This window comes from Arvicola amphibius, chromosome 3, assembly GCF_903992535.2.
Source record: "Arvicola amphibius chromosome 3, mArvAmp1.2, whole genome shotgun sequence".
NCBI lineage: Eukaryota > Metazoa > Chordata > Mammalia > Rodentia > Cricetidae > Arvicola > Arvicola amphibius.
The window spans coordinates 130,438,726-130,582,904 of record NC_052049.1 but is presented as its reverse complement, the minus strand read 5'-3'; the positions used below and the strand labels follow the sequence as shown (position 1 = coordinate 130,582,904).

General features: G+C 43.2%; 1 protein-coding gene across 1 annotated transcript; it reads left to right on the top strand.

Annotated features, from left to right (window-relative positions):
- Positions 1-56,882: 56,882 nt before the first annotated feature.
- On the top strand, positions 56,883-121,127 carry Glce (glucuronic acid epimerase). Its single transcript, XM_038323556.1, has 5 exons — positions 56,883-57,066; positions 87,081-87,171; positions 108,873-109,471; positions 110,211-110,456; positions 117,264-121,127. Exons 3-5 carry the CDS (start codon positions 108,886-108,888, stop codon positions 118,286-118,288), a joined length of 1,857 nt encoding a protein of 618 aa, XP_038179484.1. The 5' UTR covers positions 56,883-57,066; positions 87,081-87,171; positions 108,873-108,885; the 3' UTR covers positions 118,289-121,127.
- Positions 121,128-144,179: the final 23,052 nt, after the last annotated feature.

The window sequence follows — 144,179 nt, the reverse complement described above, 5'->3', positions numbered from 1 at the left end:
TTGGAGCCTGTCCTGGAACTAGCTCTTGTAGACCAGGCTGGTCTCGAACTCACAGAGATCCGCCTGCCTCTGCCTCCCGAGTGCTGGGATTAAAGGCGTGCGCCACCACCGCCCGGCTTGTTTGGGTTTCTGTCCCGCCCGATACCCAACAACTGTTTAGCCCCAAAGAAAATCACACATAGGTCTCTAAAGTTATAAAGCTGATTGGCCCATTAGCTCTAGCCTCTCACTGGCTGACTCTCACATCTTGATTAACCCATTTTTCTGATCTATGTTAGCCATGTGGCGCAGTACCTTTTATCAGTGGGGCAGATCCCATCCTGCAGGAGTGGGAGGAATCAACTTCCTCCTTCCCAGAATTCTCCTGTTCTCATTACATCATCGCTACTTCCTGTCTGGTTTTCCCACCTATACTTTCTGCCTGGTCAATCAGTGTTTTATTTAAAACATGATTGACCGATTACGGACAATTCTCTGGCACCACATCCCAATCTGCGGGAAAGCGCCTTAAGCTCAGGAAGTAAGCAACTCAAAAGATTCAGGAAGTCCCTGAAACTGACCCAATATGCCAGCCCCCCCACTCCCTTGAGCAGATATAAACTCTAAGGTCCTGCTAAAGGACACTCTCACACTAGCTGAGCTGCCTGGAAGAGGCTTGGATCGTCTGAGCTGCTGGAGAGAGACACTCTGCAACCTGTTGAGCTGCCAGCATGCTGTGCAGTATGCTCCAGGTTTCCAGCTTTTCTTGGCTATCACTCATGCTGAGATGGGTTTGTGTGTGTGTGTGTGTGTGTGTGTGTGTGTGTTACCATTGTCTTATTAGAGTTGTTTCTAGTCCTGTAAGTAAACCCTCGCCCATATTCCTATAAATATGGATGAAACTTGGTGGTTAACCAAGTTGGGCTTTGGTGGTATCTGTACTTTGGTCTGTTGTTGGTTCCTATTTAGGGTGAATAGGTGCTTACTCTTGTCTCCCTAAGAAGAATGTCACACAGCAGGGTACACACCATGCCAGAACTGGTAAGATAAATAAACGAATTTATATTGTGGCTGGAGAGTTTAGAGTGAATAGAGCTCCTGTTGAGTTTACTTCCTAGTACCTGTATCAGGTGGCTTGCAGCCAGTAGTTCCAACTCCATGGGCTCTGATTTTTCTGTCTGAGGGAACCAGCGCTCATGTACACATTCATACTTCCCCCTCACACACACACATAATTAATTTTTTAACATTTATTTATTATGGGAATCATGCAGTGGCATAAATGTGGTGGTCAGAGGACACCTGACAAGTGTTGTTTTCTCCTTCCACTATGTGGTTTCAACTCAGGTAGTCAGGCTTGGTGGGGAAATCCCTCACCTACTGAGCCATCTTGCTACCCCCCCCCCCCCCCCATATGTGTAACCTAAACCTCAGACCAGGACCCTAAACGTGGATTTGGAGGGCCGTGGGGGAGTGTCACTGGATCTCCTTATTTATTCCTCTTCCTGATGTAGCCATATGGAATAAAGATCCTTTATATGCATTTCACCATTACCTGTCTCCTTTATTGGCCTATTTAAGACTGGAGGCTGTGTCTAGTTTATGGGACTGCCAGGGTCCCATGCTCTGACCCTGACAACTCCAATAACAATGCTGTTCTAAATGCTTTTCCAAATTTGGACCAGATGTATCCCTTTGAAAAGGACTCTATTGTGTGTAATCTTCACATGACAGAGTGTTGCTTTTCCCAAAGACTCAGTGCTTGTGTCTTGGGCAGCTTCTAGCAATCCCATCCCAGAGGTATTCGTAACAGAGCTTTGGCCTGCAACAGTCTGAAGGACTGGAGTCTAGATCCACGCAATGAAGTGCAGAAGAACCCGCCCTCACATGCCATTGTCAGGTCAAGCAGGGATTTTTTTTTTTTTTTTTTTTTTTTTTAAGGAAATAGGATTTAGACTCTGGGTAAACAAGGCATTGTTGGATGAGTTGGCTTCAAGCCAACAAAGGCTTTAGCTAAGCTGTGGTGACTGAAGGGTGGGGCGTGGATGAAAACACAGTAAAGTGTGTTTTATGGAGAGGAGGAAAACAGTGAATGGGGGAGCAGGGAGAAACTTTGGGGGATATTTAAAGTGGGAGCTGGAACTCAGAAGCTCCAGGAGGCGGGGAAAGGTGCTCAGTTGGTGGAGTGCTTGCCTAGAAAGGTAGTTTGAATAAGAAATGCTCACACACACACACACACACACACACACACACACACACACACACCGCTGCCCCGTGCATGTATTCCAAACACCTGTCCGCAGTTGGTGGCCTTGTCTGGGAGGTTATAGAACTTTTAGGACATGAAGCCTGGCTGGAGGAAGTCTGCCACTGGCTTCACTGAGGACGGGCTTCAAGAGTTTATAGTCTCACACTCGGTCCCAGTTAGTTCTCTCTGTTTTTCTTGTGTGGTTGAAAATGCGACCTCTCAGCTTCCTGCTTTGGCTACCTACTGCCGTGCCTCCCCTGTGGCTCTTCTCCAGCACAGTAGCCCAATAAATTATTTCCTCTATAAGTTGTTTTTGCCCACAGTGTTTTGTCACATGCGTGAAGCTTTGGGCTCCGTCTCTCTGATCTCCTAAGTGACCAGGGTCCACACAGGCCACACCAAGACCAAGTTCTCAGCAAAGGGCAGAGAGGAAGAGATAAAGACAGAGACAGAGGATGAGGAAGAAGGGAAAAGGGACAAGGGAGAGAGGAAGGGATATTTGCCCCAGACTAATGTCTGTCTCTGGAAAGTGGAGAGAGCGGTGGTCCATGGGCAAATGGCAGTTTATAAAGGGAAAGGGGAAACCCTCTGTTAGAATAAGGTGTTTAATTTTAATTTAGCATCTTAATTAGGATAATAAAAGGGGGCTTTTGATTGCTAGACTTCAATATTTTGATAGCTGGCCTTGGTGGTCAGCCCCTGGAGGAAGAAGTGGTCAAATAAGAGACTAGACCTCGGTGGCCAGCTTTAGGGATGTAATCTAAGGATTTTTAGCAAGGGGGAGAGGGAAAGGTGAAGGACAAAACCTGTCAGAGCCATGTTTGCCAAGCTTGGGCTTATTAGAGCCCTTCAGCAAGTGCTATATAAATTGGGCATAGTGGTACACACCTGTAATCCTAGCCCTTGGCAGGTAGAGGTAAGAGGATCAGAAGTTGAAATAATCTGAGCCAGCCTGGAAACAGTGCGTACCTATCTGCTGTGGGATAACCCTCTGTATGCTATGAATATATGTTGCTATCATTGGTTGATAATAAAAGCTGTTTTGGCCTATAGCAAAGCAGAATATAGCTAGGCTGGAAAGCCAGACTGAATACAGGGAAAAAGAAGGGCAAAGTCGAGACAAATGTGAGCCAGCCACCAAGAAACAAGATGCCAGCAGACCCATAATGGCAATACATCAATTAATAGAAATGGGTTGATTTAAATGTAAGAGCTAGTTAGTAATAAGTCTAAGCTATTTGGCCAAGCATTTTGTAATTAATGTTAAACGCCTGAGTGATTATTTAAAAGTGGCTGTGTGTCGGGGCAGGGCAGAAAAACCTCCACTTACACCTGTCTAAAACGCAAAACAAACAGCTTCAGAGGCCAGGCAGCTAACAGAAGGCAGAGAGACTCTCAACTCAGACATCTATTGGAACCTGTGTTTCCAGACAACCTGTAACAGAGTGGTGGGGACTGTGGTGACCTCAACAGCTGAACCCTCTTAAAGGGCAAGGAGAAGTATCCTCCTCGTTTTAGCCACGGAAAAATGTGGGCCTAGGGTTGCCCGCCCTTTAAACTTTCAAAAGTTTAGAATGTGAATTTTAAGATGGAATTTCCCTATTTGAAAACAAACAAAACAAAACAGCTTCAATCAAAACAAATATGCCCTGCAGACCATGAGTTTACAACTTTCTTGTTGAAAGGTTTGGAAAGATTCCTAAATCTTAATTATGGAGCTGCTTTTACCGGAGCTGATTATGGCGTAGTGTATTTTTCTGTTTCTGTTTGTTTGTTGTCTTTTAGGGGAGTTTGGTAGTTATACAGAGAAGGAAAATAAGACAGATGAAGATGAGATCATGGAAAAGCATGAGAAAGACTTAGAAGGGACTTGGGAACAGATACAGTCCTGTCCTCTGTATAAATGATATGTTACTACAGCATGCATCACTCTGCAATTTAGTGGCTCTGTGGCATCCCCTCTCAACAGTGACTGGCCTGGCCAGGGGTCAAGGTCATTAGCAGGCACAGTGTAAAAGGCTGGAGAAGCGTTTGCCTGCTGGAATGTGCTCTGGTGGAAATCTGATTGTTGAGATCCAGTCACCAGGTAGCAAGGAAGCCATGAAAGAAAGGAAGGGGGCTGAAGACATGAGGCCCTGAGGTCCTCAGTCGGAAGAGTGCTTGCCTGGCATGCCGGAAGCCCTGGGTCCCATCCCAGCATCCTATAAACTGGGTGTGATATATAATTACACTGTAAGATTATAATAATATAATGTCACTGGGGAGATGCAGGCAAAAGGACCAGAAGTCCAAGGTCTCTTCGCATGGACAAAGTTTGAGGCTAGTCTGGGGGTTGGGGAGAGGAGAGGGGTCTAACCTTCTGTTGCCCCTGTCAAAGTGCCAGGTGCATGACTGGTGTGGCCATCTTGGACTTTTAAAACAGGAGACCAGAAGAATAACCAAGATGAGCCTCTGTCAATCCAGAGTCTCATGAGAATAAGAAAAGTGTTTACAATCACTATGTTTTGGAGCAATTCCTTAGGCAACAACAATGGAAGCAGTGAGTAGCCTCCCCCAAATCCTGCTGGTTGGATGTAGCAGGCTATCTGATAACCATTGGCTTTTGTTTTGCTGGCCAGAAGCAGCTGTACCGATAGGGAGTGGGGGCCCTGACACCTGAGAAAATGTCATTAGCTGGGTGTGCTGATATGTTGAGCAAAAGAAAGGACTTTTTTTCTTAAGATTTATTTTTGTTTTTAATTATTCGTATGCCCATAGAGGCCAGAAGAGGATGTCAGATCCCTTGGAGCTAGTGTTAAAGAGGTTGTCATCCATCTGACATGAATGCTGGGAACCAAACTCGGGACCTCTACAAGATCAAACACTTAACAGCTGGGCCATCTCCCCAGTCCCCAGAGTTTTGACCGGTGAAGAAGAATATACCTAACTGTTTCGCAATGCCTGTCAAGACCAGTTCCTACCAGGAAAAAGACTAATGTGATTGTCTAGTGAATTTTGCCTTCTGCATCAAATTTAGCCCTAAAACCACAAGCCGGGCAGCCCACATAGCACCCACGCATCCTGCATTTGAAAGAAGAGGTCTCATCTCCAAGGCTCAAGAGTTCATTTTTTACAGCTTCCTCCAGGTTCATTTCATAAGCAGCTGATTGAGCTTGAGCTTGATTCAGTCCATTGATGCCATCACCGCTGATCAAAGGTCCCTGGGCAATCAGCTGTAAGTCTGAAGCAATGGAGGCAAGCAGACAGCTCCAAGTGAGCAGATCTGCCAGCCAGCCTTAGCAGACTTGTAGGATGTCTGGTACGAGAGGCCATAGAATTATCTAAAAATAAAGTCTGAGGTGGGGGGTGTGGGGTATGAGGCAAGGCGAGGGGGGGGAGGGGAGAAGGTGACGGCGGCATCACGCTGTTTCATGAATTACAAAGCCTTGCTGGGGGTGGGGGGGGGGATGAGATAGAAGCAATAAAAGAAAACGAGGTTGAATTTCACTCCTTTCTCTCTCTTTTCAGTAACTTCTGGGAAGGAAGAACTGGGGATAAATGAGGCATAAAAATCACAGAACATAGACGTAGCAGGGCTTTTAGAGATAGCTGAGCACCCTTCCCCACTTGTAAGTCGCGGTGGCTAACATTTGTTGAGTGTTTACCAAGAGCCAAACATTATGCAAACCACGCCTGAATTCTTTCTTTAATCTTCTCGTCAGCACGTTCCTTCAAGGCACCGTGATTTTAATGCCCACTTTATGACAATCTAGGTAAGTAAGTTGCACAAGGCCATGCTGGATAAGTAGAGGTGTGACTGTCCTGGCAGGAATGAAGATGTTCTAAAGACGCACCTGCGTTCTGGCCTTTGGCTAGCAGAGCATTGAAACAAAGGAACTGGCATTTCCCTAGGATTCTCATACTTGGAGAGGGCAAGGGCTGAAGTCTGGTACTAATCAGCAGAGGAACGTGTCTCCCAGGGAGTCCTTTCCCATTTCTGACCTCTGCAGAGGAGGGTGTCCTGAGATGATGATGATGATGATGATGATGATGATGATGATGGGTAGGACCACACCCTGATGGGAATTGCTTAGTTATACATCCGTCTCATCTTCAGCTTAAACTTAGCTTTTATTGCAGGACCCTGAAGATGGACTGTGGGGGGGTCCCCAGACCTTTTTGTTCTTCTTCCCAATGTGGTCACACTGACTAAATCTCATTTTCCACTATTGTTTGTTTAATTGGCCTATTGAAGAGGGGTGGAGCTCGTTAATGGGAGCCCCAGAATCCCTGGCTAAGTGTACCCCTCTCCCTCAGTTCTTCTCACTCCTTCCCCTAGCAGCCTCTACTCCTCTATCCTGGATGCTCATTTCCATTTGGGAAACTAGATCGCTCAACAGCTTATCTATATTTTACGATGAGATCTGTTTTCCTAGAACTCTTGACCTCTGGGCTGCCCACTGAAGTACTATTGGCCAATTCTGCTTTAGTATGGGCCCTTCACCCTGAGCCTTTACGGCTTCAAACTGAACCTCGACAAACGTCCTAGGCCCCTCCTCATCAGGTATTTGTTGTTGTATGTATGTGTCTGTCTATGTTCATGTGCTTGGTGTAGGTACATGTACTGTTTGTGCACATAAGCATGAAAGTCAGAGGTCAGAGTTTGGTGTCTTCTTCAAGTTTTTCTCTACCTTGTTTTTTTTGTTTTTTTTTTTTTTTTGACAAGTCTCTCATTTAACCTGGCGCTCACTGATCCAGTTTAAAGTACTGTCAAGTCCTAAGGATCAGCCTGTCTTGGCCTCCCCAGAGCTGGGATTACACTCGCTGTCATGACATGGATGCTGGCCAATCCAACAAAGGTCCTTATGCTTGTATGGCAAGCGCTTTACCTGCTGAGCTATCTCTCCCAGTCTTCACCACACATGTTTGTATAGACTTTGCTGCTCCTCTGTGTGAACTCCCAAACTCAAACCCCTGGCTGGTCAAGCAAATCAAAAACAGGCCTGCAGCAGTGAGAACAGGTGGGCTTCTCAAGCCTTTATCTTTCCACTTCCATAGCGACATAGACAGGCAGGGTTTCTTTCTCTCTCTCTCTTTCTCTCTGCAAAGTCAATGATAAAAGACGGCTAGCAATCAGCCCTGCCACGGCGACAGCAAGGAATGGTGGGCACTGAGGCAAATTGGCAATGAAATGTTTGATCTGTGTGAAGCAGACAGTCCTCAGATCCCTCCAGGTGTTGCTACAAAAGGACCGTGCTGAATCGTCTGAACTTTCTGAAATCTGCTGGAATTTGGGGTTTTATTTGAAAACTTTTGATTTTTATCAGAATTTTTTCTTTTCTGTTTTTTTTTTTTCCCCTACCAACTTCTAGACTTTAAGAGCAGTTAAAATGGATTCTCTGAGCCACACAGAGTGGGTCTGCAGGCACCTTTGGGTCTCACTGTTCTTTTTCACCAGGTGGACCTGACATCCCGACAAAGTCCAAGGGTGGGGAAACCTCACCTCACTTGACCTGCACATCCCACTGCTAGGAATGCAGACTTATTTGCCAGAAACTTCTCCAGCAGCTGCATCATATTATATTTGAAGTTGGCATGATGCTGGTGGCCCAGTGACAAACTGCAAGTCTTCACGTGTGGACTAGCCTGACCTCTCAAGTCATTTTGTTAATGGTATAACAGCCTAATTCTGCATTCATTCATGTCAGCCCTATGCTTCTGTGTGCAGCATGGAGCAGCACCTTTTCTGTGAAATCAACAGCTGGATTCAAAACCCCAGAGAAGTCTGACAGCCCCACCAGCATTCATAGAAACATGGGTTCATGGGCTCGGGGTATAGCCTAGTAGGGAAGTGATTGCCTAGCGTGAGCGAGGCCCTGGGTTTGATCCTCAGCACCACATAAACTGGATGTGGAGGCACAGGCCTGTAATCTTGGCACTTGGAGGGTGGAGGCATAAGTTCAAGGACAACCTTGTTACTTGCAGAGTTCAAGGCCAGCCTGGGCTTCATGTGTCTTTGTTCTAAAGAGCCATAGAGGTGGCTCGGTGGATAAAAGCACTTGCCATGGAAGCCTAATAACCAAGTTCAACTCCAGAAACCATAAACGAGCTGGATGTATTGGCAAATAGCTGTAATGCCAGGCTTTTTACAGTGAGACGAGAGGTGGAATCATAAAAATCACCCAGAAAATTACAAACCAGCCAGTCAAGAGCGTTCAGCACAGCAGAAACATGAGGTTTCAACTTGGTAGGCAGGAGATGAAAACCAACTCCCCAAAGTTGTTTTCTGACCTTCACATTCATGCCAGACATGTTCCCAGGCATGTACACACACACACACCCCACCACCACCATCACCACCATCACCACCACCACCACCACCACCACCACCAATAGTGAATACTCACAGATCTTGCACATCAGAGGACCAGCCTATGCTCAGCACCTGTCTGGCTTCTCATTCTCTCTTCCTGCCATCTGTAGGAACCCATCTCGCAGCTCTGCTCTGATGGCTGCCACTAAACCTTCAGGCTTCATGCCAGTGATGTCTGAACCCTCAGCTCTGGTCTGGAATTCCTACCTCACTGCCTGGTGGAACTATTATTCTGCATCTCAGTTTCTCTCTGAATGTAGATACAAGTGCCACACCCGTAGGGTCAGCCCGGCCTTGACTTGTAGCCTACAGACTGTGGACACATACAGTGCTGGGCACCATTTCCTGTGCTGCCCCTTCTGTGATCTCAGTTCACAGTCTGCTTCCTCTGTCGCCCAGCCCACACTTTTAAACTGGGCCTTCTGGATGACTAAAATATTTGTATTGTTTTTGTTCTTCCTACCTCTCCACTATTATAACCAAGAGCAAGGGACCTAGCTGTTGGGCACCTTGCATAACTTGCCATGATAATCTTATGATGCAATGTCCCCTTACTCAAAGAAGACTTTAAGTGGTGGGAAGTGGAGGGTAAGGAAGAGTTCCTAATTGTGGCCCCTGAACGGTGTGAGAGTGGAAGAACTGAGCTGAGCACAAGCAAGTGAGTAAGCATGCATTCGTTTCTCCCCTCTGCTCACTGTGGACATGATGTGACCAGCTCCTGTCACTGGAATTTTCTGAAGGGATGCACTGTGACCTGTTGCGGGATATTTGTATACTGTGTGAGGAAGTGATGCTGGGATTGGTTTAGTAAAAAGCTGAACGGCCAATAGCTAGGCAGGAGAGGTTAGGCGGGATTTCAGGTCAGAGAGACCTTGGGATGAATCTAGGCACTCAGATTTTACCAAGACATGGTGCAAATTGGATGTACAGAATGGAGGAGAAGTAAAGAGTCATGTGGCAGAACACAGATGAATAGAAACGGGTTAATTTAAGCTGTAAGAGTTAATCGGGAACAAGCCTGAGCTAAGAGCAAGTTTTCATAATTAATAATAAATGTCCATGTCACTATTTGGGAGCTGGTGATCTAAGAAAGTCCGACAATAAAGTTCATTTACAGTGACCTGGAATTGCGAGCTAGCACAAATTCTTTCTCTCCTAAATTGCTTTTTGGGTGTTTTCACAGCACGAAATATGAAACCAGGACACTCACCAAAATACTAAACCACTCCAAATGAGTCTCCATCCCAAGCTCCATCCAGATTCATGGGAAGGAGAGAGAAGTGTTGGATTTGTATTTTATTTGTGCTTGAGAGAATATATAGTGGCGATGACCCACAAATGGATTTGTGGCCTGGTGTTTTAAAAGTACAAGGACACATCCAACCCCTATAGTGAAGGACCCCACTGGTCATGGGCCCCCACAGCCATGCTCATCATTCTGCATGTGAGAGCTAGCTCTGTTGACCCAACGCTTCCTAAAAAGTAGTAGTTAGTGAAATTACAAGCACATGGCACTGGCTAATGTTATGGCCAAGCCTGACATTTTCTGTCACCAATTGATCCTGGTACACAGATATTATTCACTTAAATAATCAGTCGCTGTCAACAAATTCCAGGATACTCAATGAAATTATCAAGACAAACTATGGGTATAAAATTCATCCAGAGTTCAATTTAGTGACAGCATTTGCTTTCATTTAGTTTGCCCAACTCTTTGAACATCGTCCCTCTTTACTGAGTTTTTTTTTAACAAACAAGTGTGATTAACCTTTTTGTTCAATCGCCCTTGTGTTCCATCATATCATTATGACACACTGCTCTTGTCTGGGAGTGGCATAATTAAATGGTAAGGCAGTAGGGTGGCTGTGTAGCTTGTCTGGGGTCCCCGCCCCTGGGCTGTGTATGAAGGGGGAACAATAGAGGTCTATAAGATAAGGTTGAGCGATATTTGAGATGAGGGTTCTCATTGTCTCCATTCTTGGGGAAGTCGTATGACCCCCATGTTCTGGGCTCCATTCTCCCTGTTCTACATACCTGGGTTTGCATCCTCAGACCCTGAACTCGGCCTTTTTCCCTAGGTCCTAATGCACAGTCATGGTTCTCTGACACCTTTAATTCAGTGGCCTTAACTGAAGGGCTGAGTCCCCTCAGACTTTGCCCTTCGCCTCTGTTCCTTGGGCCTGGTCACCCTTCAAATCTTCCAGACAAACAGTATAATTCTCTCCTGCCTATTCTAGAGGCCACACAGGGGTGGGTCTGTAGGTCCTCATTCTTCTCTTTATCATTTGCTACAGGTTTCTCCCTGTAATTCACCATAGACACTTCTGCCAACCTTCAACTAGCCATTCCACATTCAAGATCCCGCCTTAGCTCCTCATTGCCTGGGCAGTCCAACCCAAAGCCTCACACCAAGGTTGGCCATTACCAGCAACCCCCGCCTGCTGGACATAGCCTCCCCCGACTACCCCACTTTGATCACTGCCCATTTCGAACTGCCAGTCCCTTCTCTGCCTCCCAACATGCCCTGTGCTCTCCTGCCCTCACGCTTTTGCTCACAGCGGCCTCGTGCTGGGAAAGCAAGCCTTTTCCATTTCTTTCTCTTCAGAAAATCGTGCTTTCCCAAGCCTGCTTGGTGCTCACATCTGCCACAGAGCTTCCTTGCCTCACCGCAGGCTCCAGAGATCTGTCAACTTCAATGGGCTCAAGAGCTTATTGTCTGGAACATTCTTTTTGATCCTTAACAAGAAGCTTTGTGATTTTTCTCCCCTCCATTCACTCAGCTGACTAGCACAATTTTTGAAAATGGTACCATTTTTTGGACCCTGTGGATGGTCTTGCTTAATGAGTGAGGCTATTTCGAAGCCTTCTTCAAGAAGAGGTTGTGCTGGCTAGTCTTGTCAACTTGATACACAAACTCAAGTTATCTGAATGGACAGAACCTTAGTTGAGAAAATGCCTCCATAAGATTTGACTGTAAGGCATTTTCCTAGTCAGTAATGGATGGGGAAGGGCCCAGCTCATGGTGGATGGTGCCATCCCTCATCTGGTGATCCTGGGTTCTGTAAGAAAGCAGACTGAGAAAGCCAGTAAGCAGCACCTCTCTATGACCTCTGCATCAGATCCTGCCTCCAGGTTCCTGTCCTGTTTGAGTTCTTGTCCTGACTTCTTTCAGTGATGAACAGTGATATGGGCATGTAAGTCAAATAAATGCTTCCCTCCCCAACTTGCTTTTCAGTTACAGTGTTTTTGAAGCAGCAATAGAAACCCTAAGACAAAGGTGATATCATTTCTCTCATCTCCTGTTTTCAGGGAGGACTCGAGCTAGGTTACGTGACTCAGATAGGTCAGCCAGGAGGCTATGCCTCGGAGTGGCTATTGCAGGCACCTGCTTGGATTTCTTCCAGGCAGGCAGCTTGGAAGAGCCCCCAGCACTTGTGGCTATAATATTTGCACTGTAGCAGTCTCTTTTTGGCTGTGGTCATGACCCATACCCCCCACTAGCTCTCATCACCCATTTACCTCCCCAGAGACTCAGGGAGTGGGCATAACAACGAAGGACTAAAATGCATGTGCTTTCGCCTCCTTTCTCTGTGCAGAGCTGCAGAGAAGTCAGTCGCGTGGCAACACTAGGAAGCCAGGTTCTTCCAGCAGCCAGCAGCAGAATTCTCCATGCATGGCAGAGAATCTCTGTGGAGTCTCAAGATTCTCCTCTTAAAAATTCCAGGATATGGTCCAGGTAGGGAGGCCTCTCATTTCTCAGGACCAAGACGGGAAAGAAGTAGCCGTCAGTATCTCCCATCTATGGTTCCTCTCCCCAGCTCTCCAAAGCCAGCATGTGTCTTCTGTGCACTAGCAAGCTAGTGTTTATTTTATTTTTGTGTGTTTGTGATATGTGTGTGTGAATATGTGTGCATGCACACTCATGAAGTATGTATGTGTGTGTGTGTGTGTGCCCATGTAGGTCAGAGGTCAGCACAGAATGTCTTCCTCAGTTGCTCTCACTTTATTCTTCATCTTTATTTGGGTATGATTGTGGGCACATATGTGCCTCGGCTTGGGTGGGAAGGTCAGAAGACAACTTGGGGTGTTGGTTGTCACCTTCTGCCTTGTTTAAGACAGGGCCCCTTGCTGCCTAGTATTGTGTACATGAGGCCGGCTGACTTGTGAGCTTCCAAGATTCTTCTGTCTTTGCCCCCCCCCCATAAGAGTCCAGGGCTTATGGACATGTGTCAACACACCCTCTTTTTATTTTTAACTTGAGTGCTGGGATCTCAACTCTGTTCTTCATGTTTGCATGGCAGACACTTTACCAAATGAGCTACCATCTTGGCTCCTTATTAATTATTTTATTACTACTACTATTACTGGTGCACCACTGAGGTATAGTTTCACTCTACCACCTCCTGCCTCTGCCTATTGAGAGTTGGGTTGCAGGTTAGTTCAAGAATACCCGTCACTGGCTGGGCGGTGGTGGCGCACGCCTTTAATCCCAGCACTCAGGAGGCAGAGGCAGGCGGATCTCTGAGTTCGAGGCCAGCCTGGTCTACAAGAGCTAGCTCCAGGACAGGCTCTAGAAACTACAGGGAAACCCTGTCTCAAAAAACAAAACAAAAACAAAAACAAAAAAAAACCAAAAAAAAAAGAATACCCGTCACTAGCTGATCATGGTCACACATGCCTTCAATCAGAGCACTCGGGAGGCAGAGGCAGGCAGATCTCTGAGAGTTAGAGGCCAGCATGAGCTACGAACTGAGTTCTAGGACAGCCACGGCTGTTACACAGTGAAACCCCATCCCGAAAGACAGACAGACAGAATACCCATCACAAAATAACATGTAAGAAAGGCCACCTCAGGTGTGCCAGGCGATATGCCAAGGGCTTCACACATATTATCTCTTTCCACTCTGCAGAACTCTGCTAGAAAAAGTTAGAGCTAAGAAGACCCAGGCTGGAGGACTTTCTGGGTCCAGCTGGGAGACAGAACCAGGCTAGAAGCCCAGCTGAGTCCAGACCCCCTCTTTCAGCAGCCACACTGGCCCTAACACTAGTCTTGTAGCTCGAAAGGCCCCTGTCTGGGAAGCCCTGGGCCCAGCCGCCTGGATCATGGCTCACTCCAGCTGTCCTCTTCCTCTCCACCATAATATGACCTGGTGGTCAGGCTGGTGGTCAGGCACTCTCAGCACTGGTGAAGCTGAGGTGTGAGGATTTGGGGATCACTATCCCACAGTCCCCACCAGCTGACCCAGCAAGTGGTCCACAGCCAAACTGTCCATCTGTAAGGCTGGCTGGTCAATGTGTCTTTGGGACATCAAGGCACAAAAAATGCGTGTCTACATGGGTTCTAGATCACTTTATCCCTTTGGATGCCCCCTCTGGTGCTTTTTAGGAAACTCTGGGCTAAGCCAACAAGGCAAGTCCCCTGCCCCAGTCTCCTTTTCTTGGATTTAAATTCTGGGTGACTTGGTGAAGAATTTTACCTCTCTGCCTCAGTTTCTTTCAGTGTAAAGTGAAGACCTCATTCATCACTCCTTGGAATGTTACTCAAAGACTGACTGAGATACAGAATAAGACCCAGCACAATGTCTACAGATTGTGTTTTCCATAAAACGTCAGGGTTTGATTTCTCACATCCCAAAGCCTTACCCAGAGCATAACTGCTGGGGCGACAGGAGGCTGAGCAATGGCACCCTGGACAGTACCACATGGCCAGGCCCCTGCCTGGGCTCCTTTCCCTAGTGCCCCTCTCTTTCCTGGCCATCCTCAGACCCTCCTCTGTTCAGTATAAACTGAGCTCTTGTAAGGGAGGCCAAGGAAGAACAGAGAAGCGAGCAAGAGTCCCCAACCCTTTCTCCTGGAGACCCTACAGAGTCCTGACCTAGGGAATCCCCCACCTCTCTGTCCCAGGGTGAGATATGAGCTCACCTTGTTTATGTCTGATTGAACTCACATAGCTGGGTGAAAATTCTAGTTCTGCTCATTATTGGCAAGGTAACCCCTCCCTGTCATTTATTTCCTTCTCTTGAAAATGGAAGTATAATAATATCTGTTGAATTCATGTGAGGACCAAAGGAATGTGATTTGGCCTAGCATGGCACTTAGTAAAGGCTCCAAATTAACATTGTTTCCAGAAAGGTTGGTTCTTTGAGTCTGAGGGCTGAGTCCTTGCTTAGGCTCCAACTGCAGGCACAGCTGAGAACACTAATAGACATGAGCTCTTATGAGCATGGCAGGGCTGGTACCTTGGTCCTTCTGGTCTTTTGGATGCCACCTCTGTTACCTAACTCCTTTCTCACCAGCCTTTGGGCCTGGGTTTCCCACTGTCTTTGTGGGTGTATTGCTGAGGTTGCCTGGGTATGCCCCCTGCACCCCAGTGCCCTCAAATAAGTAGCTGCTCTGCCTTTTACCCCCTGACAGTTGTGTGTTAATTAGTGGGCAGGTGGAGGCAGCTGCCATGGTTGGGCCCTATGGCCTGTCAGCCCCCATGTCAGATGCAACCCCAGGGCAAAGAGTAGTCCAGCTAATGAAAAGCTCGGCCTTGGCCCCGGAGCTGTGCAGCTGCTGGCTTTGTGTTTCTCTGCTGTTTGCTTGGTGATCTGGCCCTCGGCACCCAGGACCGGAGCCAGAGCCTTGGCACCGCACTTCTCTTCTCCAGTGATCTGGTTACAGAACGCATTCTCTGGCTCATCTCAAAGAAGCCGCTTTTCGTTATAACTTTGGGAACTCTAAGGGGGAAAATAAATCTCCAAGCCTCAAATATTTCCCTGCTACAAACCTGAAGTTCTACCAGAGGGCCAGTGATTCAGAGCAGCAGCTCTCGGAGACCAGGTGCATCTCCTGTGTGCTGTATTCTGGCTTGCTAGAAACCCAGTGACACTATTTGTAGAGCGCTTGCTTAGCATGCAGGAAGCCCTGCGTGGGGAGATCCCTCCCCAGCAGCATAAACCAGGTGTGGTGGTGCATGCCTGCAATCCCAGCACTCAGAAGGCGGAGGGGGATGGGAGGATTTAAAATTCTAGGTCATCCTCAAATTGTGAGCCCAGATGAATCTCTCTTTAGGTTGTTTCTCGGGTGTTTTGTCACGGCGGTGAGAAAAATAACTCACACAGAAGAGGTCTGGGTTGACTGCATGGAAGGATGGTGCCGGTGATGGGGATTTGAGAATCCCAGACAGATAGACCAGCAGAGAAAGACAGGAGGCAATAAAGGGACAGCAGAAGCATGAGACGCTCCCCTTGACGTCTTCCCACCTCACTCGTTGTTTTGCAGGAACTGGTCCTCGCACAGTCTCTCCACCATCCTTCCCAAAATGGGGAACGGGTCTGAAGCCTTGCTCACTTCTGATGCTGCTTTCCAGTCCCTGGTCTCCTGTCCAATCTCCTACGCGTTTTGCAAATTGTAAGGCTTCTTTAGAGAGGTGACTGGTGGAACCATGGGAAGGGTGAACTGTCTTGTCCTTTGGGATCCTTGGGGTTAAGGAAAGAGCTTTTGCAATTCATGCTGGAGTCAACGTGGAGACTGCCTTTTGCCCTGATACCTGGAAGGTCCTCCTGGTTAATCCCCAGGCAGACAGCAGAGAGAATCCTCAGAGAGGAAGTCAAGACCCTGGAGAAACAGATGTGTGCAGTCCACAGTGGTACATTCAGTGGTAGTTTGAATGAGAATACCCCCCCGACACACACACACACTAGGGCTTAGATGTTTGAATACTTGGTCTCCAGTGGGTGGTACTGTTTGGGTAGGCCTTATAGAAGGAAGTGTGTCTCTGGGAACAAACTTTGAGGTTCAGAAAAACAAAACAAAAAAACCTCCCACCATTTCCCCAATGCTTTTTCTGCTTTGTGTTGAGGTTCACAATGTGAGCTCTCAGCATCCAGTTCCGTATGCCATGCCTGCTGTTTACTGCCATGCCCCCACCTGTCATGATGTACTCTTATCCCTTTGGAACTGAAAATCAAATAAACCTTTCCTTCTCTAAATTTCTGTGGTCCTGATGTTTTATCACAGCAATAGAAAGACAACTCATATACTCCCCTTACTCGTCAAGCCTTTATGTAGTGTCTTGTACCTTTGATGGAAAAGAATAAGATCCCAGTCTCTCTAGGCAGGCTCACAGGCAGGAATTTCTCCACTCCCTATGGCCAGCAATCTCAGAGTCAATGTTTTATCATTAATTTAAGGGTGTAAGCCCTACTAGAATTTCACGAGCTTCGTTCTGGGCTTGGGTCACTTGGGGTTCAAATTTTAGTTCTATTACTTGTTAGTCATTATGTTCCTGGTTAAATATTTACGCTCCTCCAGCATTGACGTTTGCCATTATAAAATGGAATCCGTGCTTTGTGCCTCCAGACACCTGTCTATAGATACTCATTACTATTTCAAGGGTTAAAAGTATGCACTGCTCGCTGGATTTCTCGCAAGCACATTTCTTTAAAGTGACATAAGAGAAGAGTGACTAGGTAAAGAAGTGAGTGGTTGAGGATTCTGACATCAGCTTGGATTGTTGGTGTTTCTACAAATGCAATCACAAATGTGAACTATAATATGGACTGGGCAGAGTGGCACATGCCTTTAATGCCAGTGCTCAGAAGGCAGAGGCAGGCAGATCTCTGTGAGTTCAAAGATAGCCCGGACCACATAGCAAGTTTCAGGCTAGCCAGGGCTGCATATTAACCCAATTCCCCCATACGCATATAGTTTTAAGTTTGAGTTGTGCCAGACAGTCAGGACCTATGAAGGCAAAGGATTCCTCGGATGACAGAGTGTGACAGTATGGAAATATCTCGTGTGTGTGTGTGTGTGTGTGTGTGTGTGTGTGTGTGTGTGTGTCAGGGTGGGGGCTGGTATCATTTGCAGCCCACATTCCCTTCCCTGCTCCGCTTGCCCCTCCCTCCCTGAAGGCAGGCAGAAAGGCAGACTGGGACCTGCAATTACTTGCAGTAGAACAGAAGGAGCCATTACCTGGGCTCTTCAAAGGCGAGCACAGAAAGAGCTACTTAGCCTCTTAATTGAATGCAGCCTCCCAGCATCATCTAACCCTTGGAGCTGTCCCCAGTGCGCAGCGCCTGTCCTCTTGATCTTCATGAGAAAACTCTTTTATGTGTTCTCATGAGGAAAGAGAGGAGCGCTTCTCTGCAGCAGCATCAGACACACGTGCGTGAGCCTGAAAGATCATGCTGCCTGTTTCATCAGGGCTGAATGAGAGCTGGGGACTGAGGAAGGAGAGAGGCTTGGAGGAATCAGGCTCTCGTGGGAACCTGAATTCTAACTTCCTGGCTGTTTGGAGATCAATGGTAGCCTTTGTATGTATTTCCCAGCTGGAGAGGCCCGGGGCTGGCAGGTGTTTTACATTATTAATAGTGAAATCCTTTCCTTCCTAATAATCTAGGCTCCTTCCACATGTGTGGAGCTACTTGGAAAACCAGCCGTGTCTGTGTGAGTGTTAAATAGGTAGCAAAGCAGCGGTCTCTTCTCATCAAGCATAGCTAGCCTTATGCCTGTGGCCCTCTGGACTTTGAAGGGCCAGGAAGATGCTTTAATTTAGGTTTCTCTTAAAATGAGAATGAAAAGGAAGAATAATAATGAAAGAAACAACAATGAATATAGACTAACAAATTGATTACTTGACTCTACCAGTGCAGTTATAAAACATTATATTTGACTGAGCAATAGTGGTGCCTGTCTTTAATCCCAGCACTCAGAAGCAGAAGGGAAAGGTAGGCAGATTTCTGTGACTGGCCTACAGAGTGAATTCTAGGACTGCCAGGGCTACATGGAGAAACTCTGTCTCAAAACACCAACATTATGTGTGTGTGTGTGTGTGTGTGTGTGTGTGTGTATTTACATGTATATATGTATGTAATTTCCATTTTCTTTTTCTGGAAGGGCCCACAGAGGCAAACATGTATAGGGCCCAGGGAAATTTTATTGGTCCTAGACATGGGGTTGGAAGACATTTGAATGGGGGTCTGAAGACAAAAATAATCCATTCTTGGGCCCTGGTAACCACATGACCTTAGGTAAATCATTCACCCAGGTTGCAGTTTTCTCTACGTTCCAGGGTTCTCTGCAAGCACAGAGGAGAACTCACTGCCCACCCCCTTCTCTCTTCCTCTCTGTCCAGGATCCAAGGACACCATCATTACAAACTGGAAACGCACAAGCATTCGGAAGGTGGGGACAATGGGACCCGTGTTCCAAGAGCAGTGTTCCAGAGGAGCACTGAAGAATCCCACCAGGCAGCCATTGCCTATCCAGTTCCTAGGAAAAGTCAGTGAACAAGCTGGGCTATTGGTGGTTTGTGGGATTCTAGGTAACGGATTCAGAGAACCAAATGACCCTACCAGAAGCCATCAACCTGGGGCAGTCTGACTGAGGCACAGCAGCTGGAAGGGAGAGGAGGCTCCAGATGTAGGAGGTGTGGCCCACCTGCAGACCAGGTGGTTGTCCTGCTCTGTGGACCCTCAGCTGATATGAAGAATTAAAGAGATCTGGAAACTGAAAGGTCTTTTCACAAATATATTATTGAGAGCCAGCAAGATGGCTAAGTAGGTAAAGGTGCCAATACTCCAAGACCCATCCCAGGACCTGCATAAAGGTAGAAGGTGAGAACTGAATCCACAAAGTTGTTCTTTGTCCACACACGTGTTACCAAACACATGCTTCCTGCACACAGTTAAAACAAACAGAAAAAAAGGAAGAAATGAGGGATGGAAGGTGGTTGGGAAGGAGGAACAGAGGAGAGATACATTGAGAAAGAGAGGAGAGAGAGAGAGAGAGGAGAGAGAGAGAGAAAGAGAGAGAGAGAGAGAGAGAGAGAGAGAGAGAGGAAAAGGAAAAGGAAAGAAGGAATGAAGGTGAAGGTGGGAGTTTAAAGTCATCTTCAGCTACATAATGAATTTGGAGTCAGCCTGGGTTGCATGACACCCTGTCCAATGGGGAGGGGAGAGAAAGGAAGGAAGAACAAGACAGTGGGAAGAGGAAGCATGGTAACATTTTGATAAGGATCTGCTGTTCTTGGTGGAACCCAGCCTCCTCCTTCTTCCCCGAGGGCTCCTGGGAAACAAGGGAGCACTAGAACTGGGCGGTGTGTTCAGAGCTGCTGCTCACTGGCAAACATGTCTAGTATGTGTGCCAACTTGCCTCGTTGCTCTTCCTCTTTCTCCTCTTCCCCCTTTCCCATTTCCAACCTCCCTCCTTTCACCCATTCTCCATCTGCCTCTTACCCTCCTTCTTTCTAGAAAGTTCTTCCTCCTCACCAAAGTGCAGAGAACATGTCTACCTGAGGCCTCCCAGCTGTGAGGACCCCAGGTTGGCATGCCAGGAAGGCTCCTGAGAGCAGCTGCTTAATCTTCTGGTCACATGATGAAGAACAGGCTTGGAAGCCTTGTTCTGACTCTGAAGTTCATCCAAATCTCAACATTGTTTGTCATTTACATGTTTCCACACCCCTTCCTTTCGTTTCTTCTGTGCCTTGGTCAGAAACAGAGGTGATCCTTTTCCATTGCTCTTGAGAACAGGGTCCAGGTGCCCAGGCCCAGCCAGCTGTGGAGTGATTAGACAGCTGGACCTCACTCTGCTAGCTTGGAGGCTGGCAGGTTTGGAGCCTAGGGATAAAAGCATCTTCATCTGCGGTAGGGACAGGAAAAGCAGGGGTCTGCTATAAGGTACAGGTGGCTCCATAACTGGGGTGGGATGCGGAAATGACAGAATGGCAGACAGCTCTCTCTACCTCTGTGGGACGCTGCCCACCGGGGCTCCAAGCTACTGTCATTAACAATCAACGAAATGTGCATTACAACAATCAAAAACCATCTGAAAACGTATCTGATGGGCAGGTGATAAATGTTTTTGAAATTCCCCTTCTAAGCAGGTGCTCTCATGGCCAACAGGGAAAAGTCCTACAAGCTTTCTGAAGACACGGGTTGGAAACAATGTGAGCCCAAATCTATTTCTTTCTTTTTATTATTATTATTGTTAAAAATTTCCACTTCCTCCTCACCTCCCATTTCCCCACACCCCACTCCCCTCCCCCTCCCTCCAAATCTATTTCTTGACCCAGCAATTCATTTCTCAGAATGTATCCTGAGAAAACCATGCCACACAAGGATGAGGACCTGAGTTCGAATCCCCAGCAATTGCATAAAGCTGGACAGCATGGGAGCAAACGCGTGCCTGTAATCCCAGTGGGCTCGTGGTGACATGGGAGGTGAAGACACGTGACTCCTTGGAAGATGGCGGGCCAGAGATTGGTTCTCTCCAGGTTCTAGAAGCCCGAAGTGTGCTATTACAGTGTTATCAGAGTGGCATGCCCTCAGCGAGCTCTAGGGTGGCATCTTTCCTGGCTGCTGGCATTCTGTGGGGCTGCTTCACTCTAGGTTTTGCCACCATTGTCACATGTCCTCTCCTCTGTGTGTCTCTTCTACCGACACCAAGTCCTGGACTTATCTGAAAAATCTAGAATGGCCTTGTCTTGAGACCCTAAACTTAATCACATCCACAAAATCCTTATGTTAGTCAGATTCCCATTGCTGTGTCCAAATGTCTGACAGGAACAACTAAAGGAGGAAGGTTCCATTCCGGCTCAGGGCATCAAAGGGCTCCGTCTATGGTAGCTCCGTTAGAATATCATAGTGGCAGGGGCTTGCAGCCAAAGAATCTTGTGGTAGATAGGAAAAATAATCTGGTTGCAGTGGCTTGGATGATGGTACGCCAATCTCTCTCTCTCTCTCTCTCTCTCTCTCGTGTGTGTGTGTGTGTGTGTGTGTGTGTGTCCAGTGTTTTTATTTTTTTTCTCATGACCCTCAGCCTAGCAGAGTACTGGAAACTTGGTACATGATAAGGAGATGGGAGGGCCTAAGTGTGTTGGGCTGACTATGAAGAAGCCTCACCCATTAAGTGACATCTAGTTATCGCTATTCTGTGCCTCAGTTTCTTCTCTTGTATATATGAAGTCAGTGGTTTGCTCAACTGTTTTTTCTTATCAATGGAACCTCCCCTGGCCCAGTTACTACTAGGACAGTAGGAGCTGGAGAGATGACTCCCTTAGCAAAGTGCTTGCAGTGCCAGTGTCAAGACCTGAGCTCAACTTCCAGAACCTACATCATGAACCCAGGCATGGTGGCAAAGAGTGGGAGACTCCCTGGGGCTTTCTGGCCAGCAGTGGGGCCAAATCAGTGAGCTCCAGGTTCAGTGAGAGACCCTGCCTCAAAAAATATAGTGGAGTGCATGTGAGAAAGACATTCTCTGCACACGCATTTGTGTATTGTATGGACATGTACACATGCACACAAAAGTTAAAATTAAATGTGTGTGTGTGAGGAGAGAGAGACCCAAACCCTGCACAGCAGTGAGGCTGGTAACAGCACAGTGACAGCCCAGGATGCAGATTGTGAGGGAGTCTCCCCATTTGACCTCAGCTGCCCTGCATACACACTAACTTGTCACATGCCAAGTGTTCCATAAATACCCACCAGTAGCTAACTGGTCTGATTCCTTTCAGGCCTTTTCTGCCGCCACGTTGAAATGTTCTACTCCGAGTCCCTCCAGTTGGCAGAATCTGGGCATTCCATCCTCTCTCTCTGTTGGGCAAGGATGCCCTGCTTCAAATGCTACCCTGTATGTGCTGCGGAGGAGGCCTCAGATCTGGGCACTGCTGATGAAACTCCACTGGTATTTTGAGTCAGACCCAGGGCTCCCTGGGGAGGAGGAAGCTGCTCAGAGATTCCCTGCTAAATTAGCTGGAGAGTTGCTGCTTTGCTCTAAGCTTCTGGATAAAATCCACCCAGAGGTTTTCTTGGCTGAAATAAAATCTGCAATCCCAGCATCCTTTGCTTCCTAAGTAGATGCCCCCACTGCCTAGCCACAGGTTTCAGAGAGCTGTCTTCAACCCTTTGACCCTTGCACCTCATCTCTAAGATGGCGCCATCAATACCTACTGTTCAGCCCATGTGCATCAGAGCAGGTACCCTGGTGTCAGTCTGTCTCCATCATAAAGTCAATGGCCTGGAGCTCCGTCACACCCCAGCAATCCAGCCACCCCTTCTGGAGATCCAGATTCCCCAGAGTCACCAGCCCATGTCTAGACCTACAAGGGTCAACTCTGACAGCTGGTGTCCAGGCCCTGCTGGTCATTAATATTATAGTTTTACCCTTGGCTACCTGGATGCAGTGCTATGTGCACTAGTTCTCCGGGAGCCAGGGAAACAACAGTGTTTACAACAGCCATGCTTCTCTGAGCAGGATTTCCTGAGGGTTTCCCTCTGTCGGTGTCCAGATAACAAGTCTTCTTTCTGCTCTTGTGCACAGCGCTGGATTCCTCTCTCCCGGGCTGAGGTGTACAGGTTGCTGTTTGGTTTCATGTGATGTTCCTTAAATGCTCTTAGGTGGCTCTACTGGCTTTCTGCTTGTTTCCTTTGTGGGTTGGCTCCAGCGAGGAGATGAAAAGAGATGAAGCTATTTAGTTGTGGTACAGAGAAGTCATTCTGTATTTAGCAGTCAACACTGCTGGCCACACCATAAAGACCTACCCCCAACTCTGGGGTGGAAGACCCTGTTAGAACATAAACATTCTAATTCGTTTCCCCCACATCCCCCAAACCAAGCCACACCCCCTGCAGTAATCCTTCTCTGGGTCAGAGAATTGATAATTAGTACTGTGGACTTGAAGCTCCTGCATGTCCCCGTACAGCTTTGGGATAAGTTTATGGTCTAGCCTAGTGCCTGCCTCTGTGACTGCTTGGCACATAGACTAGGCCAGGCTAGGTCATATGGTTCAAAACTTACCCTACCCCAATTCCACCCCCTGAAAAGCTATGAGACAGCACTCCCTTTGTTCCAGAGCATCTGAGAGAACTGAGGGCCCAGAGGCTCCCATGTCTCCCCTTTGAGGCCCTTCCCAGCTGCCTATGGCCGTGATGCTGTTTCTCCTCTTCTCTTGTAGTCTGAGACTAGAGAGGAAGGCTCTTTCTCCCTTCAAGGTCTCATTATGGTTGCTTAGGGCCACCATCCTTTCTATTTCAGTTGCTTTCCCACCTCAGGACCCCATGATATACAGCTGTGCTCAGGAACCTAAAACTCCCATTTCTCTGAAGGGTAGTTTCGTGTCAGCGGCTCCCTCTGAGCCTGCTTTCTTTCTTCATACCCAGCATTCTCCAGCAGACTCGCTGAGCATGGTAGCCAAACACATACTTTGAAACAGTCTACTTTAGGCTACTTTGACTCACCCCTCCCAGAGGATATGCCCACATCCTGACCCTCAAAGCCTATGAATATGAATTGATTTTTAATAAAGGTTGTTATGGTTTGAGCATAAAATGCCCCTCCATATGCTCATGTACCACAAGAGAAAATTAATTTACCTACAAAGAGGGAGACGTCTCTATTCTCTTTTTCTATAGATAAAACAAAACCAGAAATTAGAGGTTAGGATGGCAAGCAGACTTGCACTTTGGGGGCCCTTGGAGACTCTGATCTTGGGGTGTTCTGTACCTCCCTGCCCCCCCCAGCTAAAGACAACTCCCGGGACACTCTAGCCCAAATAACGCTTCCCTGAACCCAGTTAAACCTGTGCCCTTTGCTCCCCTTCACCTGACTCTTTACTAATCCATTCTGTCACTTGGGCCAGTTGATCAGTCCTACAGAACCCCAGTTCCCCCAAGTGTTAAAGGAGGGCATAGTAGAGCAAAGGGAAAGGGTCTCAGCACTGACTATGGAAACCTCAAATACAGCAGCTCACAGAGGACACCCCAATCTGCTACCCCTGTGACAGTGTTGTTAAACTACAGGGATGTTCAATAGGCAGGACACAAGAGCCTGATACCCCAACCCATGGACAGAGAGGGGGAAACCGGAATTGAAAGAATATGGCATTATTAGGAATGTTTGGTTGGCATTTCATTTGCCCCATTCTAATGGCTTTAGGAAAACCAGATGAAGAAAAGGGTCCCTTACAGGAACAGGCAGTCGGGCTCAAGGAGCATATACTTAGTTCTTGCTATGTACCCACCCACATCCATTCCCCGTTGCCACCCTATCTTCTTCCCAAAAGTATTTATAGCAGGTATAACTATTGTTTTGGCAATAAAAAAATAAGTTAAAAATATGCAATATCTTTTAGCATGTTGAGGGGGGAAGGAAGGAGGGTGGATAGAGAGGAGGAGAGAATAGCTAGAAAAGAGAAAAAGAGAGATAGTGAGAGAGGAAGGGAGAGAGAGAAAACGAGAGCAGCGAGCGAGCACCAAGAGTGAGAGGGAGGGAGGAAAAGAAAGGACAGACCCTCTGCAGCAAACGTCCATTTATTAAGCAAACGACCTTTCTCTTTTTCTCTGCTATGCTCTCCAAAGACCTCTGCTAAGCAGTATCGATTGGAGAGCTGGCCACAGTCCCTGCCTGGCAGAATCCATCAAGGCAATACCTGCTTTCACAGGAGATGACTTTCCGGCGCTGATGGATCAGGATCTATCTGGTTCCTTCCAATGCACAGTTTGGATCCAAATTTGCCCCCAAGGAAAAGGGCTGCTGTTACTTTAATCCTATTCAGGAGGCTGGGTCTACAAGATGGTGAGCTCAAGGTCGTCTGAACTACATAGTAACTTTCAGGCTAGCCTGGTCTACAAAGCAAGACCCCCCCTTCCATCTCAAAACACAAAACAAAAAGATAAAAAAAATAATAGGAGAGATGGGGAGATGGTTCAGTGGGGAAACCATTTGCTATGCAAGCAGGAGGGCTAGAGTCTGAATTCCCAGAACCCACACAAAGCTGAGCCTGCTAGCCTGCATCTGTAGTCCCAGAGCTTCTATGGCGAGAAGGGAAGCCAAGTCAGGAAGCCAAGTTCGGGTGTTTCCCAGAAACTCTCAGCAGGCTAGCCTCATGTGCTGAGTACTCATTTACAGATACAGAAGGGGCTCAGTCTCAAACAAGGTAGGAGGCTCCTCACGTGTGGCTTGGTGTCAGTCGGCTTCTTCCACAGGATCGTTGGCCACTGGTCCATGAGTTGGAGGGAGCAGGAGCGGAGAACAGGGTTTGGACAGCTGTGGATAGCTCTCCAGGAGATGACTTCAGTGAGACAGTTCAGAGTATATGGAATGTATGTTTGGGGACATAGCTGGGGAATCAATAGTTTGCATTGAACAGCAAACTCCTATCATAAAGCTGGGTACTTAATTACCATCAGGGAAAGAGTGTTTGCAGGGAACTATGTCGAGGGTCAGCCTTGAGATAAGTCAGGCATTGGGACCTAGAGACATCCTCCAAATAACAGCAAGTAGAGAGCAGGAAACCTTGCTGGGCAAGGAGTCCATGTTGCTGAGCTTGGAGAAAGCTGCCAGGCCACCGTATACCGCAACCTCTGACCAACAGGGCCTCCCAATGACTTGGTACATGTTTGCCCCCCGACTCCCACACGAAAATAAAAAGTAACTGGGATGAGAGCTTTGGAATTTAGGATTCTCTTCCCCTTAGATGCTACAACTTTAGGACCAGTTCCACTGTACTGGGAACTACCCTGGAGTGCTATACTGAGCTCATGGGGTGGACTTTTGATCACCTAGCCAGTCCGTCAATTGACTAACAGGTCTGTGTTGAGTACTTCAGGTGAACTGAGGAAGTACTTGAACATTGCCCTCGAGGTTGTTTCGAGGGAGAAAATGTCATTGTGCAATTTAAAAAGAGCTACTCTTGACAGCCGATCAGTGGCTTTAAACAGGAAAGGAAACTGGAACCAAGTGCTGGTGTTCCTAGTGACTACCTTATTAGGAAGGAGATGGCTGGGCGAGAGGACTCTAGATTCAATTCAGCCAGAGCAAGGGCACCAAGCAGGAAAGTGGTAGAACTGGCCTGTGAAGGCAGCAGCCTGGTCCCAGGGCCCTGAGCCCAGAGCTGCATCTGCCACTAGGACAGGCAGCCAGGATACAAAGAAGACATTTGGAGCCGTGACTTGTTGCTTTTGGTTAGAAGCATCCACCGTGGATTGACATTGTTCCAGTGCGCTTGGGAGATTGGTATGTTTGCGAGGCCTTCCCGGCTGTCTGCCTACGCCACCCCTATGGGGAAGACAGGACATAGGAGATGGGTTGTTTTGTTTCTGAGCTGGTTATATAGCTAGCCACATGATAAAAATTATTGTCAGGCAGTGGTGGTGCATGCCTTTAATCCGAGTACTCGGGAAGCAGAGGTGGGTGGATCTCTGTGAGTTCAAGGCCAGCCTGGTCTACAGAGGAGTTCCAGGACAGCCAGGACTACAAAGAGAAACCCTGTCTCAAAAAACCGATACACACACACACTCTCTCTCTCTCTCTCACACACACACAGAGTTATGTTAGCCACATGGTATCTATTCTCTCTTGGCTAATACAAAGGCAGACGTTTTTATGGTGAGCTGTTCAATGACCAGTCTGAGCCTGCTTTCCATCCACATGCAAGAAACTGTACCAAAAAAGAGGAGCAGCAGGCAAGTTGGAGTGATGGATCCCATTTCTGGGGAAGAAAGGCTTATGTAGGGTAGATATTCACTGAACCTGCAAAACAACCCTTGTGCCAGGTACTGTTATAATTACTACCTTCTGCATTATGGTACATTCCCTGCACCTTTTAGGGAAGGTAGGTATTTTCTGGGGCTGGGGAGGTGGCACAATTGGTAAAGTGTTTGTTATGTAAGCGTGAGGACCTGATTTTGATTCCCAGAACCTATGTAAAAAGCCAGGCATGGCTGCATATACTTGCAAACCCAGTGTTGGGGAGGCAGAGATAGGAGGACCCTTGGGCTTCCTGGCCAGCTTGTCTAGCTGTAATAGAAAGTTCCAGAGTCACTGAGAGATCTTGTCTTAAAATATAAGACCAAAAGTGATTGAAGGAGACTCCTGACCTTGACCTCTGACCCCCACATGCATATATATATAATATATATACATATATTATATATATATATACATACATACTTGTGAACCACACCCCACATACATGAAAGTATTTGATGGTAGTAAGGGGCCTGGACTGAAAAGCAGGACACACAATTGTAGCTTCTGTTTTGCCACTACAGGGCACTGGATGAGGCTCAGATTTTTCATCTGTAAATTGGGAGCTGGGATTGAGGAACGAACAAGGCTCTTCTCTCTCTGCTCAACCTCATGGATTTGCTGGTTGCTGCCAGGGCCTTGTCCTTGGCTTCTAGGGCCCAAGCCGGCTTCTCAGATCTGCTCCCCAGCTGTCTCCATTCTAGCAGACACCAGATCGAAACTGAGCTGTGCCCTCTCACCCTGCCCAGGGCCATCTTGAGCATCTGCCATCACTTCCTGCTTCTTGGCATGGACTAGGCACAAGGGTGGCAACCCCGTGGTGCCTGAGCAAAAGGCCAGAGCATGGCAGATGGCAAACAGAGCTGCCTCTGCCCTGAGCCCTGGGTGGCTGTCACCTGCCACCCTTATGTTGGCTGAAGTCTTGCTCAGCTGGCATCAACCCCTGCCACTCAGTCAGTTCTGCCAAATGGCCTTTGCAGACAACCCTGACAAAAGAATACACTTTCTGTGTCTTGTGACTTTGATCTTCCAGCTGAATAAGGATGCTCGGCTCCTTTTCTGCTTCTAATGTTCTCGGTCACTGCATCAGACACAAGAGAGACTTCTTGCTCTTCCACCCTGCTCCCACTGGTCAGACAGGCGGGCAGCCATGGTTGAGTCCAAGTCCAGGGCCAGGAGAGACTTAGCTTGTGACAGGTATTGAGGCAGCTGCAGGCTAGACTCTAGGCCTCTATCTTTTCCTGCTTATCCATCCCAGAGTTCATTTTGCAATAGAGGTGGGAATAAATGACCTCTGGAGGCCATCCCACAGATGCCTCCTTTTATAAATCTCTCTCTCTCTCTCTCTCTCTCTCTCTCTCTCTCTCTCTCTCTCTCTCTCTCTGTGTGTGTGTGTGTGTGTGTGTGTGTGTGTGTGTGTGTGTGTAGGTCAGAAGCCAACCTCAGGTGTCATTCCTCAGGTGCCATCCACCTTGTCTTTTGAGTCAGGGTCTCTTATTGGCCCAGTGCTTGCTGCTTGGTTTAGGCTGGTTGGCTACCAAGCCCCAGGGAGCCACCTTTCTCCACTGCCTTGGCACTGGGTTCACAAGCACACACCACTATGCCTGATTTTTTTTTAATACGTGACTTCTGGGGATTGAACTCAAGTCCTCCTGCTTATGTGGCAAGCCCTTGACAAATTAAGTTATCTCCCCAGACTTAGATAAAACTTTATCAGTACTCAGCCACTTTTGAAGACCACAAAGACTTTAGACTAGAAGGTCATATGGGTTGGTTGTGTGTGGTAGGTGAGGAAGCAGAAACTGGGAAGGTTCAAGCTGATGTTCTCTAGATAGGAAAGAATGGGCCTAGACCTGGTTAAAGCCTGATTTGTCTTTGAATTCATTTTCCAGCCCCCTAGAAGGCCCAAGTTTCATCCCATTGGCCCCCATGTCACCTTGCACAAAGCTTTCCTGAGAAGGGAAGTCTATATTTACCTCTAACATTCCCAGCCTCAAAATCCAACACTTAATTACCTGCTACCTGATAGCATCATACCACAGTGGTCTCTAGTAGAGGGTGGAGTCAGGATGCTCGTCTTCTCTGGCCTTCCCCTGAGCAGAGTGTTCAGTCTGTGCTGATGATTTATTACTAACTACAGAAAGCACATAGCTAAGGACTTGGGAGGTGGCTCGGTCTGTGAGTGCAGGCAGGAGAACCTGAGCATCATCCCGCACCTGTGGAGAAGAGCAGCTGCAGCAGTGTGATCCTGTGATTCCTGTCCTCAGAAGACAGGAGGATTTCCCCAGCTTGCTGGATAGGCAATCTCGTGGAATTGATGAGTTCTAGGTTGAGTGAGAGGCTCTGTCTCAAAAAAATAAGGTGGAGGACACTTGATGTTAACGTGTGTGTGTGTGTGTGTGTGTGTGTGTGTGTGTGTAACACACACAGAGACAGACAGGCACACAGAGATAAACACAGACAAGCAGACACAGACAGACAGACAGACAGACAGACACACCAGAAACACACACTCATACACAGACATACACAGAAAGATACAGACACACACAAGTGCACAATCTGGGCAGTAGGTCTATGTTTTCTGCCTGGCATGGGGTAGAATACGGGGGTTGCAGGTATGTGCTCATAGAATAGGAAAGATGTAGGACACACCCCATTTGCCTCAACTATAAACCTCAACACTCCCTACCTAACCTGAAAGGCTGGATTTGGTAATACATTCCTGTGAAACTGAGCCATGTACATACCATACTTTGTTGAACTGGAAAATAGACCCCTAGGAAATCAGTAGATCTGCAAACAGGTATCTCAATCATCAAGGGCAACAAACAGTCAAAGGCAGCCTTCCCTCTGTGGTTGATGTCAGCAGGAAAGCCAAAGACAGAGTCTGCATTTAGGAAAAGCATTTAGGAGAATCTTGTGGCTGAGGGCTCTCGTGGGGCTTGGGTAATACTGATGAATATGTGCGTTTTGAAATGGTCAGGAGTCCTCTAATAATCCATCACATATAAAGATGCCTTGGGGAGCCACTAACCCTTTCTCTGCTGCTGTGAAGTCGAACCCTTACAGTGATGGGCGCCTGGGCAACACCACCACAGATTCATCATCATCAGCTCTCATCATTACCAGCCATGGGGAGAAGCTGAAAAGACCGCTTGTGTGTGGTGCTCGGGCAAAGCTATGTCTGGGGTAGGTCTCATCTCTGCCCTCAATGAGCTTCTGGCCCAACCTTTTTATGAAAGCACACTAAGGGACTATGTGGGGCAGTGGAGGAAGGGCGGCAGCTGGACTGGTAATCTAGGGTAAGAGCCTAACTCTGCAAGTTTCTCTCTCCTCTCCCTCCTACCCCCGTGTGTGTGTGTGTGTGTGTGTGTGTGTGTGTGTGTGTGTGTGTGTATGTGTGCAGGTGTGCATGTATGTACACAAGGGCACGCACCCATACAACTGCACAGAGGCTGGAGGTTTAGCCTGGGATGTCTTCCTCAATCACTTCTGTGTTGTTGGGTTTTTTTTTTTTTTTTTTTTTTTTTTTTTTTTTGGTTTTTGGTTGGTTGTTTTTGTTTTTATTAGAAAAGATTTCTCCCTGAATCCGGAGCTTGTGGTTTTCAGCTAGACTGCCTAGCCCATGGTGTTCACCTGTCTCCACCCCCCACTTCTAGGATTATATGGGCAAGTGCTCCCATACCATATTTTAACATGGGTGCTGAAGGTTCAAAATCAAGGCCTCATGCTTATCTAGCAATCATTTTACCCACTGAGCCACCTCCTCAACACTGTAAGTAAATCTTAAATCTCTTCCTTTCCTGCCCTCTTGCTAGTCTCAAAAGGCTATAACCTAGATGGTGCAGCAATTGATTATTGATGCCTGCCACATGACCTGGAAGGGAGAGATAGTATGCTTGCCATATGCAACACATACAGCAGGCATCAAATTGATCATTGTATCACACTCTATCTTCCTCGGCTTAAACTAAGCTCCAGTACCTTCAACAAAGTGTTCCAGACTCCAACCAACTATGACTTAGATCAGTATTCACACAATTCAACTCACTTATCCTTAGATAGTGTAGGAGGTTTGCTTTGAGTCTAAGTTCCGATCATAGGTAGGTCAAAAATGGTTAATGAACTATCAGGACAGGCCCAGCAGCAATTTTTTCACAGGAAGAACCCAGGAGTCTCCTGGAAAAAAATTTACCCTAAAGGAAGGGAAAGTGTGCCATATGCATTAAACTAAGCGTCAAAGGCTCACCGTGGGAAGGAATACAGGAGATTCTACCATCAGAATGACCTCTGCCTAGCCCACTCACTGGGCCAGTACCTGAGCCCTTCTGGTGGTAAAGGCTATGAAAAAATTCATAAAAGAGCAGTTTCCCAATGGTGGTCAGAGATAATGAGATTTAAGAAAGCTGCTGCTTTAGGGAACAGAAGCTGCTGGTGGGGAGGCGCATGGGCAGGGAGGGCATGGGTGGGGCTGGGCATGGGTTGCTTTTGTGCAAGCACCAGGGAGCAGCTGCACCTGCTGAAAGGCTTTTGGCAGCAGCCTCCATGGGCCTGGCTTTGGTTACTCTGTGGTGGCTGCTGTACCGTGTGTAAAGACCGAGGACCAGCATAGTGAACAGAGCAGGTGATCAAGCTAGTGCCCTCAGATCCCCACTAACAGTGAGACACTCACCCGGCACCCCCAGACAAGAGAATGTTTCTGATACCACTCCAAGCTCTCCTACAATCCAGGTCCAGTAGCCTCAGAAAGTACAGTTGTGAGCTGCTGTGTCGGTGCTGGATATAAAACCCAGGTCCTCTGGAAAGAACAGCCAGTACTCTTAACTGCTAAGCCAGCTCTCCAGCCCCTTATACTGCTATTTCTTTTGAGAAGTGTTCTTTTTATCAGCTGTCTTTGGAATTATAATATTATAAACTATATATTTGGTCTGTCTTCCCACGTCCTGACATAGTACTTCTAAGGCCTTGGAAAGAAGCATATTCTGGTATGCTAATGAGATGACTGGAACCAATAGTCTCTAGGAATTCACAGTGAACCCTGATGGATCGACCCTTGATCAGAACCTCAGGCCACAAACACTGTGCTTACAACTCATTCAAAGTAGGGGGTGCCTCCAGGACTGGGCTCTAAACCTGTGGGACCTGATGCTCTCAGGTAGTGACAGAATTGACTTATCTTAGAAGATACCCAGCTGCTGTGTGCAAAATTGATGGCTTGGTGAGAGGGGAACTCTCTCTCTCTCTCTCAATGCTTGGAGCCACAGAAGTATTCTCTTTAGTGTATCCTCTGTAATTAAAAAATGTAGATCCTAGATTTTGTAGTTGGGGTTCACGTCTTGTATGTTCCTCATACTTTCCAGCACAAGTTGATACAGTGGTAAAGTCTCAAAACAAAACAAAGGTAATAAAGGAATGAACTAAGGGTACAATGGTTGGACAGTTAGATGTGTGAGTGTTTATGTACATATGTATATATAGTTGGCTAAATGAATGGACGGATGGATGGGTGGATGGATGGGTGGATTGGTGGTTGGATGGATAGATAAATGGATGGGTGGGTGGGTGGGTGGGTAGATGCATGCATGGATGAATAATGGATGGGTGCACGGGTGGATGGATAGATTGGTGGATGGTTGGGTGAATTGATGGACGGGCAGGTAGAAGGACGATTGGTTGGGATGGGTGAATAAGGCCCTATTCCTAGAGGACAGTCTTGATGGTCTGTCTTCCTGATCAGCAGTACATTTTGTTTTTCTCCTATCCCTTTCCAACTATTTTCCTCTTTGATACAGTTCTTGCAGCCTTTGTCCACATTACCTCCATCTTTTCTCCATTGCAAGTTTCCTTTCTCATAATTCTAACTGTGTGGAATCAGAATGAAAGGCTAAGTCAATTTCCCATTAATTAATTGAGTCAATCACTGTTTATTGAGCTCCAGCTGTTCCTTGCTCATTCACATAGTCTCTTGACATGACGTTTATTGAGCACTGGTGGTGAGTCTTATGTGGTGCTGGAGCTGACTGATGGGGGAAGAAGAAATATCTCAGCAATATTTCTGTTCTTTGGGGCCCAGTGATCTAACACACAGAGTGGACAGACAGCACCGAAGCTGTCAACTCTGGGTTCTGCTGTCCTGTGGCTCCCACCCTGATCAGTTGCCCCATTCTCAGATTGCCAAGGCCTCAGCCTTGCCACAAGGCCTCAGACTGTCACCCCCTGCCTCAGTGTTGTTTTGTTGCTTGTCCTTTAATAACTGGTCAAGCATGCTGCAGCAGTGGCCACACAATTAATGTGACATTACCAGAGGCAACCAGTCTACCCTACCCTACTGCCTCTCTTCACCCTAATCCTCTGATCTGTTCAATGGCTTCTGTTCCTCACAGCCTTAGTTCTCTGAATTGGAAGAAATATCAGTGTGCTCTGGAACCCCAGCACCCTACACAAAACCTCCATCTACATCTTAGGCTGATCTCCTGGCTATGGTCAGCACCTCCAGCTACAGTCGTTTCCTCTGCTCAAGACCCTCCTATTCTGGTTCCACTGAGGCAGAGCCACATGTCAAACTCACATTGACCCAGTTTGTCCAGATGCAGAGATCAAAGCTCAAGATCATCCTAATCTAGTTTCCTAGCTGTTATTTTCTGGGTATTAGAACCACTGCTATTAGTTTCCTTTCCTGGATTTTTTTTCTTTATGGTAAATAGTTCCAAGTCTGGGCTGGGGAGATAGCTCAGTTGGTAAATGCTTGCTTGCAAGCATGAGGGCCTGGGTTCAGTTCCCCAGTATTTACATTTAAAAAAAGGATGATGAGGAGGAGATGAAAAGGAGGAGGAAGAAGAAAAGGAGAAACCAGAAATAACATCCCCAGTATTCATGCAGAAGAAGGAGGAGGAAGAGGAAGAGGAAGAGGAGGACAGAGGGAGGAGGGAAGAGGAGGAGGAGGAGATTTTCGCTTGGTCCGTTTCCTTTCTTTTTTCTTTTCTTCTCGTTCTTCTTCTTCTTCTTCTTCTTCTTCTCTCTCTTCCTCCTCCTCCTCTCCTCCCTCTCCCCTCCTCCTCTCCGACAATAAGAAGAGAAGAAGAACCTCCCCGTTTTTTCCAAACACAGGGGGCTAATGATAGCCAAGGTTTGTCCTCTGGCCTCCACAATCACATGAACACATCCATATGAGCATGTGTGTAACACACTTTCCAAGTTCAAACATGAACTGTTCTGAAAAGCTCCCTCTTTCACACAGGGATCTTCTGGCCTCCACAAGCACATGAACACATCCATGGGAGCATGTGTAACACACACGCAGACTTCTAAGTTCTTAACTTTTCCAAATTCAAACATGAACTGTTCTGAAAAGCTCCCTCTTTTCTCCCTGCCTCTTTCTGAACATACCTTCTTTTTCCTACAGAGACCTCAGAATGTGTGCCATCCCATAATGAACCACCACAAAGAAAGCTTCCCAGGAACCGAGGCTACCCGGGAACTGAGGCTAGCCAGGCGGTTGTCTGATTTAAAGTGACCATTACATTTCTACTTGTGCACATGTGGTCCACATTAAGTACTTCTGACGCACTCCTGGATCTCATTAACTGATCCTAAAGCTACAGAGCCCAGCTTGGAGTTTAGCTCACTGCCTGGTATATGCAAGTTTGGATCCTGTCCCCCAGCACAGCAAACCTCAGACAAAGGAGCAAACAGAACATAGCACCTATTTTACAATTTGAGAATCTATTAATATTTTTAATTTACATTCTTGAAATTATTAGCAGTTTAATTGCTCAATGTTCTGCATTTTTCTTATATTCAGATACTTGACTCAATTCCATTTTTTCTTTTGGTTTTTCAAGACAGGGTTTCTCTGTATATATATATATATATATATATATATATATATATATATATATATATATATATATTAGTTCTAAGAATTTATTGTTCACTTAGGATTCTTAAAGTATTTGTATTACATTCAATGAGTGAATATTTGAATTTCCATTTAGAATATTTTCACTGTCCATTATTTTCTTAGTTTAATTTACCTTTTTAAAAAATTATACAGAGTTTCTCTGTAGCTTTGGAGCCTGTCCTGGAACTCGCTCCACAGACCATGCTGGGCTCGAACTCACAGAGATCCACCTGTCTCTGCCCCGTGAGTGCTGGGATTAAAGGCATGCACCACCACCGCCTAGCTAATTTTCCTTTCTATGACTCAATAAAATTTTCAAATTGAAAAAAAAGCCAAATCTTTATTACACGGATAAAATGTGAACATGTACACTGAGGTTGAGATAAGCCGTGAAGATTGTCTCATAGTCCAGTCTACTACATGCATTCATTCATTCATTTTTGTATGTTTGTATGTATGATTGTTTTTCTCACATGTGTGTCTGTGCATGCCTGGTACCCAAGGAGGACAGGAGAGGGCTCTGGACCTCCTAGGCTGGAGTTACAGGAGTTACAGACAGTTGTGAACTGCCATGTGGGTACTGGGAATTGAACCCAGGTCCTTTGGAAGAGTAGGCAGTGTTCTTAAGCCCTGAGCCACATCTCCAGACCAGATGGTCCATTCATTTTACAGGAGAGGAAGCTGAGGTCCAGAGAGTACAAGAGAGCTCACATGGACAGCTTGTGTGGAGAGAGGATGGACTGGGGCTCCTGATCGTGATCAGCTGTCCTTTCTGCTCTACCAGGCAGCCTCCTGATTGGCAGCCACCTCTGAGAAAGCAGACGGGTCTTTTCAAGTTTCTCTCTAGTTCAGTGTTCTGTACTGCTCCATGCTTTGGCTTTTGAAACTCAATGCATCTACTGGCTACTTTCCTCCTTGCTGTGACAAAACACCCAACAAAAGCAACTGGAGGAAGGAAAGATTTATTCCGGCTTACAGTTCAAGGGTACAGTGCATCACGGCAAGGGAGACAAGGTGGCAGGAGCCCAGGCAGTGGGTCATGTGGCATCTACACTTAAGAAGCAGACAGGGATGAATGTGGTGCTCAACTTACTGTCTCCTTTTTCTTTAGTCCATGACTACATCCCATGAGATGGCGCCATGCACAGTTAGGGCAGGTCTTTCCAGCTCTGTCAACCCAAGCTAAAAACATCCTTACAGACATGCCCAGAGTTTTGTCTCCTAGGTGGTTCTAGACCCTGTCCAATTGAAGAAAACCAGTATTAACCATCACAATGCACAGCTCTGAGTTTAGCGCCTTGGCATTTTCCCTAACTCCATCAGTCCGAGGAGACCATGTCCGGCCTTGATTTTGCAAGCATTACTATGGCAGATACTGCTTGCCCATACATATCAGGCTCACACATGACCCTTTCTCATCCCAAAGGCTCTGTGACTTGTGCTTGTCCATCCCACTGCAAGTCTGGCAAGCTACAGTCAGGCCTGAAGCCAGACTGACCTTGGCCTCCTCCCCTCTCTAGCTCCTCCCCTCTCTAGCTCCTCCTGCTGCCTTTCCCACTAGCTCTCTCTTCCAGCCTGTCCCTTCTACGTATTAGAAGCCACAGAGACTCTATCACCAGAATGGAATGTAGTGAAAAATAGCACAAATAAGACTTTCTTCTGCACAACAGCTTTTTTTTTTTTTTGGAAGAATCTCTATGTTGTAGCGAGAAAACTCTGACCCAGGTGTGTCTAGGCACTGGGTCCTCTCACTGTTTGGATTTGCAGAATTTCTCTGTCCTCATCTATATATTTTTAGGAAATGGAAACCCACAGCATGGTATATGGTCCATGCTAGCAGCCATCCTCTGGGCCTCCTTTACAGTCTTTCATTTAATTATCGCCACAAGCCCATAGAACAGACAGCATTACTATTCAAAAGAAGGGAAAACTGATGGTGGCAAAGTTAATTTGCCAAGGATTATCCAGCTGGCGGGTGACAGCGTCTTTACCTCCCGCCCTTCCTTGTTGAGTTATCACAAAAATCAAATAATTTAGTAATGAGAATGAGGCTGCTTTAATGGAAACAAGCACTCTGTAAATATAGGGGAGAGTTATTAAAAGACCCAGGCTCCTCGTTCACTCCCTTTCTTTCTCTTTTTCTGTCACCTCCCTAACGTATAAGCAACTGCTTTTGGTCCAGGCCTATCAAAGGAATGTCATAAAACCATTTTTCAAAATGTCAAATGCCTGTGTACTCTCCCCCCCAAAGTAATTAAGCCCTTTTATTTTCTCCAAGTCATGATGCAGAACCCTGGGAACTTCCAGAACATGCCCTTTCTCCGCCATCCTGAACTAATGGGAATCAAGGCTGAAGGGTGAGCTTGCCTGGGACTCCACAAGATCCCATCAGTGCCACAAAGGCCTGGCCTGGCTTTGGCAGGCCTCCAGTGTTGACCAGAGAGCACTAAAGAATAACAGGGGTCAATTATTTATCTAGGGGCCACAGACTCACAGTGTCATGGGCCAGTTCCAGCAGATGCCACGGTCCCTTCACCCAAGGAGAGTGGGTGCCTGAGGGTGGATTACAGTCCTGTCAGCCAGCCTGCTCATTCTGTCATCCCCTCTGATGTCATCCCAGCCTTTGTACACAACACCACCACAAGAACACCATGCCCGGAGGGCAACTGACATTTCCGTGGCATTATTGGGTGTTGACACTGAGCTAGATATCTGTACATACATTTTCCTATTTCGTCTCCATGGCAACCTTTGCTTTCCCTATTGTCCCTGACTAAAGAACTGAGGCTTACGCTCTGTAATAGAGTTGGCAAAGGGCAGGGCTGGAACGATAGCCCAAGCATCTCTTTAAAATTATTTTGACATTTATTTATTTATGTATTATTTATTTATTTATTTACAGGGTTGCATGCAAGGACATGTGCCATGTCCTTGACTATTTGAGGGTCAGAGGACAACATATGGAAGTCAGTTCTTCCACTATGTAAATTCATTTAAGAGATCAAACTCAGGTTGTTGGGCTTAGAAGCCCCGCCCCCACAAGCCCAGGTATTTCTAGGACACTATGTTTGAATGAAATGTCCTGCCAGTCTTGGGCATCTGAACACTTGGACCCCAGCTGGTAGTGCTGTCTGGGGAGGCCTTAGGAGATGTGAGCTTGTTGGAGGAAGTATGTCTTGGGGAACTTAAGACCTCACCCCACTCCCAGTTCCCTCTTTCTGCTTAATGCTTGCAATCCACGATCTGAGCCTTCAGCTTCTTCTCCAGCTGTTCCGTCTGCTGCTTGCTGCCGTGCTTCCCTGCCCTGACGGACTCTCCCCCCTCTGGGGCTATAAGCCAGATAAACCCTTCCTTTTATAAATTGCCTTGGTCGTGATGTTTTATCACAGCAACAGAAAGGTGACTAAGACACCGTGTGAGCCTTCTTTCATAGCTTCTCCTTTGATTATTTCTTAAGATTTATTTATTTAGTATGTATACAGTGTTCTGCCTGCATGTGTACCTACAGGTCAGAAGAGGGCACCAGATCTCATTACAGATGGTTGTGAGCCACCATGTGGTTGCTGGGAATTGAACTCAGGACCTCAGGAAAAGCAGCCAGTGCTCTTAACCACTGAGCCATCTCTCCAACCTCCTGATTTATTTTTTGAGAACACTATCTAGAACGCTTAGATGATGTCAAACACAATCTTAGAAGGAATGGATTCTGTTTACGGGCTTCCTGGTTTCATTCCTAGCTTATTATCAGATATGATACAACCCTTCGTTAGAATCATCTAGAAACAGGTTTCTTGGAATTCATCCTTTATGCTTGGCCATAACCCTAACCTTGGTACTGGAATATAGAATTTGGTGTTTTTCAGTCTCCTCAGTGATTTTAATAATCTCTCGGGCCAAAAGCCATCATCTTAAGCAAGCTTTTCTTCTTTTCAAATTGTCTCTTTCCAAATTGATATCTATATTCTGGATTTACTGAGGTTGCTCAAGCCCATAGAATTCAGTTAGATTGGGTGGGCTTTTCTTTTCTTCTACCCTTCAGTGTTTGTTGTTGTTTTCAAAACATTCTTATTATGTAACCCAGGCTGACCCAAACCTCCAAAGTGTTGGGATTACTTACAGGTATGTACTGCCAAGTTCATCTTACTCATTGGTTTTATTTTTATTTTTATTTATGGAGACAAGGTCTTACTGTGTAGTCTTCAACAGCCCTAGAACTTGTTATATAAACGAGGCTGGCCTTGAACTCTCATAGAACCTCCTTATTCTGCCTCCTGAGTGCTGAGATTAAAGGCATGTACCACTACGCCTAGCTTTAATGGTCTATTTTAAATTATATGTATTTCTCTGTATGTCTGTGCATATAAATGTAGTTGTCTGGAAAAGCCAGAAAAGGGGCTCAGATCCCTTGGAGCTGGAATTACAGGCTACTGTGAACTGGGTATCAGTGCTGGGAACTGGAGCTGGGTCCTCTGCAAGAGCAGTATGTGCTCTTAACTGCTGGACCATCTTTCCAGCCTCTTGTTAGTCTTTTTTTTTTTTCTTTTTTCTTTTTTTGGTTTTTCGAGACAGGGTTTCTCTGCAGCTTTTTTAGAGCCTGTCCTGGAACTAGCTCTTGTAGACCAGGCTGGCCTCGAACTCACAGAGATCCGCCTGCCTCTGCCTCCCGAGTGCTGGGATTAAAGGCGTGCACCACCGCCGCCCGGCTCTCTTGTTAGTCTTTAACCAAGCTCATATTCTGTCATCTCTGCGGGGATACTGACTACCACCGCTTGCAGGATTGCCCTGGCATTTGTATTCTGTTGGCACTGTTGCTTTTCATCTGGCTTCTCTGTTAGTTAGAACGTGAACTTAGAAGGTACAAGAAAGATCCAGAAGAGAATGGTGCCTCATTTAGCACCTGGAAACTTATTTCTGTCTCTGAGAGAAGAATGGGTCCAGCAGTATTTCCAGGCAGCAGAGACCCAGGTTCCACTATCCTGTTGCACAGTGCCTTTGTTCCTGCGACCCAAGCCAACAAGTTCCCATTTAAATATTTGAGTCGGTGAGGAAAGGAGGATGAGGAGGAATTGCACCACAGGATTATGAGAGCATCCCACTGTCTGGAACTTGATTGTGTGGCCACACTTAGCTGCACACAAGCTCAGAAGATTGGGTTTTGTCTCGCCCAGATTCAGTCAGCTGATTGTGCTAGCAGAAGAGGAGGAAGGATAATGGATAATAGCCTAGCAGCTTCAGCTTCTTTGACTTGCGTTTATAGTTTTCCATTCACGTCTGTGTTCCAAGCCTCACTGTGGAAGCTCTGTGAGAGCCGGACCCTGAACACCTCTTTGTGATCCACCTAATGTGGAAAGCGTGAGATGAGAACCACTGGTTGGCATGGGACCAGAGTGACAGGCAAGGTGTTGGAATGTTAGGCAGGATTTTATTTTAGATTGTGTAGACCACAATTGAGGGAATGTTTCTTAACCTCTCTGAGCTTCGGCTTCACTGACCCATACGTTTAACTAAAGGATGCTTCAGGTATCTACTCCAACCCTCTGGTTTGGTAGAGAAGGAAGCTGAAAATGAGAAAGGGTAGTGACTTGTCTAGGATAAAAGCTTTGTAAATATGGGCTAGTGAGATAGCTCAGTGGGCAAAGAGGTACTTGCTGCTGAGGCTGACGCCCCGAGTTTGATCCCTGGGACCCATATGGTGGAAGGAGAAAAAAACTTCTACAAATTGTCCTCTGATCTCCATATGCTGGCACGCACATGCTCGCGCGCACACACACACACACAATTAATTAATTCATTAAAAATGTAAAGTCTCTATATAGGAGAGCCAGAGGTCAGGCCCCCCAGGAACCAATTCAGGCATAGTACAAGGCATTCTGCTACATCTGCAGAATAGGCTTCCAGAAATGGTGTGATCTTCAAGCTTTCTCCTGACTCAGGAACCCTGGTGGCCATACTCACCGTTCCTACCTCTCAGTTAAACGAAACACACAATTGGGATAATTTCCAAAAATGGGACTGACGCACCTTCTGGATCTTACACATCCTTAGCAGCTTTGAATGGTGAGCCAGAGGTAGGAAAGGCGAGAGCTTGGGTTCTAGAATCAGCTAAGAAGCAAAGCCAGGCAGAGAAGCAGAGGAGAGAGACTCAAGAGATCCCAGTCCTTGACCAAAGGCAGCCATGTTCTGAGAGCCTCTCTAGGACATTGGTTTAGGTGTCACAGAGCCCCTGCCCCTGGGGACTTAGAACCCAGGCCACGCACAGATAAATGGCAGCAGAGGAGGGTGCCTGTAACATTAAATAAAGGAAATGTCACAAGGCAAACTGGCTATCTTAATAATAACAGCTTCTGCTTATTGCTCAACTGTGATGTGTCCCCCCGCACTGTGAGAGGTATTTATTTTATAGGCTTGATCTCATTAAATTCTCACGACAAGCTTCTGGGATTACTGAAGGTCATACGGCTGGTAAGTGGTGATTAATTGCCGTAGGAGTGGTGTGAAGAACATAAATTATGGAGCAGTTCAGGAGGAGAGGAGAGTGGGATGGTCTGGGGAAGGCTCTGTAATAGGGGAGGAGAAGGCTGGATTTCTGAGAGCAGGTGAGATTGCTGGGATCAGGGAGGAAGTTCAGAGGGCAAAGTCGGCCCAGATTTAGGGGTTCTGGGTGAATGTGTTCCTAGATAAGATAGAGGAGTAGCTTAAAGCCGAGCACAAATGTCCCAGTTTGAGGATGGTTTGGCTAGGGAGCCGTGAAAGAATGAGACACACCCAATAACTATTCTCGCAGGAAGGTTTACAAGTCAATAGATTGTCCCTGCTCCACCACGGCCTGCTGCCAAAGGAAAGTGCAAAGAAAGCTCCTAGAGAACTCAGAAAGCAATCTGTGTCAAGTGCCCTCCATCTAGCAGCTCACTTCTAGGTCAGAAACGGGGTGAAAATGGAAACAAATGAAACATCTAAAAGTAGGAAAGTGGTGTGTGCACCATACCTGCCCCTTAGCACATATCTGCCACTGAATGTCACCTAACTTGTACAGAACATACTGCTGGGGACCGTGTAACCAGAGTGCATGGAGCAAAGCACGAAGTTCTTATCTTAAAATTGTACAGACTTCGTAAAGTCACATGTGAGCCTGCATATGTACACACGTACAGAAAATAAGACAGAAAGGGAAGATATTGTATCATAATACACTTTTTTTTAAAAAGATGGAGTCTCACGTAGCCCAGGCTGAGCTTGAACTCTGTATATGGCTGAGGATGCCCAGGAACTTCAGACCTCCTCCTGGCACCTCCCAGATGTTGGGATCACAGATGTGCTCCACTGTGCCCAGCTTATTCAGCACTGAGGCCCGAACCCAGCACTTCACGCATGCTAGACAAGCACCCTGCCAACTGAGCTGCATTCCCAGCACCCCTCCCTTGCTTTGTCTTTAAAGACAGTTTAGTAGTTGCTGCTGCCATAGGGTTTGGGGGAGTTCATTTAAACCTGATTTTCTGGGTTCTTACTTAAAGCTCCTAGACGAATACCCCCCACTCCCACCCCCACCACACTGAATGGGAAGCTCTAAAGTCTCCCATTAATGGTCTCTGTAGCCATTTAGATAAATTGTCTTCTACAGAAGCATAAATCCTAAGTGAACGACACTCTTATTCCAGGGGACAGGCACCAAAGCCTCTTTCAAACTCAGTGATGTATAGATCTGTAGCTTTCAGAATGTCAGGGGTCCTTCATCAATATCCACAGGACTTTCCCAGGTACTGGAGCATGCATACCACAGTTAGTGAGAGACATGACCGTATTAGGGTCAGTAGTTTTCGCCCTTATCCTTCGGCTGTGTTTGTTGGGGAGGGGGTATGTTTTTCTGCCTTCCACTGAGATGGCTGGGATATTAGCAGAAGGACAGTGTTTCAAGTGTAACTTGCGGCTCTCCGTCTGCATCTTCACAGTTAGAGGGGCAACATAAAGGTTAACACCTGAGAGAGCCCCTCCTCTCTTAACCCCAGGGCAGCACCCCATCACTAGGTGACAATTAGGAGCCCTCCCGTGAATACCAATGACCAGTGATCAGACAGATCTTTGCCTTAGCCTCTGCTGAGCTCCAATCTCCATTCATCACCCAGCTGACAGAGCCCAGAGCCAGAGGATGAGCACCAGGCTCAGTCTTTCTGTTTCACCCGGGAAAATGATCGATGCTGCTAGGACTGAGTGGGAGAGAAGCAGGGGAGGGAAGCAGGGAAATGAAATGGGCTTGTCTCCGCTGAGCTTGGGCAACAGCTCAAAGTGTCTGTCTGAGACTCCCAGAGAAATATTGCACAATGATTTTGCTTGTTCCTGCTCGCAGCCTCCTGGCTCTCGGACAAGCAAGGCTCTACCTTCAACGGTTCTCTTTGTGGAGGTGAGGCAGCCTGACAGATTGAAACAAGCGCATAGCTGTAAGATTTTTGCACAAGTTACTATGGATCGTGGCTTTCCATCCATAGAATGGCCCAGCTTAGAAAGGATTGCTTTTTTAAATCAGAAGTTGTATTTCAGTTTATAAAACAAATGCCCATCTCTGTCTTTTTAAAAATATTTATTTTACTTTTTCAAATTTATGTGTATGCGTGTGTATCTCTTTGTGTATGTGCACATGCACACAGGTGCCGAAGGACTCCAGAAGAGAGTCAGATCCTATGGAGCTGGAGTCATAGGCAGATAGTTGTGAGAGGCCTGACATGGGTGCTGGAAACCAAACTGGTCCTCTGCAGGAAAAGTAAACACCCTTAACTGCTGAGCCATCTCTCCATTCTGCTGTGTCTCCGGTAGTCTAAATTTTGGAATAAAGCTATTTGTGCAGACTCCCCACAGCTGTTGAAACCCTCCCTGTGTGGAAACATCTTCTACTCGGCACAGGAGACAGAGCATTAGCCATTTTAACTTGCCATTTGCACAACTCCATATGCTTCCGCCATCCCTGGTCACTTCAGGTCCTTCTGGTCTCTGAATGAGAGAGTTTAATTATCCCCAGAGATGCTACCTACTTTTCCTAGTAAAACATGGTGCATCCCATAATGATCAGTCCACAGAACTCTTATCCACAGCGTGCAGGAAGCCGAACTCCTAGGCATAGAGCAGAATGTAAATGTTAACAACCTTGTAGCTCATTGCTGTAAAAACTCCTTTATGAGTACCTAAATAACCAGTGATCTCTCAGAGACCATAGCCCGAGCAGCATCCCAGCTCCCACTCTCTGGGAATGTGAGAACATACAAGGCCTACTGATGCTCAGGGAGAGCCGGAGAACCTTCTGACACGTACCCACTGTGGGTCACAAGGCTACACGGAAGGGAGGAGGCCCTTTCCTCCAGGTACTGACAACCTTTCCTCGTTGGTTGGTGCCAGCTACCGCTGGATGTCCAAACTCTTCAGTGCTGGTTCTTGTCTCCCCCTCACCATCCTTGAAGTCTTATGACCTGGCACTAAGTGGCAGCTAATTGGTCTTTCAATTTAGTGACTCTTCTCAACTCTTCCTGCAGCTTCTCCCTACCCATCTTGTCCAAGGCCTCTTGATTCCTGTCTCATATTTTGAGTCTGGCTTTCTGGACTCTACTGTGCTGCTTGGATTAGCTCCACGCCTCACTCTCCCCTGCCTGTGCGCACCAAATCCTTTTCCATGTGCGTAGCTATCCAGCCCTTACTCGAGTATGACTGAGTCACAGGACTGACATATTCTGTGACTTTCATTTTCTGTTCCCTGACATTAGCCCCTAGGCAGGAAAGGTTCTTGTCTCATTTCCCTGCCACCAAGTCTGGACTGTGGTCAAGTCACCACGTACATTATGTTCTGTCCTTAGGTTTGAACCTCTGTCTTACCAGATTCCTTTCTAAGTGTTCTGGTTGTACCCTTTTGGGGGAGGGGGGAGAGGCTCTGCTTGCCTCACTGTGCAAACTGAGTTCCCAGGGGCTGGAGTCCAGTGGGAGTTCTAGTCCCTGACCCCCAAGACTTGTGGTCATGCTTGGCCAAGGTCAGACTATGGCTGCCAATACCACCTTCATAGCCTTAACTTCTAATCTGGCCTTCAACCTCTTGACTTGTCTGTCTCTGGTCACAGTATTTTGTTTTCTGCATGGACTTTCTGCTGCCATTTGTTTCTGGGTTTGCCAAGCAGCCAGGACATTCTTATAAGCTTAGAAGCTTAACATAATGTCAAGTTTCTTTATCATTTACATTATCTCAACAGTCTACTGCACAGTGAAGAAGGACTCACTCCTCTAGCTAGCGACCCCCTCATCTTCTAGCACCTTGAAATCCTCAACAGTTTCTTTACAATGGCCAGTAGAGCAGGGAGGCAATGACGGCTGAGATAGCAGAGGATACCTCAGGAGATCTTAGGGGTTGGCCAAGAAGTAGCATTGATAGCCTCTATTCTCATTACTGACTTGAACTAGTACCAAGCCCCCTGCACCGCTTGCCCCCCAGACGATGCAACCTTCTGAATTCCACAGGGAATAAAATGATCAGAGGAACACACAGCTTTGCCTCTGACCCATAGAGAAGGCACCTGTTGTCTAAGGGACCTCTCCTCACAGGCCAGCATACCTCCCATCCCAGTTTTAATCTGTCTAGGCCAGAAAGGCCCAGACACCTGCAAAGACACCTTAGAACAGTGGTTCTCAACCTGTGGGTCACATCCTCCTTGGGGGTCAAATAACCCTTTCACAGAGGTCAAATATCAGGTATCTTGCATATCAGATATTTTCACTACAATTAATAACAATAGCAGAGTTACAATTATGAAGTAGCATGAAATAATTATGTGGTTGGGGTCATCATAGCAGGGAGAACTGTATTAAAGGGTCGCAACATTAGTAAGGTTGAGAATCACTGCCTTAGATGATGTGACAAGGGATACGGACCTGGGCTTATGGGTCCTGTAAAGAAGCTCCCTAGGGAGCCCCTCAAGTCCTATATAATTTTACAAATCTGGCTCTTTCTGACAAGTGACAGCCTTTCATGTCTTCCAAGAAATACACCTTTTTCTCTCTCCTGGGACTTGTTCATAGAGGAGATACCCAAATGATAGATGCTCTGAAAATAGCTAGATGCAAGAGAAAATCATGGTATGAAGAAAAATTGAGACCAAACAATGTAGATCGCCATGGAAACAATCTTTAGAACACACTAGAGGGAAGGAATCATTGCTAACATGGCTCTTACTTTTGCAGATATCCAATCACCAAATTCAATTCCAGACCCTTCAGCCATGCAACCTTCAAAACGCTGGGCTTGTTCTGAACACATAATCCATGCTGACTCTCAGGAAGGTTTCCTTGTGCCATCGGTGCTCACTATCGAGGATAACGCTGTCATTAAGAGGCGTACTGCCTTCCCCCATTGGTTAATTTGAAATCAGTGAAAGGTCAGGTTAACATTAACATGTTAACACCACAACTTTACTTAATTATTCCTCAAGTGCTTTTCATTTTGACAGAGTTGGAAGAACACAGAGGAGGGATATTTTAGCCAAAATGTAACCCGAGAAAAGAAGAGGTCTGTATTTCATACAGTGCAGAAAGAAAAGAAGAAGCTGGTCTTTATTACGCAAAAGCAGTCTTTCTTTCTTTTTTGTCCTAATACAAGTGAAAAAATTCTCCAGGTGTGGACACACTCCGCCAATGGCAGTGATTCACGGTGGCTGTTTAAACCAAATCTCTGGGGGGCGCTGTATTTGTCACTTTTCTGTGGCTGGAATAAAGCACCATGACCAAAAGCAACTTAAGGAAGGGTTTGTTTTAGCTTATGGTTCCAGAGGGATAAATTCCATCGTGTTAAGGAGGACATGGCCGAGTGGCAGGAGAAGGAAGCTGGCTGATCACATTTTCTTTCCTTACACACAGGAAGGCGAGAGAGGAGCAGGCAAGGCTAAAGCCATTTCCAGTGGCATACTTCCCTTTAGCAAAGATTCACCTCCTAAAGGTTATATAGCCTCCCTAAATACCACCAGAATTGGGGAAAGAGTTCACATACATAAACCTATGGGGGGTATTACCTGTTCAAACCACCACAGTTGCTAATGAACAGTTTGTCTCAAAGGCTTCTAAATGTATGTCAGAAAAAGCGCAATGGCTATTTCAAGTGAGTTTTCAGTGAAAGAGGGTCACCACAGTCTGAATGCTGGACTCAAACCTTGTAGTGTCTGCCTACCCATAGTTCCCTGCTTACTAGCCTTCCGAGATTCTCACAACACTTGTCTATTCTCAGGTTCCTGCCTTCTTGGAAAAGCTGTGTACCTTTCTCATTAGAAGGCAAAGCCATTCTGTCTTGTAGTTGGGGAATCAGGAGCTATGAGCTATGTGCCTTTGAAGATTTCCAGAAAGTGTCTGTGCTCCTTTCTCTGCATTCCTTGGTCCAACTCTTACAACCAGGGTCCCTCATGTCCTTGAAGGATTGCTTCCAGGATACCAAAGCTACAGGTGCTCAAGTTCTTCATATAAAATTGAATTGTACAGACAAGTGTGAGCATCCTCCTGAGCACTTCATGCCTAGATGCCATGTAATGGGAAACAGTACATCCATCCATGTGAGTGGGTGCCGTACAGGGAGTGAGGGCAAGAGGAAAGAGTCTATTCACGTTCAGTATGGAACCAGATTTCTTCCATATGTTTTTGATCCAAGAATGTTTTTGTCCATGAATGTAGAATCAGGATACAGAGGGCCGAGTATACATGATGACGTATATGGAGAAGAAAGACAATTTTTTAAAAATCTGAAACACAAGCCAAACCGTCTGCCTTCCTTCCTTCCTTCCTTCCTTCCTCTCCTTCCTCCCTCCCTCCCTCCCTCCCTCCTTCCTCCCGCCCGCCTTCCTTCCTTCCTTCCTTCCTTCCTTCCTTTCTTTCATTCTTTTTTTCTTTCATTTCTTTCTGCAAATCCTGCCAAGCATGTGGTAGGCACTAAGCATTCTCTCTGGTGCCAGGAATGTTTCCACTGTATGCCTCCTACCCATCTCTAGGACTTGTCCTGCTTCCGACATTCAGCACCAGATCCTCGCTATCCATTGCTCTCTGATCTGCACACCCGGGTTAGATGACCGGTTCCTGGGAGTTCAACCTTTCCCTCTAGTGGTGAGGGAGAGGCTCTGGGGACTCAGAAGGTAGACACAAGGTCGCAAGTCTAGAAAAGTGAAAACTTGGAAGGAAGCTTCTCAAAGACCCCTGCCCAGCTTTACAAAAGGAGTAAGGCAGCTGGAGAGAAGACTGTGACCAACAGGGCTCCAGAGAGATTTAGCCTGCAAGTTCTCTGTGCAGAGAACTCCAGGGATAGAACTTTGGTAAGTTCTCAGTCATGTTGGGGTGGGTTTTCCCATGATGCAGCTGATTTGGATCATCTCTGTTCACCCGTACCCCTGGTAGTTAAGTTATCCCAATAAAAACTCACTGGTTTTCCAAGCTGGATTTCAGTACAATCATTAACTTTGGTCTGTGATGGGCTCCCTATCTGGAGTACCTCTGTGTGTGTGCACGTGCCTGCATGCGTGCGTGCGTGCGAGTGTGGTGTGTGTGTGATATTCCCTGAAGAAAAGTGTGTGTCACACAACAACCTGTTCTCAAGACATTAACCTATTCTCAAGAAAGTTCATCTGCGTTGTTTGTAACTTGGTACAAATGGGAGTTGCCATGTTCCTCTTCTTAGAAGACTTAGCATTTTCCGTCTTGTGTTCATTATATCCAATGATTGCAGTCATCAGTTTGCAGGGGAGATAGTCTCAGGCAGAAGACTGTCTCCATAATCTTCACCCCCAACATCTGTTGACCACCAGCTTAGACTATATAAGTGAGGATGCTCCTTCATCGGCTTCTTTTTGTATGTGATCAAAACAGCAAATGGAATCAACGGACCTCACAAAAGCATGTTAGTATTGCTCTTAGATTGACAACAGATAGAAACTGACATCCTACTGCCTCCTACCTAAACTTGCTGACACCTTTGACATCACTGGAGAAGTCACGCTGGAATCTTTCACGTCCCCAATGAAGCATCATCTAATCTTAGCACATGCTTCCTTCTCCTTGGCCAAAGTGTCCATCAGCCCCCCCCCCCCTCTACTACACTTAACTCCTATTCCTGCCTGAGACTTACCCCTGCTGTCATTTCTGCTGGGACGCTTCCTCTGATCCTCAAAGACTCATGGGGTTGGGATAGGTGCCCCGGCACGATCTCGTAGAGCCCAGTAATTCCCATGGCATGTATCATGGCTGAGTTTCCTTATTTGTTTTGTGGCTGTATGCCCCAATGATGTCAGTCTTCATTTATGATGATGTATCAGACTCCTCTCTGAGTATTGGCCTCATATAAACATCTGTGGGATGTGTTCATGACCTGTCATAGGGATTATGCTTCTAAGATATTCAGTCACTCAAGTCAGAACATCGAGAGTTCCCTTCTATTATCTACTGAAATTATTATCTATCTACTATCTTCTATTACCTACTGACTGCGCTGCCTTGCTGGGAAGTTCCCTCCTGGTGAGGTCACACATCTTGGGTGAAATCTGTTCTTGGCATCTGCCCTCATTGTCTCATTCTTGGGTGTCCCTACTTCACATCAACTTGTGAGATCACACTGGTTGTTCTCTCACATCGGGTTGGCCGGGTCGCTGCTAGGGTTTAATGTTTCTGGTGGCTTGGACTTGGCTTTGAATCAAGCTCAGACCGTGACTACCTTCACATCTGTCTGCAACTGGGTCCCAACCTGTGCTCTGGTATTTATTATTCTCCATAGACTTGTTTGTCCTTTTTTGCGAACTTGAAGCTTTTGTCTATATTATTTATTCCACCAAGAAGCACCCACACCTACCCCAAGAGCTACCCATTTTCTCTCTATAATAGTCTGTGGCCGCCTATGTTTGAACTTTTTCAGACAGTGATCTCCAGTTGGTTTAAGACAAAAACAAAAGACTGGGTGGGATGTAGCTCAGTCATAGAGTGTTTATGTAACACCCACAAAACCCTGGGTCTGAACCCCAGTACCCCACACAGCAGATATGATGATGCAAACCTATAATCCCAGCACTCCAGAGGTGAAGGCAGGAAGGTCAGGAGTTCAAAGTCAACCTTACTTACTAAGTGGGAGGTACTATATGTGTGATTCTCATCTTAGCCATGTGGCTCCCCCTGACAAAGACTGAAATAGCCTTTCTGTTTCTTCCGGTGTCTTGGTCATCAGTCTGGAAATCATTCTTTCATCAGTTTGGAAATCATTCTTTCATTCAGTCTGTAGGGCCGGCCACTCATGGCCTTCATGAGTGGAAATTTTTGTCTCCTGTGGGAAAGTCCTCCATCTATTCTTTTCTTTCTTCTGCTTCTGCAGCAACTGTGCCGACTTTGTTGTGGTTTTGTTTATTTTTCTTCCCCACCCCCATTCTTCATGATGCCCAACCCTTAGTTATTTGTTGTTTATATTTGACAGTAGCGGGTTGAAGGAAGGGTGGAGAACAAAGTTTTATTTTTCCTCTGGGATCTTGTGGTTCAGATAATTAACTTTCGTTCTCATTGCTAAAAGCAATAGAATGTCTACCACACATTTGAGCCATAGAGATGTGTATGTATTCAAATGCATTTTCTTAGCTATAAGCTAACTGCTAGTCAGTTTGTAAATGATCTGTATGTATGACCTATCTATATGTCTCGTATATGTGTAAAATGCAGTTTATTATGCATGTGTATAACTTGGCTAAATGGTTTTCCTTTTAGAAATGATTTTTCTCATTAAAATTAGATATATTTAATTACTGTATGCGGGGGGGGGTAGTTCATACTGAAGCACATGTTTGGAGGCCAGAGGATAACTTTGTGAACTCAGTTCGTTTCTTCCACCGTGCAGGTCCTGGGGATTGAACTTGGGTCATCAGGTTTGGTAGCAAGCCTTTATATGCTGAGCCATCTTGCCCTCACTTTTAACTAGGTAGAGAAACTATTTACTGAATTTCAATTCATCATGTTAAGCCTTCAGAGACATACTATCCTATTCAGAAGTAATCTCAATCTTCTTGCTGTCAAGCAAGGCCCTTTCTTATATGAATACTTCATGTCCTTAAAAATGTCACTTTTTTTTTGATAGGGGCCCTACAGATAGATCTTTCAAGTTTTTAATTCTGAGCTAATCAGGATGGGTAAGAGGATGCTTTCCCACCTCTGTACTTATGGAACCATATACTTTCCACAAGATTGGCTGAAAGTGGTGGGTTTGTCAAATGACCTAAGAGGCAAAGGTTCCCCTACTGCTCAAGACCTACTATTAACTGCTCCAAATGGTTCCATGCTCAATGCTATCTCTTGCTGTAATGCTCTTAAGAGCTGGGACTTTAAAGCATTAAGTCTTTGCTTCCATCAGGAAAGGGTTTCTTCTACTTCCTATGGGTGTAGAAACCCTTGCAATTTTTTGCAGTGAGTTGTGACTGCTGCTCCATTGTCCTTGCTCCGTAGGTGTCTGATGCTGTGGGAAGGTAAATTTCTGTGCAGGGGCAGGAATGGATTGAACTACTCATAATAATTGCAGTAGCTATAGATTTGCTGCCTAATAAATGATCATGAATAAAGAGTTTTCAGAGCAAGACATGCATTATCTCACATTGTCTATGTGGGAACCAGGAGAGACTTTCCCTTGGTGGTCCTGGCTCAACACCTCACATGAGGTTTTTCTATGTTTGTAATCAACTAAAACCCAAACAGATGAGCACATATGTAAAGGAATTTCTTGATTGGATTGTTTTCTTTTGTTTTGTGGCAGGGTTTCATTATGTATCACTGGCTGTCCTGTGTGGAGCAGGCTGACCTCAAACTCACAGACATCTGTCTGCTCTGCTTCCTGAATACTAGGATTAAAGGTGTGCACCACCACACCTGACTTTTGATTGGATCATTTGAGATGGGAAGATCCACCCTAAATCTGGATCACATGTTCTGGTGGCAGTCCACATGAAAGGGCATGGAAGAAGGGAGCTTTTGCTTTGTGCCTGTTTGCTCTTATTCTTGATGGCAAGTTCATCTATCCTGATGTTGAGGCATTCCTTTTCTGGTATTATTAGAACACATTTCTTAGGGATTCCAATTTTAGGGATTCTGAAGACCATCTGAAACATCTACCATGGACTGAACAACTACCAGAGTCTTGACTTTTCCATCAGGATGGGCTATTGTTGAGCTAGCCAGACCACAACCTGTAAACAATTCTAAACACACACACACACACACACACACATATTCTATATTAATATAGTCCTTGATTCATTTTGTGGGGCTGGGCTGGGATCACCAAGATGGCTCACTCACACAGGTGTTTCATGAAGGCCAGGTCTATTGCCATGTACACACATGTTTGGAGGTCCTTATGTAATTGGTTCCTCAGAGTGTGTGATGAAAGAGAGATCAAGGGAGAAGCGCAGTGCTTCTGAGAATCTGGTTCCAGAAGTCCCAGGCTCTCATTCCTGACATAGTTTGCTAGCAGTGAGCCAGTAGGTGCCCCTCATGCAGAGGGGAAGGGTGGCAAGCTCCATTTCTTGAAAGAAGCTGCATGAAGTCTATCATGGACTTTTAAAAGTCATCACCAGACTGTTGATATTTCCCCCTTCGAGCCTTATCTTCGACAATGACCACACAAAGAGCATCAAAACGTAGTCAAAGATGTAGTCAGTTAGAGGTCAGTAAATGGGGAGGTGGATATTGGGGCAATTCATATAGGATTTCAGCTCTCCAACTTAACCAAATAACTGTTCTCAAAAACTCTAAAAGAGCAGAAGATGGATCTAACTGGGTTTCTTTTTCCAACTTAAAAAGTTTGTTTGATTTTATTTTTATGTTCATGAGTGTTTTGCTTGCACATGCATGCAGTGCCCATGGAAGCCAGGAAATGGCATTAGATCCCATGGAACTGGAGCTGCAGGAGGTTGCAAGCCTCTCTGTGGGTGCTGGGAATAGAACTCATGTTCTCTGTACTATCTTGTGTAGTCCTTATGAAGATGAGGTTGACCAGCGTATAGCTATTGCTAGGGTTTGCTCAGAGCAGGATACCAGTAAGACATCCCTACCAACAGGGATAGAACTGTTCAGCTGTAGTCATTCAGACTAATAGGCCAGAATGCAGGCTGCAGATGGTAAAAACTCAGGAAGACAGGCTGGTTCTCTTCTATTGCTAGTTGGCCAAAAACAGTCACAGATGATGATGATAAGGCTATGGAGCAGACCCCAGTGCCAAGATCAAGCCAGTGCCAAAGCCACCTGCTAAAAATCACCTCAGCATCGCTGCCAAGCAGCAGAACCCTTCCATGGAATTCTCTGCTTTGATCCCTAAAACAGAGACTAAGGTGGCTTTGGTCCCCCTGTGGCTCCAAGAGCAAAACACAAGGAAGGAAGCTCTTGGTAGCAGATGGAGAGGTTGTGGGAACAGAGATGACTGTCAGGTCACAGACTGATGCACCATACAACAAAGACAGATGGTGAGAGAGGTGCCCAGGCTACAGTGGCTTACTGCCTTTTCAGCACATACCCCAGTGTGTGCCCTTTGTACACAGCCTCTTCAGGGGCTTCTGACTTCCAACGCATTTTTTATTTAGACGTCAAGCACAAAGTAAGTGCTCTGAGGTTGGATGCCCCGCTGGCTGAGAGCACTTCATCTCTGTTCAATTTTTCAGCAGATTTCTGATACACTAATGATTAAGAGGAGCGTTGGAGTGACACAATCCATGGAACAGCATTGGAGAGAAGAGGGCCCATATGGATGTGAAGTCAAGGATGCAGTTTTCGCTTTAGTACATTTTTGCCTCTAAGACAACAGTGCAAGGGCCAAGTTGGAAGAAGCATAGAAATATAGATCTATTCTTTAAGATCTAAACTGACAGGACCTGTCACTCCTAAGAGACTCATTGGGTCTGCAAATCCTCTCTTTAAATGATAGTGCACCAGCCCTCCTACATAACGAACAGGGATCTGTTAAGCAGAGAGCTGTGTGCTCATAGAGCTATTTAGTTAGCTGCACTGTGACAGACTTTCCTCCAAGTACCCAGAAGGCAGAATTCCCCACCCAAATGGCTCTGAGCCCACTTTCAAGGTCCATGTGGGCTTCCCCCTAGATCCTGAGGTGTGCATCCTTAGCCTCTTTTCTTGGCTTTAAAAATGATTTGTGAGTGTGTGCACACACATGTACCATGGCACATGTGTGGAGGTCAGAGCACAGCTCTCAGGAGTCAGTGTTCTTCTTCTACCCTGGGTTCTGGAAGGTGCTTTTTATGTGCCTGAGTCATCTTGCTGGCTCCCTCCCTGGACTCTTGAAGTGCTTGTCAAATGACTGCTTTAGAGTGGGCAAAGTAGGAACGAAGCTTGGTGATGGGAGCCCAAGAGGCCATAGAGCGATAGTTACATTGTAGTGTGGGCCTGGATTGGTGTGTTGGTTCCTTTACGTACTGTTGAAGCAAGATCCCGAGAAAGGAAGGCTTTATGCTGACTCACACAGACTACAGTCCATTATAGCAGGGCGTGATGGAGGCAGGAGCTTGGGCCACATTGCAATCAGTTTGGAAGCAAAAAGAGATGAATGTTGCGCACAGCTTCCTTTCTTCCTTCATGTAGTCTGGGAATCCACCCCATGTAGTGGTACCACCCACATTTAGGTTGGACCTCCCCATCTCAGTTGGTCCAATTTTGATCAGTCCTCACAGACGTGCCCATATGCCTCGCCAATGCTTCTGGGGCCTATCAGGTTGATAATGTTAATTATCACAATGGGCTAGGATGTACTGGGAGGAAGGCTTCTCTGCATTCTCTCTCTTTAGTTTGCCTGGTTCCAGCAGGGAGCTCTGAGAAGCTCACCCTGTTAACAGGATTTTGAATCCCAACCTGGCCATCCAAGATATTTACTAAGTATATTTGTTGAGGCAAAAGGGTTTGCCGTTTTAAAATTTCACAGTGTGTTAGCTTGTTTTATGTTTTTTATATATGTAGACATTGGGTAGGAGTGCTTCCATGCCTAGCTTCCTCAGAGCTCCTATACATATTGGGATCGGTTCAAGTTTTCCATTTAACTCCAAGTCAGCTCCAATTACCATGGCTTGGTAGCCTTTCACTGTCTGGCCTCTTTCTGATCTTCCCCCTCTCCCCCGCCTACGAATCTATATAGCGAACTGTCCAACTTGCAGCCAGGCTCAGCTCAAGTGCCTTTATCTTTATTCTGGTTCATATCATTTTTCCATTTCTGCCTCTCATTTATAAAGGCCAACCTACTATTTCACCACCCAGCTCAAGCTTCACAGCCGCCTCTCTCCCCTCTGGATTTTTCTCACAGCTTTTGTCTGAACCAATTTGTGGTTCTCAGAGTGTGCAGTGGTGTGTGGACATTTTTCTTATTATGCACAAGGTGTGGGATAAGATAAGGGGCCATCCATATTCAACCATTTTCAAACTGGGAGAGAGGGCTTTTTTTTTTTTTAAAAAAAAAAAGGTAGCTATAAAATTAAAAGAGCACAGGCAAGTACTAAAGGAAGCCACCCTTAGCATTGTCAGTGTGCTTCAGAGAGGCCATTGGGGAAAATGTCCCACCAAATAGATCATTTGTCTATTATAGGAAAGAGGTCTTTTGAAGCTGAGAGAGCAGCAGATTGTGTGGGCAAAAGCAGCACTGGAGCGGGGGAAATAAGCAGTGAGAAAGTGGAGATCATAAATCCACTTTAACGTCCTCACGAAGTAGGATTCTTGGAAGGATAAGGCAGCTGGAGTGGGTAGGACAGGTAGGGCAGTCTTGTTCTGTTCAAAGAATAGGAGCTATTAGGGAAGAAAGGAGTCAGACACTGGTAATGGGGGAAGCTGATCGAACAGTCTAGGCCTTGCTTGAGATCCAGTGTACCACGGTGGGGTTAACCTTGAGAAAGAGTTAGGATACTTTTTACTGTGGACAAGGGAGGCTAGGGGAAGATGAAGGCTACAGGGTAGGCATAATAGTGAGAGAAGTGTGAGAGGAAAGGCTGCCACCATAAAGGAAAGGCTAGGGAAGCCCAATTTCTGGGGCCAGTCCTGATAATAGCACAGTTTCCATCCATTCCTTTCACATTGATTCAATGCCCTGCCAGTGCCAAACACTGCTGGGCCCTAGGTCCGCAGAGATACATGTTGTCGTGTAATTTGGGGATTTGTTAAGTTAGCACTCCAGTGAGATTTCATTTCTACTCTAGTAGAAAACTTTAAGTATAATGCACAAATGAATGAATGGGAAGAGTCCTTTGTTAGACGAGATGTACTGGGTTGGAGCTTGAAGCATCCATGATAATGTCGCCTTATTTGAGGTAAAAAAAAAAAAAGTGAGAGGCCGAAATGAGGGAGTCTACATGAAAGGGGGAGACAGACGAGGGTAAACTGAGGTTGTAAATCTTTAGGCTGATAGATGGGACTTCCCTGCTTACTTCAGATAGTAGTGTAAACAAAGGTCTTAGTTTACTAGCATTAAACACAGCTTTTCCGCTAAAGCAGGACGCTCTACGGCGGCCGAGCAGGTCCAAACTTAACCCAAACCGTGTCTCTTAAACTACCTTGCAAACAATCGCCCAGGTCTCGAGACTGCTTCAGGTCAGCAACACCTTTGCCCGCTTGTTATTGATGAGAGGCGGGGAGAACCACCTTTTCTCTTTTGCAATTGGTCGCGGTAAGCTTTGAGTCACGCCTCCCGCGCTGCCATCGCTGACAGGCTCCTGGGACTGTCACTCAAGGAGTCTCCGCCTCTCAACATGGGCCTTCCCTTAAATATGGCCCCGCCCCGTGGTAGCCCCGCCTCCTGCATCGCTGCTAACAGGCTTCCGGGGCTGTCACTCGAGGAGTCTCCGCCCCTCCATGGCCTCGCCCCTCACCGTGGCCGGGATCTCGCGTGAAGAACCGCGGGCACAGCGGCGGCTCGGCTGCCCGGTAGCGCGCGGAGCGGGCGGGCTCTCTCACACGAGCGCTTCTTAGCCAAGAGCCTGGAGCTGCGGCAGCGCAGGCCTGGGCCGCCGTGTCTCCGCCGCCCACTTCAGTTTTCCTCAAGGCTCCGGGGGCCGCTTGTCCGCCGAAGCGCCTCAGGTGAGGGTGCTCGGCAGGTCGCGCCTAGGAGGCGACCCGGGGCGGCCGTGGCAGGCGGACTCGCGACGGGGGCGGCTCCCGGGGATGCGCGGCGCTCCGAGTGCGGGGATCTCGGTGACGCGGCGGGGACCGGGGGTCCCGAGCTCCTTCGGCTTTGGGGTGGGGGTGGGTGGCCGCCCGGACGGTCCGGGGTCTCTAGGGTCGCGGGAGCGCTGCCCGTGTCTTAAGAGCCCATGTGCTGGCATCACGCGGTCCCGGGATGAGGGGACCATTTCTGAAGATCCCTGGCACTCGGGGGGGGGGGGGGGGGGGCGCAGAATACAGTTTAGCCAGGTCCCGAGGGCACGGGAAGCTACGAGCGGGGAGGGGTCTGCTTGACATTCCTGAAGTAAGGCAGGAGGTGTCCGGGTTCCGGAGACCAGTGTTTGTTTAAGGTCTCCTTGGGGTGATAGGGCGCTGCCTCTGTCCCTCTCGGGCAGGAACCGACTGGGTGGGTGTGGGTGGGGGCGGGAACGAGCCAGGGGAGACCAGCGTCTGTATTGGGGTTTCAGCTTCGCCCAGAGGGGGGCGGTAACTGTGCGTGACGGTCCCCAGTCCTTTTCGGGGCGACGGGGAGAGTGATCTCGCCTTGTGGGCGCGGCTCAGCAGGCTCTGAGTCTCCAGGGGTGCCAGACCTGGGTTCAGGAGCCACTCCACGGCACTGCTTGTGGTTTTCGGTATCTAACGGTTTCGATCTGGTCTCTTTCCTTTAGATGAGATTTGACTCAGTGCTTAGTTGGAAGATTGATCGGGGCAGTTGCCTAGTTGGAGACACAGTGGGTTTGTTCTGCTGTTTTCTTTGCCCCGGGATCCCTTTGGGGACGCCCCGGAGCGGAGAAGCGATACCCGACTTGGGCATGCTATCTGGATGGGTTTTTGTTGTTGTTGTTTGTTTGTTTTTTGGAGGCGAGTATCCGAAGGTTGAGGGAGGATTTAGTTCTGGCTGTGCGATTTGGACTTTTCTGTTTGATGGTCCTGCATGCTTTAATGTGTCCTGAATTTGCCTGAGTCTTAGGCAGTCAGATAGTGCCAGTAAGTGTCCTTTCTATACAGCATTTGTGGAAGAGGGATCTCAAAGCCAGATTTCCGCAAAAGCAGCATTGGCAACCTGTTAATGGCCTATCAAGCCCTTTTAGAGAATCCTGGTACATCAGTTTTTCTGGAATTTAGATCTTACAGAGTCCTTGATGACTCTGCCAGACTTAGGTGGAATTTAAAATGACTTCTGTGTATCTGCCCGTGAGTGATTTAAAAATATGTGTCAGAGTGTCCGTGCATTTGCCTGACAGTTGTCCTGGTTAGGCAGTCTAATGTCATCTTAGTCTGAGGAAACATTACTGTGGAGCAGGCACATTACCATGTGCAGGAAATACGATGTAAGCAGAGTGATTGAAGCAAAGAAGTTTGCTTTGCCATTTTGTCAGTTTTTTTTTTAAAGGTCATTTCTTTTGCCTTTAAATCAGAAAGGTTAGGAAGAAGTTACTGAAGGTTTGCATTTTGCAGTCATAAGACAAGGCAACCAAGAGGATGTATTGAATGATAGTAGGTCTTGGGGGTGGGATAGTTTTCATTTTCTCACACCAGTGTACTGGATTGGCTTTCATGTTCATCAAAACTGATAATTGAGAAAGTATTTGGTTGAAACCAAAGCCTAAAAAATCGAAGTAGATCAACATCTTCAAACTGTTTTTTGAGAGAAAGACAAATGACAAAATAGGCAAAATCCTGAAGCATTAAATTCTTTTTTTGAAAAGCTTTCAGACTTCATAGATAGACCCATCTGCAAAGACTGGCTCATCTGCTAGATAGCATGATGCTGATTGGAGGTGCAGTGATTGCTGTAATGCATCCTACATGGAGAAGGAAGCAACAAATAAATAAAATCATTAAAATATGATATTGCTGAGGAAAAAACACTATCCTTGAGAATCAGATTATTTTCCTTAAATAACCTGCAAGTAATAATTGACATTTGGTGTGATAACCAGGTCAGCTCTCTACCTTCAGAATTATTTTTTCAAAAATTAAATTATGATTAGTAGAGTTTGGGTGTTAAGTAAATGTTGTCTCTTTGAAAATGTGTTTATGATGTAAGCATGAAGAAAATCTGTAGCAACACAAATGGAACTTATGTTTGGAGCTGTCTTTAGGAGGTGGGTGAGTGGTAGAGAGCCGTCTGATTTCATACTTGAACATTCCTTGAATCCATTTCAGTGAGCAGCTTCCATGAAAATTAGATAAGTCCCAAAATGCAAACAGTTTGAACACTGCAAGTTTGTGAATTATACAGTTTTTTTCAGACTTTTGTCAATGTTGCCACGTTTTTCTGTTTGTTCTAATGAAAAAAAGATAGTTACCTAAAAGTTATGGGGGGGGAGCACAACAAAAGAAAAAAGACATACAGCTAAATGTTAAAAACACTTCAATATACTGGTTATTTGATTATGTATAAGGGTGTGTGTGTCTATGTTTGGTGAGAGAGTGCGCTTGTGTTGACTTCGGGACAGTTTTTTATTCTTTGGCCAAATATAGGCATATTTAATAGATATGTTTTTCTTGTGAAGCATATAAGCCAAAAAAATAGTTTTATAGTTTTATTATTACAGTACTGAAATGAGAGTACCAAAGTGGGTTTTGAATTATCATTCAAAATTCTAGAATCATAACATTATATACTAAAGCAATCTCTAGAAATGTAAGGCATGCATTCTTGTCTTCACTGTACTGCTAATAGTGTGACCTTTGATAATTCTTAGTGTCACAGGGTCTCGGTTTCTGTGTGTAAGCGTATATGTAAATAATGGATGCAAGTGAAACCCTGTCAATAATCTGTACAAACCTCAGTTCCAGGGATTGTACTGCATCCGTTTTTGTGTTACAGATCCTGTAATGTAACATGTACAAAAAGCAGAGAGAGATAATTTACACACACACATATATATATTACACATCTGATTTCAGAAGCTTCTTTATAGAGATAGATAGTATTTAATTCTAGAATATACATTCATGAAGGTAAATACTTTTCTTTGAGTCATTTAGCTTTGCATATTACAACACTCTTATTGTTTTTAGCATTTTGGGTTTTTTGTATCTGATTCTTTACTCTGTGGTAGAATACTGTGCAATAATGTTATGTTCTTATTTAATACTGGGTAGAATGAGCAGCTCTCTAATCGCTGGCCCTAGGCTTGACCCCTGTATTCTATCCTTATACTGCTTCCAACATAATGCGGATCTCATTGCTCCTTACTTAACACCCATTGTTCTTTAGCTCCAGGATTTAGTTCTGTCATTACAAGGCCTTTCATCATCCCTTCAGCTCATCTGCATTTTCTCCACCATAAACCTCAAGCTCCAGTTGTACTAATGAGAGCTGTTTACTGAATGAACCATTAGATTCTTCAGTTCGATTCTTTCTTCTGCTTAGCATGCCTTCTCGTATTGCTGTAAAAACTGACTTTTTTTTTTATTTCTTGAACTTCACACTATGCAATTTTGATCTTTTTCTCCTCTCTGGCCCTTCCTCTTCCTACCTCCCTGGGTTATTCACTCAGGTCATCTTGCTAATTCATTCTCTTAAGTTTATTAGTTTGCTACATTGTTTCTTTTTCTGGATTCAAAGACAGGCTTATATTTGCTGTTCATTTTTGAATCCCTCTTGCTTGTTTACACATACTTGGATCTCATCTTACATATTTGAAATCTAGAAGCCAAACTCAGTGTCTTCATAGTGTCCAAGATTAATTAATCTCACATGTCAGACTTGTCCTACTTTTCTAAACTCATCTTCCTCTAGATTATCTTCTCTAGTTACCCACAAACTGATATCAGGGCTGTAGGCTTTAGCCTCGTATTAAGAATTGTTTAGCTTTGCATTTTACAACAGTCTTCTTTTTTTTTAAGCATTCTTGTTTTTTGTATCTGATCCCTTGCTCTGTGACAATATCTATGCAGTAATGTTATGTTCTTATTTAATTCTGGGTAGAATGAGCAGCTCTCTAATCATTGGCCCTAGGCTTGACCCCTGTATTCCATCCTTATACTGCTTTCAACATAATGCAGATCTCTTCAGTAAAGCTGTATATCCATAAAGACATTATATATGCAATAGTGGTTGAATAGTTTCCTTAGAGTCATATACCCAGCCTATTTGTAAGATATTTTCTGCTAAACTAGTTGTGAACACTGGTGTAAAACAATTATTTGAACCAGGTATGATGATGATACACACCCATTAGCCCAGTGCTGAGGAGTCTTGGGCAAGATTTTGAGTTTGAAATCTTCCTGGGCTAAATAGTGATTGAAACTTGGTCTCAAAAAACAAAAACTCTGATATTTAAAAGGAATACTATGATTCCTGATTTTCCCTCCAAGAAAAGTGATGCTGAGGATCTTAGAGTCTTAAGGACAGGGCTCAGAGAAAATCCTGAACTTGGATCATTGTCATGTGAGGACACCTCGGTGCCTTTACTCATCTACTTCCCTAATCTTGTTATTTTTCCCTTCCCTTTCTTCTTTCTTTTCCTTCCTTCCTTCCTTCTTTCCTTCCTTCCTTCCTTCCTTCCTTTCTAAAAGTCTCTTCACAGATTACTGAGTTATTAAGTATCAGGTTTACCAGTAATCTCCTATGTGCCTTATGTGACTGTATGTAACTAAAAGGGTTACAAAAAGGGCATAAAACCTAATCACTTCCCTGAAGGGATATGGCTGTGTATTTGAATGAAATCATCTTCTAGTTCAGTGGTTCTCAGTCTTCCTAACGCTGCGACCCTTTAATATAGTTCTTCATGTTGTGGCGATCACCAATCAAAACACTATTTCATTGCTACTAAATAATTGTAATTTTGCCAGCACTTGGGAAGTAGAGGTATACGGATCTCCATAAGTTTGAGCTCAGCCTGGTCTACAGAGTGAGTTTTAGGACAGCCAGAAACCCTATTTCAAAAAATAAAAAATAAAAAAATAAAAAGGAATCTCACTGACACTAGGCTAAATAAAGAAAACCATTAAACCATTAAAAAAAACTTGCTTCCTTTTTTTTGTGTGTGGTTCAAGAGAAAATCCAATCTAGACTGATGGTGATGAGAAAGGTAAATTACCTTTGGAAAGTACTAACTAAGAAAGATTATGAAGAAGTTTATGATGTCATAAATGTTCAGCATCTTTACTTGATTGGACGTTACATGTATAAAAATTCATTAAGCTAGACATTAGAAAGCATTCCTGCACTAAGAACTAGAACAGTAGTTCTCAACCTGTGGTTGAGGTAGCATATCAGATTTTTACATTATGATTCATAACAGTAGCAAAATTACACTTATTATTATTATTATTATTATTATTATTATTATTATTACTATTATTATTTGCTTGTTTGTTTTTTGAGACAGGGTTTCACTGTAGCTTTGGAGCCTATCCTGGAACTAGCTCTTGTAGACCAGGCTGGCCTCGAACTCACAGAGATCTGCCTGCCTCTGCCTCCTGAGTGCTGGGATGAAAGGCGTGTGCCACCACCACCCAACCTTCATTCAATTTTTAAAATTAACAACAGTTTATTTTTGTTCATTGCTGTATATTGTTCCTTTGTTTGTGTACATATGTACCTATTCTGTTGTTGGATATTTGGACTGTTGGCAGTCCTTAGCTTTTAGAAAAACAGCTACTGAAAACAGTTTGTACATGTGTTTTAATGGGCATGTAGATTCATTCTTTGGCTATAACCAGGGGATAATTTCAATATACTTGTCACACAAGCATCCATAGAGTATACATACAAGGTTCTGAGCTGCAAAAGCTTTATATAGGTCTTCAGATTAGCAATGAGGTATTTGTAATAGGTCACTTCTCTGCATGATCTCCTCCAGAGTCCAGATGGTGATCTGCCTAGAAGATGCCAATTTCTATGCTGCCTGAATTGAGTTTTAGTTTTTAAAAACTTTTAATTTGATAAACAGAAGATTTTACTTTGTATTTCTTTGATTATAATGAAATTGAACATCATAAATTGATTTTCTTTCTTTTTTTTTTCCGGATGGGGTTTCTCTGTGTAGCCCTAACTGTCTTGGAACTTGCTCTGTTAGACTAGGCTGGCTATGAACTCACAGAGATCCACCTGCCTCTGCCTCCTGAGTGCTGGAATTAAAGGCATGCACCACCACTGCCCAGCCATAAATTGACTTTTAAAAGAACAATTAAATGTTAAAATAGTTGCAAGAAAGATTTTAAAAAGAATTCCTTAAGCATTGTCTTAGGGAATATTTCAAACTAGAAAGCTCATTGTGTGACCCAGGCTGGCCTCCAACTCAGATCTGTCTGACCCTACCCAGATAAATGTGTGTACCATCACTCCTGGCTCATTTTCCCCTAAAATAGAGAAAATTATTGAATGGTTATCACAAAATCATAAAATTTCAAAGACCTAAGTCTCAGATGCAGTCACTATTATCTCGTTTTTGTGTGTACTTCTACAGATAGTAGATGTTCATGTGTATGCATCCATTCCCCAGGATGCTCAAGGATTAATTATGGATGCCCCACAGATACCACTATCTATGAATAATGGCTTGTATACAAAGTTGTATAGTGCCCAAGTTGTCTTCTCTAGGTTACTTATTAGCACCTAATATAATATAAAAGCTATACAAAAAGGTATTAGATTCTGTTGTTTGGGAAATAATGATTAGAAAAAAGTCTGTACATGTTCATTTGGTGCATGGTTCCCCAGTACTTCTAACCCTGGGTTGGCTGAATCTTCATTGTAAACCAGTAGATATGGAACACTATGTATGTAATGTATGTGTGTACATGTGTTAGTGTGTGCATATAAGTGTGTATGTACATAACGTGTGTGTCCATGCATATGTGTATAGACTGAACGTGTGTGTGTGTGTATATGTATGTATGTATATATATATATATATGCCAGAATATGAAATGAATTTTAGAGAACATTCATCTAAAATGCTGTCTGGTTTAGATGTGGTATAGTATATCATATTGTGTACTAAAAATTAGAAAGGGTCTAAAAATGATTAGTATTTGGCTAGTGGCCCAGAAGGAAGAAAAGCAGGGTCTGGCAGCATTTGGCAGTAATTTTCTATGAGACAAGTGGCCTTAGCTCTTTTTATTATTAGATCAATTCTTTGACAGTAGCAATTCTGTTTATAGTACCGATTCTGTAGTACTATTCTTAGAAGGAAAGCCAGTTTAAAAAAGTTAGACAGTTGATATCTAAAAGAAATTATTTAAAGTACAAAAGGTATTCAGAAGAACATTTAGGGAGAAAACTCTATATTAGACATTTTAGTATTTCTTTGCTTGTAGTTAAGTTTTAGCAGAATTTTCATGATATTCTTAGTTAATAGTGAGAGTTTGAGGTAGAAAAATTGCAAATAAAAGCCATCATTTTCCTAAACTCTTATTTACCTAATTAAAAGCTAATCAGCCTTGGTGTAAACATTTTAAAGTATGTATTTCTATAAGATTTTCATGCTAGTAATATAGTAATTTTGTATCATACATCAAAGATTGTTTTAAGCTGACTTAAATGTGATTGCTGAATAAGTGGTTTGAGCAGTAAGAGTCAGATGGGGAATGAAGAGATGGCTTAACAATTAAGAGTGCTTGCAAAGGACCTGAGTTCAGTTCCCAGCACCCATGACAGGTGGCTTACAACTAACTCCAGTTCCAGAAAATCTGATACCCTTTTATGGCCTTTTATGGACACTTAGACACACATGCATGTATCCCCACAGAGACACACTAATAAATAATAAATAATAAAATATGCCTTTTAAAAAAAGAGTTTTAATTGGATTCTAGAGTGTTTTAATAGTTTAGGGAAAAGATACTTGCTTTGTCATTAAGTTTTTTTTAAGTTCTCTATTTCTAAAAATAAAATTTGGGAATGATTTATTTACTGAAAACTATCTGTGTGACTCAAGATCAGTAGGGATAATATCAGGTATCCTCTTTACTGGAATTCATATGTCCTGTTCAAAATGCATAATAAAGTAGTGGGGCCTCTGAAGGAATTTATACCTAATAGAAATTTGTAATATTTGGGGGAGTTTTACAAAAAAAATTTATTAGAGGTAGAAAATGTTCATACATTTTTTTAATGTTCATTTTTTTGTTGTTGTTGCTTTGGGACACAGTTTCTCTGTGTTGCTTTGGCTCTTCTGGAACTCATTGTGTAAACCAGGTTGGCTTCAAACTCAGAAGTCTGCCTCTCAGTGCTGAAATTAAAGGCATGAGCCACTACCACCCAGCATTAGTGTTCTATTTTGAAACTATGTTTTTGTAAAATTGAATAGTGTAGAGAATTCCTTTTGCCATATACCCACTACTTGGCATCCCCTAAAGCTAGCAACTTATTTGTATATTTATCAAAACCAAGAAACATAGAACAATTTTGAAAAAGGAATTCAACAACTTTTGGTGGGAATACCTGCTACATATAAAGTGTGTTAACTGCCTGAAGTGTACAATGTTGGAAAACAAGCAAAGGTTTAATGTAATATTATTAACAAACTGGTAAGTTTGGTGTCCTTTTTTGAACAGATTATTATACTATTAAACATGTTTGTATTTTCAAAAAAGGTTCTGATCACTAGGAATCAGCTTGAGCTTACAAAGAATTAGAACAGGTTCTGACGGCATCTCTTCTTTCCTTATAGGCCAGGGTAGATAAACTGGTAGGGACAGCAGAACTACTGTGGCAGTACATATCAGAATTGGAGTTCTCATATGACCTAGACACTGGCTTAAGTGTTTTATATATGTCATTTTATTTGGTTCTCATTTATAGCCAAAGAAAGGTACCCCTAAAGATACACATAGCATTTGACAATTCTGTTGTTTTTGTAAGCAAGTTAAAAAGTATGTCTTGAATAATAACACAGGTAGGTATTTGTAATTGATTAAAAGACCCCATCCAAAGTTTAATTGTTAATAGGCATGTTAAAATGAAGCAGCAGGGTCTAGAGAGATGACTCAGTAGTTGAAAAGCACTTACTGTGAAGCATGAGAATCAGAGTTCAGATCTCAGCACCCACGTAACAAGCTGATGAATCTTGCTCGCTCTTGTAACCCCAACACTAAAGGGTGTGGAGACATGAAGATCTCTGGGGCTCCATGGTTGCCAGTCTAGTCAGCGGGAGACATAAGCTTCAGGTTCAATAAGAAATACTGTTCCAAAGGAACAAGGCAGAATATGTTAGAAGACAGCACCAGGAGCCCTCCTCTGACATCTACATTCACACACAGTGGCATTTGCCACACTCACACATACATACACACACAAATGAAATAGCAGCACATTCATTCTTAGAGACATGCCTTAAGATGCTTTCCTCACCCATACAGAAGGTTTTTTTGTTTTGTTTTGTTTTGCAATGTCTGTCTTTCAGAATTAGAGTACTAGTTCATATACAGAATCAGGATCTCATCTAATCATATTTTTAATAATTTGAACAACAGCCTGTATTTAAGAAAATATTTGAAACATTTGAATTTAATGCATAGGTTTTTGACAAGGCTATGCTCTACAATTAAGGACTTTAAAGACTTCACAGATACAGAGTAGGAGATTTATAGGACAAACACCAGTGCTTTTGTTTCTTTCTATCATCTACCTACCTACATATCTATCTTTCTTTCTTTCTATCTATCTATCTATCTATCTATCTGTCTATCTATCTATCTATCTATCATCTATCTATCAATCATCTATCTTTCTATCTATCTTTCTATCTATCTGTCTATCTATCTATCTATCTATCTATCTATCTATCTATCTATCTATCTAAAACAAAAAAGTGTTTCTAACTTGAGTGTGACTTCTTATTTGTCTGAAGGAAATGTGCCTGCGGTTTAACTATCTCCAAAGTTAACATCTACTTCAACTCCATTGATTTGTCTGTTGTCTAGAACATATTTATTATCATTTTCTTTTTTGCATTAGCTTAGGTTTTTGATTCTCTTTGCCATATTTTAAAGGGGACATTAGTAATTTATTTGGAGAACAATCATAAAGGAAAGATGTCTTGAAACAGATACTTGGAAAGTATTCAAGATGTTTCATGTTCATCCAGGAAAACAGACTTCAGTGGAATAGTGGTAATGCTTTTTAATTTGGGTACTTGGATAATGTCTAAGGTGCTTCCTGACTCAAGTCTGTAATTTTGTGAAACATACAAACTTGAATGGTACTCAGAGGATTAAACATACCTTGCATTCTCAGAGGAGGTAAGTAGGGACAAGAATGAAGGTAAGAGGGGGGTAGATGGGTTTTCTTCATAATGAAGACCTTCTCAGCAGTTTAAATGAAAGTAAAGAACTCTTTTCTTCATGTGCATTAAAACACCTGCTGCGTAGTGCTTGCTTCTTTAAGGAGCTTTCCAGTTCCAACCTGGTTTTGTAATTATTGTTATTTTTAAGATTTCTTCATCAACTGTAATGCCAGTTGCCAAAAATTTCTCTTAGGCACTTACTTTCATTTACTTGTAACATTTATGAATTTATCTAATATCACATATTAATAGGGAAATCTGTACTTATCAGTCTCTGAAATTAGGCCTTATGGTTTGTTAACTATTATATTAAAAAGAAATGCGATCCTCCTGCTTCCACCTCCTTAATAGCTGTGATTAAGGTCTGTGCTACCAGACTTAGTTCATCCCTATATTCTTAATATTATCCTCCCACCATTAAAATTTTTGATTACATTTACTTATTGTGTAGGAGGTGTGTGTGGGTTGTACCCACTGTGGGGGTGTTCAGAAGACAACCTTTAGGAGTTGGTTCTCTCCTTCCACCTTGTGTGTTGTCAGGGGCTTCGTTGTAAGCACTTTCCCTGTTGATCAGCCTTCCTCATTTTTGATTGTTTCTCTGTGCATGCCAGTGTCTTTGTCTTTTGTTTTTTTTACCTTGTCATACTAGTATATAAACAAATAATTTAGTGAAAAAGATAGAATGTATTTTAGTGTGTTTGAGAAATATGTCTATAATTGAGCTGTATTGGAAGTTAGTTTACAGTCATCAGTTGATCCTCTACTCCCTGTAAATTCTTTATCATGCTTAATGGGGAGTCACCACTTAGCCTGCCTTAAAATCAAACCACTATTGTCATCCATTTCCATTGACTTTTACTCAGGGAAAACATGGGACAAGTATAAGAGAACTCTTTGCCTTCAGTGACTCTAATGACTTCCACTATGAGAAGATTTTTGTTGCTACTTCATCTGGGGTGGAAGCGGGCTGGGGTTGGGAGTTTGTGTCAGGTATCCCTGCAATGCAAATTGCTATTCTTCAGTTAGTATTTTACTTAAAATTTAAAAATAAAATATCTTGTGTGAATTTGCTGAGCATACATCTACTAGAAAAACATCAGAACTAGGTGTATAATGTTGTATTATACTATCATGTAACACTATATTCATTTGCTCATATTTAGAAGCCAAATATCTAGCATGTATTAACGTAATTGTACTAATGACAGCTGGGTGATTCAGTCACTGGAAAAGCCAAATATGGCATAAGGTTATATTTTCATCGCCACATACATTATTATATCTTAATGGGAGTTAAATACTAGTGTGATCTGGTAGTTTTCCAGGAAACTTCTTTTAAAATCCTTTTTCACACTGCAATATAAACTACAAATAGAAGCTGTTTTTACATTGCTGATCTGCTGCTGCTGCTTCTCCTTTTCCTCCTCTTCCTTCTTTCTTCTTCTACTTCCTCCCTCCTTCCCTGCACCAAAGAGCAGACACACCGGTGCAGTGGAAGGGCCCAGAGAACAGGAGAGTTGGAGAGGAAGGATCTTCTGGTGTTCCATGGAGGATTTGGCAGTAGTCTTAGGGCTGTGGTCATGGGGCTCATGGAAGTAAAGCCAAAGACAAAGAATGGATCCTGGTCACCAAGCTGGGCCATTTGGTTAAAGACATGAAGATCGACTCTCTGGAGATCTACCCGTTCTCCATGCCCATGAAGGAATCTGAGATTATTGAATCTCACCACCCCCACCCCCCCCGCATGTCCCTAAAGGATGAGGTTCTAAAGATCATGCCAGTGCAGAAGCTAGCTTGGGCTGGCTCATGGACTAGGTTTAAGGCTTTTGTCGCTATTGAGGACAATGGTCATGTAGGTCTCGATGTTAAGTGCTTCAAAGAGATAGCCACTGCCATCTGAGAGGCCATCATCTTGGCCAAGCCTTCTGTTGTCCCTGTGTGGAGAAACTACTTGGGGAGCAAATTGGCAAGCCCCACACTGTTCCTTACAGAGTGACAGGCCAGTGTGGCTCTGTGTTGGTACATGTCATCCCTGTCCCCAAAGGCACTGGCATAACTCTCTCTTGTACCTAAGAAGCTACTGATGATGACCAGTATTTATGACTGCTACACATTAGCCAGGGGCTGCACTGCCACCCTCGGCAACTTTGTCAAGGCCACCTTTGATGCCATCTCTAAGACCTACAGCTACCTGACCCCCAACCTCTGGAAAGAGACTGTTCACCAAGTCTCCTTAACAAGAATTCACTGACCACCTTATAAAAACCCATTGCAGAGTCTGTTCAGAGGACCTAAGGCTCCAGCTATGACCATCAAATAAGGGGTTTTATATGATAAAAATAAAATGAATTAAGCCTTTAAAAAACATAAAACAGCTATCACTACATAAATTTATTAAGTACACATAATTTTAACTTCTAAAGTCAGCCAGTGATTTTGAAGGTATATCATTAAGTTGTCTTTATTATCACAGAACCCTGTTGCCTATTATTTTTATTCCCATTACTTTAACAGTGTCTAGTACATAGCAGATGCCACATGCTGTATTAGTGAGTTTATCAGTGACTGACTGAAGCCATATGGAGACACCAAAGGTCTAAGATAGAAGAATTGGGCAATCGTAATTTCTCCATTTCTGCAGTAAGTTTATTTCTCTGTTTTGTCTCAGCATGCCATGTTTGCCCAAACCAGAAAGTTGTTCGGGTTGGCTTCCAAGATTTAGCTGAAAATGATAAGAATGTTAGTTTCACCCAATGGTGGTGACACATTCCTTAAATCCCAGTACTTGGGAGTTAGAGGCAGGTGAATCTATGTTCAAGTCCAGCCTGGTCTACAAAGTAAGTTACAGGATGGCAAGGGCTACACAGAGAAACCCTGTCTCTAAAAACACTGAGATGGCTCAGTGTTTATGAGCACTGGCTGTTTTTCCTGAGGTCCTGAGTCCATTTCCCAGCACTCACATGGTAGCTCACAGCCATCTGTAACTGTCATCACATGTAATTCTCATCAACTTCAGGGCCCTTTTCTGCTGTTCAGACGTACATGCAAACAAAACACCTATATACATAAAATACATAGACAAAAGAGTACTAGTTTCTGAGAGTCAGAATACGCCTTGTCAAATTGAACAGTGAGAGAAGTGGGTTTCAAAGCAGAATCAGAAGCAGTGTTTGACATTTGCTTGTGTTATATATGGTGAACATAAATGAGGTCAATGAAATGAAATACCACTATTTATTTACTACATCAAGAAAATATATTAGGAGTACACCAGCTTTTTTAATAACTTCACTGAGGTATAGTTGACATACAATAAATTGCATGTATTTAAAGCATACAATTTAATAAATTTTTTTCAGAGATATCTCTGAGTACTTGGAAACCTTTGTATTCAGGGTTGTAAATAAACCTACCATCTCCAGAAATGTCTAGATGTAATCCTGTTATGTCTCTTCATTGTACCCATATCCCACCAACTCAGATAACTGGCCTGCCTTTAGTCAGTAGGTGGTTTTGCATTTTCTCCAGTTTTATATGAATGTAATCAGTCAGATACCATGTAATTTGGGGAAGAGCGTTCTGTCTCTTATTTTATTTGACATAATTACTTTTAAATTCTCTGTTGTCTGTCTCATTGATTTCTTCTGGTACTGATGTTTGTCTCACTTTGTTGCATGGTCTGGCACTGTGTAGCCCAAGTTGGACTCAAAATCTCCTTATAGCAGCCCGAACTAATATTATAGGGGTGTATCTTAGGATTTCTTTTGCTGTCATGAAAAACCAAAGCAACTTGGGGAGGAAATAATTTATTTAATCCTACACCTTGTAAGCCATTATGAAGGGACATCAGGGCAGGAACTCAGGCAGGATAGGAACTGATACAGAGACCATAGAGGGATACTGATTACTGGCTTACTTAGCCTGCTTTTTTATAGCACCTAGTACTATCAGCCCAGGAGAGGTATTGTCCACAGTCAGCTGGGCCTTCCCAATCCAGAAAATGAACAAGTTTCTCAAGAGGCAATCATTTTCCCAATTGAGGTTCCCTCTTCTAAAATTATTTTGTCTTTTGTCAAATTGTCATAAAACTAGTCAGCACAAGGTACATCATTGTGTTTGTTATTGTGTTTAAATTGAATAGTAAATGTTCATGATACATAAACACCAAAATGTTTAATCATTTATTTGCTGACTTGGAAGTTCTTTAAAACTTTACTTATAAATATAGCTATTATGAATAGTAGTATATCAATCTAATATGGATAAAGTTTTCATTTTTTCTTAGAAAAATACTTGGTACAAATGGCTGGAGTCCACAGTACATATATATTTTAACTTTGTGGAGGAGTAGCATTATTATAAAAGACCAGTTTTTCTGCTGCTGCAAAGATAGCTTATAAATTTATAAATTAATGAATAAACAAAGAGAACCAATAGAAAAATGGCAGAAATCATAAACGTGCATGTCATGTTAAAAGAAATACAAATGATTTTAAATATAGGAAAAGTTTCCTAGAAAGCTAAGACTTTTTAGGAAGGCATTCATTCTCTGTCTCTCTCTTTCTCTGTCTCTCTCTCTGTCTGTGTGTGTGTGTGTGTGTGTGTGTGTGTGTCTGTCTGTGCAGTATGTGTCGTTTGTGTATGTCTATGTACAGGTTAGAAAACAGCACGTAGACATTGGCTACCTCTTCTTTATGGATTCTAGAGATTGAATCAGGTCATTAGACTTGGTGGCAAGCACCTCTATGCACTGAGTCATCACACCAGCTGAAAGCTAAAAAGCCTTAAGATATTGTTTTTCATGTTTAGACATCAAGATAAGAACGCTTGGGTTTGTACATTTTCTCACTTGATGTGTAATCTTAAATATCAAGTTTTTAAAAACTACTTTGTGGTTTCATAAATAAAATTAAAACATATTAATTCTTCCTCAAAGGAATGTTATGAGAATTAGATGAGTTATACAGGAAGCTCTCACAGCAATCCTTGACACACATAAGTGCTCTTCGAAAGAAATTATTCTGAACCAGGCAAGGTGGCACATGTCTATAGTCCCAGCCCTCAGGCTACTGAGAGGATTGCGATATGGAGGCTAGTTTTTGCTAGAGTGAGGCCTGGTTGCAGAGAGCACAAACCAAACCAAGCAAACAAAACAGGTAATTTCTGTTATCAAAGTACAGATTTAAACAAGGGCAATTTTCACTTACCAGATTAACAAAGATTAAGCAGTATGACAAGGATGTGTAGAATTCTTATTCTGTACCATGGGCAGGAATGGGTGCATGCACAATTTCTTTGGAAGGTGAGTTGACTTACTAAAATGATAAATGTTCATGCTTTTTAATTTAGTCATTTTAAAGGATTTTCCTTTGTTCGTTTTAGTATTAATTATATTATCAAAAGCCATAAATGGCTCTTAATATGATCTGGTTTAAAAATAATGACACAGCTACACAATGAAGTGTCATATAGCCATAAAATGAAAAATAGGAGTATTAATGCCTGGGATTATTTTCAGACACCTTTTTTTTTTTTTAAAGACAGTATCTCCCTATGTATCCTAACTGGCATGGAACTTGTTTAGACCAGGCTGGCCTTGAGCTCAAAGAGCTATAACTACCTTGACCCCCTGATGTACCATCATGCCTGGCTTCACTCTTCAGACTGTGGGAGTGGGGAACTGCATGTTTTTGGCATATCAGTATTAGTATAGAAAATTAATTGTATATGTGTGAGTATACATCTATATGCACACAGTGAAACATTTATTATTCACTGTGCATCTACTTAAAGAATATGAATAAAAAAGATTAATTGCTTCTATAGGAACTGAAGAAAAAGGACTTGAAAATTGAAAGTCTGAGATGCTACACTCGTTTGTGTCTCTATTCATACTGCTTCAGTGGCTATGTGTTTGTGTTTAAATGTTGAAACATTTATAAATCCTCAGGAAGTTGCAGCCTTGATACAGAGAAGTCCCATTTACCGTTACTCCTGGTATTATATATCATTATATATAGCATTATATATCATTCTAGTACAGTATGAAAACCATGACACTGACATGATGCTGTCTGCATACTTTCCCAGGATTACATCATTGTTTACATGTATTTTGTGTTTATGTATTATAAAGACCAAATTTTATTACATCAGTTTTGCAGTCATTACCATAGTCAACATATACAACTATTCCCTCACCCCCCCCCCCCCCCCCCCACACACATCTCTGGATCATCCTTCTATAGTCATATCCATCATCCTAACCTCAGGCTTTAAAAGGCATATCCTTTTTTAAAAATGTATTATTAATAAGTGTGTAGGTATTTTGCCTGAAGGTATGTCTGCACTATGTGAATGCCTGGTGCCTGCCTGGGAGGCTGGAAAAGGGTATTGGATCGTCTGAAACTGGAGTAGTAGATGGTTGTGAGCTGCCAAGTAGGTGCTGGCAATCAAATCCAGGTCCTCTGGAAAACCAATGAATATTCTTAACTCTAAGCCATCTTTCCAGCCCCTAAAAGCACATAGTTTACAGAAAATATAATGGGGATTTATAAACAAGCCTACACAAAGAATAAAAGATGGTTTCTTGGTCCATTTCACATTGCTGTAACAGTGTCTGTGGTTAACTAATTTATATTTTAAGCGTTTCTAAGGGGCTAAAGATTAGAAAAGACTGATCAGTAGTTCTGATTCTGCATTAACTGCCATTATTAACTAGGATTATAAAATAAGAAAATTGAGAACTTTCCATGGCCCCTTTCAATATAATGTTTGTTTTGTTGATAATTTCATCTGAAAGAAGGTTATGATTTTACTCATTTATCAAATATGTGTATGACTATATAATGCCAGTCACTACTGTAGGTTCTAAAAATACATCAGTGAACAAAATTTCTGTCTTTATAAAACATACATTTTAGATGCAACCATAAGGATAAAAAGACATAAAGCGTGTTTGATGGTAAGTGATGAAGAAGAGAAAATAGGAAGGGGAGTGTGGGGAAGAGTTGCACTTGTTCAGAGGCTACTTAGGAAGAGTCACTGACAAGGTGACTTAAACAGCAGAAAGGCAGTCAGTGAATGATGTATGCAGACAATACAGGGTATTGTAGGCCCAGGGCTGGCTGGAACATGCTGGAGGTAGTTGAATGAAACCTATCATTGAAATGGAGTGATAGTAATAGAGGATGAGCCCAGAAAGGTGGTCAAGCAAGATCTTGGAAGGTGACTGCCTTAGGGTTTTTATTGCTGTGAAGAGAGACCATGACCATGACAGCTCTTATAAGGAAAACATTTAATTGGAGTGGCTTGCTTACAGTTCAGAGGTTCAGTCCATTATCATGATGGAGAGCATGGTAGCATGCAGACAGATGTGCTGGAGTAGCTGAGACTCCTACATCTTGCAGGCAACAGGAAGTTGACTTGTTACACAGGGAGCAGCTTGAACAAAGGAGACCTCAAAGCCCACCCTCCACAGTGACACACTTCCTCCAGCAAGGTCACACCTACTCCAATAAATCCATACCTCCTAATAGTACCATTCCTTATAGAATATGGGGACCAGTTACATTCAAACTACCACAGTGACTGTGGATATTAGCTTTTAGTGTAAGGGATAAGGAAGGATGGACTTGAACAGAATAGTGATATGACTGAACTTTTAAAAAACTTTCCACTTTGGGAGGAATGACCAAAGGTGAACAAGAACAGAAACAGCCAAACCTTTAGGAAACTGTTTTGCTCATCTAGGTGAGAGGCTGTTAGATCACATAGAGGTAATAAGTAACTGCATAAGGTCAGCAGTATTTGTTGACAAGGTGAGAAAACAGGGTGCAGAGAATGAGGAAAAGTAGGAGGTTAAGCATGAGTACCAGAAGGATAGAGCCTGCTATGATGGATAAAACTGAAGGAAAAGATTTTAGAGGATAAAAGTTTTGGATATAGTAATGTTGAGATACATATTAGGCTTCTAATTGGAAAAAAAAAAACTGCAGATCCCTGAATCTTGAAAAAAAAAGGGGGGGGGATGGATTAAAAATTTAAGTTTGGAAATTGAAAGAGATTAGATTGGATGGTTTCATGGAGGGAGAAAGGATAGAGAAGTGAGATCCCAAAACTGAGATTTGAGACACTACAGTGTTTAAAAGTTGGGTAGTAAGTAGCTGGTTATAGTGACACATGCCTTTCTTCAATCCCAGCACTTGGGAGGCAGAGACAGGCAAATCTGTGAATTTGAGGTCAGCCTGTTCTACATAGTGAGTTCGAGACAACCAAAGCTACGTAGTAAGATGTCATGAGCCACCTTTTGGGGGTGACTTCTGCTGCAGTCCAACCATGAACATTCCAGGGCAGGGCATGAGGTTTTGAAGAGGAGCAAAGATAAGAAAGAATCACAGAGACATAGTATAGTAACAGGACGGTAACTCAGCAAATCCTGAGTACTGAGTCTGCCCGTGTTTATTTTTCCATACACTTTTACACCCCAATACCAAAGCGGGGAAGAAGGCAAAAGACTAATAGGATACAGAGAACAACCAGAACAGTTACTTGCTTCAATACTTTGAGACATCAAGCTATTAATTCATGAGAAAAGCATTCTGTTATTTAGGCAGTGAACCCACCCAAGACCAAGTATCCTGAAGGCTGCCCACCCTAGATCAAGCCTCCTATTTTAAAAGAAGGAGCAGAAGTAGGCTCAAATTCTCTGACCTTTGGTCAGAGTGGAGTAGATCCACCTCTGTAGTCCATCTTAATGTCCAAAACACAGAGTAACCACAGTCTATGTCAGGATATCTTGTTTTGTAGCCACACCTGTTGTCAACAACTTTAAAAGAGCAAAAATAAGCTCAACCTCTCTGACCTCCAGGCAAGATGGAATTGGCTCACATTTTTGGGTCCCCACAGTGAGACCCCTATCTGGAGAAAAAATGCCATTCCCAAGACTAAAGTTAATTTTTCCAGGACTAATTATGAACATTAATAAGGATTTTTATTGCAGTTGCCCATTTATTTCCTCTAATCAGTTTAGCTCTGGACATCCAGCATAGAAGACAGGTCTCCCTCATAAGCTTGCCTCCTTCCAAATCTTTCAGGAGTATCTAAGTCAGAGAAAAATAGCTATGAAAAGTAAGCAGAGCGTTGTTCCATTTCTTTTCCAAACTTTGTTCTGTAGCTTAATCCCTGTCTTTATTACTGCACTTTAAATCAGTTACTAAATGAATAACAGTATCTTTAATTTAATTTATTTTACATTTGAGAGAATGGTTTGCTTCACAGATGCCATATATATATATATATATATCAGTTAATATCTGTTATAGTTATGACTGTTTGAACATTAAATATAAAAAAGCCCAAACCAGGTAGCCTTACATAATAGGGAACTCAATCAGTTTAACTGGAAGTAGAAGAAAGGTTAGCTTCCAGGTCAGTCAATGAATGTGTTAGTGAGGACTCAGAAGATTCAGGTTCTACTGAGAGGAGCTTTAGGAAGGGGCAAGGTGCACCAGGCTCTAGTGATGGGATACAGTGTGTGTTTTGGGGGGTCATTTGGCTGTAGACTTGCTTTTAGTTTGCTGTGGTACATCCATGAAATTGGAATGGTCAAGGAATGCCTCCCTCAGAATATTAAAGGGAACAGAAAGAAATCCAGATGAAATGAGTTCTAGAACCTTTGTTTATCTGAGCTAAAGTCTTTGGGGAGAAGGGCAAAAATAATTTATTGTTCTTATTTCAGTCAGGATTGCTGATATATTCAGATGGTGATAGGAGCTCTAACAGCAATAAAATGATTTTAGCTGGAATGGCTTCTGTTAAATTGTTTCATTGAGCACTTGCTCTGGTATTTGGTCTCTGTTTGCTGGTTCTAAAATGCTGGTCCTGTGTGTGAGACCATTAAACATCGATCCTCTGTGTAAAAGTAATCGTGTGTTTATACTGCTTTGGATATTCAGTTTTCAATACTTCACTGACTTCCTGGTCTTTTTGATTTTCTAAAATAAGGATGTTAACACATTTGTGCCATCTGAAAGCATTTCTGTAATAAATAGGAATATGAAAATCTCCACTCCTAAAGGAAATTGAGTGGATCTGTGTGGTCCTGTCCTTAGTCGTTGAGTAATGGCATATGTTGGGGTAGAAAACAATAGGCTTAAATTAAACAACAACAAACCCAGGCAATTATAGTTCAACTTGACTGTATATAACTTTGTAATTTTGAGCAAACTAGTTAAGCCTAAGACTTATTTTTTTCATCTGTAAAATATCATGTGTATTTGGAAGGTATGAGAAGATGTGGTACTGTCTGCCCTACCTGTCAATATGAAGATCATAACGAAAGTGTGAACATGCTTTCGGAAATGTGAGCCTCATAGCAGTGGACATTTTTTTTAAGAGGTTAGATTTTAAGTAAAACCAACAACTAAAGGATTAGAGGTGGGGTAGAAAAGGCAAGAAACAGAGATAACAGGTTTTTGGTCTATGCAACTGGAAATTTGGTGTTGTTAACGGGGAAGACTAGCTCTGGAGGAGGCTATGTGTGGTGGGGTTGTGCTAAAGCTAATCAAAGGCTTTAATTTTGAACTTAAATGTATATTAAATGTGCTCAGTAGGTAGTTATGTATATTAGAGAACAGTTGTGGAGAGAAGATCAGACTGTAAATAATTTGGAATATGTCAGTTTGTAGATGGTAGATATCTAAAGTCTGGAGGAGACTTCCTCAGGAGTAAGCATAGGTGCAAGAGGAGATATCCAAGACCTGAACTCCAGGACTCAGGTAGAGAGATGGGGAACCAACAAAGGAGAATGAATATAAAGCCAGTAGAGCTGATATTCTGGGAGTTGTGTGCTTCCAGAATGAGGTTATTTTTGTTAGCTGCTGCTCATGGATAAAGTAAGAATAAACTGGGAACTGGTCATTTTAATTAGTTATGTGGAGAACATTAGGCAAAGTTTGGGAAAAGAGCCTGATCAGTGTGGTTTCGAGAGAGAGTGGGAAAGGCTGAGTATATAGCTAGGTGATAGAGCAACTACCTACCACGGGCATGGCCCTGGATTGATTTCTAGCAATGTTAAAAAGATGAAAGGGAACGGGCAATTTTGTTGTAGAAGGATCTGCTTCCTAGCTTATTCATACAGTGCTTGGCAGGATTCATTTCTTCTCAGACTGCCTGCAGCGAGAGGCCTTCTCTGTTCTTTGCGATGTGTACCTGTAAAGCATCTCACAGCATGAGAGCTGACTTTGTCAGAGCAAGTAAGAAGGCAAGAAAGAGTCCCAGCATAGAGCACGGTAGTAGGAACATCAGACTTTAATAACCTTGTCATGGAAGTAGCATCCTGTCACTTCCGTCATTATTTTTTGTCAGCAGGTTACTAGGTCCATACTACTCTTAGAGAAACAAGAGATTACATAAATATGTGAATACCGGGGAGCCAGGATCATGAGGGACATCTTCGAAGTTTGCCACCCAGTTCTCAGATACTGGTACTGTAAGATGCTCATCTGGTTGCATGCATTAACCTTTTTTTCAAGCATCTTCATAACTGGTAGCATACATTTGTAAGAGAACTGGCTGAGGATAACAATTTCGTTTAGGACTATTAGATAACATGCTTTCTATCCATGTTCCTACTTTTTCTCGTGATTACTTTTTATGAAATGAGTGAATGTTAATGGAGTGTTAAAGTCATGCTATGCCCGGTAACACATGCCTATAATTCTAACATTGGGGAGGCTGAGTCAGGAGGGTGCTGAGTTGGAGGCTAGCCTGAAATACATAGCAAGATCCTGTGTGAAAGCAATCAGACCACTACTACCAAGAAAAGAAGTTAAAATTATATCTGTAAGAGCTCAACAAAAGTAGGAAAGTTGTTTTTAAAAAATCAGAAAATATGTAGATTTTTAATAGAAATTCAAAAGATTGTTATATTTTAAGATAATTCAAGTTTTCATACATTTCCAACATAGATATATTTTATGACTTGGAAGGAGATGGATATATAAAAATCTCTGCAGTTGAAGTATAGCTGAACTTGATAATACTATTTCTTGTAAAACTAAACTCTTAAAAGACCGTGGATTTCAGCTGTTTCTTGTTACTGTTGTCTACTCCTTTGGCATAGTTTATATGTTGAAACCAGTTCAGTCTATGGAGGAGAACTAAAGAATATCATCCTAGACTCACAGCATGCTAGATATTAGAAATAGCTTTCCAGATGAGGAAATAGCTGCATAGAGATGTACCCAAGCTCGTTGGTGGCAGAGCCAGTGTCACTTGCCAAGCCTCATGATAATATAAATTGCGACAAATGAGCCTGTGTACCTATTTAGGAATTTTAAGAATACTCACCCGTCTCATATTCAGACCTGAATTTGGGGTGTGATTTGTACATTGAGATTTTTAAATGCTGCTGAGATGGTCCCAGTTTGCACAGAGTTTGGAAACTTGTGCTTTTTAAGGAATTGCTGTGTTTTAAAGACCCAAGTCAAACCAATAGTGCAGACTCTGTCCATTCTGATTTTTTAACCTTGTATTTGGTTGGGTTTGGCCAGTGTCATTAAGAAAAATCTTTATGTTAAGAAATAACCAAAGATTTTGCTGTATAGGCTTTCCTACTAAAATGATTCTGTTGCTAGTTTGTAGTTTGTATTTTGTAAATATCCTGTGCAAATGCCTTTTTTTTTCTTTCTGTGCAGATTTCTTAATCATGAAGTAGAAGTTCTTTGACACAGATGAGGAAAGGAAAAAGTCTTCTGCCATCTGTGTTATGGCATGCTTTACTGTTGTGCTAACTAGATAAAATTCTAATTACTGTTAAACAGACTGTTTGTGAAGTTGTTGTTAATATTTTAGAGCAAGTGTGTAAACACGAAGTGGCAAAGAGGTGGTTAGGGTCTAAGACGTAGAAACAAAATCTTTAACTTTGAATGTAAATCGATTCTAATATGAAACAGGATTCTTTAATAATACATTTCTTGGTTCTATGGCAAGAAGCGAAGTGTTTTCAGTTTGGCGTCATGTCTCTCTGGTGCTCTTCTGTTCTTTGATGTAGACAAGATGTTGTAACTAAAATCCTAGTTTTTGATTGGTTTGTGGCTTGCTTTCCCTTCTCATCATCTCTCCCTACACCTTTTCTCATTTCTTCCTTCCCTTCTTTTCTCCCCTTTGAGACTGGATTTCACCATGGCCTAGGTTGCCCCAGTCTCCAGAGTTCTGGGGTTTTAGTTTGCCCTGCCAGTTTGCTCTTTTAAATACAGGGTTGGCTTTGGTTTTGGTTTGGAGTTTTTTTTCCTTACTAAAGGACAGATAATAGGAGTGTGAACTAAGAGTTGAGTAGCAGTCTAGCCTGTGTGGCGGCACTCCTTTTATAGCAGAGCTTGGTGGGTGAGGTAGGCAGACCTGAGTTCAAGGTTAGCCTGATCTACATAGAGTTCACACATGTGTGCACATGCACACACGCACACACACACACACGGTAACTCTACAGATAGTTGAACAGCTAGCAAGCAGTTATTCACTTTTTAAAAAAAAATCAGCAGTGGCTTTGAGGTAGTATTCAGTAGTGAAGAATGGCCAACTCAGAAACAGATTAAAGTTTCAGGATGGGTGTGATGGTGCACGCCTTTAATCCTAGCACTGGACATGGGATCTCTGAGTTTCTGGCCAGTCTGGCCTACAAAACAAATTCCAGGCCAGCCTGGGCTACACAGTGAGATCTGGTCTTAAAAAGAAGGAGGGAGAAGGGGGAGGGGAAAAGAAGCAGCAGCTTCTTAGTATGACTTTTCTTTAGATGGCCCTGCTTTTAAAATGATGGGATAGGTTTACTATCTGTTTGCTGCTCTTAAAGCTCTGTCTCCATCACACGTTAGTTCCCCACTGTGCTCTCAGGGAACCTCTATTTTCCTCTTCTGAGGAAATTGCAGGATTCTCATTAGTTGTTATAAGACTTGGAAGGGCAGTTACTCTTGAGTTTTCTCAGTGGTCCCAAAGCAGTAGTGGGGAACTTTAGCAATGGATTGGAGTGAGTATAGATATATGAGATTTATAGATGATCTACCCGGGCATTAATTTTAAATGTAGTCATCACAGAATTTTTTTTTAACAGAGCAGTTAGGAAGTGGCTAAATAAAAAACAAGTTTACTCTACAGTACATAAATGTATAAATGTCACATAGAGGCTTTATGATTCCTTCTTAACTTTGGTACATACTAAGCTCTTTGTCTTAAACCCCTTCTAGATTCTTTTGCAATTTAACATTATTAATGGATACAATTTTGGGTATATACATACATGTACAGTTGCATATACACATGTATATGTGCATGTGGAGCCCAGAGGTCAGCTTCTGTCATTATCTAGGATCCATCCACCTTGTTATTTGAGACAGTTTCTTACTTGGAACTCACCAAGAAGATGAGCCTCAGAAATCCACCTGTCTGTGTCTCTAGTGCAGCAGCTATTACAGGCATATGTCAGCAGGCCCCATTTTCTTTTACATGAATTCAGTTAAAGCAAGCGCTTTATGGCCTGAGGTATCTCTCCAGCCCTGTGATAAATTCTGAATAGTCTAATTCTGAGTAGCTGAAGTACATACAGAGGGACTTCAGAAATAGTGGGTTGAAGACTCACTGAATTTATTTTCATAGCTGTTGACCTTTGTTGTGTTACTGTTAGGCTATTAACTTGGGTAAAGCTGCTTTCATTTTGATAGAGGCAGATGCTTTAATGTATTATAATCTTTGAAAGGTGCTCATGAATTGTTTTCTAGGAACTACTCTTTTAGCACCTTGGTAGCTAAGAAACTATAATATCCTGTTTGATTTAATTCATTTGTAAACATCCTTATTAAATGGAACTTGAAGGAAAGTAGAATATGTGGTTAGTAATAATGATAATGACCGACGTCAGTTGTTTTTGAATACTACCATTTAGTCTCCCCAGTTTAGATTCCTTAAAAAGTCTTACAGTAAAAAGCAATTATCTGGTAACCTCAGCTTATTGTCTATCAGAGCTGCTTAAACTTTTTCCACTTGTGACCTCTTCTTGCCCAAGGATTTCATGTGACACCCTCCCCCAGGTATATAGGTATTTAAAATGTGTACAAATCAAACATTTAATAATAATCATATATTTATTTAAAAACAATCCTTTGTTTTACATATAATTTTGCCACTCATTAAAGATAAAAGTAAATTTGCATACTACTGATATGGGTATATTTTTTTCTATAAGAATTAAATCTTGCCTAAATATTTGGCAATGCAGGGCATAGAGCATCTTCACTTACTTTTTTTTTTTCTGAGACTTGGTTTCTCTGTGTAACATCCCTGGCTGTCCTGAAACTCTTTTTATAGACTTTTTATAGACTTTTTATAGGCTTGTCTTGAACTCACAGAGATCCACCTGCCTTTGCCTCCCAGGTGCTGGGATTAAAGGCGTGTGCCATCACTGCCCGACCAAACAACTTTCAAATAAAATATTTAAGCTTAATGCAACATAATAATATACTAATTTGATGTTTAAATGCTGAGAAATGATAGGAAAATATTAAAATTCATTGATTTCCGTTATGCTTCTGTAAGAGCAAAAAAGTTTTTATATACATTTAAAACACTGCAATTCATGGCCTGAATCTGAGCTTAGGTGTTTGAGGCAGTGTGTATTGGTATCACATGACATGAAGGCATATGCATAATGTGAGTTATGTTTTCAGAACCATGGTTGCAGTGAAGTCCGTGATGCATCACAGGAAATTACTGCCAGAAACTGCTCTTGTTGTTTGTTTTTTAATCAAGCTTTGGTTGTTGCACATGGAACCTTTTACTGTTGCCAAATTTTTGTGACCTCCATTTGAGTTATGCAACCTCAGATGAGGTCACAGCCTACACTAAGCAGCTGTGTGTTGACCATCTTTCCCATTGCCTCTTCAAAAGGCCAACTGTATTTACTCACAGTAATTTCCATGATCACGGGACTTTGTCTTGTTTTATTTATCTTATTAAATGTTTGCTAATTGAGTAAATAAAACAAGTATTCAAATGGCTGTTATATACTGGCATTGCTGTAAGTACTAAAGACAAAGAGAGTTTGGTGTCATGGGTCCTACACAGCAACAACAAAAGAAGAAGAAGAAATGATTGAGGTTTTCTTGATTTTTATTTGACAAGGGAGAGAAATCTTTGTGGTTCTGAACATTAAAATATAGGTGTTTCATAAACACATCCAGGGCCACAAAGAAACAGCCAAGATGTATCAACCCTGGCAGAAGCTGTTGGCAGGTGTCTTGTGGTTTTGGAAGTCTGATTTAGTTATAAATAAGTCTTTTTAAAAAAGTAAATGGAATATCTAGGAGATTATGTGAAACAGTAAACATATGACTTTATAGTAGGAGCTGTTCAAATGGATGTTGAAGCTAAACTGACCTTGAATTTTTACAGATACCAAGCCCAGATAACTTTTGTTAGAAAGGATTCAGTAACCGTAGTAAATTATTTCTCCCACAGTGGGTTTCTGGAGCAAACCTAAATACTTGAAGTATACCATTCATTTCTAATTGAATGTAATATTAGAACAGAAGGCCTTGGGTTGAAAGCTGTTCATTACAGACCTTTTGTTCTCCATTTGTAATTAGTGCAGTATAGATGAGAGAAGGATGGCTATGTGAAATTGTTGCTGATGTTAGTAGTATGGTAGAGAACTGAGTTTGCCTTAAATAGAAATAGTTGGCCAAATATTTTTTTAAAAATAAGGATTAACAGTAATCAAAAGATTAAATATAATGAAGGTGTTAGTGACATAGGACCTATGTATTTAATTTCATTTCATTATTAAAGTGCACAGACTGATGTTTTATGACCACATATGAGTAATGTAATAATCATTATTGAAAGCTTATAGTTCTGCTTTTGTAGTGGATGTAAGATAAGAGTGGAATCACTTGTGAAATCCCTTTCCCACTTAACTGGCTTGCTTTCCCTCACCCTAATTACTCAAATATCTTATTTTCCCTGATAATAAACTCTTATTTTTCCTGATAATCAAAAGGGAAACACAGTATTGTTTTTCTCTTTCAGAACGGTCTCTGTAGTAAATAACCCCCCCCCCCATTTTCTACTGATTATAAGTTAGGAGTGCACATGGGGGTAGGGGTGGGTGGGGGTGGTACATGTACACCAGAGCACCTGCAGGTGGAGGCTAGGGGTCTGTACTGGGTGTCTTTTTCTATTGCTCTCTGCCTTCCTTTTAAAGCAAATCTCTCACTGCCCACAGAGCTCACCATTTTGGATAGACTGTTAGTAAATCCCCGGGGTCGTCCTATCCCTGCCCCTCAACCTAGCATTCACACCAGGTTTTTTCATGGATGCTAGGGATCCTTACACACCTACATAGAAGCACTTTACACATTGAGTCCTATCCCTAGCCCATAAGTCAGTATTGTTTAAAAAGAGCTTTTGGGGTTTATTTGATGGGGGTGGGGTGGGGTGTTGTTTTGTCTTTGAGATAGGATTTCACTATATAATCCTGTCTGGCTTGAAAGTTGTGATCTTTCTGCCTCACAGGTAACTGGAATTACAGGTATGTACCACTGTTCTGGGCTAAGTTTTATTAGTGGCATAAAGCTAACTTTATTGCCATAATATTTGCTAAATTAGTCAGTGTTTCCCAGAGAAACAGAACAGATAGAACACATACACACACACCCCACACACAAAAGACTGTGTTCCTGCTAGTCCAACAATGGTTATCTCTTGGTGGAAAGTCCAAGAATCTAATAGTAGTTTGGCCTAGGAGACTGAATATCTCAGCTGGTCTTCGATAAACAATGGAATCCTGGAAAGTAGACTGTAATACCAGATAAGGAGTGGATTTTCTAGGGAGAGTGAGGGCAAGCAGGCAAAAAGCAAAAGTTTCCTTCTTCCATGTCTTTTCTATAAGCTGTCACCAGAAAATGTGGTCCAGATGTAGGGTGGGTCTTTTGAGCTTCAAATGATCCAATCAAGATAAATCCCTCACAGGTGTGCCCAGCTGATTGGGCTTTAGTTGATTCCAGATATAGTCAAGTTGGCAACTTTGGGTTTCAAACTCATTCCTTACTAGTTTCCTCATGGTCCAGGATTCGACATGACTCTTGTGGAATGTCTCCTATAGTCTGTGACAGTTTCCTGTCTGTCTTACATGACCTTGATTGTTCTGAGTACTAGCCAGGTGTTCTATAGAATGAATCTTACATGCTTTGGTACTTTCCTCATGATTAAACTGAGTTTTAGAAAATATCAACACAAAAGCCAAGTGTCCTTTCACCCTTTATCAAGGAGTACATGACAACAGTACTACTTGCTTAGTTTCTCTGTAACGAAGTATTTTTGTCTTTATGTATTCTAACCTTTGGAAATGAATTGCTGAATTCAGCCCATACTCGGACTGGGGCACTGAAGTTTCATGTTATAAGCAGAGCAAATTGATGAGTATTACTAGGAATTCTCTAAGGAAGATTTGTGTGTGTGTGTGTGTGTGTGTGTGTGTGTGTGAGAGAGAGAGAGAGAGAGAGAGAGAGAGAGAGAGAGAGAGAGAGAGAGAGATTTATAGAGATTTATATTGCTATGTGTAGTTATTGTCCAACCCAAACAGTCCTCAGTTTGTGATGGTTAGACCTAGGATCTTCTCAACTTTGTCACAGCATAAAGCAAACCATCCACATCTTCTGGGCTTTCACTTTCTGTACACTTTCATTGTCTGTATTAATTTCACAAGACACTCAACACTTTATTTTAAAACAGGCTTTGAATTAAAAGGTTGCACCTAGTTGTGGCCTGGGTGTCCTGAGTGCATATAGATTAGGCTGTGATATTCAGTAGGTTAGGTGTGCTAAATGCATCTTTTAGAGTATTTTCAGCATATGGTAGATTGTCAGTCTGTAATCCCATCATATGTATGTTATGGTATATGTATGGTATTTTGCTGCAGTGCTAATCTCCTTGTTTGTGCTCTCCAGTGATCTCTGAACTACCCTTTTCCAGTCTCTGACATAAATGTGAAGCTTTATTTGTTAAGTTGCATTCCTGGAAACTGCTCATCTTCAGGACTAAGCAGTAGGAGGATATAGGAGGAGGGAGGGACAGAATCACACACACTGTAGGGTATTTCTGAATCCTCTTGGAACTGCAGCTCCTTTGACCAGAAAGCAAGCAAGGTTCCTTTGCCTCTGAGTTTTAAGCTCATGATCCTCATTGCCACTGTGCCCATAGATGGCTGAGCTGAGAATAGAGAAGAGAGGTGTTTTTGTATGTGTGCATGTGCGTGCATGCGTGTGTGCGTGCGTGCGTGCGTGCGTGTGTGTGTGTGTGTGTGTGAATGCTACACTTTCTTGTGAATGTTAAGATTTCCCTCTTCAGTGACAGCTGGGACATGAAACTTTTCTTTAGGCTGTATACACTTCAGACTAGATGATGCCAGAAGAAAACAAAATGATGGCCATTATAAAATGGAGCTTTGTATTCTGGTCCTCTTACAGGACCTGCCTGTTGCCATGTACTTTTCAGGTCCCATGTAATCTACTGTAGGCATTTTAGCCAGATCGTAGAGCTACATTGAGTTGGTGGGACAGTTGGAGTACCATAATTGCTACATTTTATCTGCAACCAAACCTTGCTGAAAGGTTTTACATTTCTTTCTTCTAGGAATTTAACAAGAATCTGAAGTTTTGATTCAAATATTTTTTGAACTGAAGCCAGAAATGTATTAGAATTTTGATTCTTTCATTTGATTAAGGTAAGATTATTTAATAAAATATAATTCTACCATTATATATTTTCAAACATTTAATGTTTATTTTATTAACACATTTTTATTTCTGAGTCTAACTAGAGATTTGTACCTAAAAAACATTTGTATGGTTTCTCAAGGCTGGCGCCCCAGCTGTTAATAGAGTGCATGCTCAGCACACACAGAACACTGATCCTGTCCCTCATGCCACTCACATCAGTGTGCGGGGGCACCTGTAGTCTCCTTGCTAGGGAGACAGGCAGGAAAATCAGAAATTCAAGGTCAGCCTCAGTTATTTAGCAGGTTTGAGGTGCCATTGAGATTCTGTCAACAGAAAGCGGGCAAGGATGGTCCTTTACCATTTAAATGACTAGTGTTTCTTGTAACAACTATCAGATACAAAGGAAACATGATGGTATGATCACCGAAGTTATAATATATTGAAAAGAAATGTTTGGCTAGGACAGAAGTCATCAAATTGGCCCACAGCCTGGCCATTTGTTTTAGTAATGTTTTATTGTAACATTGCTATATCTACTCGTTAGTTACTGTCTGTGGCTACCTTAGCACTTTAGTGCCAAGTTCATTACTTCGGATTTAAATATGTATCTAGGTGTTTAAGTAGCTGTACTAAGCTCAATATCTTGAAATGAAAGTCCTTTTAAATACTAGTTTTCTAGCTAGGCATGATGGCGCACACCCTTATTTCCCCCACTCAGGAGGCAGAGGCAGGCGGATCTCTGAGTTTGAGGCCAGTCTGGTCTACAGATTGAATTCCAAGACATCCAGGGCTACACGGTGAAACTCTTGTCTCAGCAGTATCAACAAAACCAAATGAAGAAAAAAATAAATTAAAAATAAAAAGAAATGCTAATTTTCTGAAATAATTGGTTTTTTAAAACCAGACTTAATGCCATGAGTAGTTTGCATGCCTAATACTTATTTGTTTCTAAGTAATGGTTTTTGTTTTCAAAACAAAAAGTTTATATAATGCTGGTTTTTGTTCTTGCTCTAAAAAAGAGATTCATACTAATTATATTTGGTTTACCTAGTAAGTTTAAACAGAACTAGCAAGACTTGGAGAGAATGAGGATTGTTTTTAATAGCTGCCCTAATAAGGTAAGTATCTCATTAGGGTTTCTATTGCTCTTAAGAGACAGCATGACCACGGCAACTCTTATAAGGAAAACATTTAATTGAGGCTGGCTTACAGTCAGAGGTTTAGTCCAGTATCATCATGGCAGGAAACAGACTGGCATACAGGCAGACATGGTGCTGGAGAGGTAGCTGAGAGTTCTATATCCAAATAGGCAGGCAACATATGAGAAACTGAGACACACTGACCAGGCTTGAGCAAATGAAACTTCAAAGCTCAACCCCAATGACACACTTTATTCACAGCTCCACATTCACTTCAACAAGGCCACATCTCCTAATAGTGCCACTCCCTGTGGGTCTTTTATTCAAACCACCACAGTCGTTTATAGCATATGAAGTTTTAAATGAAAATAATCCTAATATAAAAGTACATTAGTGAGCCAGCTATGGTAGTGTATTGTAGGTTACTTGAGAGACTAAGGCAGAAGGATTGAGAGTTCAAGGCTAACCTGGGCTATATAACAACACCATCTAGTGGTGAAAATAGGAATTACATTTCCCTCTAAGGTATGAAGCCAACCATTAACGTGGTTGGCCCTATCTCAGCAAGTTCCGTATTGGTGGATTTGACCAATATCAACTCAGAGATGTTTGCAAGAAGAATTATGTAAACTTCATTTCCTGTGGTAATTTCCTAAACAGTACAGTATAACAACTACCAACAGAGCATTCATATTGGAACAGGTGGAGTGTGAGTAATCTAGAGGTGATTCACAGTCTGTGGAGGATTATGGTGTAATCTGGAGGTGATTCACAGTTTGTGAGGGTTTATATGAATAATTTGGAGGTGATTCACAGTCTGTGGAGGATTATGGAGTAATCTGGAGGTGATTCACAGTCTTTGTAGGATTATGGAGTAATCTGGAGGTGATTTACTCTGGAGATTTATGGAGTAATCTGGAGGCGATTCACAGTCTGTGGGAGGTTTATGGAGTTCCATAAAAGTACTGATCTAGTTATAAAAGGGGTCTGAGCACACAGATTTTGCTGTTCTTGGGCGCTAGATCTAATATAATCTGACTCCTAAAGTTATGTATGTTTAGAAACATTAGAGGAAGAAATTAAAAATGGAGTTGAGAAAGTCTGTAAGATGTGTGTTTTGTTTCCCAACAATCTCTAAAGGAGTAAAAGAAAAATATACTTTAGAATCTAGCATGTAGCCAGGTGGTAGTGGCACTCATGCCTTTAATCCTGGCACTCAGCAGAGACAGGTGGGTCTTTTGAGATGAAGGCCAACCTGGTCTACAGAACAAGTTCCAGGACAGACTACAAAAGCTACAGAGAAACCCAAATCTAGCATGTGCTGTGTGGTGGTGGCACACGCCTTTCATCCAGCACTCAGGAGGCAAGGCAGGCAGATCTCAGTGAGTTCGCGGATAGCCTGGTCTATAAAGTGAGTTCCAAGACAGGCTCTAAAGCTACACAGAGAAACCCTGTGTCGAAAAAAAAAAAAACTAGCATGTAAATTAGAATTCCCAACCTCTATTAAAGAAATATCTGTTTTAGACACTGTAATATGAAGGGGAAAAATAAGGATTTGGAAGGAACTCATTCTGGGTAATTTATTAAAAATAAACTTTTTATAATTTTCAACTTGTAAAATAATTCACTGGGTTTGAAACAGCCTTTTATATGTGACATCTAGCCTGGGAGGATATGTTTGGTTTATGATGGGTTTATATGCGATATCTGTGTTTGCTTTGTTCTTAGATAATAAATTAGAAACTTTTAAAGAAGGAAATTTGGAAATTTAAAGCATCTGTAGTTATATAATTGTTTTTGTAAATATTATACTAAGTGTCATTCCTGTAAGAGTTTCACTGGACTATCACAGAGTTACTGAGCATGTGTTGAATTTCTGAATTTCATCTAATAGTAATACAGACATGCATTTTCTGATGCATGATTTGTTTATAAGAAAACTGTTTTGTCAGTAAACTCATTTTATGGTAGATCAATAAACTATTTGTACAGTGATTAAACCATCTTTATATTAACTATATTTTATTCTGTAGTAATGCTAAATTTTAAGATTAATGGCTTTATATAGAATTGTCAGTTTAGTTCTTAACATTTTTGTTTTACTGATGACATGTATAGTATATTTAATATAAATTCATCTATATCAAAGATTAGCTAACTGTTTCTAGCATATTGACCTCAACTCAATAAACAAAATGTTTCAAGTATGGCAAAATTATATGAGAAACTTTCATGGGGTATAAAAGCCATCAACTAACATAGACCTTTTCCTTAAAACTTGATAAATGTTAATTCACATTTGGTAAATAAAAAAAAAACCAAAATAATAAAAGGAAGAATCCAATAACTTAATATTCTTTTAAAACATTCTACGATAGAGTAGATTATAGACCTTGTGGGTAATATAAAAAACATTATAAGTATATTTCTTTATTCCATCTGGTATTACAAGTAAATCAGCTCAGGTAGTAAGTTACAAAGGCAAGCAAAGGCTTGGGATTCAGAAGTTACTGTAGCCAGACTAGTTGTATGACTTTGAACATGCCACTAAGTTCTTATTCTTCTTCTCTGTAAATTAAATCATTAGAGTTTAACTTCTAAACTCTTGTGAAAACTCATTTTCACAAGTTAGTTTCTACTCCTTATTCCATTTTTTAATCCATTTATCTCTTTGAATACAGGATTTAGCTGCATTTCCCTTCCTGGTGCTCCTTTTCTTCTCAAAATTTAAATTTTGTAATTACCATGCTTAGCTTGTTCCTTTTCATTATAAATCTTCACTAGAGTTACTCATAATAACCACATGACAGAGTTAATACTAAGCTGATTTGAGATTTCCTCTGCCAATAGAATTAATCCAAAACTTTTTACTTTAGCCTTAGGCAAACTCTTTGGAAAAGAGCAAAAAACAGCCACATTCTTAACCAAAATATCATCAGAACAATCTCTTAAGCCACATATCAATATTATTCTCTTCTGAAACCTCTTGAGTCAGCCCCCAGCAGTTCAAATCATTCTCAGCACTACTCTATTCCATGCTCCTACTAGTATGGCCCATTAAGCAGTGCTTAAAGTATTCCACTGCTTTCATAACTCAGAGTACCAAAGTCCAAATTCCTCCAAACAAAACCATGGTTATGCCTACCACAGCAATATGCCAGTTCCTGGTACCAACTTCTGTCCTTGTTTGGGTCACTATGGAGTCTTTTCAGTTTCAGAGGTTTAGTCCATTATTGCCATGGTGGAGAGCATGGTAGCTGAGAGTACGGTGGCCTGCAGGCAGACATGGTCCTGGAGAATTCTACATCTTGATCCAAAGGCAACAGGAAGTGAACTGAACACTGGGAGTGATTTGACCCCTCAAGCCCACCTCCACAATGACACATTTCCTCTTACAAGGCTACACCTCCTAAGAGTGCCACTCCCTTTTAAAGGGGCAGAGATTGTGTGGGGAAAATAAAATATAGTTCCAGATCTCCCAGATTTGCTGAATGATGAATAGAAACATCCAGGAAACACCACAAACTCCAGCTAGGATGAACTCAGAGCTCAGACACCACCGTGGAAAGCAGAGAGGCCCTGTGGCCTACCAAGTCTACTTCAATATACCCCTTGAACTAAGACTAAAACATGGTCTTAAAGTTATACCTCTAATCCAAGTTGACAGCAGCATGTTCATGAACATGGTTCATGTGTCCAATGATGGATAAGTGGATAGGATACATGTGGCCAAATACTTACAGTGGGATATCCTTTACTTTTGTTTAAAAAGAAGAAAGCTATAAAATAGATCAAGTTGAGGGCATTATATTAAATGAAATAAGTTATACAGAGAAAACAAAATCTTAGAAAATCTTAGAGCCAGATGTGGTGGTGCATACCTTTAATCTCTGCTGGCTGATCTCTGAGCAAGTTCTAGGATAGCCAAGCTTAGGCAGTGAAAGAAACCATGGAAAACAGATAGCTGGTGAAGATGTAATTGAACAAAAGAGTAATATTCCAGTTCCAGTAAACAGTAGAACTTGGCAGCTTCTGCTATGTGGTTTTGGCTTTAGAGTCAAGGATACAAGAAAGGCCTTATGGAACCTTCTTCTGTGACTAAGGAAACCCAATAAGGCCAGGCATATGTCAGGTGTTCCTGAAAGGAGATCTAGAGCAGCCATTGCACGAAGCTGTGAAGTTGAAGCCTGGATTGCCTTGGAGACCCTAAGATGTTAGAGATGCCAGAGCCGAGGGATGCCTGTTGAGGAAAGCTGCTAACAGGGAGTGGAACCAGCCCCAGAGAAAGAAGTGTGTTGCAGTCAACAAAGCTGAAAGAAGTTGGAGATCTGAAGAGCGTTTTGACATCAGACTTGGAGACACAGAGTTTGGAGTTTGCCCAGATGGTTTTTGGTCTCCCTTTGGTCCAATATTTCCTCAGTATACTCCCTTCCCTATGTTTTGGGATGGTATTGTATATTCTATGCCATTATATGTTAGAAGTATGTGATCTGCTTTTTTATTTTGATTTTCAGAGATTATAATTAAGAGATTGCTTGAATCTCAGAAGAGACTTTGAACTTTAGACTTTTAAGTAAGTTTGAGACTGTTACAGACTGGGGAATTTTGAAGTTGGACTGAATACATTTTTGCATTGTGAGATGGGTACAAGGTTTGAAGGCCAGGGAGTGGGATGTGGTGGTTTGAAAGAAAATGCCCTCAAAGGGAGTGATACTACTAGGAAGTGTGGCTTTGTTAGAGTAGATGTGGCCTTGTTGGAGAAAATGTGTCACTGTGGAGGAGGGGCTTTGAGATCTCATATGCTTAAGCCATGCACTGTGTTCCAGTTCACTTCCTGTTGCCTTCAGCACCATGTCTGCCTGCATGCTGCCATAATCCCAGCCGGCATGCTCTCCACCATGGTCATAATGGACTAAACCTCTGAAACTGTAAGACTCTACCTCAACTAAATGTTTCTCCTCTGTCAGAGTTGCCATGGTCAAAGCAACTCAGTATGAGAAGTAGGGTCCCAAAAACCAATAAAAGAGTCAGAGACAGCCACGAGAGGACCAAGCTACACAATTGTCACATATATGCAGAGGGCCTAAGTCAGTCCCATGTAGGCTCCCTGGTTGTCAGCTCAGTCTCTGTGAGCCCCTATGAGCCCATTGGGAAGTGCTTAGTCTTACTGCAACTTGATATACTTACTATGTTTTATTGATATTCATGGGAGACCTTTCCTAAACACATGGAGGAGGAGCAGATTGGGGAGTGAGAAATGGGGGATGGGAGACTGAGAGGAGAGGAAAGAAAGGAATCGATGTAAAATAAATATATTTTGAAGAAAAAGTTTCAGTGGTCATGGTGTCTCTTCACATTTTCTTCACAGCAATAGAAACCCTAACTAAGACTATACTCAATATGCAACATTAATGGCTATATTTCCAATGTAAGAACATTAAGAGGTCATTTATTGTCAGTCTCAGAACCGTCTTGTAATGAATTTGGGACCTTATTTTTGAAAAGCTAGATATATGCTTTGCCCTTCCACCACAAAAGGGCACTGTGTTCGAGGCTGGTTAAAATGGTCAGATTCAACAAAAGTAAAGCAGTAGTTGGCAGGGGTTATGTTGCAGAGAGAAACGGGAAGTTTAAGTGTCTTATAAATGTAAAGTCTCAGTTATTCAGGAATAAAAGGCTTAATGCATCATCATGCTTATACATAATGAACACTAACTGCTGTATACTTAAAAGGCTAAAACACAGTGAAGACATATTCATTCATGTTTACTATGACTAGTACCTGCTTTTTTAAAATGTAATATATCATTGAATACTTCACTGAAGTTAAACATACAAGATAACTATATTCATATCTAATTTGGGAAAATATACTACTTTTCACATCTCTAAGGAAGAAAAATATGATCCTTAACTGTGACACAAACCAACAAGTAAAAAGAGAGAGGCAACATGTGATGAAATTATCAGATACGGATATTAAGGCAGCTATTACATATGTACTTATCTTCAGGAGAACAGAGGAAAAAAACATGCCAAGGAAAATGGAAGCTGCTTACAAAAGAGACCCAAATAGAACTGTAGAAGAACAATATCTACAATGGAATCAGCAGCATGTTACATATTTAAGAAAAAAAGAGTTAAAACCTGAAGACGTGGATGGACTACAATGAGTACTGGCTGCCCAGGCTTGGTATCTGGAATCCATGTGGTAGAAGGAGAGAACCAAAATTGTCCTCTGACCTCCACATGTGTGTCATGGCAATATACACCAACAACACATACACTCTAAATAAATGTTAATTAAAGTTTTTTTAAATGAAACACCAAGAAATATTCAAAGAAAGAAAAGAAGAAAATATCACTCTACAAGATGTTACCCAACATATAAAGAAAGGATAGCAAATTATAGATGAAGATAGGGAGACAGAAAAAATAGTTCAAATAATGGCCAATATTACCATGTTTGATGGAAGAATTTGACTAGTGAATAACATCACTTTTTGAATTGTCCATATATAACCAGAAAAGTAAATTTTTTGAAAATAAATTGGGGTAGAAAAGGGAAGGGTAGAAAATGAGTGTCCCTAGCCAGGCAGTGGTGGCACACACCTTTAATCCCAGAACTCAGGAGGCAGAGGCAGGTGGATCTCTGTGAGTTCAAGGCCAGCTTGGTCTACAAGAGCTAGTTCTAGGACAGGCAACAAAGTTACAGAGAAACCCTGTCTCAAAAAAAAAAGAAAGAAAGAACTGGGTATCTTGTGTTTGCATTCAGTAAGCACTGTTAGCTCTTAGATTTCTTTTAAAATTTTGTCTTTGTAGAGATAAAAATTTTGTCTTCAAGAAAGAAGTACAGCCTCTATTATGAATGTTTATCACAGACCACATAACCCATGTTACTCTTGGACTCTTTTTGGTTTTTCGAGACAGGGTTTCTCTGCAGCTTTTTTAGAGCCTGTCCTGGACCTAGCTCTTGTAGACCAGGCTGGCCTCGAACTCACAGAGATCCGCCTGCCTCTGCCTCCCGAGTGCTGGGATTAAAGGCGTGCGCTACCACCCGCCTGGCTACTCTTGGACTCTATGAAAGCTTTAGATGCATTGCAGTTGGTGATTTCTGAATATCTGCTAGCCTTTGAAATCTATAATTTACCAAATGTGAGTAATAATTTGCTTTTCAATGCTGGGAGTTGGACCCAGGGCCTCAAGGCATTCTAGGCAAGAACTCTGCCACTTAACTACATTCCAAGTCTGAGTAATAATTAAACTTCTGTCTTGAAGGAACTTTCTTTTTTTTTTTTTTTTTTTTTTTTTTGAGCATGAAGCAGTATGTAGGCTGTATGGTAGAACTTATGGTAGGGAGAGAATACATCCAAGTCTATGTGAGTTATTTGTGATGGGTAGACAAATGGAAGAAAGTGGTCAAAGGTGCAGTTGGAAGAAAACAAGATACACTTTTGTCTTTGTCTACTACTTAGGTTCAACTTTCAACCCTAAATAATTATGTTGATTATTGCGATTATTGTGTAAACTGCTTACATAAGTATCAGTGAAATATGGTTTTAACTTTTGGATTATGTGTTGTGTATAGGAAATATATTTCTGTACATTAAGGAATGATTATTACATAAAATTTGACATCTACTCCAGCTGTAATAACTAAACAGAATCTCTGTTGTAGTTTGCTTTTACTTTAAATTTTAAAGCTGACAAAATACATCAGCATGTGGTGAGTCCTGTCATGCTGAAGTAATCCAGTCCAGTCACCTTCCTGTTTGTTTGGAAAATTGTTCATCTGGGAGAGCTTAGCTTAAATCTTACTTAATTCACATTTATGACTGATAAAATTTATGTTCCTGACCAATATATCATTCTGTGCAAAGGCAAGATTATATTTTTTTCTCTTGATTGCTGTTCTTACCAACTTTTCTGAGATAATAAAAGTTACAGAAACTTTATAAAAAGTGTTCTTTTCAGGGAAATACGTACTTTGATTTTTCAGGTTGCTTATTTGGGAAAATGTCAATAGATATTTGTAAAATATCAGATGTTTATAAAATATTTTATTAAATGAACTGGTAGATAGGTGAAGATCATTCATTTTGCTGGCCTTAATAGGTATAACTTGCCAAGCATTTCACTCTTTCTGCCTATTTACTATGAGTGTATGCTATCTGGTAGGCACTAAATAGATGTGTGCATTTTATCTTATAACTATATTTATAATCATATAAATATTTGATTATAGATGAGAAAAATTTTAGAAAGGTTATTTAATTTATATAACATTGTCTCTATTTGGGGCTGAGAAGATGGCTCAGTCGTAGGAGAACTTTTCTTTTGTGCTTGCAAGCTCCCAAATAACTGACATGGAGACTTAATATCTATTACAAATGCTCAGCCACTGGCTCAGGCTTATTACTAACTAGCCCTTACAACTTAAATCAACCCATATTTCTTATCTAAGTTCTACCATGTGGCTCATGGCTTGTTACCTCATTTTGTACACACACCCTGCTTTTTCACTATCTGGCTGGTGACTCCTCTGACTCTGCCCTTGTTTATCCCAGCATTCTTAGTTTGGTTGTCCCACCTGTACTTCCTGCCCTGCTACTGGCCTGACAGCTTTTTATTAAACCAGTTCAAATGACAAATCTTTACAGTGTACAGAATGATTCTTCCACAGTACTAGGTGGTTAAGAGAACTGTCTGTTCTTGCAGAGGACCTGGTTTTGTTTCCCAGCACCCACATGATAGCTCACAGCTGTTGTAATTCCAGTTCTAGGGGATTCTTACTTTTTTGACTTCCACAGGCACCAAGCACATGGTTATGCACAGACTTATAAATAATTCTAAAAAGAAAATTGCTTTTTAAAAGATTGCCTCTCTTAGCAAGATTCAAGTGTAAGTCTGTCAAACCCTAAAGCTTGGGTATTTCTCAAAATCTACAATCTACCTTTCTTCATCTGACCTGGTTTAACTTCTATTTTTATTTTCATACTAGTTTTAAAAATCATGTGCATGCTTGTGTATACACCAGATGTAGTGGTACATGCCTGAAATCGAACAGTTAGGTGACTGAGGCAAGAGCACTGGGAGTTCAAGGCCATCCTGGACCACATAATGAGACCATTTCACAAACAAATAGGTAGCTGGTGTGCATTTATATAAGACTAATTTTATTGTGCTTAAAAGGTCAGATTTTTTTTTTTTAGGTACTTGCATGTGGACTCAGGGCCTCATGCATGCTAGACAAGTGCTCTACCACCAAAATGTATCCTAAACCCTCTTTTATTTATTATTTTGTGAAGGTCTTACTAAGTTGGCTCTCAACCAAGTCTGGCTTGAATTATAATTTGTGTATATTAAAATGCATCCCCTTTAAGGTGTACAGTTTGGTGAGTTTTGTCATTTACCACAACAATCAAAATCTAGAATATTTTATTGCCCCAGAAGATTCTTTGTGTTCTTTTGTGTCATTGTCCTTGATAGATAACTCTTGTAACCACTACCAGAAATAAATTTATGGGTAGTGGGTAACCTTTTGTGTGTAGTTTCTTAGAAAGTTTTGGAAATTCATCTATGTTGGGACAGGTATTAGAATCTGTGTTGTTGAGTTGTATTCCTTTGTACACATGAGCCATCTGATCCTGTCAGCAGTTGATGGACATTCGGATTACTTCTGTCTTAAATGGCTATCAGCACCCATGTAGAACCTGTTTTATGTTAAAATTTCTAATAACATTCTCTTTAGTGAGTAGTTCATAGATTTCTTCAGTTTACATCACCTAAAATATAAGCTACCTCCTTGAAGGCTCATTAAGAAATAAAGGCTTAAAAAATGCTGACTGTTTTTAAAATTTGGAGGGTAAATAAATGACATTTGAGACTCATTTTTTTAAAAAGTTTAGCATGCTCTTGTAGTTCATAGTAAATGATAAGAAATGAAATTCATCAGAAATACAATATGGCAAACACTGGATTAAAAGTTTAAAATTGACTGGGCCATACCTTTAATCCCAGCACTCAGGAGGCAGAGGCAGGCAGATCTCTCTGAGTTTGAGGCCAGCCTGGTCTACAGAGTGAGTGAGTTCCAGGACAGCCAGAGCTACTCAGAGAAACTGAGTCCCAAAAAAACAAAAGAGGTTTAAAGTTTGGAGTTTGGCCTATAATTTGGCTTTGGTCTCCACCTGTATCATTTATTAGACTTCTGCCTATACTGTTTATTAAGTTGGGAACAAATTATAATTTTGAATAAATTAGCAACCTATTTGAAAGAAAAAAATAGAAATCTGCAGCTATTCCAATATAGTCACCTTCCTGTTTATTTAGAAACATTTCTACATTTCCATAGGTACATACATGATCTTATTTAGTCCTAGACACTTTTGGGGTGCCAGTGTCAGAGCTAGTACAAAAAGTGATTGGCAGCAATAGCAAAGCCTGGGTGAGTCAGCACTTGACTCCATTTCTGTGTTCTTATCAGGAAAATGGAGCCACCCACTGGTGATCATTGATAAGGACTTGAAATTGCTGGTTTCTCCCTCTTCCCTTTTGTAAGAATCTCCTTTGTTGCCTGCTCACTATTCTGTTGAATATTTATTATTAAGAGAAATTTACAATGTGATATTTAAAACATTTTTTTACATTGCATAAGATTAGGCCAGGTCAGAAGGCTGGTACCACGGTTCCCAGGTAGCCTTGTTGGGAGGTGGGAGACCTTTAAGAAATGAGACTTTATAGGATGTTCCTAGATCCTTTGAGATTACCCTCCAAAGGGCCTGTGGAATCTCAGTCTCTTCTTTCTCTTTGTTGTGCTGTGAACACTAGCAGACACATGGTCCTGTGATGATGTGTCATGCTCACCTAAGGCTCTAACAAAAGAGACTGCCTAGTAGTGAACCAGAATCTCAAGGACAATGAACTGAATAAACCTTTACTTTGAAAGTAGCTTGTCTCAAGTGCTTAGTTGTAGTAAACCCAAAGCTGACAATGTTGCTTGATGTCTTATTTATCATAAATATTAGAAAAGTAGTAAGTATGGGAATAGTCTAACAATAGGTTGTTTTGCATGATTTCTATTATATTCTGTCTACTTTTTCTGTATGATGCTTTCTTAAGAACCTCAGAAATGCTTCCCATTAGGTCTATATCAAAAAGTTTTAGAGTAATTACATTTAAAAGATCATTTGAAGCTCTGCTTTCCACATACAGACTTTTCCACATAACTAAGGACTCCATGTCTGTAATATTTTTAAAACTTGCAAGGTGGTGTACACTTTTCCTCCCAGTATTCAGGAGGCGGGGCAAGCAGACTTCTGATGTTTGAGGTCAGCTTTGTCTACAAAGTGAGTTCTCGAACAGCCAGGGCTACACTGAGAAACCCTGTCTGGGGAGGGTGTGGGGTGTTTAAAAATTACTGTAAGTCAGCTTCCTGATGAGCCTCCCTTGTGTCATTCCTGTCTCACAGAATGTCACTTACTGACATCAGCTTCTTGTAGAACATCCTGGGAAAGCTCTCACTCATGCTGTGATACCCCCTGTTCAGGAAACATACAGTGAAAACACAGCATTAGGCCCTTTTTCTTGGCTTCCTGATTAATAAGTGGAGAAATCTTACATAGCTGCAACTCCTTTCTGCGATGATTTATTTTCGTAGCTTATGTTTAATTTAACACAATTGCTTAGAAGCAAGCAGAGCGCCCTTTTCCTTATGTGCTATACAATACTTCAAAGAAGTTTTTAGCTCCATTGCAACCATGCTTTTCTGGATACAGAGTAGCCCTTTGCTCCTAGTTCCTTATGCTGCCACTGAAGAAAGTTAAGCTGAAAACTTTAGAGACTCTTGAGGAGCAGATATGGCTTTCAGAAGCTGGTACACAGTGCTGCTCATTGTCTTTGCAGAAGCTGTGAGCAAGTTATTCTGCTCTTACCTGGCTGACAGAAATATATAATGATTTGGAACCAGATAATATGATACTGTGACCTGGTGGAAAGAACTTAACCCTTTGAAGTCAGTATAAATTTTACTGTGTATATATAGCACATGGTATACGGGGAGTTAATTTTTTTTCTGTAACCTTCCCTCTCTTCAAAAATAGCCAACTTTTCTGATTTGTTGAGGACTTTTAACTCAAACATGCCATGATAGGCAGGGAAACAGGGCTGTGAATGCATGTGGAGTGCTGCGTGCTGGTGATACTCAGCACCAGCTTGGGATGATGAGATGAGGTTGCTGTTCAGTGGCCGTCTAGTAAAGTAGACTGAAAGGGTGCACAACTACTCACAGTGTACCTAGAGCAGGCATTCTGGGTTTCTGGATAAGAGATATTTCATCTTATTACTTATGGCTGACAGTGACTACTGTAGCAGGCATCCATAGCAGCAAAATATACAAGTAAAATTTGCCCTGCACCTTCAGTCTAGAGAGGACCAACAGATTTATAGCAATCTCAGAAAGGCTTAGCAATTATAGTTTAGTTGTATAGTCTTTAAGGAATAAGGCTCTCTGCTTGCTTCTAAGCAGGTGTCAATCTAAACATATGTAAAATTTAAATTAATTGAATTTCTATCTCACTGTGTGACTGATATGAATTCAATGTAACTGAGATGTGAGAAAAGAGCTATATGAGGAGAACGTGGTTAATTGAGAGGCTGTGGTAGTCCATTGGCTTGCTCTCCATATCCATGTTCTGCTTCTCATTCATTGAACCCTGGTTTCTTATTCTTCTTTTTTTTTTATATTAGCACATTGTTGTCTGGGATAAAAGGTATTTCTCAGCCTTCCTTTTAGCTTGAGGTGGCTATGTTGCTGAGGTTTAGCTAATGAGATGTCAGAAGTGTTATGTGAAACTGAAGGGAAGTCTCATTAAAGGGAACTGATTCCACACAGAGATGCACTCTTTTGCCCTTGGGCCTTTCTGCTGCTTCCTGGACTGCAATGCAGACATAAAGCTGAGTCTTCTGTAGCTTTTGTTTGGGTCATAGGTTGATAGAAAAAGATTAAAAGTGCTATGTCCTTGATGAGCATGTAGCTACGTTCAAACCTTCAGACTGCCTACTTTTGGGTTTCTTTTATGTGAGTAAAAAGTGACAATGACTGGAACATATGCTGTCTATTTCTAACAGCATAACCCAGTCCTCAGAGCCAGGAGTGTAGCTGGTACAGGTATCTGATTCTCTCCAACTCCACCTCTAGGAACCACTGAAATGAAACCAGCACTAGAAGCCCAGGCAGTACTATATGCCTGAAATGCTGAAACGCCAAGATGTTTCAACTGAACACTAGATATTCACACTGAAAGCAACCAAAACTTGAAAACAATGACTGTTTCAGGTCTTAGGAGAAAGTGTACATGGTGAGCCTAAAATGTCTTGTTGTGAAAAATGCCAAAGACTCTATCAAAAACTATTGCGGTTGTATGAGAGAAAGGAGCCAATTTGAAGAGATTAGCACTGGCTAAAGTTAGAATAGCGTAAGCATTAAACACCAGTAACTACAGTAAATTGAAATTCATCAAATATGGTAAAACTCTGAGCTTATGTGTTATTATTTCTAAAGGTTCTTAGTTCATTTTTAGATGTTATTAAGGGACCAATTCATTATTTTGACAATTGTTAAATAAAAAATTCAGTAATAACTTTCTTGTACAACTATACTTTCAGGCTAAGCAAGTAGTTGGTAAGGGCAAGGTTTTTTCAGAAGTGTTCCAACTAATACAAAAGGACTGATGAGGTTATAGGTAAATTGATAATGGAGAATTTTAGAATGACTGTGTTAGGCTGGCAGCACCTGAATACATGGATTTAATTTTAGTGTCACAGAGATAGTTCCACATTGTATACACCCTGGATAAATTTCACACCGCTATCATGAAGTATTCTTGTTGAACAAAAAACAAATCCTACTTTTATCAAACCTCTAGATATGTCTAGCTGCTGATTTATAGGAAATACTGGAGACAAGATTCTGCAACCATTCCAAAAACAAAAAACAATACCAGGAAAAACATAGACTTTTGATGGATTTATATTGTTGACAGCTTTGTGCATGTATATAAACATTCTGATTGCTATCTCCCCATCCTTGCCTTATCATCTCCTCATCCCTATCAGCTCCTTTCCCAGATTTACAACATTTTGTTTTATGACCCCATTTAGTTAAATCAAGGCAGTCTGTGATTATTAGATTGGAACTATCTATTGGCGCTTGGTGAAGGTAGAATTAACTGAAGGTAGAATTACCCTCTCCATGAATCTCTCAGTAGTTGAGGAGTAGAGACCCTGGAGTTCCTCTTTCATCTGTGCCAAGGTTTTTCAGCCTTCCTAATACTGTAACCCTTTAATACATTTCATCATGTTTTGGTGACCCCCCAACCATAAAACTATTTTGTTGCTACTTCATAACTGTAATTTTGCTACTGTTATAAATTATAATTTAAATATCTGATGTGCAGGATGTCTGATATGAGACTCCTGTGGGTTGAGAATAATCTGATGCCTTATTGCTATTAGGTCCATTCTTGTGCAAACCCAGTGCAGGCATCTGCAGCTGTTGTGAGTTCGTGGTTGCAATGGTTATGTCTTGTCTAGAAGATAACAGTCATAGCTCTTCTTGCTGTCTCTGGCTTACATTCTTTACACTCCTCATCCACCATGCTTTCTGAATCGTAAAGGTATTCAAGAAAGAATGAGTACTCACCTATACTTACCGTGCCATATCCAGCCATGAATCTGCATTCACCCACATTCCCTGAAAGAATCTTCTCTGACTAAGGCCGAGAGTAGCAGTCGCCTATGGGTATACACATCAGTGTTTAGAATTGACACAATGTCAATTTAGCTGGTTAACAATATTCAACTTACCTATGAGGGCCTGTGATCTCTCCCACCATGGGTTTTTAACCAGGTGTACAATACCAGACATGGATTCCTTCCTGTGGGATAGGTCTCAAATCTAATAGGGAGCCATTGGTTACTTCCCTAACAGTACATCTTGCCTGGCAGATTAGTCTTGTAGGTCATAGGATTCACAGCTAGGTATGTTCTAAGTGTCTTTTCTCCCCTGGCAGCCTACATAGCACCTTCTGAGATTATGAAAGCTAGCTGGCAGGAAGGAAGCTTCCAGCTCAGTTTTTTCCATATCAACAAAATATACTCTATATAAGAGTTCATTTTACAGCAGTTTTGGAAAACATTTCTTATGCTTGCAGGTTTGAAAAATTGTGGAGATCATGAATGTTGAAAATGAATTCACAAGGCAGTAAGGCTGGAATGAAAAGAATACTGGCTAATAGACATCAATTCAAAGGGTATAGATAAAATAAGGACAACAGGATGGAAACTAAAAAAAAGCATTAAAATAAGCAATAGAGTAGAAATTGAATTATGCAGTAGCCAAATTAAACTGCACCAGAATAGAGAATACATTAGAAAATTGAATTCATGATATAGAATACAAATTTGAGAAGCTTTCCCAAAATGCAAACGAAAAGAGAAATGCAAAAGATTTGAAGAAAGTAAAGAATAAAGAGATCTAAAACTTAGAATTTCTATTCTAGAAGAGACTAGAGCAAGTTGAATAGAGATCTATTTATTATTAAACACTATAAGGAAAAAGATGAAGGATTACCTGATTATTATTCAAACAGGATTATTCTCAAACACCTGGGACATTTAATAATGAGACAGGCCTATTGTGGTGAAATTATGTTTTTTTCCTATATTAAAATCATCATCATAAGACTTATGCATCCAGACAAGAAGAGAAACAAGCAAACTACCAAAGCAGAGACTCACCTTAGGTCGCTGTTACAGTTGCATTGTATTTATATGTACATGAACAGTTGGTTTGGGACAGAATCCAACCTTGTCTAAAAAGAGCTGGGTGTGGTGGCACATGCCTTTAATCCTTAATCCCAGTACTCCTGGAGGCAGAGACAGGTAGTCTCCGTGAGTTTGAGGACAGTCTGGTCTATATAATGAGTTCCTGTCACTTTAAAAAAAGGAAGAAAGAAAGACCTGTTAACATGCAAGTTTAGTTGACTATGAGGGAATCCTTCAGTTTCTGAAAGGCAGCATTTGCGTCTGCTCATAGACATTCCATGATGCAGTAAGAACACAGACCTCTGACAGCTGATGATCAGATCCCTTCCTTATACTAGTATGTAAACCATCAAATAATTGTGTTTTTAGTGACTACTTAACATCACAGAACTTCAGGCTCACCATGTGTAATAGAGCAGACACATGTGAGTCTTGCCCAGACTGGCTTGGAACTTGGTTATCTTCAACCTTCCAAGTGCTAGGATTACAACCTGTACCACTAGTTTGCATTAGAAATCTAATCTTATTTGAAGCATTATGAGCCACTTGTCCCAGAGATCATATTAACTTTGTTACTAAAAAAATAAGTGGGCTGGGCTGGAGAGATGGCTCAGAGGTTAAGAGCGCTGATTGCTCTTCCAGAGGTCCTGAGTTCAATTCCCAGCAACCACATGGTGGCTCACAATTCTGTAATGAGATCTGGTGCCCTCTTCTGGCCTGCAGGCATACATGGAGACTGAACACTATGTACATAATAAATAAATAAATCTTTTTTAAAAAAAATTAAGTAGGCTAGCATAGCTTACTTTTGTCCTATTGTGAGTCATTTCTAGTGTATTCTTGTTTACATTTCTAGAAGGGTCTTAACCAAAATATTAGGTCTTTTTAAAGTTAAATTCATCACTGGATATTTAACCAATTGACTGTATAGTTTAAATCTTTATTCTATCAAGCAGCAAACAACAGCAATTAAATTGCAAATCTGTTTGAAAGAGTTAGCCAAGATACATCTCACCCGCCATCATTGCATGAGTGCCAGGTTCTCCAGCAGAGAGGGCTGAGGCAGGGCAGGTCCCACTGGTCTCTCCCTGGGGCTGAGCAGGATGGTGAGTGTACCCAGACACACACACACACACACACACACACACACACACACACACACACGGCCACCAGGGAGAAACACAATGAATCGGGAGTCTGTTGAAGCAGGATCTTGTTTTATTGCATCAGACAGGAACTTATATAGGGCTGAGATGGGGTGAGGTGGAGTAAGGAATAAGGGCTAATAATATCCTACCAGTTAGCGGTGGCTGGGCAGAAGCGGGTTTAGGTCCAGCTCTGCTGAGTCACTCATATGCAGAAGTTATGGCCAGAGACAGGTCACCAAACTCGAGTTAGGCTCAGGAAGTTAACACTGGGCCTCACTCCCAGGCCTCATGAGTCCCAACGCATGAGTTCTGGGGATTAAACTCAGGTTTGTCAAACAGAGCCACCTTGCACACCCAGTATTTCTCTTTTAATAGTCAAAATGCCAGACGTGGTTAATACATTGTATAAATGATAACAGTTTGCCTTTATTACAACTTAAGGAAATCTTTGATTTATAAATATATGATCTTTTACAGATTGCTTGTACCATACTCCATGCTGTTTTGTTTTAAATAATTTTATACAGTTTTCTTATAGAAATGGTATAAACGATGAAATATTATAAATGATGAAACATTAAGTTGAATATTTCAAATACAAAAAGAAATCTTAACTATGTCCCAGATCCAAATGTTTTGAACATTGATTTAATGCCACAAGTGGAAAATTCCCTACCATGAAACTACCTCTTGCACAAATCATCAAAAATACTACATTAAATTTGGATCTGGAAAGATGGCTAAGCAGTTATAAGCATTACTGGTGTTGCTAGGACCTGGTTTGGCTTCCCAACATCCACATTAAGCAACTCATAACCACCAGCTGTAGTTAAGGGGTCCAGCACCCTCTTGTGGTCTCTGAGAGTACCTGCACACGTGGTGCACAAACATACATAAGATAAATACATCTTCAAAGTATATAAAATTCATGTTCAGGTTTGGTATATATACAAAATGCTAATGAATTTTGTGGTTAGATTTTAGTCCCATTTCCAAGATACTACGTGCATGCAGAAATCCAAAGACCAGAAAAGATCCAAACCCTTAGTTTCAAGCATTTTAGATATTAAACTTACATTACATTCCCAGCTTTTAAATTGTGTATATTTTCAAATACACATAGATCTTTACTTCTTTTCCTTTTCGAAGTTCCACTGTAATAAAACGTCTAAAAACAGGAAGTGAAAAGACTTGAGTGAGGAGAACTGTCAAAGGACGACAGTCGAGCACACCTTTGTGGGCACCTTCTGCTCACCTCTCCAGACTTCACTTTACGTGTCCCTGCACTTTGACTTCAGATTACTGGCATTACTCCTAGGTGAAACAACAGGCAGGTTTTCTATACAGAAATTGGAAATGGCTAAGATTCCAAAACCATTTTTATTCTGATAGTTAGATTGCCTGCTGCCTTCCTGCTCTCACTAGAGGAGTACTGCAGGTAGCACCTGTCTGGCCCACACATAGCTCTTTCTCTTCAGTCCCCTCTGGCCTGGAGTTAGTCTACCCAAAAAGCAGACTATCTTTCCAGTAATAGAGAGAATCTAATGAGGTCACCAGGCATGTGATGAAAACTTAATGACAGGAAAAAGAGACAGATAACTGGGGGAAATGCCAATGGAAAAAACAGAAGTAATCCCAGAAAATTTTATTTTTAAAATGTAACTCTGTAGCATGTAGAGAGCCACAAAGACAGCACTTCCATTAAGCCACAGGAGGATACACTGCCAGATTGAAAGGGCACATCTGATACAGAAATAATCAACCAGCATGTCGTCCTTTCAAAACTGTAGAATTTGTGAGAGGAACAAAAGTTCCTTAATGAAGCATTTCCATGGTGGCAGGTACCAGGCTGCTTTTAAACCTTATCCGTAACTATATCAAGACAGTGCAGTACTGCCCTGAGACTTGATGCTAGTCTGAACACAGCTACATCTTGCCAAACTGTTAAGAGTGGGAGTAGAAGGCCTGGCGAGTGGCTCAGTGATTATGAGCTCTTCCAGAGGACAATTCCCAGCACCCATATTGCGTGGCTCACAACCAGCTGTAACTCCAGCTGTAGGGAACCAGACAATTCTGACTTCTGTGGGTGCCCACACTCACGAGCACATAACCACATAAAGACATATACAATTACTCATAATTAAAAATAAACCTTAAATCAAAAAGGGGGTGTTGATGAATTGATCTTAGGCATTTGGTAGCTTAAAGTTTATCTTCTCTTATAATTGAAAGAAATGAGTGAGTTATATGTTCACCATTAACTTCCTTAACTGAAATTCATCACTTACTTTTTTACAAAATATTTTTATTTGGGCATTTGCTCCTCTGTTCCTGCCTAAGTAAGTATAGTGTGAGGAAACTGAGAAGAGGTTACAAACAAAATAAATAATTGTGGAATCATAGTTCACATTTTAAAACTGTGTAAAACATAAATTGTGCTTTATATCCTTTCTCTGAGTAATCTCAAGTATTCCATACATCACACATAGAACTAACACATAATTTCTCATGGTCCCCAATAATTCTTACATATCATCATAGCTGGCTGGTATGCTGTATGGCCAGCAGAGCCAACAACATCAGTGTCCTCTCCCTTCAGTACTGAAGTGACATTATCTGACTAATTTTTTTTTCTTTTTTAAGATAGGGTTCTTTGTATCCCTAGCTGCCCTGGTATTCACTCTGTAGACCAGGCTGGCCTTGAACTCATGGAGATCCACCTGTCTCTGCCTCTCTAGTGCTGGGATTAAAATGTGCACCATCAACAGCCAGCGTGTCTGGCTTAAATTTAAAAGTATTTTGACTGCTGTGTTGAAAACAGAATTGGGGGTTGGACTGTTAGGTATGGGTAGAAAAAGAGGAGCCAGTTTGGCCAGTGCTGCATGTGAGAAATGACCATGGCTCTGTCATTGTGCAGTAGTGAAGTTGGTCAGGTTAGATCCTGAGTGAGCAATGTAGGAATTGAAGTTTTTATTCTGAGTGGTAGAAGGGTGAGTTAAGGGAGGCTCAGAACAGACTGAGGAGTAACAGGAGACCGACCCAGAGTTGCAAAGATGTTCTGTTCTGTTGTTTTCTCAGACAGCTACTGAAGTGCTAGAATATAAACACTTAAGTTGTTTAATCTTAACTACTTTACAAATAAAGGAGCACAGTAAAAAATTCCTGAGCCTAGTGGTGGTTGTACATGCCTTTAATCCCAGCACTCGGGAGGCAGACACAGGCGTACCTCTATGAGTTCAAGGCCAGGCTGGTCTACAGAGTGAATTCCAGGAAATGCTCCAAAGCTACACAGAGAAATCTGTCTCAGACAAACAGAAAATCCTGAAGTAACAAAGGAGCACAAAATGAAAATTTGAACATCTATGCATTAGAGGATTGTGCTGAGTAGTTCACCTCTTACTTTTGCCTATGCTGCAAAGTTTGGATCATAGTTTTAAATGTGATGAGATTACATGCATTTGATAAAATGTCCTGATGTGCACAATGAATAAATATGTTTTAAGTGTAGCAAGCTTATCTGTGAAACATCAGTAATGAAGCTGCATGATTGTTTGCCTCTATAGGTCTGGTCTGAATATGCGTTGTTTGCCTCTATAGGTATGGTCTGAATATGCGTTGTTTGGCAGCTCGGGTCAACTACAAGACTTTGATTATCATCTGTGCGCTATTCACCTTGGTCACAGTACTTTTGTGGAACAAATGTTCCAGCGACAAAGCAATCCAGTTTCCGCGGCACTTGAGCAGTGGATTCAGAGTGGATGGATTAGAAAAAAGAACAGCAACATCTGAAAGTAACCACTATGCCAACCACATGGCCAAGCAGCAGCCAGAGGAGGCATTTCCTCAGGAGCAACAGAAAGCACCCCCTGTCGTTGGGGGCTTCAATAACAATGGGGGAAGCAAGGTGTTAGGACTCAAATATGAGGAGATTGACTGCCTCATAAATGATGAACACACAATTAAAGGGAGACGAGAGGGGAATGAAGTTTTTCTTCCATTCACTTGGGTAGAGAAATACTTTGATGTTTACGGAAAGGTGGTCCAGTATGATGGCTATGATCGATTTGAATTCTCTCATAGCTATTCCAAAGTCTATGCACAGAGAGCCCCTTACCACCCTGATGGTGTGTTTATGTCCTTCGAAGGCTACAATGTGGAAGTCCGAGACAGAGTCAAGTGTATAAGTGGAGTTGAAGGTTGGTATCCATTTGCTATATGTGGGTTTTTCTAGCTTGATTGTATTAAGGACTAAAAAACTGAAGATGTTAATTACACAGCCACTATATAGCTTAATGGGAAGAGACCTTTCATTGTAGCTCCACCTCAGCAAGAAGAAAAAGGCAAAGCGTAAACCTGTTGAAGCTCTTCGGCTGGTGTGATTTAAGGGCACTTATTGCCCAGACTGAATAAATAGGATTATTCCATTAACCTGCCTCAGAGTCTCATCAGTGAGGTTAAGGCACCAATCTCCAGAAATTGTGCTTCAAAACAGTATAGTTACTGGGACAAGGATCTGGCTCAGTGATACAGCATTTGCCTAACATATGCAAGGCCTAGAGTTCAGTTCCTGCTATCACAGAAACATATATCTCAATAAAAACTGTACTAATACAGGGACTAGACAGGCAACGAGACCTAGGCTACTGGTAAGCTTTCTAGCACCTGTACTCTTTCTCCAAGGTGTAGTCTTCCGAAGTTAAATATTTCATCACTTAATAAAAAATCAGTTATGTATGATCTTTTTTAAAACGAGTGATTACAAAGATGCACAATAATGTACAGTCGGTGTAAGAATGAGCAACACAGCATGAAGACTGAAAAAAAAGCATCAAGTTGTGGATAACCTGAAACATTCCTCAGACATGCAGCAGTGAATAGTCCTCGGAATAGCTCCTCAGTGTCTGGGTTTAGTGATTGGTTGTTTGTTTTTTATAGGTGTGCCATTATCTACACAATGGGGACCTCAAGGCTATTTCTACCCAATTCAGATTGCACAGTATGGACTAAGTCATTACAGCAAGAATCTAACTGAGAAACCCCCTCACATAGAGGTATACGAAACAGCAGAAGACAGGGACAGAAACGTCAGACCTACTGAATGGACTGTGCCCAAGGGTTGCTTCATGGCAAGTGTGGCTGACAAGTCTAGATCCACCAATGTTAAACAGTTTATTGCTCCAGGTGAGTTTCCTTCTCTATGTGTCTTACATTTAAATTGGCTTATAACAAACTGGAGCACCTTTAAAATTGTAATGGTTTGTTTTATTTTTTTTTTTTTTTTTTTTTTTTTTTTTTTTGGTTTTTTGAGACAGGGTTTCTCTGTGGCTTTGGAGCCTGTCCTGGAACTAGCTCTTGTAGACCAGGCTGGTCTCGAACTCACAGAGATCCGCCTGCCTCTGCCTCCCGAGTGCTGGGATTAAAGGCGTGCGCCACCACCGCCCGGCTGGTTTTTAAAAACATAATAGCAAGCCCTTTCTTTATGTTACATACATAAATAATGTCATTAAGTGAAATCCTCCAAAAGGAAACAGCTAAAAACAACAACAACAAAAAAGTGTTATGAAAAGGAGTTAATTTACTTTGTGAAGAACCAAGCTGTAGAGTGATGCTAAAATGTACATAAACCTGTATTCCTCCTGGGGTCTGTATACCCCAGAATAAAGTTCTTTGGTTTGGTTAGTCTTTGATACCGGAATCTAACCCAGGACTTTGTACATACTAAGCAAGCATTCTGCCATTGAGTACATTCCCAGTCTTAGAATGTTAGCATAGCAGAGTTGAATTTTTAAATGATTCTGCCCTAGGTTAAATTTTAACTGCAAGAACCATCCTTTCCTTTGCATATTTTTAAGCAATAGCATTTTTTTCAAGAAAGTATAGCATTACCAAATAGGCCTGCTCTCATACTAAATTTTGTTAATATACTAAATTATCTGAAACTTCATATAAAACCATTTTCATTAATAAAACCATTTATAAGATCAAATTAACCTTATGCAACATTTCCCTTTTACTGAGACAGTCTCATTAATTAGGATGTAATGTATTTTCCTGTACTAATCAATATCCATGAGAATTAATGAGCCCATTACTTAAAAAGACAATGAAATAATCTTAGCACCTCAGGCTTAATGAAATGTTGTCAGGTACAGAACTCATTCCCCCTCCCTCCAAACTGGAATAGGTAAAGAGAAAAAAGAGGGTAAGACCTCCTTTTTATTTCTTCCTTGTTCTTTATTGATTACAGACTTGGAAAGCCAAAATACAAATCCACTCATTCTACAGGACCTCGATAATGCCTTGCCTTTAGTGTTATTGAAACTAGAACATCTTCTCCCATGATGTTTTGTAATACTCCAGTATATATATGGGCTTTGCTAAGACATCTCCCATGGCTAAGTGAGAAGTTACAAGGAAATGCTTAAGAATAGTTGTTTTATACCTAGGAGGTTACTGTAGCAGGAAATTACTATATGAAGCAAGAGAACATTTGGTTTTGGGTGGATCCAAGGAGTTTGGTTTTACTTCGATAGTGCTGTCTAGATGCTGGTAGAAGAAACACTTTTTTTGGGTGGTTTCAAGTACACAGAGAACTGTTGAAAGCCGTGTTGTTAGGAGCATACACCCACTCATAGTTGCTCCCTGTTGGTAAGTCTGCTAGCTAGGAGTGGCATTCACATGTTATTCTGGGTGTTCTGGGAGCTATATTGTAGGGGAGGGAGAACGATTGCAGCTACATCGAGTGAGAATCAGGGAAGTAAGGTGGCATCATTGAAACATGGCTGTGAGGCATGAAGAGTGTTTAGAAAATACAGCTTTGTGGGAAACAGTTCAGAGCATCATTGCTGAGATGTTGAAATTTGTTCTTAAAACATAGGTGTAAGTAAACTGGGGCTCTGGAGAACCAGAGATTATTTTTCTTTCTTGGTCTTTTCCCCAAAGGAGTTGTTTTTCTCCAAGAGGGAACAAAATCACTGAGTAGAGAACTATTTTATAAGCAACATGCAGTAGTACACCTGTGATCCCATCACTTAGGAAGCAGAAGCAGGAAGATTATGTGTTCCAGAGCAGCCTGAACTACACAGTGAGAGCCAGCCTGAAAAAAATCAACATACACACATTATGGGAACCATTTTATTTCTGCAACATATTTTTTTATTTATTAAATGATATTTTCTTTTTAAAAATCTACATAGCTGTAGAGAGATCTGTGCGTGTGTGTGTGGAGAGAGGGGGAGAGAGACAGAGAGAGAGAGAGAGAGAGAGAGAGAGAGAGAGAGAGAGAGAGAGAGAGAGAGAGAGAGAGAGAGAGAGAGAGAGCGCTAGTAGGTAGGTAGGTAGGTAGATAAATAGATAGAGTCTCAGAATAGCCCTAACTGGCCTCAAACTCACTATGTAGTTGAGGATGGGATTACCTTTCTGCCTCTTTCCCAGGACTGAAATTGCAGGCACATGCCACCATACCTGGCTCTCTTCTAAATTTTCAAATTGAATGATACAGAATTGAATGCTTGTAACTAACTTTCCCAAAGCATTCTTTTCCTTCCACTTTCATGATCTTTCCTCCTCCTTGCTCTCTTGTTTAGCTCTTTTCTCCCAGCTTCTGCTGCCCCCCTTTTTCCCCCTGCCTAACCCTCATCTCTCAGCATTCATCCAGGTTTGAGTAGGGATATTTCTCATTTGATGTAGTAAACGTGTTGGTGAAGAATGAATAAAGGTAGTAACTTATGCTTTATGTGAGGGTACTCACTTAAAGATTGTTCTGTTTTTCCAGCTTTACTGAATGTAACTGAAAAATGAATTTGTTTATGTTTAAGGTGTACAGTATGATGCTTTGATGCTGGTTAATGTTGTAAATAGGTTACCAAGATCAAGATAAGTAGTTTACACAGGGCTGGAATTCAGCACCCATGTCAGGTGGCTCACAACCACGTATATGCAACTCCTCTTCCAGGGGATCTGATGTCCCTAGCCTCCATGACACCTGCACTCATATATACAAAGCCACACAGAAATACATAATTAAAATAATAAAATTTTTTTAAAACATGAAAACAAAAGATAATTTACATATTCATTACCCCATAGAGTTAGTGTGTATGTTGGTAAGAGTGTAGAAAATGTCAGCATATCTTAAGCATGTGATACAGTATTATCTCTAGTTTACTATGCGGAGCATTAGGTATCTGAAAGCTTGTATTCTTTGACCTCCAACTCTCTATTTTCTTCATTTTCCAGTTTCTAAGCACATCATTCTATTTTTATAAGTTCAGCTTTCTTACTAACTACTAGTAATGTTTAATGTAATTAGAGTATAGTAGAAATTCCACATTCAGTATCTGCCTTTCATAAGGATTAGCTCTCAGATGGCAGGATTTCATTGTCTTTTACAACTGAAAATTGCAAGCAGACCACACTATCCGTTCACCCATCACACACAGGTTATTTTCATGTCTTGACTACTTCCACTAATCTTTCAATGAACATAGGATATCTCTCACCCAGACATCTCTTTGTCATGCTAATTTTGTTTATTTTGGTTAAGTATGGACCCAGAAGTGGGATTGCTGGTTCATCTGGGAATTCTGGATTTAATTTGGAATGGGGGGGGGGATTCAAAGTGCTGTAGTGTCGGCACCAATTTACTTCCCTCTCCAAGTGACAAGGACCCTTTCTCCCCATCACCGCAGCAGGACTTTGTTAGTGCCTGTGCTTTCCTTATGTAAGGTAGGTGGTATTTTGCTATGGTTTTGTTTGTACTTCCCTTGAGATAAAGAATGAACAACTTTGCATATACCATGTGGCTATTTGTGACTTTGGAAAATGTCTGTTTAGACCCTTTATGCATTCTTTAATTAATTGATTTTGTTTTCTATTGAGTTCCTTATGTATCATTGGATATTAACACTTTTTCAGATCACAGTATGCAGGCGTTTTCTCCTGTTTTGTAGTTTTTGCCTTTTCATTTTTTATCTTTTTTCTTTTTCTACTTTTTTTTTGTTTTGTTGTCTTTTCTTTTTTGCTTTTTCAAGGTAGAGTTTCTATGTGTAGCTTTGGAGTCTGTCCTGGAACTCTCTCTGTAGACCAGGCTAGTTTTGAACTCACAGAGATCTGCCTGTCTCTGCCTCCTAAATGCTGGAATTAAGGGCTACCACTGCCTGGCAAGTTTTTGCCTGTTCTTTTGTTAATTGCTATACTTTATAGCTTGATGTAGTCTCGCTCTTCTGTTTGGTTTTGATAGTGGTGGTGGTGATAGTTTTTGGTACTTCTGCTTTCAGTGTCAAATCAAGAAAATAATCAACAGCATGTTTGTCCTCCTTTGTCAGTGTACATATGTACCATTTATACCAAACACAAAGTGTCAGTGGCTCATGGAAATAACTGCTCAGAAAGGAGGGTTCATGGACTTGTGGGAGTCCAGGTGGTTGGGAAGTCAAAACTTCTGTTAGTAGATTTAAGTAGGCGTCTCCAGACAGCCCAGTGTTCTGAGAGAGCTTGAAACTTCATCCAGTGTTTGTTCTGTTTGCCACACCATCCCTTATGCCACCACTCCGACCCTGCAGTAGTCTTGCAGATTACATAATTTCCCATGTACGCTGGAAGAAGGGAATTGGAGACTGGTTTCATATAATTGTTAGGAAGACACCAATTGTTGACTGATTAAGGGCTGTGACTTTTTTGTCACTCCTATATGCCTCAAGAGATCCACCTTTATTAGTGTCAAGGGTTTAGAAAATTTAATAATCGGACATTTTAAAGGGTTCATTCATTACTGAATCCTTTGGACTCATCTGGTATATAAAGACATAATATGAGGATTGATTAAACCATGTCTCTTAATTCAATTTTTATAAATAAAGAGAAAAATTAGAACAGAATTCTGGGAGGAAATGGATTTCAGTTTCCCTTCATCTGGACTAAGATGGGGCATTGTTAACCAGTCTGCCAGATATATGTAATACTTAATAATGATAAAAAATAGGACTCAGGATAGTATGCTGTGCCGAGTGTAATTTAATCTTGTATGATTCATACTTCAGTTCTGAATCCCAGTGTATCAGGTAGCTGAACTCAGCTCCAGATTTTCTTTTACTGGGAAGGAGGAAAGTACTAGTTAGAGAGAGAATGCATGCTGACATTTTGACAGATAAAATGGATTTTGCTGAACTAAGATTTTACTATTGTGGTCAATTTTTAAACCGTCACCCAGTATTATTTGATTCATAAGTCGGCTATAGTGTTCCCATTCTTGATACAATAATTTCTATAATTGTCTGCTCTATCAAATAAGTCATTAAGAGCCTTGGGCCCTGTGTGTGTGTGTGTGTGTGTGTGTGTGTGTGTGTGTGTGTGTGTGTGTGTGTGTGTGTGTGTGGTACTGGTGGACTCCAGCATTGAGAGGTTTGACTTCACAAGCCAACACCATCCAGACTGATCTGATCTTTGCTCCTGTGACTATCTATCCTCTCAAGGACTGCTGGAAGCAGAGGTCTGCTTCTGTGCCTAGGTCTGAGAGAAGGAACCTCCACTGAACATTCTTTTGAGCAAATATTTCCAGTGCCATTTGTCTTCCTCACAGTCTTTGTACTTGGCCTTGAAACCTGGGCATAGTATAGTACAGCCCTGCTATAATAGCTGTTTAACCTCACAAAACCTGCAGGTTTTCACCTGTAAAGCAGAATAATCCATATTTTACCTACCTCAGAAGAGTGAGGACCAAATGAAAGTCAGTATGTGGGTATGTTTGGGAAATATAAGCCATGTAAAGATTAAAGATGTTCTACCAGGTGGTGGTGCCACACACCTTTAATCCCAGCACTCAGGAAGCAGAGGCAGGCGGATCTCTGAGTTTGAGGCCAGCCTGGTCTACAAAGTGAGTTACAGGAGAGCCAAAGTTACACAGAAGAAGGTGTTCATATTTCCCTTTGATAGTTTAAAGTTTGTGCTGCGTGTATTGTATATTTATGTGGTTTGTGTGTGTATGTGTGTGCTCTTTATTGTTAGTTGATTTTAATATGCACAGTGTCTTTTGACAATTGTTAGATTAATATCATTCGGGGGGTCATCTTGCGAGAGCCAGCCATCACTGTTGATAAGAGAATTTCATATTTCATAATTTGCCAAATAAAACAGCTTAAACCATTTTGTTAGCATGTGGGAATTAGCAGCAGTAGTCGCCAACGTTTATCACTACTCGAAGCCACTGTCTTCTTTAAACTGTCAGCGTTAACCCCCAAAGTGATACCGCCTCTGCCAACACTTGAAGAAACTGGGACCTGGAAAGGTCTTTTCGGAGCTGCTGGATGAGCAGGACCTGTGAAGGGTTTTTAACTCCAAAGTGTATTTTCCCCTTCCTTCCTTTTATGTTAAACATGATCCCATTGTTTAATTTGCAGTAATTTTGTTTATAATTCCAGAGAATATAAAAAATAAACACATTTTTCAACGTCAGATTAGGAGCCAGACTGGGCAACTGTGGGTTCTGTCCTTTGGAAGATTACTTGACTGTGTTTCTCAGTTGCACACCTGTAAAGTGGGAGTGTAACAGTGCACACCCATGGCTAAGCAGGCAAGCATCATGTTAGGTCTAGAGTGTAAAACACTTACCAGCTGCATTAGAAATGAATTTCATACATACCATTCTACCTAAAACTTTAATGATCTTGTATTAATATGCATTGAACCAGCTCTCAGCTATTTTTCCTTCCTTTTATGGAATAAGTATATTAGAATAATGAATGATTCTTGACCAGTTGGCATCAGGTCTAGAAACGACAGTTATTTGCTCTGAATCCTTTCTGTAAACCTGACAGAGTCAATGTAAGGAGAAGTCATCATGAAGTCACCAGGTTTGCTACTTAGCAAAATTTGATAACACAATACTGGAGTTAATTTTTTTGTGGTTAGTAATTATCATGAATAAACTGCAATTATATTTCTAGTTTAAAATTATTTTATTCTAACTCGTCTTTGGTCTGTTTCCCACAGAAACCAGTGAAGGTGTGTCTTTACAGCTGGGAAACACAAAAGACTTCATTATTTCATTTGACCTCAAGCTCTTAACAAATGGGAGTGTATCCGTGGTTCTGGAGACCACAGAAAAGAATCAGCTCTTCACTGTGCATTATGTCTCAAACACCCAGCTAATTGCTTTTAAAGACAGGGATATATACTACGGCATTGGGCCCAGAACATCGTGGAGTACAGTTACCAGAGACCTGGTCACTGATCTCAGGAAAGGAGTGGGTCTTTCCAACACAAAAGCTGTCAAGCCAACCAAAATCATGCCCAAAAAGGTGGTTAGATTGATTGCAAAAGGGAAGGGATTCCTGGACAACATTACCATCTCAACCACAGCCCACATGGCTGCATTCTTTGCTGCTAGTGACTGGCTAGTGAGGAACCAGGATGAGAAAGGTGGCTGGCCAATTATGGTGACCCGGAAGTTAGGGGAAGGGTTTAAGTCTTTAGAACCAGGGTGGTACTCTGCTATGGCACAAGGGCAAGCCATCTCTACATTAGTCAGGGCCTATCTTCTAACAAAAGACCATATATTCCTCAATTCAGCTTTAAGGGCAACAGCCCCATACAAGTTTCTGTCAGAGCAGCATGGAGTTAAAGCTGTGTTTATGAATAAACATGACTGGTATGAAGAATATCCAACTACACCTAGCTCTTTTGTTTTAAATGGCTTTATGTATTCTTTAATTGGGCTGTATGACCTAAAAGAAACAGCAGGGGAGAAACTTGGGAAAGAGGCAAGGTCCTTGTATGAGCGTGGCATGGAATCTCTTAAAGCCATGCTGCCCTTGTATGATACTGGCTCTGGAACCATCTATGACCTTCGCCACTTCATGCTGGGCATTGCTCCCAACCTGGCCCGCTGGGACTATCACACCACCCACATCAACCAGCTGCAGCTGCTCAGTACCATCGATGAGTCTCCAATCTTCAAAGAGTTTGTCAAGAGGTGGAAAAGCTACCTGAAAGGCAGCAGGGCAAAGCACAACTAGAGCTCAAAACCAAAAGCGCATTCCAGCCTCTTCTGAACTCGAGGGCTGAGCTCTGTGTCAGCGGCAGAGCTCAGCAGCACACCACACATTTAAAATGGTGTGTGTCCAGGGTTTGTGGGTCACAGCAACATGAGAAGAGACCCTTAAAGTTAGTCTTCTGAAACAATGGCATTCCATGGGTCAGGTGCTTAGAAATGTAGGCACTGCAAGTGTTTAGTCCAAGCGCTGAACAAAGATGTGATCTCTGCCCTGCTCGTCACTTAGGCCTCCATGCAGAGTCTTTCTGTCTGTGAAAAGTAACGGTAAGTTGCCGCTGCTAACCTGCTGCCCAGCACTTACCTAAAACTTAGTATGGAGTGCTTTTAAAATGTGATTATTTATATTTATGCTGAAAGCAGGCTCTTAGAAAATGGTGTGCTGTACTGCAGTAAACGTGTGCGTATAGCCTGGATCGTGGACTGTGTTTTTCAGTGTTTCTTTCCTGTAGGTTCATTTCTTGGGAGGAAGTGAGTATTTGTTGCATTTGTTCAGTTATATATGGAAAATATTTTGAATTATGGTTTTCTTGAACTATGTATATTTAATCACAGCCTTGTTCAGGTCTCATGGTCACATAGCATAAGCACAACTAAAATGAAACTTGTTGACTGCACAAGAAATTACAGATGTTATGTTTTATGAAACTTGATCTACAATCAGTAGACGTTTGATAATCATCTTCCCCACTCTGCCCCCAGCGCAGTGTGTCTTTGTCACTATCTGGAACATTTCATTTCATTTCATACTACACTTTGAGGGTTTTGTCCATTTTGAGGACATTACCCAGAATGTTAATTATAAGCCTAAATTTGTGACAGACCTAATGATTTGAAGCCTACCATCAGTCCCTTTTAGGATTTTTCTCCCCCCTTAAAGGGGAATTGCTGGGTTCAATGTCATGTTCAGGAGTCACAGGGAAGGTTTTCCTGCCTGGATGTCACCATTGCTTTTTCACCATCGCTTCTTGTCCTCACTTTTTCTCTGAAACTTCATTTTGAGTGATTCCAACTTTGAAACAGAAGAGATGCTCCCGTGTCTGCTGTCTGTGTGCCATCAGATTTCTTAAGGGTTTCAGAGTCCTCATGCCGTGGACAGTGTCTGCTCTAGGGCTTCAGGCATTAGGTAAAAGCAACAAGGATTGGTTTTGCTCTGTTTTTTGTTTATGGTGTGATAATATAGAGATAGTTAGGTAACATGAGTCTCACACTTTCTAGGGACAAACAGTGGAGCTTATCGGTCAGATGGATGTTTAAGAGCCAGGTGAATGATCTGCCCACACGTCGTACTTCTGTTGAATTCAGCTGTTGAAACTGTTAAAATATATATGATGCACATACACACATACATAAATGATACATATATAAACTATATTGACATCAAAAGAGGCAGATATGTACAGAAGATGAAGACTATTAAACTGTTGAAAAATAAGTGTAAACTCCCAGTTCATATGACCACACCTTAATTTTTCCTGTAATGAACCCAGTGTGGTCATTAGGTTCCCCAGCTTTTACCTTTGTGAGTCTCACACACACACGGTGTTTCAGCAACATCTGAACATGCACATTTGTCTCAGCAATAAAAATGAGGACTCCCTTATTATTTTCAGTACTGATGTTCAAAACAAGCTTCTCTAGCTGGGAACACTGTTCACTCTATCAGATTTGTTATTAGAGTGGTCCCGGCTTTGCTTTATGTTTGCATACTGGTCTTCAGATGAGAGGGGTCAGGGAAATCATGGTACTGCTTCTGTGACAAACACCAGTGCCTTACCAATGTGCTTGTCCTTTTCCACTGAAGAGGGAAAGTTTGCTTTGTTTTGTTTCTGATATAGAAATGGCAGTTGACTGCTGTTGCTTTTCCACTGCCTTCCACATTGCAACAGCTACTTGACTTGTGTTGTGATCCCAGAATCCCAAGAGATCACACTGACCTGTGACAGCACTGTCAGTGCTTGGCTTCTCAGACTTGAGAAAGCCTTCGTCACCTGGGAGTTGACATAATGAGACTCTAGGTGTGCAGGAAGTCTGCCTGCAAAGTGGGATCCGCAACGTGTTTGACAGATGGGGTGATGCTTCGGGAGAGCTGGGCATGTGTAGAGGAGCGCTGCCTGGGACCCATGCATTTTTGCCTCTGGAAAATTACAAAGTTTCCTAGGTTTTTAAATCATGTAAATGTTTACTATCCTGAGGATAGAGAGAATGGGGAGGGTATTTTAAGTTTTTGTTGTGTTTCTTTAAATTTTTCTTTAAAAATACTAGTTTGAGTTACTTATCTGAGTTAGCTTCCATGTTGTGAATCTGTTGCCATCTCAGTAGTAAAACCAGCCAAAAGTTCCTAGACAAAGGGCAGTTTGACCCTTTAGGAGTTACTGTATATAACGGCTTCCTTCAAGAGCCACGCAGCATCCATGAGCAAGTGCAGAAATGACACAAGCACACTCTCCAGATGTGGCGGGACTCTTTCTTTTTTGGTGTACAGACTCTCACCAAAAGCTGCTGTTTTCGTTCTTGTAATTGTTTCCTCGCTTCTCCTCCATTGTACATGTGGGGTATATGCCATGTGTCAAATATGCAATAACGTGTTTACCGGATGCCCTTCTGAAGGGTGGTCCTCTGTAAAGCTGTACAGACTTTGCAGTCCAAGCACAATGTGCACATGTTAGTTTTATATACAGCGAAACTTGATTTTTTCAAATGGAAAGGTATTTTGTTTCTATACAAAGTTAAATGGGTTGTTTGTGCTTAATGTAAAGCTGCTTTATAAAATTGTAAAATAAAGTTTTTATCTTGAAAAGAAATGTACTTGGATATTTCTCTTTTCCTGCTTAATTTGTGATTATGTGAGCCCAGCAAGCATTTGACCAACATTTCCTGTTGAGCCTGCAGACAGGGAACCAAGAGTATAGCATCGGAGCCTTAGTCTGTAGAACCACACAGTACGTGGGACAGGTGAGAAGATATAGTGGTGCACTGTGCTCAGTCAAGGACTGAAGCTCAAGCTGGGGCTCTGACTAGTCAGGCTGGTTCCATGCTGCCTGTTGTCTTTCTGTACTCATATCTTTAGAATGATCAGCATCACCTCATATTCTCTCCTTGCTAAGATTTTAGGTTCCAAATGTGAATCCAGCCTGAAGCTGCACTTTACTGAAAAATTTTACGTTCTGGAATTGCTGTTGATCCTCAGCCAGCTGTGGGATTCCAGTGGCCATACAGGTCAGAGCACAAGGCTGTTCTTGTTCTTGGAGCTGCCCCTTGTCCTCCCCCTTCAGTTAAGAAACAGCTATGTGGTCACAAGCAGTGTTGCACCGGAGTGGATCATGAACTACTCTTGCTTTGATTTTGTAATTTGTGATAAAATTAAGGTTTGACCATAAACCTGATACTCTCTTAATTGTCCTTGTGAGGCAGATCCTTCATACCACAGAGGACTTAATACCTAATGAGCTCTTTCCTGCCTGTGTGCTGGATGGCCCTCACAACAGCTAGGTCAGTCGGTCTCTCCCAGCAAGAATCCAAAATTTAGTTAGAATTTAAAAACTGTCATAAAGAGAGAGAAAAGCAAGAGAGAAAAAGCCAGAATTTTGACAGCCCCAGGCCCTGGATTCAATGCATTTCAGAGGGCAGTGGACCTTCACTTAGGTTCCATAGAGTGCACCGGTATCCTTAGGACATTCCTTGTGTGCTGCTATTGACTGGATTTGGTTTCTGTGGCTCGCAATAGTTGAACCCTAATGAATAATAGTTTGAAGACAGTGGTCTGCAGATGGTACATTTCTTCATCCATTAGGGCAGCTGGAACAAAATACCATAGGCTAGGATAGCTTAAACAGCAGAGATTCAGATGTCCCAATTCCAGAAATGGGAAATTTAAAATCAAGTTGTAGGTGGGATTGGTTTCCTTTGAGGTTGTTTTTCCTTGCTGTCTTCTCCCCGTGTCCTCACATGGTGTTCTTCCAGCTATGTTGTCTGAGTCCTAATCTCAAGGACATGAGTCACACTGGTTATAAGGACTATTGACTTTTTTATATGTATCACTGTTAGGGGTTTGTTTATTGATTTATTGCTTTTAGTTTTTTTGTTTGTTTTGAGACAGGCTTTCTCTGTGTAGCCCTGACTATCCTAGAACTCACTCTGTAGACCAGGCTGGCCTCGAATTTACAGAGCTCTGCCTGCCACTGTCTCCCAAGTGCTGGGATTAAAGGCAAGGACCATTACTGCCCAGTTTATGTACCACCTTTTTTTAAAGCATGATGTCCACATACAGTCATATTCTGTGATATATTGAGGCTTAAGAGTTCAACATGCAAAGTGTCACATTCAACCCATAATAACCATTCTTCACACGGAGCACACAGGAACAGTCATTTGTTAACCAGTGAAGTCCCAACTCAGGTGCATAGGAAGCATGAATGGGGCAAAGAGTCTTAGGGCTCAGGCAACAAACTGCCTGGCTCACAACTGTCAGGAACTTTGTCTTTGATCCCATGAGTTTTAATTCCTTCAATAGTACTGTCCAGAAGGTTTTTGTTATGTTTTTTGTATATTGGTAAGGCAAATACTAAAATGATGTTTAAAATGTTTAAAAATGCTCAGTGGTCAAGAGTGTATACTACTCTTGCAGAGGGGCTGACTTCAGCTCCCAGTGCACAAGTCAGGGGGTTCACACCCACCTGGAACTCCAGCTGGGGCATCTAATGTCCTCTCCTAGCCTCCAAAGGCACCACACTTACACACACTTGTATGTGCTCAAACACACGTGCACATAATTTAAAATAAACATCTTGTACTGGAGTTAAGAGCACTTCTTGTTCTTGCTGAGGATCTGAGTTTGATTCCCAGCACCCATATGGTTGCTCACAACCATTCATAACTCCAGTTCTAGTGGATCTGGTACATGCAAGTGATACACTCACATGGATGTGGGTAAACATACACAGTGCAACTTAGACATCTTTTTACAAAGAATTTTAGGGCTGGAGAGATGGCTCGGTGGCTAAGAGTGAATGTTACTCTTTCAGAACATACCTAATGTGAGGCAACTCACTACTGCCTGTGATTACAGCTCAAGAGAATCTAACACCTCTGGCTTCCAAGGGCATCCACACACACATGGTGTGTATACACACACACACACACACACATCTTTAAATAGTTTTTAAGGAATTTTAAAGTATGTTTATTTAAACTACGTCTTTATTTTGAATACAGAATTCAGAGATACCCTACAGCCATAGAGAGGTTGGAGAAATGACTCATTAAGCAAAGTACTTGCAGTGAAGTATGAGGACCTAAATTCACATCCTAGCATTCATGTAATAAACTGGACACAGTGGCATCTGTCAGTCCTCCCAGCACTGGGGAGGCAGAGATATGACGGCCCCTGAACTACCTAGCCAGCTGGTGTAGCCAGCCATCCAGCTCCAGGTTCAGTGAAACACCCTATTTATAAAAATAAAGTTGGAAGTTATTAAAGAAGATACCAATGTCTGGCTTTCACACACCTCCAGATGCATGTGTGGGTACATGCATGCATATACACATACGTGCATACATGACAGATGAGTATTTGAAAATTGCAAGTAGTGAGATTTTTTTTCTTTAACATAACAGTACAAACGTATTATTTTAGGCCACCTCCTGGACCAAGCAAAGGACCCAGCAAAGTTCAGCACAGCCTCTGAACCTGTTTCTGACCCCAGCAGGGTGAGCACATCACCCTCTCAAACAGGGCCTTCCATGTTGCAGATGTTGGAGCAGCTGGTGTCATGGGTAAATTCCACACACACCTGTGTGCACTGTCCCTGTGAACCAATCCTGCCTGGCACTTTGGTTACCCTGGCCAGCATGGTGGGCTGCATGGGACTCATTTCCATGATGGCAGTGATCTGGCACAAAGCAACTTTTTTTTCCTTTGGCAAGGTTTCCTGGGTTGTTTGTTTAACAGCTTTTGGAAAGGGCCTACATGACAGATGCATACATGACATCTGTATGTATGCAGGGTTCTGGCTGACTTGGAACTCAGTGTGCAGACCGGCTGGCCTTGAACTCACAGAAATCCACCTTCCTCTGCTGAGTGCTGAGCTTCTGAGATGAAAGGAGCATGCCACCATGCCTGGCTTTAATAACTATTTTTAATCCCAAGTTCTTATTTTTATAAACTGTTTAAAACAGTCAACAATCTAGGATAAAACACTGATTTCCATTTTACCAGCCCATTAAGAATGTCAGGTTGAAATGGATGTGAATTTAAATGTTGTGTTGGTGATGAATTTGAATGTTTGCTGCTCCGTTTCTGGTGAAAAGAAATACATTTACCATCTGGAGCAAGTGATTGATCGCTCCCATATGTAAACTGTACTTCCTGAATGTTAAAGAGCAGCCACTCAAAAGTTGCTAATCCTCCTCCAGGAGTGGAAGGATTTTGCAGACTGATAGCACTGCAGAAAGCCATGAGGGAGGAGTAACAACAGCAAAGGGGCAGAGCGGAGGAGGAGGATGAGAAACGACAGCCTCCACACGAAGCACAAGGCTAGGCAGAGCACTGCTGGGCAACCTGGGGCTCACGGCATCTGAGCTTCCAGGCAGGAGGAGCTGGTGCCTGCCTGGGATTTTGCTCTGGAATAAAACTGAAGAAAGGCAACTTTGAGCTGTGGGTCTCTACCCCTTGGGGGGGGGGGTGGGGGGGCGTGTCACATATTAGATATTTACATTACGATTCATAACTGTAGCAAAATTACATTTCTGAAGTAGCAACAAAATCATTTTCTGGTTGGGGTCAACACAACATGAGAAGGTTGAGAACCACTGAGCTAGAGGGATGGCCCAGTGGGTAAAGGCTTTCTGTGAAAGCAGGAAAATCCAAGTTCAAATCCCAGATAGAGCTGGGTGGAGTGTTGCACACCTCTGACCTGCTGGGGAGGCAGAGACCACCAGGTGATTCCTGGGGTCTCATTGGCCAGTCAGCCTAGCCAAATTAGTGAGCTCAGGGTTCAGTGAGCTCTAAGTGGGGGGGGGGGGGAGTAGGAGGACAGGCAGACAGACAGATTGACTGACAGGCAGAGAGACAAAGGCGAGACTAGAGGTCAACCTCTGACCTCCACACTCACACAGACACACACCTACCAACATATACATACACAAATGGCTATTTCTAATGTCTGGAAACCCTGGTATCCCTTGCTTTGGGGCCTAGAGAAGACAGTAACTCTCCGGAGTGAGGTGAAACTGAATTTAAGTCTTGCCTATAAACAAATATATAGCAAACTGCATGATTTAATTTTGATGCCTGATACCAGTTTTTAACAACTGGTGAGATGAATTCTCTGGAATTCAGCTGACTACAGTGGGAAACCCCAAATTCCCAGTCTGTCAAGATGACCTGGGGAGGCGTCTTACCACCCTAGCTCCTGCAGGGGGCACTGTCTCCATGGGACTGTGGCTCAGCATAGGATGTGCATTTTATGTCCAGCCCCCATCCCTAAGGAGTAGGGGAAGTATAAAAAAAATTACAAATTCAAGTTAGGGTTGGAATTAGGCACTCTCCCAACACCTTCCTGCTGTGTGCCTTCTAGAGTCCTTTACTGTACTTTGTCCTTGGAACACTCTAGACAGAGGAGCGGATGCCACACTGATCCACAGATCCGCACTACACAGAAAAGGGAGGGAATCTGGGCTCTGGACAGGCAGTTCAGTTCCCTTTCTCATGCTTCCTCCATGGCTGTTTCAACCTGGAAATGAGGCTGGGGCCCCTGAGGTGCACCTTATCTCTCAGCTATGTCCATCCTAGGATGGCTCTGAAGGAGAGGGAAGGGGCCCACTCTCCTTTCCCTTCCTTTTGGTTGTTCTGAATCTCCTCCCAGCTCATTCCCAGGGGGCTGGGCCTCTGTCTGCTCCTGTTAGTTACGTGTGTGCCCTTCTCTTGGTTCCCGCCGCGCTCTGGCCATTTTCTTCTCTTCAAGGGGTCCTGTCTCTCCTCTCAGACTAGGGCATCGCCTAGGGATTGGGGCTGAGCCTCCCTTAGATGAACTCTGCCTCAAAGCTGCTTCTCTTTTTCTCCATCTCTCTTCAAACATGTCTGTTCCCCAGAGTTCTCCATACTGTTTGCTGGTGAATATATAGTCAGGGTTGTGGATTAGGGTGAACCCCCCCGGGGTATACAGTCTTCGGGGAATACAGAGCCCTCTGCAGGCCTGGTGGGCACAAGAGACCTGCAGGCAGAAGACAGCAAAGATAAAGAAGCCAGAGTAAAGAGTCAGGGAACTCACAAACAAGTCTGGTCTAACCTGGTCTTCTCTCAGTCCTTGTTCCTCCTGCTCCCTCTCCCTCCTCCTTTTCGTTTTTCATGTAGCTCAGGTTAGCTTCCAACTCATTCTCTGGCTAAGGATGACTTTGAATTCCTAATCCTCCTGCCTCTACCTCCCAAGTACTAGAATTCCAACTGAGCCCAACTCAAGTCTGTACTTTCCAGGACTCACACCAGACCTACCAAAAAGACACTGGATCCACTCATGAGAACCTGATTTGTCCTTGGATTTCAAAACAGAATTGCAGGTCTTAGTTGAGGAGAGGTGATTCAGGCGTGAAGATGGCGATCCTATTCCTCCCCACCTCCTGAATCAGATTCTGCCCCGGAGGCTGCACCACCAGCCACCTAAAATGTTCAGCCACTTGTAAGTTCGCGCTGTCTAACCTGGGTGCCCACAGCACAGCCAAGGACTTTTGGGAGTGTGTCTAGGGGAAGAGGCAGTCGATCCTGCATCAGGGCAGAGATGAGGGTGAGTGAAGCCTGGCCCCTTGGTTCCCCTGGCTCTGGCTCCTACTGCTAGGCTGCTGTTCTGGTCTCCCTCTCTGGCTCTTTCTCCTCGAGAGCAGCATCTTAATAGATGGAAGAAATCGTTTGCTGAAAGCTTTCTGTCTGGGTCACAGTCACTGGGTCAGCGCAGCCACTTCTAATCAATGTGCCCAACCCTCCAGTGACAGCCTGCCACCTGCCTGCACTGTAAGCAGATCTCATAGTGAATTAATTTTTTTTTCAAATGACTAATTGAATTTAAATAGACTGAGAGGAAAAGGTTGTCCTCTGCTGACGGTGTGGATTCCTTCAGAGCTGGGCAGAGACCTCTGCCCCAGGCAGCCAGCCTCTGGCAGGAGAGCAGCATCAGCTACAGGAAAAATTCTGCCGATCCTGGGGACCTTTGCCAAAAAAAATATGCAGAGATAATTTTCAGGGACTTGCTGGGCCGGCCCAGTGTGGTTGAGGCTTTCAATGCTTTCAGTTAGAGGTTTAGAAGGGGCCACAAACCTGAGTAAAAGGCCATTGTAGTCAGGGCTGGAGAGGGTTCAGCCATTAGGAATCTTGCTCTTGTAAAGGACAGGGGTTTGAATCCCAGCAGGCACATATGGCTCACAACCATCTGTAACTGCAGCTCCAGGGGATCCAATGTCCTCTTCTGGCCTCCACAAGTACCAAGCATACACATGATACATGTACATATATGCAGGCAAACCACTCACACATATAAAATTAGATACATCTAAAAGGAAAAGACACAATATTCTTCATATTTAAAAACACGAACTTGAGGCCTAGGAATAACTCAGCTGGTAAAGTCTTTGCCTTGCAAGAATGAGGTCCTGAATTCTATTCCCAGAACCTGGAAAAAAGATCCAGGTGGAATATGCCTGTAACAGCAGAAGTTGGGAGGCAGAGACAGGAGGAGCCACGGAACTCACTAGCCAGACAACCTAAACAACTTGGTGAGCTCCACACCATTGGAACCCTGTCTCAAAACACAAGGTGGATGGTGTCCTGAGGAATAATTCCTGAAGTTAACCTCTGACCCCTATAAGCATGAACCCACAGGGAACATACACATGGAGAGAGAGAGACAGACAAAGAGACAGAGAGAAAGAGGATACTACCCACAAACCCCTATGCTCACAAGCCTTCAAAACCACCCAGGAGACGTGAATGTGAACAGTGGGGTCAGTGAGTGACGGAATAGCATTGAAGGAAGTTTCTGTCCCTCCTGGTCCCCCAGCCATTCAGTCCCAAAGAAACACATAGAGGTTTATATTAATTACAAACTGTTTGACCTATTACTCCGGCTTATTATTAACTAGCTCTTACAACTTAAATTAACCCATAATTCTTGTCTATATTTAGCCATGTGGCTTGGTATCTTTTCTCAGTGAGGCATTCTCATCTTGTTCCTCTGTGTCTTGCTGGTGACTGACTCTCTACTTTTCTCCTCAGAATTCTCCTAGTCTGGTTGCCCACCTATACTTCCTGCCTGGCTACTGGCCAATCAGCGTTTTATTAAACCAATACAAGTGACAAATCTTTACAGTGTACAAGAGCATTATCCCACAGCTATGGGGCTATGACTAGGAAGAAACATTCATTAAAGACTTTTAAAACTCAAATTACTTCTAGCCAAGTATGGTGCCTTAAGCTTGTAGTCCCAGTTTGAGGAGACTGAGACAGGAGGATTGCCTTAAGTATGAGGCCAACAGTGGGCGCAGCAGACCCTCAGGCTGAAAGCTGTAATAACATGTGAGAGTGAGGCTAGGCTGAGGCTTTGAGTTTCAGGACAGACTGGGCTCAGAGTAGGGCTCTGTTTCAAAAATCAGAACCACAATCCAAGGAAGCAGTTCAGTGGGCAGAGCGGAGGCACATGCTTATACTCCCAGTACCTGGGAAGTGGAGGCGGGAGGATCAGAAGATCAGACTCAATCATAGACACAGAGTGAGTTTGAGGCTAACCTGGGCTACCTGAGACGCTGCCTCAAAATAATAATGGTCATTATTATAATAAAATAGGTAAATTACTACTAGATAGACAAACAAAATACACATTGAAGAGTGGATTTGACTAGTGAGGAACCTGCGCATTGTCTACAATTTTCTAATCCTAAGCAATGCTTGTACCTACCTTCAGCTCTCTGCCTCCTTTTTCACTCCCACAGGACTGAGCCTCACTTGGCATCTCTCTCTTCCCACCCGCCATGATTCCCAGGGTCAGCTCAGTTCCAGGCTCAACAGCAATTCTGGCTACAAAGCACCCGATAGCCCACAGCCACAGCTGGACTGGTGTTCCTCTACCCTTTAGCACAAGCGTGGGTGTGCAGGTGGAGCCCCACTAGTTCTGAACCAATTGTTCTGAGTCTCCTCTGATGTGACTGCCAGCTCTCATTTCCCTGTCAGTGGCTCTGCTGGGAGCTATTTGGCCCTTGAGGGAGAGCTGGTAATGTCTAGAGACTTTTTTTTTTTGATTGATTGTCACAGTTTGAAGAGGAGAAGTGCTACAGTCACAGACTAGGTAGAGGTCAGGGTTCTTGGGAACATTCCCTGGAGCACCAGACAGCTGATACAGTGAAAGATTGTCCACCTTGATGGTAATAGTGTTGAAACTCTCTGGATCTGGCCATGGCTTGAGCCCCCTTTGGGTCAGACCATGACTTGGTTCATGCTGTGAGCTCCCAGGGTCAGTGATATGGAGTCTGACCTGAAGTAGGCACTCAGTGTGGGCATGTAGGTGGGCTTAATAGCAGGGGTGAGGACTGAAAAGAACGGCAAACTCTTGGCATCACATAGCCTGGTCCCGAGTCCAGGAGACTGACGCGTGCACTCTCCCTCACGGCTCGCAATGTCGCTTGGCTCACTAATTGGAGCCTGGTTTGCTCTAGGAAGGCTTGAAGGGCACTGGATGTTTGTTTTAGATGGGCACTTGAGATTGCAAGAACATAACAGAGTTAGAAGACTCAGGATAAAGAGAGGTGGGAATGGACAGGCAGTCTCTGGGAAGAGCAGTGTGTCCATGTGAGGGTGGGCTGGGTTGAGACCACTGTGGCACCTTCCATAAGACAATGCAGATGCCTTCCTGTGTCCTCCCCACCCTCAGGTCCATCCAGACATTCCCATTCCCCTTACCTGGAACCCTATGAGGCCAATTTATCCACAGTGCTTAGAACCTTGAGTATATTTTAGAAGCACTGAAAAGTGTTTTCAATGTCAGAATAAAGCGAATCCAATGGTATGAGTTAGGGGCATAGTTCAGTTGTAGAGTGCTGGCCTAGCGTTCATAAGGCCCCTGGGTTCCCTCTGCATTGAGTCATGATCTGCATGGTGCTGGCACTGACCTCGCTGGGTGATGGGAGTAAAGAAACGGCAAAAAAACTGGGATCAACTTCTGATGGAGATGCACCGGCAGCCAGAAAGTTGGCATTTAAGACCAGCAGCAGGATGAGGAGGCAGGTGCTCATCTCAGCAGGAGGTCTCTGGAGGGGGCAGTCCTAGGCTATAGGCCATCATCTGGAGAAGGCTGATACTGACTGCACACACTGTCAGTGTCTGTACTCAACAAGGGGGAGGAAGGCCTTGCTGTTCCCATGGATCTAAGTCATTGGTATGTTTGACATGGCCCTGCTCATGTCAACAATACACATTCCCTCGGGACTTCATCCACTTTCACAGAGGAAGGGAGGGAGAAAAAGAGGGAGAGAGGGAAGGAAGTAGGGAGGAAGGATGGATGGATAATAGTAACAATGGATAAAAATTATGAAAGCCAATGGTGGTGGAGCCCCAGGTACTTGGGGGAGCCAAGCCCAGGAGCTTGAGAACAGTCTGGGAAGCATAAGAAGATCCTGTCTTGACAATGATGGTTATGGTGGTGGTGCTGCTGGGTCCCCAGTGCACCCACACTCTCACCCAATATCCTTTCACAGTTTTGTGAAGGACAGGGTACAAAGACCCTGCCTGCCCCTCCTCCCACTCCTCTCTTCTCCCCGCAGGTGCAGCTCCACTGCAAAGCCGATCTGGTTTGCCGTAAAGTCCAAGGAGGGGCCTCTGGGAGCACAAACACAGGACTGGATGTGCTCTCACGTTGATGAATGTTCCTTGGGAAAGCGTTTTCCGGAATGGACTCTATTAAGTCAACTTAATTCTTCGATCAATTTCCTATAAACCTCAGCTAAACTATTTCCAATGTTTTCCTTCCTTCATTTCCAGTTGACCGAAACTATTTTCACCAGGAACCAGTTCTTTTCCCCTTAAATTTTATGGCAGACATTTGTCTTGTGGGCCAATATTTGTCAATATCAAATCCTCGTTGATAAGTTTCTGCTGTGGCAGGTTTCACTGTTCTTTGTTTTGTTTTGTTGCCTGTATTTCAACCAAGTTCATCTTCTGGGGCCAAATTTTGATCTGAATTCTGAAGAGGACATTTGCTGCACCTTTTAATCCCAGCCCTCAGGAGGCAGAGGCAGGCGGATCTCTGAGTTGGAAACCAGCCTGGTTTACAATGTGAGTTACAGGATAGCCAGGGCTACACAGAGAAATCTTGTCTCAAAAAAACCAGGGGGGGAAAGTATCTGTCTGATGAAAATGGCAAAAATACTAATTATTTATAGTGAATGTTAAAACTTAAAATAAAAATTATTTAAAACTGGGATTCCCAACTTAACTTCTTGAAACTGTGGTTAAGTTTTAGTAACTCTTTTATAAAAGTAAAATGTCTGCAGTTGCAGCCTTCAACGCCAGTCTAGTAGGCATGGAGCAAGATGCCAAGTTACCTAACTCTACCCTTCCCTGACTCCTGGTTCCTCATGTCTTCAGGATAGCAGCACCATTAACATGTAGCTGCTTCTTGTTCTAACAGTTTGAAGAGGAGGAGTTTGGGGCTTTGAATTATTTTAAGGTGGACGGGGAAGACCAAGGACTTTGAGGGGGCGTGGCCTCTACTCTGCAGTCAGCGGGGGATTTGATCTATTGAATCCAAGTCTCACCCTAGCTAAAGAGCCAAGGCAGGGTCCTAACTCACCGAGCTGGTAGACCGATTCAAACCAGACCAGGGTTTTCCGAGTCTGCCATGACAGCTCCTTCTGACTCCTTCTGGTTTAGAGCCCTGAGCCCGGTAGCCTGGAGCAGGAGGCTAGAGAGTTAGCGTGAAGGTCTACGCCGGCACGAGAGCACCACCTGCAGGCAGTGGAGGCTCAGCGGAGCAAAGTGGGAGAACGGGGGTTGGGAGGGGGGACGGGGAAGGGGGAGACCGGTGCTTCGGTGATCTCCCCACCAACTCACCAGCTATTTCTTCTTGTTCTTTCCTCTGGCAGAGGGAAGTTCTTTCTTGTGTCTTACTATAATCACCTTATTCAGTGGAGACTGAATAAGGGCTCTCCAAGATTTTTTATTTTTAAAGACACCCCGGGCTGGCCTTGGAAATCACCATGGAGACCAGTTTGGCTTCATTGCAATTCTCCTGTCTCTACCTTCGAAATGCTGTAATGAAAGGCATGTGCCGCCATGCCCAGCTCGAATTCCAGTTTCTTTACACTTTTTCAGTTTGACATAAATGTTTTCAAGCATACTCACATTAGTTTTATAAGTTATTTAAGTATCTCAAAAGAGGGGAAACCGCATAGCTTCTGAGCCCCACAACCTGGTATCATCCGGTTGGCCACATAGAATTGCTATCCCAGAGCCCCCATTGGGATTTTCCCTGCCTCGGATTTCCGCCCAGCAGCCTTCCCGGGGTGGGCGGGGGGCGGGGCCGCGGGAAGGGCATGCCCGTCTTCAGCACTCAGGGAGCTGTTGGCCTTCCTAGCCTGGCTGTCCCACAACTCCGCTTCTCCACCGTTGTTGCCCCTCTCTTTTAGTGGAGGACTTGGGGACTCTTTTCATTCCTCTTTCTTCTCACCCTCAGTCCATCCCTGTGGGATCTTTTCATGTCTTAGGCATCAGCAACAGCACCTAAGATACCTATGTCAGTGCGGCTGTGGGTGTTCATTGGGTGCATGTAGGGAGACACTGTTTCAGGTCCAGGGACCCAACCAGAACCAAGGTCCTTCTTCCGGGGACCTGTCATTCTATGAGAGGAGCTAGATAGTGAGCATGAGAACCAGCAATTCAACAAGATAACCCCAGAGTCTGTGTGTGAACAGGACCCTGAAACAGCCCTGAACCTGGGGAAGCTTTAAGTCCACCTCTCCACCAGTAGGGTTTGTTGTGGTGGCCCATGGGAGCTCAGCATCTCAGGGGCCTGTTAGAAGTTCAGCCTTCTGCCAGCCCGAATCAATGGAATAAAAACTTTCTACTATGCACGGAGCCCAGCATTGGGTTCTCACTACCCACCAGGCAACTCTGCCATGGTCTCCAAAGGGCCTTCCAGGAGTGCTTATCTTGATGTCAGTGACTGTCACAAATGGTCACAAATGCAGTGACCTAAAACAACATGGGTGCATTTTTTTTCTAGTCCTGGGGCTCAGAAATCTAAAATCAGCTTCACTGGGCTCAACCCAGATGTTTGTCAAACTAAGTCCTTCCAAAAGCCCTGGACAGAAGCCAGTTGCTGGTCTTTTCAGCTCTGAGGAGATGTTTGGGTTCCTTAGGCCCTGGCTACAGCCACCTAACCCCTACCTGCTGTTAGATTGCTTGTTGTGACTCTAATCCTTTGGCCCTGCCCTGAAAATCCAATGTAACTTCCCCCAAATCCTTAAATTAAGAACCTTGGGCTGGGAATGTCATGCAGTTGGTAGGGCGTCTGTCTAGCATCCCCAGAACCTTATCTGCAACCGCTCCCCAGCACGTCACAAATGGGGCTTGGTGCTGCACCCCTAAATCCCTGAACTTGGAAGATAAAAGCAGGAGTGTCAGAAGTTCAAGGTCATCTGTGGCTACGTAGGGTATTCATTCAAGGCCAGCCTGGAAATACATACATATATACATGCATGCACACATACATGTAACACACATATATATATGTGTACATGCAAGCTCATGCATGCACGTGCGTGCGTGCACACACACGTCTACATTTTACTTGGGTTCTGGAGATCAAAATCAGTGTGCAGCAAACCCTTTACCTACTGAACCGTCTACCTGGTCCCATATTTGACTTTTTTGAGGGGAGAAACCCTGACAAGACAGAAAGCAGCCAATGCAGCCTGCAGAGTCAGTAAGTCATTCGTGGGGTGGCCTCCGATCCGTCACTCACTCTCACAGGATCTTAGTGTTCCTAGGATAGGTACTAGGTCTCGATGCCCCTTCCGATACCATGGATTCCAGTGTAGGAAGTGGACTAGGTGACTCAGCAACAGTGCCCAGAAATGGACCAGGAATACTCAGAAGCAGGTTGGGAGTACTTGGCTCCAGAAGAAAAGTGGATCAGTCAAGCATGGAAGTGTAAGCCTGGAATCCCACATTCATGAGGCTGAGGCAGGAGAATCAAGAATTTGAGGCCAGTAGCTAGAGAGACAAGACAGTGCAGTGAGTAAAATATTTGCCACATAAGCATGAAGGTCTGATTTTGGATCATCAGAACCCATAAAAACAGCTGGGCATGGTGACTGAGAGGTAGACACAGGAGGATCCCGAGGGTTCCCTAGCCAACCAATCCAGCCAATGAGTAAAGTCCACGTTCAGTGAGAGACAATCCCCCAAAAAGATGGAGAGTAATTGAGGATGACATCCTACATTGACCTCTGACCTCCACAAGTACAAACATTCTTACCCCAGACACAGAAGCATACACACATACCTGCACACAACAACAGAAAAATGGTAGAGTGTCTTACTTAGGGTTTCTATTGCTTTGAAAGAACACCATGACCAAAAGCAACTTGGAGGTTTATTTTAGCTTACAGTCCAGATCACAGTCCATTATTCAGGGGAGTCAGGGCCAGGACTCAAACAGGGCAGGAACCTGGAGGAAGGAACTGATGCAGAGGCCATGGCTTGCTCCTTGTGGCCTTCTCAGCCTGCTTTCTTGTAGACCCCAGGACCTCCTGCTCAGAGGTGTTACTAAACACACTGAGCTGGGCCCTCCCGCATTAATCATGGACCAAGAAAATGTACCACAGGCCTATCTGGTGGGGCATTTTCTCAATTGCTGTTCCCTTTTCCAAAATGACTGTAACTCGTGCCAAACTGATATAAACCTAGCCAGCACATGGACAAAATATCTGCTCCTGCATCACCAACAGTTTGCCTCAAAGGCAGGAGGATCCCACACAAACCCCAGGCTCACTGGTGAACAGGAAGGAGTCCTGCTTTGAACCTTAGCCAGGAACCTCACTATAGACCTGTCCCAGGTGAAACTGTATATAGACAGGAACAAACACACATATTTCATTTCTGAACTGCACTTAATGCCCCCGACCCTAGGAGAAACAATACAGACAGCAGATGAGGAACATACACTTTGGCCCTGTCCTGACTGGAGTTCCAGTTGTATGGCCTCCCACACGTGAGGCCCCAGCGCCCTGAAGTGTGAGAGAGGTGCTGGTGAAGACCTGGACCACACCAGATAAAGCCTCGGAGCCTGCAGAGCCCCCGCAGCTGACCTGGAGTACAGGCCGTTTCCACCTTCAGAGTGCAGCTTCCCCTGGTCCTCTGAAGATTCCATGTGAATACAGGCTTCCATATGAACAGGAGACTTGTCACAGGGCCAATGGTCTGGCCTGAGATGCCCCATGGCAGCCAGGTTAGCCCAGGCTAGGCCAAGAAGCCAGCACTACAGGGACATTCCTACCTTTCAGAGCTCCTGAGCCTGGTAAAGACAAAACCCAGGCAGGCTCCCTCCCGGCCTTTCCTGGAGCCACAACTTTAAGACTTCTATACCCTAGCTGTACGAACCGTAGACCCGGCGCCAGCTCCTCTCCACTGGGGTGCTTATCCATTCCAGTTCTGTTTGTAGAAGCATCCTGATCCAGCCAGCCTGCTGCTGAGGAGGCTTGGGGAGCACTGGGGTCCTCTCCTCCCACCTCAGGGGAGGATACAGAAACAGCAGGTAAAAACTCTCAACCCTGCCTTTTATAGCACAGGGGACTCTCAGCATCTTTCTGACCTTGGAGGTTGTCAAGTTTGTTTTCTATTGCTGTAATAAAACACCAGCACCAAAAGCAACTTGGGGAAGAAATTTATTTCAACTTTCAGCTCTCAGGTCATACTCCATCACGGAAGGATGTCAGGGTGGGAACCTAGAGTCAGGAACTGCTGCTGAAGCCTTGGAGGAGCGATGTTTACTTTCTTATACACCCTAGGGCCGCAGTTCTCAACCTGTGGGTTGTGACCCCTTGGCAAACTTCTATCTCCAAAATTATTTGCATTACTATTCATGACAGTAGAAAATTACAGTTATGAAGTAGCAATGAAAATAATTTTATGGTGGGGGGGGGGTCACCACAACATGAGGAACTGTATTTAAAAGGGTCTCAGCATTAGGAAGGTTGAGGACCATTGTCCTGGGATCACTTGCCCTGGGAGGCTCCACCCACAGTGGGTTGGGCCCTTCTAATGAATCATCAATCAAGAAAATGCCCCACAGGCTTGCCTACAATTCGATCTGATGGGGTCATTTTCTCAATTGTGTTTTCCTCCTCTGGTGATGCGAGCTTGTCTAAAGTTGACCAAAAAAAATCCCCTCTGTCCCTACAGATATATTTTTTTTCTCTAATAGCCCTATCTGTCCTGGAACTCACAGACATTCACCTGCCTCTGCCTCTTGAATGCTGGAATTAAAAGTATACACTACCATGCAGACCCTACAGATATTCTTACTATTAAAAAAAAAAAGTCCAGAGAACTAAAGCTCAGGGCAGAACTATAGCTGTCTGCCTGTAGGCCCTCCATTTGGGTTGGGGGAGGAGGGGCTTGGTTTTTCAAGACCTGTTTCTCTGTAGCTTTGGAGCCTGTCCTGTAACTAGATTTGTAGGCCAGGCTGGTCTGAACTCACAGAGATCCGCCTGTCTGTGTCTCCTAAGTGCTGGGATTAAAGGCGTGCGCCACCACTGCCCGGCTTCAGCCACCCCTTTCTACCACTGTGCAGAATGGTTCTGGGATCAGCTGCCATGCATGAGGGATGGTACAAAGACGGACTTGCCTACAGGAGGTTTCCGGTCTCTGCTGCTGTGGAGTAGCCCTGACACCCTGTCCTGGAACCTTGTGCCTCTGAAGCTCTGCTCTTCAAAGGCCAGTGTTCCGAGGAGCTGGCCTGTTAGCTCCTGTGTTCACACGAACAACTGAATTCCAAGGTCCTCCCTGAACACAGGGCCAATGACGCTATTGTTCTAAGACCATGTCAAATATTTATAATACAAACAATATTACATCAATAGCAGGAATTTAAAAAAAAAATCACCCATAATCCCCAAAACCCGTAGAGTGGAGAGTTTGTTTTTTTTTTTTTTTTTTTTTTTTTGATTTAGTTTTTGTTTTTGACTTTTCCTTCAGCTCTCGTCCCTGCACAGAAATGACCTTTCCAGAGCTGGGCTGCTGTCCTGATGGAGTGTCACACAGGGCATGGCATCCCCTAGGCTCTCTCCTGGGCTGCAGCCTTCCCATGGCATCTCCAGCTCTCTCCTGGGCTGCAGCCTTCCCATGGCATCTCCAGCTCTCTCCTGGACTGCAGCCTTCCCATGGCATCTCCAGTGCTATCCTGGGCTGCAGCAGCCTTCCATGGCATCTCCAGTGCTATCCTGGGCTGCAGCAGCCTTCCTATGGAATCTCCAGCTCTCTCCTGAGCTGCTTCAGTCTTCCCATGGCATCTCCAGCTCTCTCCTGGGCTGCTTCAGTCTTCCCAATTAGTTTTTAAACAGAATGCTACTGCTAATGGCCCTGAGAGCTGGACTACAGGGACTACAGCAGGATCTTTAGTCAAAGTGCTTTTTTCCTTTGCTGCGGCTGTTTCCTGAGGCTACACTCTCAGGTGCCGGGCTGCTGAGGAAGAGGTGGTGGGTATTTTTGCAGCTCTTGCAAGAGCTGAGCATGAGGTTTTGCCTGGGGCTTGCAGAGTGCTAGCACTTGAGGGTTATTAGGGAGCCGAGGGTCAGGGAAGGTCTCAGACTCTCTGAATGAGATGAAGTTTTGCCCAGGGCCTGTCTTGAAACGCCTTTATCCCAGAGGAGGAACCCTGAGAGTGAGGGAGGTTACACACAGAGATGAGGAGCCTCCTGCCCCTGCCTCCCCGCCTTCCCCTCAGCCTCAGCACCTGCGGTGTTTACCCAATGCAAGACAGGGAGAAGGAGACTCCCAGAAGAGCTGCAAGCCACTGCCTGTAATTCAGACAGTAAGTGCCATTGCAGCTGTTGCTGGGAAAACCCACCCACCATCCCTGTGCCCTGGAGCCTTCCGAGAAAGCACGAAGGGTTCTGTGTATGACTGCAATGGGCTTGAGCTAACCTAGAACATCGTGAGAAATTACAAGGAAAGAGGCACCGTCTCTGTTGTGATGCCCCCACAGTCAAGCAGGCTGAGGTAGGTTACCTGGCCCTTCCCATCTTGCTTGTGCGTTAGGATCCCCAGAGGATCTTATGGGTCTGCTGACATACACCTATAAACCCAGAACTTGGGAAGCTGAGGCAGGAGGATGATCGATGCAAGGCTAGCTTGGACTACCTAGGAAGACCCTGTCTCAGTAACAACAAAACCCCTTTTAGTATGTGTATGGAAATTGTATGAGTATGTATCTGTGTATGCATGTGTGTGGGTATATGCACACATGCACACGTGTGGCAGCCAGGGGTGTCTTCCCTTACCAGTCTCTGCCTCCCATTTTGAGAAACAAGGTAGAACTAGTTATATAGCCTAGGACAACCTTGAATTTTTTGATCCTCCTGCCTCTCCCTTGTCTCCCACCTCCATTGCCCCAGTCTCAAGTGCTGTCATTCTGGGTGTGTACCACCACACCCCGTTTGTGTATTGCTGGGAACAGAACCCAGGGCTTCATGCATGCCAGGCAAGCACTCTCCCTACTGAGCAACACCTCCAACCTCCTAGTTTCAAAAGGAAAAACAACAACAACAATTTTAAGAGGAGATTTTAAACAGCCTAAACTGGTGTCGTCTGTGGCTGGAACTGAGCTGCACAGGACTGGCATGGCACTCTCCTGGAAGGGCACACTATGGTTTGGATGTGGTTTGCATGTAAGAAGCATGGCAGCCGGTCTTACTAGTCTTAGTGGCAGAGAGGTCAAGGAAGCTTTAAGAGGTGGAGCCTCCTGCAAAGTCACAAGGTCACTGGCAGTGTGTTCCTCCAAACAGATTGACTAGTCATCTTGAGACCCTGGTTAGTGGGAAGAGAGAGATTGCTATAAGAAAGATCCTGATCCTTGAGTGTTCTCTGCTTATCCATCTCTCGGTGGGATCATTGACCTCATACCTGCCACTCTGATGTCATCTGCCATGAGGCCCTCGCCTGATGTCAAATCAATGGAACCACCTAATCTTGGCCTTTCAATCTCCAAAACTGTTAGCTAATTAAGCCTCTTTTCTTTATAAACTCCCCAGCCTCGGGTGTTTTATGATAATAAAGAAAAATACAAGGAATTTGGGGATGCAAAGACAAGGACACTTTTAGGCTAATAAGAGGAAGCAATTTCTAAAGGGTAACCAGGGTGCTTACAGGGGGCTAGGGGTAAGGGACCAGCGCTGCTGAAGCCCCATTCAAATCTCTGTGCTTCCCCCTCCAAATCATGTAAAAGAAATCCTCCACCTCTATAAAATAGTGTCTCTCTGTGCTAGTATAGCCTGGTCCTCCGGCTCTCCCCTTGGAAGCAGGGGGGCTGCCCAAGGACGCCAAGCTCCTGACTGATGTAAAGACAGTGCCTGGGAGTGGCAGGCTGGGCCCTGAGACAGGCCTGGACATCACATGACTTCTGATGTCTCCAACAGCTTTTCTATTGCTCTTGAAACATCTTCTTCAGGTAAGAAAGGCCTGGAGGCCCTGACGGGCACTCTAGTTGTTATTGTTATTGTTTTTTTAATATACAGGTAGAGGTGTGTGTGTGTGTGTGTGTGTGTGTGTGTGTGTTTTACAGGTATGTGTGTATCTGCATTTACATGTACATGAGCCCACATGTGTTTGTGGGTGCATGGGTAGGTCTGTGCATGTATGTGGAGGCACAAAGTTGACATTAGGCATCTTCCTTGATCACTCTCCACTTTATTTTTTGATGCAGGGTCTCTCACTTGAACTAGACTCTACCCAATACCAGTGTCTTAGCAAGTGTTCCGTTGCTATGAAGGAATACCATGACCACAGCAGCTTTTATAAAGGGAAGTATTTAACTGGGACTGTTTCAGAGGTTTAGTCCAGTAATGTCATGGTGGGAAGCATGGCAGCGTGCAGGCAGATGTGGTGCTACAGAGGTAGCTGACAGTTCTACATCGTCAGGCAGCAGGAAGAGGGAGCAAGTCACTGGGCCTGACCTGAACATCAAAGCCCGCCCCCAGTGATGCGCTTCCTCTAACAAGGTCACACCTATTCCAACAAGGTTGGTTGCATGTCCTAATCCTTTCAAATAATGCCTCTCCCTATGAGCCAAAGGTGGCTGTTTTTACTTAAACCACCACTTCCAGCTAGCTGTTTGTTCTAAGGATCCCATCTCTGTCTCACAAGTTCTGGAATTGAAGGAGGGCTTTCCCAGCCAGCTTTTCCTTCCATGAGATCCAGTCCTCACCATTGTCTGAGCCATCTCCCCAAGCCCCGCATTCTGGTTTTGATAGACATTGGATCTAGGAACCATCCAAGCACAGAGCAGGTCTAGAACTCCTTTTGTGTACATGAGAAAATAGATCTAGTGGGTCTCTCTCTCCTTGGGGAGGTAGGGGTCTGAGCTCTGGCCAAGAAGAGGTTCCCTCTTCCCTTTCCAGAACTTTCTCCCAACCGCACGAACTCATCAAGGGCCAGTTCTTCATGTTCCACCTCTCAAAGTGCTACTGTCAGGACATGATCCATGCATAGGGTGGGACTTCCAGCCACTGTGCCCCTGACCCATGGAGTCTGCTTGAGGCTCTGTGCTCTCAAAACAGAACACAAACCATATGGCCCCTGGCTTCCAAGACCTGGGCTGCAGAAGAGTGGGGTGGGGTAGCAGGGAGAAGCATAGTTTTCTACAAGCCCCTTCTCTAGGAGAGAGGGGCTTCTTTCCAGAGAGAGAGAGAGAGAGAGAGAGAGAGAGAGAGAGAGAGAGAGAGAGTCCCTGAAGGACGACAGATGTTACCAGAGGGGGCGCAACTGGCACTGTTCAGATAGCTGTGGTCAGACTGTGATGTGTAGCAAAACTTTTGCTGGGGAGACACCACACTAGATAGTGATCCTACTACAGACCAGCTTATGGATACCAATGTGGGGAACCAGTGAGCGCTACAGGGTTCCTTACAGGCGAGAAGTCGCTTACAGCAACAGGAAAGACACAAAGACAGCTGTGTCAGCAAGGCCCACTCAAGCATGGGTGACAGCTCACAAAGTCTAGGAACTTGGGGCACACTGCAGAGCCTACAGACAGCAGCTCAACAGGTTCAAGACTGTCCTTCCCAAGGGACTCTAGTCTAAACCTCTTCCAGGCAGCTCAGCTGGTTTCTGTTTTCTTCTAGGCAGTGGACTGGTCTCAGAGTCTTTACAGCTCAGCTTTACTTCTGTCTGAGAGCTATGCTGCTTTTATTCTTTATTCTAGCAGGGCGGGGCCTAGTGAATCTGGTCAGTTTCAGGGACTTCCTGATGCTGTTTTGGGGTTATTTACCTTCATGTTTAAGGCGCTTTTTTTTTTTGGTTTTGGTTTTTTGAGACAGGGTTTCTCTGTAGCTTTGGAGCCTGTCCTGGAACTAGCTCTTGTAGACCAGGTTGGCCTCAAACTCACAGAGATCTGCCTGCCTCTGCCTCCCAAGTGCTGGGATTAAAGGCGTGCGCCACCACCGCCCGGCTTGAGGCGCTTCTTTACAGGATGGAATGTCTTGGTCTCAGAGGATGCTGTTACACAACAGACTGAGTTGGGAGGGAAAGGAAGTCACGAGAGGTGAACCCCCAGCCCTGCCCCTAACAAGGTCTCCAAATGGAGACCTTTTTCCTCCTTCATAGTACCACCAAGAGAGAGAAGAGGTTCTAGGAGGCTCTGTCCAGGCCCAAATGGAAAGGCATCCTGTCCCTGCTGTAACACCCTGCACTGGGAGGGAACAAACGAGGCTCGGGGTGCACAGGTCTCCCTTTGTGCGTCCCCATCCCTACTGCTGTGACCATGAGCAAGGGAGAAGAAGAGTCTGCAGATGTCACAAAGCTTAGACATCCTGACCTCAAAAGTGGTGTGCTTAGGCAGAGAGGAGAGACATGGAGACACAGGGAGAGCTAGGTGAAGATGGAGGCGGAGAGCGGAGAGACGGGCTGCACACCCAGAAACACCTGGGACAGGAAGCTGAGAGAGAATCTCTCTTCCCTGTCCTGCCTTCCTCTCTTCTGTCCTCTTTCTCCTTCATCCCCTCCTTCTGAGCCGGGGTCTCACAGTTTTGTCTCTTGAGTATTCAGATCACAAGTATGTGTCGCCACCCAGACTTGGGCAGTGCCTTTTCCTTGATTTCTATGTTTTGATGTATCTGTGTGTACAGCGTGCAAGAGCTGTGGCATGCAAGAGGATATCACAGGACAGCTTAGTTCTCGCCCCCTTCCCCATTGGGTTCTAGAGAGCAAACAGTTTGCATGGCAGGCTTCTTTCCCCACTGAGCCGTCTCAACAGACCACACGGGCATCTTGAGCAGACACAGGGAGGAGTCCCAGGCTAGACAGAGTCTAGAGGAACTAGCAAGACCCCTAACGGGTAGGCACATGTGGTGGTGGCAGTCCGGGAGGGGACATCAATCAAACACCTGAGAAAGGACAAGTCGGAGACCCTGAGTCATGTGGATGGGACTGGTTCCTTTGAGTTAAATTTGTCGAGATGTCAGAGGAAGGCAGACCTCTAAGACGGACCCCATTCTTGCCCACCCTCTCTGGGCCTCCCTCTGTCACCGGTAGACTCCTGCAGCGTGAGCTCTGCTCATCACCCAGGCAGATGGACGTACCTCCTCCGTGAGCCCACACTGAGGCTGGTGGGGAGAAACCAACAGTACTGCACATTTTCCATCTGCTCTGTGCTCTGTGCTTGCGGGATGCGTGCAGATGTCACCTTCCGCCACACCGTAAACCTGAGAAGGAAGAGGTTACCTGCCATTTCAAGGGTGGAGAAACAAGGGCTCAGAGAACAGAAGCATCCTGGCCAAGGCCATTTGGATACAGACTGCCTGGCTCTGGGAGCTCATCCTGCCTGGCCGTATTGCCCAGTGTCTTCCTGGCAGGTGGCCTGAAGTCTTGTTGGGCATTTGGGGGGCCATATTTCTAAGGACATCCCGTGTCCCTATTTCCACAGCTGACTTGGGCTTAAAATGTTTCTACATCGACGGCTGTCAGTCTGACTTTCCTGCTCTGTGCCACTCCCTCCCTCCAGATCCTGCCCCTCGTGCCAGCAGCTTGCCCCAACAATTTCACTGCTGTGACCAACCAACCAACCAACCAACCAACCAACCAACCAACCGATGGACAGTCTTCCACTGCTGGTCCCTGGCTTAGTTCCTCCTCTCCACCCCAAGGCATCCCACACTTCCCAGGCTCTACATTTCCCTAAGTTGCAGAGAAAGTAAAAAAACAACACCTAGCCCTGAGGACCCGGGTCTACACTTCAACTCTGCTACTTATGGGCCTGTGATTGTGTGACCTTGGTCAGGTTGCTTTCCTCTCAGGCTCTCCATTTCCCCAATATGACACTGTGAGTTGAACCCAGTACTCTCCAAATTCTCCTCTGCATTGTCTAGGCCAGCAGCCCACTCACTTCTCTCAGCCCTGCTCTTGTCTTCCTGGACGCTCACCATCCCTCTCTCCCTGCTCCACATGGTGTTTAAGTATCTAGCTTCCTACCTACTACCAATATGTGTGTGTGCCTGAGTCTATGGACTTGTACCATATACACTGGATCCCTTGGAACAGGAGTTGCAGGAAGGTGTGAGCTGCCTGATGTGGATGCTGAGAACTAAACCTAGGATGATACCTATGT

What these genes read in the sequence shown, in the direction of transcription:
- Glce (XM_038323556.1), top strand. Translation starts at nt 108,886, where the DNA reads ATGCGTTGTTTGGCAGCTCGGGTCAACTACAAGACTTTGATTATCATC. An exon ending in GTGTATAAGTGGAGTTGAAG is followed by an intron (nt 109,472 to 110,210) that starts GTTGGTATCCAT and finishes TGTTTTTTATAG; the next exon opens with GTGTGCCATTATCTACACAA. An exon ending in TAAACAGTTTATTGCTCCAG is followed by an intron (nt 110,457 to 117,263) that starts GTGAGTTTCCTT and finishes TGTTTCCCACAG; the next exon opens with AAACCAGTGAAGGTGTGTCT.